The 144,179-nt window shown below is 35.9% G+C and overlaps 5 protein-coding genes, 3 long non-coding RNA genes and 2 other non-coding genes across 17 annotated transcripts; 4 read left to right on the top strand and 6 right to left on the bottom strand.

The window, feature by feature from the left end:
• The first annotated feature begins 21,529 nt into the window (after positions 1–21,529).
• Positions 21,530–21,636, top strand: LOC113717492 (small nucleolar RNA R71). The gene has a single exon (XR_003454408.1). It is a non-coding gene; the product is annotated as a small nucleolar RNA R71 (small nucleolar RNA).
• A 9,125-nt stretch (positions 21,637–30,761) lies between these two features.
• LOC113717252 (uncharacterized) lies at positions 30,762–31,639 on the bottom strand. Its single transcript, XR_011823230.1, has 2 exons — positions 31,404–31,639; positions 30,762–31,319 (listed from the first exon to the last, which is right to left on the bottom strand). It is a non-coding gene; the product is annotated as an uncharacterized lncRNA (long non-coding RNA).
• Positions 31,640–32,590: 951 nt separating this feature from the next.
• LOC113717442 (small nucleolar RNA R71) lies at positions 32,591–32,697 on the top strand. The gene has a single exon (XR_003454372.1). It is a non-coding gene; the product is annotated as a small nucleolar RNA R71 (small nucleolar RNA).
• Positions 32,698–35,170: 2,473 nt separating this feature from the next.
• LOC113717390 (protein ACCELERATED CELL DEATH 6-like) lies at positions 35,171–48,879 on the top strand. Of its 2 annotated transcripts, XM_027242218.2 has the most exons (4): positions 35,171–35,484; positions 35,632–36,271; positions 46,830–47,359; positions 48,109–48,879. In XM_027242218.2, exons 2-4 carry the CDS (start codon positions 35,644–35,646, stop codon positions 48,736–48,738), a joined length of 1,788 nt encoding a protein of 595 aa, XP_027098019.1. In that variant the 5' UTR covers positions 35,171–35,484; positions 35,632–35,643; the 3' UTR covers positions 48,739–48,879. The 2 variants fall into 2 exon arrangements, with proteins under 2 accessions (XP_027098019.1, XP_027098018.1); XM_027242217.2 differs by having other exon boundaries at positions 35,171–36,271.
• Positions 38,972–41,645, bottom strand: LOC113717391 (4-hydroxy-3-methylbut-2-en-1-yl diphosphate synthase (ferredoxin), chloroplastic-like). Of its 2 annotated transcripts, none has more exons than XM_027242220.2 (4): positions 41,376–41,645; positions 40,905–41,143; positions 40,435–40,592; positions 38,972–39,170 (listed from the first exon to the last, which is right to left on the bottom strand). In XM_027242220.2, exons 2-4 carry the CDS (start codon positions 41,110–41,112, stop codon positions 39,081–39,083), a joined length of 456 nt encoding a protein of 151 aa, XP_027098021.1. In that variant the 5' UTR covers positions 41,113–41,143; positions 41,376–41,645; the 3' UTR covers positions 38,972–39,080. The 2 variants fall into 2 exon arrangements, with proteins under 2 accessions (XP_027098021.1, XP_027098020.1); XM_027242219.2 differs by lacking the exon at positions 38,972–39,170 and adding an exon at positions 40,035–40,306 and having other exon boundaries at positions 41,376–41,644.
• A 36,173-nt stretch (positions 48,880–85,052) lies between the features above and the next one.
• LOC113718909 (protein VAC14 homolog) lies at positions 85,053–97,003 on the bottom strand. Of its 3 annotated transcripts, none has more exons than XM_027243836.2 (20): positions 96,451–97,003; positions 96,246–96,359; positions 96,032–96,097; positions 94,537–94,626; positions 94,337–94,456; positions 94,211–94,239; positions 93,956–94,098; positions 93,501–93,595; positions 92,970–93,056; positions 92,736–92,843; positions 92,528–92,619; positions 92,266–92,347; positions 91,628–91,693; positions 90,325–90,440; positions 90,100–90,220; positions 89,728–89,889; positions 89,444–89,572; positions 88,007–88,075; positions 85,619–85,912; positions 85,053–85,505 (listed from the first exon to the last, which is right to left on the bottom strand). In XM_027243836.2, the coding sequence occupies exons 1-20, from the start codon at positions 96,538–96,540 to the stop codon at positions 85,401–85,403; spliced, it is 2,178 nt and encodes a 725-aa protein (XP_027099637.2). In that variant the 5' UTR covers positions 96,541–97,003; the 3' UTR covers positions 85,053–85,400. The 3 variants fall into 3 exon arrangements, with proteins under 3 accessions (XP_027099637.2, XP_071926438.1, XP_071926439.1); XM_072070337.1 differs by having other exon boundaries at positions 85,053–85,536; positions 96,451–96,943; XM_072070338.1 differs by having other exon boundaries at positions 85,154–85,514; positions 96,451–96,943.
• A 4,575-nt stretch (positions 97,004–101,578) lies between these two features.
• Positions 101,579–107,341, top strand: LOC140016943 (probable UDP-3-O-acyl-N-acetylglucosamine deacetylase 1, mitochondrial). Of its 2 annotated transcripts, none has more exons than XM_072071229.1 (7): positions 101,579–101,724; positions 101,831–102,142; positions 102,899–103,105; positions 104,352–104,453; positions 105,323–105,387; positions 106,285–106,420; positions 106,988–107,341. In XM_072071229.1, the coding sequence occupies exons 1-7, from the start codon at positions 101,662–101,664 to the stop codon at positions 107,039–107,041; spliced, it is 939 nt and encodes a 312-aa protein (XP_071927330.1). In that variant the 5' UTR covers positions 101,579–101,661; the 3' UTR covers positions 107,042–107,341. The 2 variants fall into 2 exon arrangements, with proteins under 2 accessions (XP_071927330.1, XP_071927329.1); XM_072071228.1 differs by having other exon boundaries at positions 106,276–106,420.
• A 1,858-nt stretch (positions 107,342–109,199) lies between these two features.
• LOC140016629 (uncharacterized) lies at positions 109,200–113,427 on the bottom strand. Of its 3 annotated transcripts, none has more exons than XR_011822842.1 (4): positions 112,771–113,427; positions 112,577–112,644; positions 112,125–112,176; positions 109,200–110,662 (listed from the first exon to the last, which is right to left on the bottom strand). It is a non-coding gene; the product is annotated as an uncharacterized lncRNA (long non-coding RNA). The 3 variants fall into 3 exon arrangements; XR_011822841.1 differs by having other exon boundaries at positions 109,200–109,927; XR_011822843.1 differs by having other exon boundaries at positions 109,200–109,927; positions 112,775–113,427.
• A 4,482-nt stretch (positions 113,428–117,909) lies between these two features.
• Positions 117,910–122,599, bottom strand: LOC113717737 (E3 ubiquitin protein ligase RIE1). Its single transcript, XM_027242535.2, has 5 exons — positions 121,745–122,599; positions 120,263–120,382; positions 119,093–119,225; positions 118,825–118,980; positions 117,910–118,367 (listed from the first exon to the last, which is right to left on the bottom strand). Exons 1-5 carry the CDS (start codon positions 122,284–122,286, stop codon positions 118,206–118,208), a joined length of 1,113 nt encoding a protein of 370 aa, XP_027098336.2. The 5' UTR covers positions 122,287–122,599; the 3' UTR covers positions 117,910–118,205.
• A 6,313-nt stretch (positions 122,600–128,912) lies between these two features.
• Positions 128,913–130,384, bottom strand: LOC113717739 (uncharacterized). The gene is made up of 2 exons (XR_011822955.1): positions 129,327–130,384; positions 128,913–129,180 (listed from the first exon to the last, which is right to left on the bottom strand). It is a non-coding gene; the product is annotated as an uncharacterized lncRNA (long non-coding RNA).
• Positions 130,385–144,179: the final 13,795 nt, after the last annotated feature.

The following is a 144,179-nucleotide window of genomic DNA, read 5'->3' as shown; positions in this document are numbered from 1 at the left end:
TTATTGGAATATAAGACTGCTGACTTATTTTCACAGAATAATTTGAGTGGTCTTTCAATGCCATCCATTACACGTAATCCTGTGACGAAATTTCGCAGCCAAATTCTTTGGTTGGATGCCTCATAACAAGCTATAAACTCTGCAGCCATAGTGGAAGATGCCATGAGGGACTGTTTAGCACTCTTCCAGGATATGGCACCTCCAGCCAACAAGTAGACATAGCCTGACGTTGACTTCATAGTATCTTTGCATCCAACATAATCGGAATCAGTATACCCAATGATCTCTAACTCATCTGACTTCCGATACGTGAGCATGTAATCCTTTGTTTTCTGTAGATATCGTAAGACCCGTTTGGTTGCTTTCCAATGATCTAATCCAGGATTACTCAAATATCTGCCCAACATCCCAGTAATGTACGCAATATCCGGACGCGTACATACTTGAGCATACATTAGACTCCCTACTGCTGATGCATAAGGAATCTTTTGCATCTCTTTTTCCTCAAAAGCATTCTTGGGATACTGCTCAAGACTAAATTTGTCTCCTTTAGCCACAGGAGTGTCACCTGCTTTACAATTTTGCATGCCATACCTTTTGAGAACCTTTTCGATATAGCCCTTTTGTGATAGTCCTAAAATACCCCGAAAGCGATCACGGTGTATCTGTATGCCTAACACAAAAGATGCATCACCAAGATCTTTCATCTTAAAATTTTTAATTAGAAATTTCTTGGTTTCATGCAATAGACCAATATCGTTGCTGGCAAGCAAAATATCATCAACATACAATACCAGAAAAATATATTTGCTCCCACAGAACTTATGGTATATACAATCATCCACTAAATTCATCTCAAAACCAAATGAGATGATTATTTGATGGAATTTGAAATACCATTGTCGAGACGCTTGTTTGAGCCCATAGATGGATTTTTTAAGTTTGCAAACCATATTCTTTGGATCTCCTGATACAAAGTTTTCTGGTTGCACCATATAAATTGTCTCATCAATGTTACCATTGAGAAACGCTGTCTTTACATCCATCTGATGTAACTCAAGATCGAAATATGCCACTAATGCCATGATAATTCTAAAAGAATCCTTTGAAGAGACTGGAGAGAAGGTTTCTTTATAATCGATACCTTCCTTTTGTGTAAATCCCTTAGCGATAAGACGAGCTTTGTATCTTTCCACATTGCCTTTCGAATCCCTCTTGATTTTAAATATCCATTTACAATCAATGGATTTCGCTCCTTCTGGCAATGGGATAAGATCCCAAACGTCATTGTCCTTCATGGATTTAATCTCCTCATTCATGGCATCGACCCACTTTTGAGAATTTGAACTTTCCATGGCTTGATGGAAGTTGATTGGATCATCTTCCATCAATCCAGAGTCATCCTCATGTTCTTGGAGAAAAACAATGTAATCATCTGGCACTGCACTTCTCCTTTCTCTAGTGGATCTTCTTAATGGCACTGGTTCTTGAAGAGGAAGAGTTTGTTCTTCTATAACAGTTTGCTCTTCGACATTGTCTTGATTTGTCATGTTATGATCAAGTTCAGGAATAGGTCCTGAGTAAGAGCAATGACACCTGTGGGAATATTAATATATTCCTCTTTAAAGACAATGTCCCTTACTGTATTTTCTCCCCCAAACTCGACATCCTCAAAGAACCAGGCATTTCCTGTCTCAAAAATTGATTTAGTTGTGGGATCGTAAAACTTGTAACCTCTGAATCTTTCAGAATATCCAATAAAATAACAACTAATCGTTCTTGAGTCCAGTTTCTTTTCATTTGGCCTGTAAGGTCTTGCCTCAGCTGGACACCCCCCAACATGCAGATGCTTTAAACTGGGCTTTTTCCCTGTCCAAAGCTCATAAGGGGTTTTGATAGTTGCTTTAGTTGGAACCCTATTAAGGATATATGCTGCAGTCTTAAGTGTTTCACCCCAGAGTGACTCTGGTAAAGTAGAATGACATATCATACTCCTTACCATGTCTTTAAGCGTTCTATTTCGTCTTTCAGCTACACCATTCATAGTGGGTGAACCCGGCATAGTGTACTATGGGACGATACCGCATTTCTCTAGGTATTTAGCAAATGGTCCTGGACGTTGTTCACCTGAACCGTCATATCTGCCATAGTACTCACCACCACGATCAGATCTGACGCTTTTAATTCTTTTGTTGAGTTGATTCTCAACTTCAGCCTTAAAACTTTTGAACACGTCCAGTGACTGTGATTTTTCAGAAATGAGATATATGTAGCCATATCTTGAAAAATCGTCTATGAACGTTATAAAATATTGTTGACCATTCCAAGCAGATGTAGGAAATGGTCCACAAATATCTGTATGTATAAGTTCTAAGACGTCTAAGGACCTATTGGCTTCAAATCTCCTTTCATTGGTTTGTTTCCCCTTTATACAGTTAATACAATCATTAAAATCTGTAAAACTCAAGGGGTCGAGAATTTCATTTGACACAAACCTTTCCATTCTCCGTTTGGAGATATGTCCCAATCTCTTGTGTCATAATGCAGATGAATTCTCATTGGCTAATTTTCTTTTAACTCCTCTAGTACTCAAATGCAGAGATTCATTAAATGAGGTAATTGTGTCAATTAAATATAGATTATCGTAGTGCATTAAAGAGCCAGAACCAACCAATTTTGAATCATGAAACAATTCAAAATTTTCATTTCCAAATGAACAAAAATAACCAAATTTGTCCAAAGCAGAAATAGAAATTAAATTCCGTCTAAAAGACGGTACAACAAATGTCTCATTGAGATCCAAATAAAATCCAGTCTTTAACAATAATCTAAAAACCCCAATTGCCTCAACTTGAACTGTTTTGCCATCGCCCACGTAGATATATCTTTCATTATCATTAGGCTTTCGGCAATTCAGACAACCCTGCATAAACACACTGATGTGAGTTGTTGCACCAGAATCTAACCACCATGTGTGTCTAGATACCGAAGTTAAATTAACCTCAGAACAAACCAAATTAAGAAGCATACCTTTCTTAGCACGCCAAGCGTGATAGTTGGTGCAATGCTTCTTTTGATGCCCTTCAGCCCCACAGAAGAAACAACTATTTTTTTTCTGATCATTTGGTTTCTTTTGTTGTTTCTTTTGTAGCGCTGTACCTGCAGATCCTATTTCCTTCTTTCTTTTAAGTCCCTTACTTTTATTATTAGTGGTTGACACCAGATGAGCACTTTCTGTCTGCTCTTGCTTCAACCTTTCCTCTTCCTCTACACAGTGTGAGATGAGTTCATTTAGAGACCAAGTCTCCTTTTGACAGTTATAACTCACTTTAAACTGGCTAAACTGTGTAGGAAGAGATATTAAAATCAAATGCACTAGTAACTCTTCAGAGAGTTTCAACTTAAGTGCATTTAATTTCGAAGCAAGATGAGACATCTCCATGATGTACTCTCTGATATTGCCTTTACCACTATATTTCATTGAAACTAAGCGTGTCAAGAGCGTACTAACTTCAGCCTTTTTGTTCTTGACAAACCTTTTTTCAATGTCCTGAAGGAACTCTTTAGCGGTTACAGTTGTTTCTGACATTGTTCCCCTGAATGCTTCTGGAACGGCCTTTTTAATGATCATCAGACACAAGCGATTTGATCTCTCGCACCTTTCATTGTTTCTCTTTTCATCAGAGGTACTCTGATCTGTAATAGGTGGGGGAGAATCATCCCTTAACGCAAGGTCGAGATCTATTACTCCAAGTACTATCAAGAGATTTTCTTTCCAGGACTTAAAGTTTGTGCCATTCAGCATAGGAATATTATTGATGTTGGAAGTAATATTTGTAAGATCATTCGCAACTGAACAGAAAACATAACATAATTAAAACAAGCTCACATAAATCAAAACAATAATAAATTTAAATAATGGTAGTCCCATCTCAAGATACCGATATTCCATTAATATTTCGTCTTTGGACAAAAATATTAACTTTTGAGTGATATCTTGGTGCAGTAATAAATACTGATAATAATAACATGTCGAAAATAAATTTTTCTTTGGGCCAATTTATAAATCACATGTAAAATCCAAATAATTATCACGTATTTATTACCACAAGTGCACATGTAATTTCACTAAATATTGACATTCCTTTGGGCCGATCAATATTTATAAAATTACTAGTGTCCAACTAATTATATGTTAAAATAAATTAATTTCCATAATAGAGGTCACTTTGGTGACATATTATTTCAATTAATTTATTCCAAAATATATATAATCATACCAATATTCAAATTTAAAGTTATACAAATTAAACAAAAATTTTAATCAAAGTCAACTTTGGTCAACTTTGGTCAAAACGTGGTCAAACATGGTCAAATCAATCAAATTAAATCATGACTTATTAGACCAAAGGTCCATATCCATAATTTGACCCAAAATTAACATTCAAGCCCAACAAATTTTCTTGAAATCCATAAGTACTTTAAAAAACTACATATTTAATGGGCCACACATATGGATTTTATAGGGTTTAAATGTCCTATTTAACTTCATTAAGGTTCACTAAAATTAGAGAAACCCTAATTTTCTTAATATTATTTTTCAACCAAGAAAACAAGTCAAAGAGCCCAATTGTAAATAATTGAGCTTCAAAAGCATAATGGAAAAGTCACGGCAAAAGGGAAAATATTTTGGCTTTCTGTTTGAGGAAAAATAAATAAATAAACTACTAGACAATCAATTGTGATCCCGAACCACGTGCCAATGATCAAATATAGCTGTGACTTATTTAGCTGCAGGCATCTAATAAGAACTACTCAACTAGAGCCAGGAAAATTTGCATCAGACTCCACTGGTGCCGAATAGTTTTGATAGCATGAATAAACAATTGAATCATACAACTAAAGCTGAACTACGGTGGGACCCTCTAAATTGAATCATACAATTAAGGGCACATGTATGCAAAAGCATTGTTGGAATGATTTGACCGAAGGCCATATTCAACTTACGTAAGCACCCATGAACATAAAAGCCACATAAAGACTTGTCAACCATGGAAGCGGAGCCCACGAATTCATTTTATTTTATTTTATTGCATATGAGTCAGAGTGGCGCCGTACAAACAGAAACATAATTTACCATAATTCTGAATTCATGTAGTGCGGCGGAAGCAACCAAAATCACGTCATATATATATAGCGAAAACAGTGACTGGCGATCGAAAATTTAAACACACAACAGTCATGTATTTTGTAGCATCAGTTCCGCAGCCAGTAGTCATGAAAACAAAACCAATAGTAATAAAACCATAAATTACCAAAATAAAATTACTTCCTAATAATCAACCATATGGGCTCTGATACCACTTGTTAGAGCAGTAATTTATATTAACCTTTGGTGAAAGCCATCACCTATTAAACCCAAAATCGATATGGCGACTATTAAGAAATAATCAATAGAAAAATTACGGAAGCGTACCTGAATTCATATTCATAAACTTGATACTTGAATCGCTAGAGATTTGGGGTGGCCTTCTAGGTCAACAGATATTCACCGATCCTTTGAGAGAGGCCTTTAGTTTCTCTCTGATATCTTTCCTGACGATGGGATATCAGGAAAGAACTATTTTGTGGTATTAGGAAATACGACAACTAAAACGATGCCTGTGACCTGGGGACCATAACCCTATTTATAGGTAACATTCCTGTTACCTTTGGAGCCCTATTTCAGCCCATCATTGAAATAGGAACCCATAAGTTTCTACACATAAAAGGGCCCACATCCTATTAGATACATCAAAGCCAAACTATATTTGATCACTTTAATTGGGTTTAACCTTAATTAACAGTTTGCAATACATAATTATTCACATATAAGTCCAATGTTGGATTAAGGATCCAACAGATAGTACATTAATATGGAAAATTAACACAAACACAAACACACAGACACATATATAGATATCCTATATTTCTTGAAAATGGACATCGAATCTTTTCATATCCTTTTTTCTCTTGACGCTTTCCTCAGCCGTCTACCAGATTCATGGAGTTATAAATTTGACTTGATATATGAAGGTAGAAAGAAAACGTCAGCAAACAAAAGCATCGAAGAGAAAGTGTATAAAATGATTCCGTATCCATGTGTCCAAATCCAGAGACAGGAATAAACAGTTCAAGCAATAGGATGAAAGGCTCACATTAGATCAGTTAACATCCGCTACATGTCGTCCTTAAGACCTTAACATAGTAATTTCGTGGTTCTGTTCTGAAGTCATGGTGAGGGTTACGACCATTTGTTTCCAGCAATAAAATTTTGTACTCCTTGCAAAACGGACAAAATAAAGGACCCAAAAAACAATGAAATAATCTTTTTATAAACTGCAGGTTTAAAAATTATTTACTTGAGCGGTTCGCAATATTTTTCACTGGGCAATCAAATTAATTTTATAGGTTTAAATATATGCATAAATGGTAATTCGTAAAATATTATGATTGCATAAGTTGTTTCGTTCACATTCTTCTAACGTGTTAAGCTTCAACGTACAGGCTTCTAGTTTCAAACAAATTAAACTGCAAGAAGTAATTGACTATAAAAACATATGCTTTTATTGAATAATTATAAAACATGAAAAGAAAACAACCAAGGAAAGTGCAGAAGGTCGCAACAGCACTTCTTGTGTGATGTACTAGACGGGGTTTGAATCCTCGTTCTAGTGCACAAGAGAACTTTCAAATGGGGAAGATCACAGCAAATTGCACTACTTGCCATTGTCCATTATCCATGTGTATAAAAATGAAAGATCGAGAGCAAGAATTAGAGGACTGATAAATCTTTGTATTAAATCAACTTTAGTATCTTTTTCTATTGTAGCTCCGACATATTAAATTAAATATAAATAAATAAACAAAGGACAAAGCACATTAATGAGGCTACGCATTAATGAGACTACGGATATTTCTAATTGGTAGAAACCACTAACATTTTGAAGACGCTTGACCAAAACAAAGAAAAAGATTAGGTGTGACTATGAAGACACATCTACCAATCAATTGTACACCCTCCTCGAATCATCCAATTCATATCTCTCCACTCCTTCCATGCAAATAAGTGACTTGATTGCTATTAATGGTAAAAGATAATATACTAATATGTTAACATGCAATTCACATGCGTTGTCTTAGTTGTCTATATTTAAACAAAATTAATAATTAATGAATATAAATTCACATATTTTATATGTACTTTTAGCATATGCTTGCAAGTTAAAGTTATATATTCAAATATTTAATAATTTAAATATGAATGATGAACCAATATTTAATTACTAATCATGTTTAATATTTAGTATTATACTTATATTTATTATCTAATTCTAACCTGCCAATTTCCCTATATTTTTCCTTTCAGCATTTATTGATGCATATTTATTTGCTGGGTCACTTTTTCTAATCATCTACCCATGGTTGGTGTAATTAATTGTACATTTCAATTGTCCTCATTGATTGATTCAACCACAATAGCATATTCAGCTTCACATTTGCACGTTCATTTCTCTCTCTCAATCATCTTTACATCCTTTCACTCTGGTCTCCCGGTTGAATTTACATTTACTCTTAAGTATCTTCGTGTTGTCCGTTTGCTTCATCCGTACTTCTTACCGCTCGATTGGTAGAAACAACTATGGCTCCATTTGAATTAGCTATTTTTGAAGGTGTTTTTTAAAAACGTTTCTGTAGCTGTGTATATGAAAACTTTTACTGTAGATGCTTTTTGGATTGTTTTTAGAGGTATTTTTAAAATATATTTTTGAGTATTTTATAATTTACAATCTTTTTGAGATTTTATAAAAATATATACTGGTTCTATTTCTATATATTAATATTTATTTATTTATATATTTTATTTATATTCATATATAAATATATTTAATATACATATATAAAAATATAAAAATAAATATATTTATTTATTTATATATATTTTGTATATTAATATAATGGTATATTAATATATATTTAATATACATATATAAATATATCTATTAATATACATATTATAAAACAAAATCGAAATATATATTTATATATTAATATAAATTTATATAAATATATAAATAAATATATATAATTATATAAAAAATATATAAATATATTTTAAACAAAATATAAATATATAAATAAATATATATATTTTTTAAACAAAATATTTATATTTATATATAAATATATATATTTATTTCAATTGATATAATATATATAATATACATATTAATAAACATATTAATGTTAATATAATTTATATATATATTATAATATACATAATTGAAATATACAAAATGAAATATACATATTATAAAACAAAATTGAAATAAAAATATTTATATATTTATATAAATATATAAAGATATATAAATATATTTTAAACAAAATATTAATATTTATATATAAATATATAATATTTATATATAAATATTATATATTTATATATAAATATTATATATTTATATATAAATATATAATATTTATATATAAATATATAATATTTATTTCAAATGATATAATATATATAATATACATATTAATATACATAATTGAAATATACATATTAATATTACTATAATTTATATATATATAATATAATATACATAATTGAAATATAAATATTATAAAATAAAATTGAAATAAATATATATTTATTTATTGTATATTGATAGGTTGCAATTTTATCATTTATTTTATGATTAATTCTCCCTATTACTTGACCTGATGTGAATTAATTATTATATTCTACTCACTTTTCGTAATTTATATTTATTTCAGGGAGTAGAACAAAAATATCACAATAAAGGCCAATTTGACAGTTATCGGGAAAGAGTTCACATAGCAGGCAATCGAGGGCATTTTTGGAATAAGGAGATACAAGTCTTTTTTGGTAATTCGCAGAGGGCAGCATTAAAAGGAGGAACGTAGGGCTGAAGTAAGGAGTCTTCTTCTTCCCCCTGGGGGAGCCGCCGCACAGGAGGGAGCTGGCTTCCCTCTTAGTTTTTTCCATTTTTATAGTTTAGCTTTTCCTTTGACCGTTTGGTCTCCTTCGTCTTGTAGTGGAGAGCTTTTGACTTTTCCTTGGAATCTTTTGTGGCTACCTCCTACGTGAGTCAGGAGCATTGAAGACAAAATCATCCTTTGTAATCTTACTTTGCTTTATTCCTTCGATTGAATTGAAGTTTCCTAACTTTCTATACTATGGCCGCGACTGATGCTTTGATTTTACATGGGTTTTCCTCATCAGCAATGAGCTAAATCCCTTTGTCTAGTCAAGGGACAACTGAGGCTCTGATTTGCCTAAAAATTGTGAGATCGATTTAATTTAATCTTTTCCTTTTATTTATTGGTATTCGCATATTCCCTGATTGTAGTGCTTATGATTGTTTAATTAATTGGTTGTCTTGGATCCGGATAATTAGTTAATTTAATAATCTATTGTCAATTAGGGTGTTAAATCCGTAATTGTTTAATTGCTCTAAAATAGTGACAACTGGCATGCTTAGGTTTGTGTCAGGGGAATACGCGGGTTAATCTAAAATAACCCTGGTAGTGCGTTATTTGGTTAGAATAGGGCTCCTCTAATACGTAAGGCAATTGAGAAATTAAATTCTACGGGCGTACCTAGAATTATTTCTCAATTAGAGCAGTGATTAACGGGCGTACCTTGATCACCGACACAGTAAGGAGGGGTTGATTGCCATCGCTTGTTTAGTAGTTATAACCTATTTATTGATAAATAATTAGAATTGCCTTTGTTTCGATGATCAATTAGGTGAACCATTGCTGAAGTTATTCCTTGGCTAGATCCTTAATTATCACTCATTTGATTTTAGTAATTTGTTATTTAATTTTTAGTAGTTTTTTAGATTTTATTTGAACTTCTTAAATTGTCACCCCTGAGATAAAAACATCCCCCTTGTCACTGTGAATTTAAAAAGAAACAATTACTCCCAGTCCCTGTGGATTCGACCCTGCTTACCACTATCTACAGAAATTACTTTTAGTTTGAGCAGGTTTTATTATTGCACAGGCTTCGACAACCTGTCAATTTTTGGCGCCGCTGCCGGGGACTGGCGCTAGTTATTTGTTTCTTTTTGAGTTCAACTTGTTTTCAATTTTTTTTTTATTCTATATAATTTATGACTGCTAACATTCCGTATTTTGATGATAGACTGGATTTTGTTCCTGAATGGGGTTATGAGACTCATGTTTTTCCTAATGATCAATGGGCTGTTGCAATTTGTGGAACTTATTTTGACTCAGGTTATTCAACTGACACATGCCCCGCATTTCAAGATAATCTAAGTGCTCCAATTGATACTTTTGGAGATTTTCCACCCCAATATCAAACGCAGTATGACCCTTATCCAAACAGGTATGATCAAGGATGGTGGGATAATTCCAATTTTAATTATGCGACGGGGCCAATGGATTTTCAACAGCAAGAGTCTCAGCAATCATCCTCCGTGTCAGGTATGTCTCTTGAAGAAATGATGGGATTACTAATTGCTAATACAAATCGATTTCATCAGGAGACACAAGCGAGCCTAAATCGATTTCATCAGGAGACACAAGCGAGCCTTCGCGACCTGGCGGATCAAATGCGTCAATTGACATCCAGGATAGAGCGATTAGCTTCTCACCTTGAAGAATTGCCCTCACAAACCAATATCAATCTTGAAGGAGATGAGAGTGCAATTATCCGGCCAAAGGACATGGAACTGCAAGAGTTTCAAGGAAACGGATTTAAAGATGCAGTTGAGAAGGAAGTTGAAGTGCAAAAAATGAGACTCCAGGATCAGCTCATTCAAGTGAATGAATCCAGTGAACAATCTCCAAATGCGGTGACATCCCCTCCACTCCTTCATCACTGTTCTCCTGACTCTTACTCTTCAATTCCTGTTAATGAAATTGACTTTATTATACCAGACAATTTTGAATTTCATGACAGGAATAAATTAAGAGTGGCGATGGCGAGATATCTTGAACCAATAAATGCAAGTGAGGGAGAAGTGAATGGAGAATGCAAATTATCATCGACTCGTTTGGCGCCATTCACTAGTCCATGGAAGCCCGTAGCTCGTATGCTCAAGGATTATTCTATTTACGAGGGTTATCAGGACTATATAGAGGATGAAGCATTAAAACGAGCCACACGATTTTATCCTCCATGAACAAAACATTATAATGTCTAGCCAAAGACATTAAAGAAAAGCGCTCATTGGGAGGCAACCCAATTTCTTTTAGTTGTTTGTTTGATTTTATTTGTTAGTTTAAATCTGTCTTCCTTGAATTCGACTGATTTTGGGTTTCAATTTTCGTTTTTGCTGTTTTGTTCATGTTTTGCTGATTTATAGGTGCCCTTCAGTCATGGCGTGCCCGCATGTTGATGTGCAGGATGCTCACGATCAGAAACTTCTGAAACTTCTGGGAGCTCTCTTACCCTCATGGCGTGCCCGCATGGTGATGTGCAGGATGCTCACGATCAGAAATTTCTGAAACTTTTGGGAGCTCTCTTGCCCTCATGGCGTGCCCGCTTGGTGACGTGCAGGAAGCTCACGATCAGAAACTTCTGGGAGCTCTCCTGCTCTCTTGACGTGCCCGCGTCACGTTCACGGGAAAGGTAAGGACTAAAAAAAAAAAAATTATTTAAAAAAAGTCGAAATCAATTTCAAGAAAAGAAAAAAAAGAGAAAGGAAATTATTTCCGTGGCTCAAAGAGCCTCATAATTGGAAGAAAAAAAGAAAAGAAACATTTTTGGGAAAAAAAAAAAAACAAACAGCAATTTCTCTCTTTTTCTTTTTCTTCTTTTCTTTCTTCTTTCTTTCTTTTCTTTCTTCTTCTTTCTTTCTCTTTTCTTTCTTTCTTCTCCTCTGCTACCCTCTGCTCACGCCGCCCGCGACCCCATCGCCGCAGGCCAGAGCGCGGCTCTCCTTCGCGCGCCGCGGCCCATCACCTCCGTCCCACCTCCAGCTCCTCCGTGCCTCCACCCGATCCACACAGCCACGCCACCATTCTTCCCTCTGTCCGCCGCTCCTCAGTCCCAGCACAGCCACCACCAGCTCTTCCTCTCCAACCTCGCCGCTCCACCCATCTCAGCCGCCACCAGCGAGCAGCCCGTTGCTCACTCCATCGCACGCCGCCGTAGCGGCTGAAGTTCCCACAGTCGGGCAGCCGCCTGGTCTAGTGCGCCGCACGCGCTCTGTCCAGCTCGTCCAAGGCCAGCCCACGGACGCTTCCCCCACACTTGAATCATTGCTTGTCCTCAAGCAATTTTACACAAAATTTACTTCAAATATTTAATAGAGATAGAGAAAACAATATGCGTACTCTTGTCAAATTTAATTCCTCAAAAACCTAGAAACCAATTATTATACCATTTCTCAGATTACACTAAATACTCATAATATTCAATTAAATAAAAATAATTATGCCTAAATTTTGACAAGTTCAAATCAATTCTCTCATTCTATCCTAATTTCACAAATAAGTAAATCACATAGTCAATTTTATGGCCTTTCTCATCCCAAAACTTAACAATTTAGAGGGATTTATTCACATTTCATCTTTAAATAGTGAAAACGTCTTTTTACGCGAAAATCAACACTTTTAGGTGAAAATTCCCGGTTACTCAACATTTCACTCATTTAAATTGCTAATCATACTCTTAATTCCAATACCTTTTTACGCGAATGTCGACATTTGTAAATGCCAACCCCCGGTTACTCAGTATGTGAATCATTGGAGTAGAAAATTAATATTATTTTTCTTTTTCTTTTTCTTTCATTTTTTTTTTAACAATCAATTTCTTTTTCCCTCTAATTATAATTAAAGGAAGAATTTGGCCTTGTTTTTGACTATATCAATCACTTACCTATAAAATTAAGTAAAAATGAGAAATATCATTAATCTTGCAAAATTCTAAGCATAATTTTTCTTATTTAACCAAATATACTTGTTAAAATGTAAAAAATCCTAATTGCATAATAATTCATTCCAAGTCAAATAAGAACTAAACTTTTCCAAAATACACATAGCATTTTATCCAATGGAAGAATTAAACACTTAAAATTTTAACATTTTGGCCATTTAATTGGAAGAATTGCAATGAAATATTGGGAATTATTTTAGAAAAATTTTGACAGAGTTTTCCCATAAAAATAGATGAAACTCCCTGCCAACAACCTCAATTTCACAAAAATTATCCTCATGACAATATCTCCAAATATACTTCCAACAACTTTAAGCTATAAACAACTAAAATCATGCATTTCAAGACACAATCACCCATAAGATAAAATAATCCCTCCCCCACACTTAAAATCTACAATGTCCTCATTGTAGAGGAAGGTAAAAGAACTGAAACTTCCCTCAAATAGGTGGTGATGCAATTTGAAGCCCTTAATCATCACGATCATCCATTTTCTGTCCAAAATGAGACAACAAGGGTACCAAATACCATAAGTAGCACAAGATGATTCAACTAAAAGAAAAATAAAATCTACAAGTGTGTCTTAACAAAAGAAAAGAAAAATAAATAAAGACATAAAAGATCAAATCCGCTAAGTAGCGTCATGGCTGCTCGGAACGAGGGTCTACTGCCTCCTCGGCTCCATGAGGACCCTGTGAGGTACCAATATGGCCCTCCTCCTGATGAGGTGTCGGAGTAGGGGACCGTCGGATATGGAAATGATCCTCGATCGCACGAAGGCGGCGATCATGTCGGTCGAGGCGCTCAGTCATCATCCGCTCCGTCTGGTCAATGCGCTCGACGACTCGCGTCTCCATACAGCAAATAGCATTGAGAAGCTCTTGCCACTTGGAGCGCGGTTGAGGAGGTGGTTGCGGAACCGGAGGAGGAAGAGTCTGCTGTGCCTCCGTCTCTTGAGTTTTCGCTTGTGGTTCAGTGTGAGGCGGAGGCTGAGTGGAAGTGGATGCTTCTCCTGTGTCCCGGACCAAAGCAGCCCCAAAATCCGTAGAAATACTCAAGGATTTGAGTATAGAAGTATTTACCTCCTCGGCCGACCTAGTTACCACCGCTCTTTCGGTTCCAAGAGGAACCTTGAGCTTCTCAAAAACGAGGGATAGCAGTCGGGGAAATCCGAAGCAAGTCTCGCCGGCCCTCATGCAAGCTGTGGTCCGCATATAACTGATGATGATGCTGGGTAGAGAAATACCGGTCAACTGCCTACCCAATCCATGTATCATCTTATCCAGAAAATAGAGATCGCTATTTCGGATCTCCCGTTTACCACTCTTTTTCGGCACCACGTTAAAGGCAAAAATATAGAAAATCAGGTGGTATCGATGCTCAAAAGAGTCGGCATATACCGTGAGTTTTTTCGAAGTTCCTCGCTCGCGGTACTGACCCTTTAGACGCTCCACGGCTTCTCCCACTTGCCAAGGGTCTCGAGCTTTGAATTCCTTGGTCAGTTTGACATCTTCGCCTTCGTCTATTAGTTGAACGAAGCGTCGCAGTGCATCTCGATTGAGAACCACTTTCCTGCCTCGAACCCACGAGACGATGAGGTTGCCACTGTGGCTCTGCTTGTTCTCCACATTGGCGTAGAACTCCCGGACCAAGTTGGGGTAGTAGTACTTAGGCAACTGAAGGATGTTCTCCCATCCAAGTCGCTTGAATGCTGTCGAAATGTGGTAGTGCGCATCCACCTCCGGTGCCAAGTGTTTCTCAATGATGATCTCCTTGGCCAGGCCAGCTTCATACCACTCTTGGTTTTCGAGCGATGTGAATCTTGTGGTATCGTAGTCTGGCGGTGGCTCATCACGGCTAGTGGATGCGGTTTTCCGGCGAGACCGAGGTGGTGGCTCAGGCGAAGGAGATTCTTCCTCAGGCGACTCCTCATGCAAAGAAGGTGTATGTTCTTCACTTGACGATGGTGTAGGAGTACGAATACGAGCCCTCCTTGTACGAGCCATAGCACCTATAAACAAGATGAGTATTTATTAGAAACGATAGAAACACTTTCATACATGTTAAATAGGAATTTAAGAAAATTTCGGCAGAGTTTCCCCTTGAAAAAGGGCTAAACTCCCTGCCAAAATGTACCCAAAATTAAACAAATAAACTCCCTAACACTTCTCAAATCCAATTCCCACACTTAGAAAGGATATTAGCAGTAAAGAAATCATTTCATGCATATTAAGTGCAAACAATTTTAAATTATATCCATTTGCAAGAATGAACACTCAAACACTTGAGAATATCTCCAATCCAATTCATAACACTCGTTAACACTTAAGTTAACTACACAAGAGTCCCAATTCATCCAAATACTAATTATTTCAAGTAAAAGTGGTTTAATGTGCTTAACTTGATCGGGAACACACACTTTTACCCAATGGGCTATTTCTCTAGTGATAGCATATCATTTTCAATTGGTATAACAGTGATTTATACCTCTCAGAACAAGTTCATATATTCAATGAAAGCAAAATTCACTAAAATGCTCAAACCCAAAAATTGAGAAGCAAATCTCAAAACTATCACCAAATCCATAATTCTCTCACAAATAAGCATGAAAATAATTATAACAGCTGATTTGAGCACAATGTAGCACATTTATATCAAGATTTTTCAACAATTAAGCTATTAGCAAAATATATTGAAAAACTAAAAATATACAAAAAATGAGAGATATAAAATGTCACAGAAATTCGCAATTTGTTACCTCAAATAGATGGAGTGATGATGGAGGATGATAATGATGCAAAAATGGAGAACAACCAAGCCCAAATTCGACCTCAAATTGCAAGATTTCAATTCGGCCCTTAATTGTGTCTTGAAGATCAAAACCCCTCAATTTGATGTTTTTGATTCCAAATTGTTGAGGGTTAATGCTCACAAGAGGTTAGGGAAGGTTTTTATTGTGAAAAATTGGAAATTTTATGGATGAAATGGAAGATTGGAGGAAAGGGAATAGGGTTTCGGAGAGAGAGAGAAAAGAAATCTGGAAAATGAGGAACCGAGGCCTCGTTTCCCTTCTTATCGCGAAAGGATCCGAGGTCGGATCCGTTCTGGAAGGCCTCGGATCCGACAGGGCTCGGATCCGTCTTAGCAGAAACACAGACGAGCCCTCGGATCGATCTGGGTTGGAAACGATCCGAGCTCGGATCTAGTGATCCGAGGGCGTATCGGTCTGGGTTTTTCGGATCCGAGCTCGGATCCATATTTCCCTGCACTTACTGCAGAAACTGCAAATTTTTTTTTTTTTTCAAACTTTTTCTCTCTTTTCCGGCCAATTCCAAAACACACATTGGACAAACTTTTTATCAATTCTAACCTCCCACGCACATGCAATATACCTTAAACACAATATCCATCCTCTCAAAACACAACAAACACATTTACATTGAAAATTGAGGGGTGAGGTTCTTTGATCATTTTTGCATTTTTACATCAAAATGGCAATTTTGAGCATTAAATACACATCAAATGAATCCATGAACCTTTATAACCATGATATCACCAAAACTCACTTGAAATGCACAATGTATGTATAGGCATAGAAATTTTAAGCACTTAAAACACAATTTGGTAAGAAAAACTCCCTGCTAACATGTTCTTCAAGTGCACCTCCAAGATGGATGATAAAACTCCCGTATCTCCTACAAACAAGTGAAATACATCTAATTAGTCAATTAAATTACACCAAAATGTAAGAAACACATAAAAACACACAAATACACTATTATTATTAGGTTGCCTCCCAACAAGCGCTTTTGTTTATAGTCGTTGGCTCGACTTTCTTATAACTTCTTTAATTCTCCATTGCATTTCCTAAGGAGTAATTTACTCCTTTAGGAACCTTTTCTCCGGTCAAATAGGGTTTCAATCTTTGGCCATTTACTTTAAATGGAGAACCATTTTCTCCTTTTATTTCCATTGCTCCATAAGGAAATACTTGAGTAACTTCAAATGGTCCCGACCACCTTGACTTCAATTTTCCTGAAAATAACCTCAGGCGTGAGTTGAACAAAAGTACATTTTGCCCTACCTGAAATTTTTTAAGAATAATATGCTTGTCATGCCAATATTTGATCTTTTCTTTATAAATTTTGGCATTTTCATATGCATGTAGTCGGTGTTCCTCCAATTCACTTAGCTCAAGTAATCGCCTTTCTCCTGCAGAATTAAAATCCATGTTAATAGATTTAATTGCCCAATAAGCTTTGTGCTCAATCTCCACAGGTAGGTGACAAGCTTTCCCATAGACTAAACGATACGGTGACATCCCTAGGGGTGTCTTAAATGCCGTTCGGTAAGCCCATAGTGTATCATCTAGCTTTGTAGCCCAATCCTTGCGTGATTTATTCACAGTTTTCTCCAAAATGAGCTTTATCTCTCTATTAGCTAGCTCTGCTTGTCCATTGGCTTGAGGATGATATGGAAGTGATGTCTTGTGCCTACAACCGTATTTAAACAATAAGGAATTCAATTGTCTGTTACAAAAATGTTTCCCTTCATCACTTACTATGGCCTTGGGTATACCAAATCTACTGAAAATATTCTTTTTAAGGAATCTAAGTACAATCTTAGAGTCATTAGTAGGTGAAGCGATTGCTTCAACCCATTTAGAAACATAATCCACTGCTACTAAGATGTACTTATTATTAAAAGAACTAGGAAATGGTCCCATAAAATCAATACCCCATACATCAAATAACTCAACTTCCAAGAACGTAGTCAGGGGCATTTCATTTTTTCGAGATATATTTCCAGTTCTTTGGCATGCATCACAATTTTTAACATATTCTCTAGCATCTCGGTACATAGTTGGCCAATAAAATCCTGATTGCCATACCTTTGCCACAGTCTTTGAAGTACTGAAATGACCACCTGTTTCAAGGTTATGACAATGATATAAAACATTATGTACCTCATCTTCAGGAATACATCTACGTATCATACCATCGGCACAATGTCTGTATAGCAATGGTTCCTCCCAAAAGTAACTTTTGACGTCATGTAAGAATTTCTTCTTTTGATGATAATTAAACCCCTTTTGAATCTCTCCACTGACCAAGTAGTTAGCAAAATCTGCATACCATGGAGAATTTCTAAGTGCTAGGACAAACTCATCCGGAAAATTCTCTTGAATTGGAACCTGATCTTTGATTGGGATATATTCCAAACGTGATAAATGATCTGCAACTAGATTCTTCGATCCCTTTTTGTCTTTTATCTCCACATCAAATTCCTGCAATAAAAGAATCCACCGAATTAGTCTAGGTTTTGCATCCTTCTTATGCAGCAAATATTTAAGAGCTGAATGGTCCGTATATATAATAACTTTAGATCCTACTAAATAGGATCTAAATTTGTCCAAAGCAAATATCACTGCCAATAGCTCTTTTTCTGTCGTTGCATAATTGAGTTGTGCCTCATTTAGCAACTTGCTAGCATAGTAAATGACGTGCAATCGTCCTTCTTTCTTTTGTCCCAAAACTGCTCCAACCGCATAATCACTTGCATCACACATCAATTCAAATGGTAGTGACCAATCGGGTGAAGTTATAATTGGGGCCGAAATCAATTCCTTCTTCAACCTTTCAAATGCAACCAAACAATTGTCATTAAATTGAAAAGGAGTATCCTTACATAATAAATCACATAATGGCTTTACTATTTTAGAAAAATCTTTAATAAAACGTCTATAAAAGCCAGCATGTCCTAAAAAACTCCTTATCCCCTTGACATTGCTTGGGGTGGCAATTTCTCGATAACTTCTATTTTGGCTTTATCCACCTCAATTCCCTTGGAGGAAATCTTGTGCCCTAAGACAATTCCTTCTTTTACCATAAAATGGCATTTCTCCCAATTCAATACAAGATTTATTTCCTCGCATCTCTGCAAAATCAATTCCAAATTATGAAAACAATGGTCAAAAGATGAATCATACACAGAAAAATCATCCATAAATATCTCCATAATTTTCTCAATATAATCAGAAAAAATAGCCATCATGCATCGTTGAAAAGTTGCAGGAGCATTGCATAAACCAAATGGCATTCTTCTAAAGGCAAAAGTGCCATAAGGACATGTAAATGTGGTCTTCTCTTGATCCTCTGGAGCTATAGCTATTTGATTATATCCTGAAAAACCATCAAGAAAACAGTAAAATTCATATCCTGCTATTCGCTCCAATAATTGATCAAGGAATGGTAGGGGAAAATGATCTTTTCTTGTTACCGTATTTAACTTACGATAATCAATGCACACTCTCCACCCTACCACAAGTCTAGATGGAATTAATTCATCATTTTTACCCACGATTGTAGTCATTCCACCTTTCTTTGGTACCACATGAATTGGACTAATCCAAACACTATCGGAAATAGGAAAAACTATACCTGCGTCAAGCCACTTAAGAATTTCATTTCTTACCACCTCTTTCATGTTTGGATTGAGTCTTCTTTGTGTTTCCACCACTGGTTTGCAATTGTCCTCCAATAAAATGAGATGCATGCATATAGAAGGACTTATACCTTTAATGTCTGAAATTGTCCATCCAATTGCCTTCTTACGCTTCCTTAGAACTCTTAGCAACTTTGTACACTGCTCATCATCAAGGTCAGCACTAACAATTACAGGTAAAGTACTATTTTCTCCAAGAAATTCATACCTTAGATGAGTTGGAAGTGGCTTAAGCTCTAACCTTGGAGGTTCAATTTCTGAAGGTTGTGAAAACCCTTTTCCTTGGCCAAGACTTTCATAGAAATGACCCCTTTTATAAGGTGCTTGAAAATCCAAGTACTTGGCTAATTCTTCAATTTCTTCACAAACATCTTCTTGCTTACCTAAACTCATTAAACAATGCTCAAGAGGATCTAAGTCAAGGTTGACTTGACTCATCTCTTGGGTTATTTTATCAATTATGCCAATAGAATAAGCATGATCGGTAAAAGAAGGGTATTTTTCCATTTCATTCAAATTAAATTCTACTTCTTCTTCACCTACTTGAAACTTAAGCTTGCCATTTTTTACATCAATAATAGTACCTGCCATAGCTAGAAATGGTCTACCTAGAATAATTGGCATAGATATATCTTCTTCCATATCTAATACCACAAAATCCACTGAAATGATAAATTTTTGAACTTTTATCAATACATTCTCCAACACTCCCAATGGATATCTAATAGACCGATCCGCTAGTTGCAAAGTAATATTTGTGCGTTTAAGCTCATGCAAACCCAATTGTCTAGCCACCGTTAAAGGTATCAATGATACACTAGCACCAAGATCACACAATGCTTTAGAAAAATCAACATTACCTATGGTGCAAGGTATAGAAAAACTCCCTGGATCCTTCAACTTCGGTGGTAGCTTATTTTGAATAATTGCACTACATTCCTCCGTTAATGCTATTGTTTCGCAGTCTTCCAACTTTCTTTTTCTAGTCATGATTTCCTTGAGAAATTTCGCATAAGACGGAATCTGCAAAATAGCATCGGCAAAAGGAATGTTAATGTGTAATTGTTTGAAAAGTTTAACAAATTTTTCGAAATCTTTATCAAACTTATTTTGCTTTAATCTTTGTGGAAATGGAACCGCAGGGGGTATTGGAATGGTAGCGGAAGATGATGGTTGATTTTCTCTTGATTCCTCCTGGCTATTTCCTTCCACTATCGCCTCTTGGTTCCTCTGCTTTTCTTCTTGTTTTTCATTCTCATCTTTCTCAACTTCCATCACTGGAGGATCTTCTAATTGCTTACTACTACGAAGAGTAATGGCTTTCACATGCTCTTTAGGATTGACCTCTGTTTTGCTAGGTAATTCGCCTTGATTTCGATTATTCAACGAACTAGCAATTTGGCCAATTTGGACCTCTACATTCCTGTACATTGTAGTGAGTTGGTCCAACCTTCCTTCTACTCGCTCAAATCTGTCTGAAGTAACTTTTGCGAGCTTTTCCACTGCCATCTCCCAACCAGGTTTAGTTTCAGCTTGTTGTTGCTTTGATTGAAATCCCGGTGGATTGGTAGGCCTTGGTTGATACCTTGATCCTTCCATCCAAAGTTTGGATGATTTCTCCACCCCGGATTGTAAGTATTCGAGTAGGGGTTATTTTGAGCATTACGATTGTAATTATTGACGAATTGTACCTGTTCAGAATCAACACACTCATTAGTATCATGTTCACCTCCACATATAGAACAACATGCTACATGTGCATTGGATGAACTTGGACCAACTCCACCTTGTCTACTTAGCAATTTCATCACATTATTCATTTGAGCACTCAGCATATTGAGAGTATCCATTTCTATCATACCTGCGTGACGTCTTGTATTACCTCTCTCATTGGCCCATTGGTAGTTATTTGCTGCCATTTCTTCTATCAAATTATGAGTTTCTTGGGGTGATTTACCCATTAAAGCTCCACCTGCAGCTGCATCGATCATAGTTTTAGTAGAAAAAACTAAACCATTATAGAAGGTTTGTATGATTAACCACTCCGGCAGTCCATGATGTGGACATTTCCGAAGCAAATCTCTAAACCTTTCCCATGCCTCATATAATGATTCACCTTCCATTTGGCTAAAACTAGTGATATCCATTCTAAGCTTAGCAGTCTTACCTGGTGGAAAATACTTATTTGAGAATGCTCTCGATAATTCATCCCATCCAGTGAAAGTATTAGGAGCATGAGAGTGTAGCCAAAGTTTGGTCTTATCTCTCAATGAAAATGGGAACAATCTTAGCCTTATAGCATCATCACTAACTCCATTCATTTTAATTGTATCACAAATTTCCAAGAATGTAGCTAAATGTGTATTAGGATATTCTACTGCATTACCTCCAAATTGAGATTGTTGAACCATTTGGATAAGTGATGGTTTAATCTCAAAGTTGTTAGCATTTACCGAAGGCCTTGCTATACTTGTTTGAGATCCTTGTGTTCCCGGTAGAGCATAATCTCGTAGAACTCGCCTATTTGCTTCATTTTCTGCCATGTTTTCTTCAAATTGTAATTCTATCAAGATATCTTCTATTGGCTGCCACACCTCTTGTTCCTCTTGATGTGATGTACTCCTCATTTTTCTGTGTAATGTTCTTTCAATTTCAGGATCGAAATGTGCAACTTCTCGATTTGATCGGTGCATACACTACAAACAAAAACAAGAGAAATTTTTCAGTTTTAATTCAACAACTTGAATAAAAAAAAACAATGAAATATATCTAAATTAATAGAGATGATTAGGCCCTAATATTGCCGCTCCCCGGCAACGGCGCCAAAAACTTGACGGGATTTTTGTATCAATGCAAGTTTAATTCCGATTTTACACCCGTTGGACTGCAAGTATACAGGTCGCAATTGTAGTACAAGATGTGTATCGGGTCGATCCCACGAGGAGCAATTTAAACAATTACTAAGCCCTTGTTCTCTCTATTATTTAGACTTACAATTAATTTGAGCAGAGAAAGTCTAATGCTGTAATCTACAAATCTGATATATAAATCTAGTTTAACAAATGCTGAATGCAAATAGAGAAATTTCACTTAAGGAAGATTCTAGGGATGCAGATTCCACTTATGGCATAAACTACACAAATGAATGGATTTACTTCTTGCTATTATTCTTGCTTAACTAGAGATTTATTTCCAAGATTACCAAGTCTCATTTTCATGATGAAATGGCCTAGAGCAATATAGATTTCCCTATTTTCATGGTGAAATACTACTACTACTCCGTTTTATTTCATGAAATGCTCAATAATCCACCTAAGTGTATCTCTATTTTCATGAACATATAACTCAAACTCTACTCATGTGTTTCAATTGTTATTACCAATTCTCATTGAATAATAACACTATAAACATGCTATTGGTGATCAATCAATAACAAGTAATAACAGCTACACAAGTAGACAAGTTAATACAAGATATAACAAGTGTAAATCACATTCAATTAGTATTATTTAGCCATAAGTTTCATCTACTCCCTAGATAAAGGAGTTTAGCTACTCATGAATGATTTAACAATCAAACTCACAAGTTTATTAATGCAAAACATCATAAAGTACAAGTATAAGAAAGATAAAAGAAAGCTTAGCCAATTGAAGATGAAGCTCTCCAATTCCTGCTATGTTCTTGCACAATATGATTATAAGTGAAACTCTCCCTCAAAAATGCTTCTCCAAGTACTCCTATCTAGAGAGAAAAATGTTACAAAATGAAAAACTAGCTACGTATGGTCCTCCAGGCTTCTCCCCTGTCTTTCTGCATAAAAGGTGGTAGAAATTCCATTCCTCTCACTTCATAATTTCCTCCACTCAGATTTTGTAAAAAGAAGTCAAAGATATGATGTTTCCTTTTGTCCACACTCATTTGGTCTTCTCTTTTGTTGCAGAAGCATGTGCCACCGATTTCTATCCCTCAAAATAGCTGGAAAAGTTGTGAGAAAGATAAAGAAAAACAGCTGTGCCACTTGCTGAAGAGAGAGACAGATCCGAGCCTCGGATCCGAGGGCTGAAAAATGGATCCGAGCACGGATTACAGGATCCGAGGACTTCCCATGATGGATCCGAGGTCGGATCGTCCTGACCTCGGATACATTCCGCCAGAAGTACAGACGAGGGGTCGGATCCCTCTTGTACACACGGATCCGAGCTCGGATCCGTGTTTGAGCAATTTTAGCTCGGATCCGTGTTTGAGCAATTTTCCAGTTTTTCACTTCTTCCCTTTTTCTACATTTTTTTGCTCCCAATTTCTTGTGTACTTTATCCTCTGGATGACCCTGACATTTCTTTCAACTTGTGCATGAATTTCATACATCAATTACCTTCACAATTTCACAAAATTAACGCATTAATCCACTCATTTATCAATTTCTTAACCCTTAAACAATATTTAAGCAATTATCACCAAAAGAGTTCAAATATGGCTTTAATCTTCTCAAAACATACCCAAAATTCATGCCAAATTCGTACAAAATGTACGTTAAATAATCACTTATCAGCCGCCCTTCCCTCGCGTCCTCCACAGCTCCATTGTCTTGCGCACGGCTCCGCTTCCTCCCGGTCCACTACTGTCACCAGCTCTCCTCCACTGCCGTGCCTCTTTTTCTTAGCCACTACCGCCCCAGTTTCTTCATTCGGCCACTGGGAGAGGTATTTGCTACTGGTGGAGTAACTGAACCTTAATTTGGCACCTCTATTTGGTTGGCTGCGTTTGTCGTGTCAAATATCTAAGCCGTTTTCATTGAAATTGCTGATTTTGAATTAAGATTTTGACTGGCCAACTGGAGCCATTTGTTGAAATTTTGGGTAAGCTGAAATATTGCACTTGTTTGTTAAATTGGGAAGCTCTTATGCTATTTACATTGCTTCCTCCAGTTGGGTGCATCTAATTGAATTGCTGGGAAATATTTTAACCATTTCTTTTAATTGCTAAGTTTGTTGAGGTTTCTTTTGGGATTCTGGTCGAATTATTTCAGAAGTTGCCTGATGAATTGGGAGACATTATTAGCAATTGATCTGTTTTGATATTGCTCTGTTGGTGGCATGTTCTCTTTCTTGTTGTTGGATTAACACTTGGGGCTATTGCTTTACCACTGCTTTGATCTGCTATAGCATTTGTTGAAATTTCTGGGGGCATTGTTAAAATTCTAGGTGGCCCGTGCTTGTTTTTAATTGTTGAGTTGGGGAACACCAGTGACTATGAATGTGCATTTGTGGTTGCTATCTTTGTTGGATATTCTGTCTTTTGTTGTTTGGGGTGATAATTGGCGTCAATGGTGAGTGGCGCCACTTACAAGCACAGGTTTACAACGTAGACGAGCGAATGACGAACATCACCCGCTAAGTAGCAAGGATGTCTCAGAACTCGGCTTCCCTCCACTGTTCCCTCCTATCCCTTAGCTGTTCAACAGGGAAGTTTCATTGTTCTCTTCGCTTTCATTACTTTATTCCCTCCATTGAGGACAATGTAAGATTTAGGTGTGGGGGGAGCAATTATGGTGCTAGTGTCTTTCGTTCATTTTCTTTTTCTTCTTTTTAGTGATTGGCTCGTAAGTGCATGCCAAGGTTTGATGTTGGATTATTGCCTCTATTTCTACTTTTGCCAAGTTTTAATAATAAAAGGGTATCAAGTTCATGTGGTTGAATCCAAAAACATCTCTTTGGTGAATATCGATGATTGTTTTACTCTTATAATTTTTGGTTAACTTTCCTAGGCATAGGGAATGATTATTGGCATTTTCATGTGAATTGGTCCGGTTATTAACTTTAGTTCTCCATGTTTGAAAATGAGGCTAGCTGATGCAAGTTTTCTTTTGGTTCTTGTGTTATATTAAGTTTTTGTGATTTTTTACTATGAATAAATTTGACTGTACTCCGCTATTAGTTACTACTGAGTAACCGGGGATCTGCACCTAAAAGTGTTGATTCTCGCGTCAAAAAGTAGTAATTGCTATGAGTACGTGGTCACGTGGCGATAGAAGCTGAGTAACCGGGCTCCTTCATCTGGCCAATGTTGGAGTTCGCGTCAAAAGGCTCAAATGGCTAGCGACTAAGTCTTTTGTTACTATTGAAAAACAAAAAAGAATCGCAAAAAAAAAAAAAAAGAGAAAAGTAGAAAAAAAAAAGTGAAGGTTGTGTTAGTGTGTAATAAAAGTCAGCTTGCCGAATTATGGATTTAATGTTGAAGATTTTGGTTAATAGTTGGACCATTTGCTGATGAATGTTGTGTGTCATTCCTTTTTCTTATATTAGTTAACCTGAAATTAGAGGAGTTTGTGGTTTAGAAGCTAACCGAAGTGATATTTCTTGGACTTGATCATTGATGCTTGATTATTATTTTTCTTGGTATCTTGGCAATTTGGTAGATAGAGCAATGGCCATTATCACATTTTGGTATCTGTTTACTATTCTTATGCTTGAGAACATGCATGGTTTAGGTGTAGGGGAAATTGATAGGTTGCAATTTTATCATTTATTTTATTATTAATTCTCCCTATTACTTGACCTGATGTGAATTAATTATTATATTCTACTCACTTTTCGTAATTTATATTTATTTCAGGGAGTAGAACAAAAATATCACAATAAAGGCCAATTTGACAGTTATAGGGAAAGAGTTCACATAGCAGGCAATCGAGGGTATTTTTGGAATAAGGAGATACAAGTCTTTTTTGGTAATTCGCAGAGGGCAGCATTAAAAGGAGGAACGCAGGGCTGAAGTAAGGAGTCTTCTTCTTCCCCCTGGGGGAGCCGCCGCACAGGAGGGAGCTGGCTTCCCTCTTAGTTTTTTCCATTTTTATAGTTTAGCTTTTCCTTTGACCGTTTGGTCTCCTTCGTCTTGTAGTGGAGAGCTTTTGACTTTTCCTTGGAATCTTTTGTGGCTACCTCCTATGTGAGTCAGGAGCATTGAAGACAAAATCATCCTTTGTAATCTTACTTTGCTTTATTCCTTCGATTGAATTGAAGTTTCCTAACTTTCTATACTATGGCCGCGACTGATGCTTTGATTTTACATGGGTTTTCCTCATCAGCAATGAGCTAAATCCCTTTGTCTAGTCAAGGGACAACTGAGGCTTTGATTTGCCTAAAAATTGTGAGATCGATTTAATTTAATCTTTTCCTTTTATTTATTGGTATTCGCATATTCCCTGATTGTAGTGCTTATGATCGTTTAATTAATTGGTTGTCTTGGATCCGGATAATTAGTTAATTTAATAATCTATTGTCAATTAGGGTGTTAAATCCGTAATTGTTTAATTGCTCTAAAATAGTGACAACTGGCATGATTAGGTTTGTGTCAGGGGAATACGCGGGCTAATCTAAAATAACCCTGGTAGTGCGTTATTTGGTTAGAATAGGGCTCCTCTAATACGTAAGGCAATTGGAAAATTAAATTCTACGGGCGTACCTAGAATTATTTCTCAATTAGAGCAGTGATTAACGGGCGTACCTTGATCACCGACACAGTAAGGAGGGGTTGATTGCCATCGCTTGTTTGGTAGTTATAACCTATTTATTGATAAATAATTAGAATTGCCTTTGTTTCGATGATCAATTAGGTGAACCATTGCTGAAGTTATTCCTTGGCTAGATCCTTAATTATCACTCATTTGATTTTAGTAATTTGTTATTTAATTTTTAGTAGTTTTTTAGATTTTATTTGAACTTCTTAAATTGTCACCCCTGAGATAAAAACATCCCCCTTGTCACTGTGAATTTAAAAAGAAACAATTACTCCCAGTCCCTGTGGATTCGACCCTGCTTACCACTATCTACAGAAATTACTTTTAGTTTGAGCAGGTTTTATTATTGCACAGGCTTCGACAACCTGTCATATATATATTTTATTAATTTTATTTATTGTATATATTTTTTTTAATTTTATTTTTTGAAATAAATATATATATAAATTTTTATATATAAATAAATATATTTACATAAATATATATGTAAATATATTTATAAATATATATAAATATATTTTAAACAAAATATATTAATATTAATATATAAATATATTTATTTATTTTCTTGTATATATTTTATTCATTTTATAAGGATATATATTTATTTTAAACAAAATATAAATATTAATTTTTGTATTAATATTTATATGTACATATATTTATTAAACAAAAAAATATATATAAATATATTTTTGTATATTTGGAGTTATTTTTGATATATTGTTTGGATATGGTGTTTTTGGAGTTATTTTTGTTTGTCTATTATTGTGACATTGTAGATGAAAAACAAGTATTTCAAAAACTCTCAAATCCAAACGGAGCCTATATCTTTTGAAGTTGAACTCTTTGTGTTATTTTGTGTGCTATTTCTATTAACAATGGAGTATAAACCATCCACCACATATAAGTTTTTCTGTCTAATTGTTTATTTTGTGAGAATTGAAATTTTATTGGTATGGATAGTTGAGTTTTTCTTTTCTTTTCTTTTGCTTTTTCATTTTTTAATTTTTTGGACAAAATCTGGCATAAAGCATAAATGACAAAGATTTTGTTATCCAAAGAGCACCTTGTTTTGATACCAATACTAATATTTTTGAAGATTTACAAATTTAATTAGGCAGTGACTAATCAAGAAGTTTTAATGGAAATAAAAAATTAAAAATAGAATGCAAAAAGACACATTGATTTGGAGTATTATATTTTGTTTATTATCTTCATAATTCAAATTTAATTAAGGTTATAGTTTTTTCATAACTACTGTGGTTGTTGCTATTATTGAAATGCAATAAATCTAATTATTAGAAAGAATGGTATTTTGGACGAATAGAAAATAAAGACCAGATCCTGCTTAGTCTCTCTTAACATTTTGTCTTGTCATTAACTATTGTTTTCCTTTAAATCAATAGCCATGACGTAATGAATTTCAATCATTAAAAAGAGTATAATATGGAACATTAATAAGGGCATAATTAGATTAATAAAAACTAAAATCACAACAATCATCATAAAAAAATTAAAGAGAGTATAATATGAAACTTCAATCATCAATTAACAAGGGTATAATTGGAATAACAAAATCTAATATCACTTCGCTTACACTCCAAACTCATGGTTCCTTTTATATAGTATATATAGTACGAAGAGATGTATATATTTTTTTTAAGTTGAACTCTTTGTATTATTTTGTGTCTTATTTCTATATCATTTAGGAGTCTTCGGTCAGGAAATATTGCTGAATTAATGGTTGGTCTAATTGCCTTTTCGCTTGGGCACTTGGGTCTTCATCCGGTTGTAGATTTAGGCAAAACATATGGACATGAGTTCAGAATTACTGAATTCAAATGCACTCCCATACCACTTACTGAAGATGTCTTCTTCAACAATAAAATTTGAGCAAAGGCCAAAATAGCCCCTAAACTATTTATCAAAAGCTGCAATAGTCCCTTAACTGTATATGTCTAGCCAATTTAGTCCTTTTTAGCTTGAGCCACCAGTGACACAAAATTCTCTCGTGGACTGAGGGGCAAAAAAGAAAGCCTACATTCCAGCCGTCATTAAAATCATTAAAAAAAAAAAAAAAGTTTTAACGGGACAAACATTTTTTAAGAAATTTGGCAATGTTTGCCCTGTAATACAAGCATTTCCAAACAACAACCAAACACAGAATGTCTCTAAATTAAAGTATTCAACAACAATAATAAAGAATAATTTATGCACCACTAAAGTAGTATATAATTTAGCAATGCATATAATTCTGGTCATCAGAATATAAGTCTATATGCCACCAAAATAAAGTCTATATTCGATTTCAGTTAAAAGCCACCATAAATATACAAACGTATGTCAAAGATTCATAATGACAATAGAAGTTTCTAGCCAAAACTAAGGCCCCGTTTGGCAAGTGAGTTTTTTAGGTGTTTGTTTAAAATTTTACTGTAGAAACTTTTAAAAAAATTTTTAAAGTGTGTAATTTTGAATATTTTGAAGTGTATAGTTTAAAATTTTTGAGAAGTTTTTTGAGATTACTGTAGATAAAGTTTTTAAAAAACTTGTAGCAGACAAACTTGAGCCTTAAGTTTTTTGCCAAGTTTGTTTGCTACAAGTTTTTTAAAAACTTTAGCTACAATAACCTCAAAAAATTTTAAACTATACACTTAAAAATATTCAAAAATTTATACACTTCAAAAATTTTTTTAAAAACTTTTACAGTAAGTTACAGTAAAGTTTTAGACAAATATCCAAAAAACTCACTTGCCAAACAGAGCCTAAATTTCCTTTAGACTTCAACTTCTTCAGCAACATCTATAGAAGCTGCATTAGAGTCCTTGCAATCACTCCCCGATGGCATTTTCCGGCTCATGAGCTTGCAAAAGGTGCATGTAATTGAGCCCCTGCAAATAAGAAATGAAGTCACATGTTTTTTTTAACATTAAACACATATTATTTCAGAATTATATGCACCTAAACTCTCAACAAATTCACTACTGACTTATTTATTGATATTTTCCCCTACAACTACCCCACCATGATGGGCTTTTTCTGAAGCTAATTCTACGTATGATGGACCACTTTGCCTTAAGAAGGAGGACCCTGAAAGTGACAAGGCTAAACAATTAAACAAATAGTCACATGCCGATATATGTTGAAAGTGAAACGTTGAAAGTGAAAAAGGCTAAACAACAAAGGAGGACCCCAAATAATTCATACCTAACGCAACGATGCGTACAATCCAGGACCACTTTGTCTTAAAACATGGGACCAGGAGTCTAGGACAATGAAAGGAACATCGCTAAACAATAAGACAAATAGTTACATGCCGTGGGCCACAAGCAATAATTCATTTTTAACGCAGACCAATATGAATAGTCACCCGCATCATACCCAGACCAATAATCATAAACGTTGCACCAAGCCTAACACAACCTTGTCGTACTAAAAAACAATATATATATATATCAATATTTCTAGTTACTTCTTTTGGTTTTTTTTTTCATGAGAAATAAATTAGGATAATGCCACTGAAATTGTTTGATTTTTAATTAGATATATGAACAATTTTTTTTTTCTTCTCGAGTTGGATGACCTAAATTTGCACGGTGGGCAAAAATTAATTATTTGCTAATCATTGGGATTGGCCGAGTGGCCCGGAGAAGCCTATTCATGGTACTTGTTACGTAGTAATAATAATGATGAATCATTATTTTCTTCTAAATCAATATATATGATACAATGAATTTTAATCATGATAATAAATTAAAAAGAGCATAATATGAAACTTCAGTCATTAATTAATAAGGGCATAATTGGAATAACAAAACCTAAGATCACAATGATACTTATATTTACACGCCAAAGTACCAAAACTCATGATACTTTTTATACAGTAATGATTTATATATGATTCTGATTTTGATTTCGGAATATGAACCAAACACTTCCTGCATTATTTTGACTTACAGGACAGGAAGATTTCAGTTTACCTCCAGTAAGTATTAACAAAGAAACAAAAATGAACAGGAGAATTCAAGGCTTGTTAGGATGTAGAATGACTGGAAGCCCTCGAGCTGGCCTTGGAGCAGGGTAATATATCATATTCTCACCCGGAATCAGTTTCTCCCATCTAAACCTTGTCACCACATTGTGCATAAAAACAAGTATCACCACCCGAGCATACTCATTTGCAGGACACATGCGTGGTCCTCCCCCGAATGGCACAAATGCATAAGGAGCTGGACCGTTTCCTTGAAACCTTGATGCCTCAAACCTTTCAGGGTCCAGAAAGTATTTTGGATTCTTGTGTGTGGCATCAAAAGTCCAGAAAATCTGTTGAAGTGTAATCATCAAAATTTATGCTTCATAGATCCGAATGTGGAACAAACTCCAAGAGGTATAGTTAATCGAGTTTACCTTGGAGCCTTTTGGTACTGTGAACCCTTCATAGGTGAAATCAGTAATAGCCTCTCTAAACCCCCCAAACCCTGGCGTCGATATCCTCAACACGTCACTAGCAACACTCCAAGAGTGCTTCATCTTCTGTATATCCTCCCAAGTAAGGTGGTCTCCTTTGGGCTTTACATCTAAAATTTCATTTTGTTCTGTAGGCACCAAGCATAGAGGAAGGATATATATGTGGAAGAAGATATGGTTCCTATTGGATATTATTTTTTCAACTTGTATCTCTCATTAAAGATAAATAGTTTAAATTTTAAATATTTAATAATATTTAATTTAAAAATTAACATTTCACTATTTAACGATGAATTTCCTTTCTAAGTATAATATCCAAAAGAAACGTAGAAAATTCAACTACTCTCCGATAAAGGCGCGGGAATAGATGAATAGAAAATAGATAGGCCCCCAATCCACTTACATTTTGTTTTTGGGCAAATTATTCCACTTGAATTTCTTAGAATCGACTAAGGGTCTTTCTCGACAAAATGATGGAGATTGACAGGTCAAGTTCACCTGTTACCCTTTTTTGGAGCAGCAAATAATTGTTTTTCTCTTTGAAAATTCCAATGGTTGAAAATAAGGAAAGTTTTTGAATTATGTAGCAACAACTAAAATGGACTGAGGGAAAAACTTAAATGGCACAAAAATAATGCTAAGAACTATACTACAAAAAGCCCTAAATCATTAACCAACGAAAACAGCCAAAACGAATATCTCAACTTGACAGGTGCCGAACCTGTGCAATAATAATTACTAAAAAGTCCTAATTACCACATCAATTAAATAATTATAGAACAAATCCAAGTACTGGAGCAGGGACCCTAGGTGTGCAATGGTCCATGCTAGTGCAGATTCCACATACTTTCGCTCGCGGCGTGTCTCTCATGGCCAATTGTCTCACAACAGACGTCAATTCTGATAGTTGCTGCTGTATGGATGAAGTCTCTACCTCGTTGACTCTACGGGGAGGGTTGCTCTCACGTAAGCCAAATTGCTGGGAGTTCTCTGCCATGGCTTCGATGAGCTCCCACGCTTCCCTCGGTGTCTTGTTTGCAAGTGCTCCCCCACTGGCAGCGTCAATGATACTCCTGTCTGTTGATTGGAGCCCCTCATAGAAGTATTGGATTAACAGTTGCTCACTAATTTGGTGCTGCGGGCATCTAGTGCACAACTTGTTAAACCTTTCCCAGTATTCATACAAGGACTCACCGGGATATTGTTTAATGCCACATATCTCCTTCCTCAAACTCGCAGCTCGGGATGCAGGGAAGAATTTTTCCAAGAATTTCTTTTTTAACTGTGCCCATGTGGTAATACTACCCGCTGGTAGGTAGTATAGCCAATCTTTTGCTGCATCCTTGAGAGAGAAGGGGAAAGCTCTAAGTCTTATCTGCTCCTCAGTGACCCCAGGAGGTTTCATGCTGGAGCAAACTACCTCGAATTCCTTGACATGTTTGTGGGGTTCTTCGCCAGAGAGACCATGGAAAGAAGGTAGAAGGTGAATCAACCCCGACTTCAGTTCGAAAGCAGTATTCTCAGCCAAAGTGGGGAATGTGATGCATAAGGGCTGGTGAGTCAGCTCCGGGGCAGCCAACTCCCTCAATGTTTGGGTGTTGGCCATGCTTACTCCGTCTTCTGCTGGCTCGTTTGCAGCAATTAAGTGCCCTTGTTTTCGTCTCTTGGTCTCTTGCCTCCGCTTACGCGCTGCCTTCTCAACCTCTGCGTCGTATATCAATTCACCTGTGCGAGAAGAACGGGGCATAAACTAGCAAAAGTATCAAGAAGAATAAAATAAAATAAAAATAAAATAAGAACTGAATTTGAAAAGAAACAAATAATCCAAACGCCAGCTCCCCGGCAACGGCGCCAAAATTTGACAGGTGCCGAACCTGTGCAATAATAATTACTAAAAAGTCCTAATTACCACCTCAATTAAATAATTATAGAACAAATCCAAGTACTGGAGCAGGGACCCTAGGTGTGCAATGGGTTACTTGATTCACCCTGTTCCCGAAGAGTTTGCTTGATCCGATATACCGGGTTTGTCTATAAAAATACTAATTTTGCGTACAATGGCAAGTAGGGTCGATTCCACAGGGAGCAGGTAGGAAATTATTTCTTTCCAAATCAGCAGAGCAAAATTGGGGGATTTTCAATGGGAGAGGAATATATAAATTAAAAGTAAAATAAAAACAAAGCGAACTAAATTCAAAACTAACTCACAAAGCACAATTCACTAAAAATAGCAATTAACAAAAGTTCTACCCAAAGGATCAACTGCTCAGGCACGGTCCAAGTAAATGTTCATCGATACAAAGATATTTCACCCATTCATCACTAGGTTGGTTATAGTTATCAATAAGCTCTGACAACCAGTTCTTCCTTACCTTTTCGACAGTCAAGGTACGACCATTAACTGCTTCCCTAACCAGATAACAACCCTAGGTACGACCATAGGAATTTAATTACCCAATTGCATTAAAGCTAGAAGAACTCAACCCTAACCAATAAACACGCTAAGAGGGTTTATTTAAATTAGATCTTGCATTTCCCCATCATAAAGCCAATTATGGTGGTTGCCACGGGGTGTTAACTAAATGAACAATTACGGATTCTATTTAATTAACGTGGCAGTAGGCTATTAAATTAAATCAAATACCCGGCCGTTGATATTCAATTAATCAAATACCCATGAACAATTAATTCAGGAAACGCACGAATAGCAATAAAATGGAAGAAATAATGAAATTCGATTAGATCTCACAGATATTATGGACCGCGCCTTTGCGTCAACCTTTGGGTAGAGGAGGAAATTAGCCGCTCCTCATCGTGTCAATCTTGCGCGAATCAATTAATTTCATCCACGCAGACATCAAAGAATCTGGAACAGTGAAGTACGAAGAAAGAAAAAAGAAAGCGTCTTCCTTATCTCTGCGTTGGCAATCGTACTGAATCCCCAAATTCAATGCCAAAAGCCCCCACGAATTGTACAGATCCGAAGACTCAAGTGAGAGAGTCAAAAACGTGAAAGCCAAAAAGCAAGAGAAGAGTCTCCAACGTCTGACGGCTAGGGAAAAGAAAACTAAAGCCTAAAATAGATGATGCATCTTGCTTTGTCCTTTTTCTCTTTATAGCCGCCGCAATTCCAAGGAGTTCAAAAGCCAAGAAACGTCTGGTGCAAATCAATCTGCAAAAGCCATTTCCCCCTTTGAGTTTTGATCCCATGTGCCTGGTCCACATGGACCACGGTCCGTCTTTCGGTTTCGTCCACCTTCCAAGGCGTGGCCACGCTCTGAAATGAAAAGTCTTCTGGAAATTTTTCCCCGCGATATCATTTTAATGCTAACCACCTACAATTCGCACAAATGTCAAATATGAGTGAAATCCCCTTTCTTAACACCATGAATGGCCAAAATTAGGACAAGATGACAATGCAAAACGTGCCAAATAACGGCTCTATCACAACTCTCGAGACACTTATAAAATAATTGAAATATTCATGATTTGTAGAACATGTAAAATAATTAAAAATATGCATTAATAATCGATTCCAAACAACCTCTACCCTCTTTTGTTAGCAAACGAAGCATGACAAGTAAATGCACTTAATTATTTTGCGTGCACATATATGATTTATAAATTACTGATCTCTATACAAAAAAATTGACACCAAAACTCGAATTTGCATCTGGATTCAATAAGATCCGAGGGATTCTGATATAAATCTGCTCGCACAAGCCTATGCCCATTATCCAGATCCAAATCTAGTATGTCAATCGGATCCCAGTCTGGATCTCCTTGTTTCAGCTAAAACCGACCCACTTAGACCACACATGTGAAGGTCAATAATATCGGCATAATTTTTGTCCCTCGTCAAAAATATTAGCAACGGTTGCAATACAAAAGACGAGCACCAATGCGCAATGGTTCTTAGAATTTTAAACTGCTGGATGCTCAGCTTTGCCTTATTCGTTCTTGTCAACTGCTGGATCCTTCCTCTCCTATCTCCTTTCATCCGTCAAAACCGCTTCTTCTGGTAATAATTTCGAAGCACATAACAAATCAATGGCTTCCGTATTTAATAGCTCAACAAATTAAATAAGCCGCAGATTGTTCTCATGCATATTTGAGCTACAACGCAGACAATAGGTTCAACCAGTTCTGATACTGACTATATAATTAGTTGCAGAAAGCAATGAATCCTGAATTGCGTATACTTGCACAAAAAGGGATGAATCCTGATTTGTACGCAGCTGCACAGTTGGGTGATTGGGCTGTAATTGGAAGATTTTCGGGCAAGTTTCCGACTCAGAGGACTCCAAAAGGAAACACCGTCCTTCACGTATTAGCCCAGTCCTGTGACTCTGCAGATGTAGTCCAACGCATCCTAGCGCGAAATTGCTGTTTGCTAATGAAAAAAAATGCTCGTGGTGAGACTGCACTTCATTTGGCCGCAAGAAAGGGGCATTCTGGCGTTGTTCGAGCACTCATTGATTATAGTAAACAGAACAAAGGATGTTGGTTTTGCGCCTGTTTTGTCGACAGATGCAAGAGGATGCTGAGGATGGCTAATGTGGATGGAAACACAGCTTTACACGAGGCAGTTAAGAACAACTTCTGTGAGGTTGCTAAGTTGTTGGTTCAAGAAGATCCTGGGTTCCGATATCGCCCCAATCATGCTATGGAGACTCCTCTATATCTCGCAGTTGAGAAGGGATATCGGGATATTGCGGATCTGATTTTGACGACTTGCAAGTCACCAGCTTATCTTGGCCCCGGTCACAAAACCGCCCTTCATGCTGCAGCAATATGGAATTTGCCAGGTACATTACATTATTAATTTGCATCAAGCAATGAATATAATCACCAAAAGAAAGGAAATTTTTTGAGCTTTATTTTTATTTGATGTTTGTCGACACAGGGTGTTCGGGTCAATCCTTACGGGGCCCGACTAATCCCCTGTGGCCCGGGCCCGGTGCCCCAACCCAACCCTAGCACGTTAAGTGTGCGGAGGAATCCAGCATCATAAAATAACATTCAACTTTAGCTTTTCTGTTTTTAGGACTGATTAAAAGAAAGGTAAATTCTGTAGTGTATTCACATATTCCAAAGACAGGTGTGGAAAGTAAATTATATGGCAAAGAAATTGGCATGTAGCAACCTGACATGTACGGAGATGAAGGGAATGTTTCTAAAAAAGTAAGTGGTGACCTATAACCGCGGTTTAGAAATGTGAATGTAGCGTACTGCAGAAGTTGGAAATGTATTGGGGTGTGACGGAATTAACATAAATATAATGGGCCTCCAAATAAAACACCGAAAAGGAAGCATAAGCAGTACTATCTATTTACGGGCATTACATCAACAAAATATTATCTATTTATGGACATTTTACTCTGAATCATTACATTTATGTAAAATACATAAATATGTGTAACTAAAATTGAAGAACCGTTACACTAATATTTTTACGAAAGGAAAATTGGTTGTCCTGTATTTAACATAAACTGATTTTTATGAAAGTAAAAAATATATTGCCCATAACATACCTATTCTTTATGATTTTTTTTTTTTTTTTGCATTACATCAACAAAACACTAGCTATTTACGGGTATTTTATTCTGAATCATTACATTTATGTAAAATACATAAATATTTGTAACTAAAATTGAAAAAGTGTTACACTAATATTTTTACGAAAAGGAAACTAGTAAATTTTATATTAAACAAATTTTAAATATGTGAAAGTAAAAAATTTTTGCCCATAACATACCAGCTCTTTATGAGTTTTTTGCATTACATCAACAAAATACTAACTATTTATGGGTATTTTACACTGAATTATTACATTTATGTAAAATACATATATGTTTGTAACTAAAATTGAAAAAGTATTATACTTATACTTTTACGAAAGGAAAACTAGTAGATTTTGCATTTAACAAATTTTAAATATTTGAAAGTAAAAAAGATTGCGCCCATAATATACCAGCTCTTTATGGATTTTTTTGCATTACATCAACAAAATACTAGCTATTTATGGACATTTTACTCTAAATCACTATATTTACATAAAATACATAAATGTTTGTAACTAAAATTGAAAAAGTAATATACTTATATTTTTACAAAAGAGAAACTGGTAAAATTTGTATTTAACATAAATTAAATATGTTAAAGCAATATTAAAGGTGATTTTATTAGTTACTTAATTTGTTGGTAAGAAACAAGGTTTCTTTTGCAAAATTTGTTCATTAGATTTTTTTTCAAATAATTAGGATATAAAGGTAAATTTTCACAATCTTTTGTTAGCAATAGACCCCAATTTCCTCCTAGGCAGTGACGAAACCAAGATTTTTTCCTTGATGGAAGGGCCAAAATGATTGATAAATAAAATTATTTTAATATGTTATGTTCAAAATAATTTTCATCTATTTAAATATATGACATCCTAAAATATCAAATATTAACTTTAATTATAAAGGTATGTCTATTTAATAAATATGTAGCATAGTCATAACTAAAATTAAGACAAGAAATAACATTTGATTAAATATCTTATACGAAAAAATGCACTTTTCATCCTCAAAATTTGGGTGGTTGGCCAATTTCATCCTCAAAATTTCACCCCAAACATATTGCATCCTCAAAGTTTCGTAATTTTGGCCAATTAAGGACAATTGATGGGAAATGAAGAATTAATCTTTAGAACCAACGATTTTACCCAACAAAAAATGGGTAAAATCGAATAGAGCCATTTTTAACAGAACAATTGCAACGGACAAAAAACTCAATTCTTCTCCTTCTTCGCTCTGCCTTTCTGTAACCCCAAAATTTTTTTGCCAATCTTTAAAATTTTAACAACCGTTATACAACTTTCAAAACAAATAAATTCATTCTAAATTTTTATTTGGGATTATTTCATAAACCAAATCGCGGTCACTTTGTGTAAAGTATCACTTTCCCAAAAAAGACCAGCTCTTTATGGCTTTCCTCCATTATAAGAACAAAGTACCCATTTTTTCATAACTAAATTTATTTATCGAATAAAATAAAAATAAATCCATTTTCTAATAAAAAATCAGCTCTTTATGGCTTTCCTATATTATAAGAACAGAGTACCCATTTTTCCATAAACAAATTTATTTATCAAATAAAATAAAAATAAACCGTTTTTTCAATAAAACACCAGCTCTTTATGACTTTCCTCCATTATAAGAACAAAGTACCCATTTTGAAGGCAAAAAGAAATTTGTTTATCGGATAAAATAAAAATAAACTCATTTTTCAATAAAACATCAACTCTTTATGACTTTTCTGCATTATAAGAAAAGAGTGCCCATTTTGTCATAAACAAGTAACTTCTTTAATTAGAAACCATCGACCCCTTACCAAAGACGATCAAATGCAGCAAGATGATTTTTTTGCAAGAAAGTTGCCAAAAGCAGCTTTGTGACTGTAGTTGCTACTTTTTTTTTCAACCATTTATTTAGCAAGAGGTATCATTAATGTCAATATTGAGATATAGCAAAAATTTTATATGAAATAACAAACCAATTTGTCATTACAAATACAAAACGAGCAACAATATATTACAACCAATACTATCAACAGTACAAAGCACAAAGATACTCAAATCAAATCATAACATGCATCTGCCTCTCTCTTCCCTTGAAGAGTTATTCGAACTAAGTCTGCTCCTTTATCAGCTATCCCCATCACCTACAACAAGTAACACTTAACCCTGAGGATAAGTGCTTCAGTGGACATCATTAAAGGATGACAAGCATGCCATTGCTTCCAAACTATCAAAAACAAGTTAACTGCTTGAATTGTTTGTCACTCCTAGTTTATGGCCAAATTTATGTTCTAAAGAGTTTCAGCTTATATAAACAGTTCAAAAAATCAATTGCAATTCAAACTGCAGCATTCTTCATTCTAGAAATGTTAAGCTTAGATGCACACAAACTTTTAGAGGAGATGCGAAAAGTACAATAGGTGATTACACTCATGCTTCATTTTACAAATTGTCTCTACTTTAAGAAAAAGATGTGTTCTTAATTCAGATTAGTTCTGCTATCTGGTTTCATTTCCAAATCCCATTGTCGAGAACAGAGAAAAGTTGTTAACATCCAGCAAGTTTTCTTTTTCTCCCGCAAAGTTTTATTGCTTGATAAACCCTATAAAAACCCCTATAAGTTTAAGTACCCCCAATCACACCTAGTAAACAATGCAAGTCAAGACTCAATCAAAGCAAATCCAAAATGGAACATGGCCATCTATACACAGGCATCAACCAGATTCTTCTTCGTCTTCTTCATTCCCACTTTGTTTGTTTGGCTGAGGGGGGGAATGGGCCCATAAGATGAATGAACTTTTAAATACGCCAAATATATAGCACACCAAGTAAAAACCTCACCAGCCAGATTCTGTAGAATCCAGCAAGAGGAAAGTTGCAGGCTTCCACAGTCTAACCATGTGATACCTGAGTAATTGATAGGATTGCAGTCAAGAAGTTCTCACGATGTAATTTCTTATAAGGATTAGAAGTCCATCAAAAACCGAAAATTACTCGAGATAGAAAGAAAAGATAACAATTCCATAATACTTACATTTCGTTCAGCCAAAAGAAGTACCAACAAAATAATGTATGGAACTATAAAATACATTGCTTGCTTGTTGATTGGACACAAATAGTTTCCTTACACCTCGGTCCTTTTACAAGAAAGCAGTCATTTTTCTTCAATCCTGTACCTTAACAAATACTATAAAATGCCATATAAAATCGGCAACTCTGCTCCAAGGAAGTTGATTCTGCAGCTAGCTAAAGAACTACAAGCCACGTCCACGCCCACCACCTGCCACCAACATTCAACCAGGGAAATCTTTCAATAAACAAACATAGGACTTGCTCTCCATATCAAGTCGTATCACTGAATAAAAATGTATTACAGAAAACCATCATGGAAGCAGAAATAAATAGCACCTGTTCAACTGTTCCAGCAACATCTTTAGTGTCTGTTGTAGTCATGGTTTGAACTCGTATAGGATGCTCACTACCGAGAGCCACGTTGCCAACCATCACTGTGCGATTTTTTCTCCTAATAGTTTTGTGCACAGACTCACAATATTTTTGTCTAGGAACTACAATAAGAAATTTGTTATCAGACTTCGATGCAGGCAAGCACAATTACAGTCAACCAAACTTTCTGCTTTCCCACCATCAAGAAAACATTCAAAAGAAAATCAAATCTTGATGAGTGATTTAATTTTCATGTAGCTACCCAAAAATTTCTTAGTTCTCAAGCAAATTATTGTAGGTCCCAGCAATTAAAACCAAACAATTTACTGGGTCTGTTTAGGGATAGGGACATCTAAATTAATTAAGCAAGTAAACTGCGAATATAAATTTTCACAAAACTCCATCTTAGCATAGTCCATTTTGAAAAATTATACCTAATAGTGGACTCCCTTCTGATGCAGGCTGAAGCTCAACAATTTCCTGTCCAGGATTTGAATTTTTTATTACGGAAACCTTGGTTCGACGAAATTTAACCCTTTGAGTGTTGGAAACTCTAACAAACTCCATGCTTTTTGCAAAACCCAGTCCATTTTCCCTGCTCTTTAGACCTGTAAAAGAAGCCGGAACTGCTCCAGTCGCCATTTTATCTCCAAAGTCTGAACCTTTTCCCCTCCTAAACCATCAAAACAAAGGAACTCCATTACTTTTAGCCCAAAAATTTACCTTGCGCTCAATTAAACATGTAAAACCCATTAAATTCTGTAAAATGGTTTTTATTTGAAACTTAAAATCAAGCTTAAAACAATCAAATTCACAGAAACCTTCAACCCCACAAAAGAAGCTTGCATCAAAAATAACTTCAGCAGTAGAATTCAGCAAAGGACAGCTGCTGAGAAAAAACTTACCAGAATCTGAAAAAATTGTGCTAAATAGCTAATCAAAAAAATGTATGATTTTAAGACAAAGCCCCTCTTATTATGAAGCTTGATTCCGTTGGAGATGGAAGAATCAAGAGGGGGAAAAAGGACAATAAAGTTTGGTGGTTGGAGGAGTTTTGAGAGGAGGAAAAATCAGCAACGGGTTTCAGACAAATTTGGAGGCTTGGACTGTACTTATATTATTCAGTAGAGTTGGAGCCGCACTTCTTTTGGCAAGAATCAGTATTTGGAGGGAAGCTTTCCCGCTAATAGCGTCAACCTTTCTACTTCTTGCTAAGGTTGTTGTCGCTAATACCCTTTTTTGTTGTAGTGAACGAAGGAAAACTATAAAGAATTGGTGTTTTATTGAAAAATATATTTATTTTTTCAACTAATAAATAAATTTATTTATGAAAAAATGGGTACTTTGTTCTTATAATAGAGGAAAACTATAAAGAGTTGGTGTTTTATTGAAAAAATGGGTTCATTTTTATTTTATTCGATAAATAATATTTTTTTAGAAAAATGGGTACTATATTCTTATAATGGAGGAAAGTCATAAAGAACTAGTTTTTTATTGAAAAAAGAGTTTATTTTTATTTTATTTGATAAACAAATTTGTTTATGGCAAAATGAATACTCTTTTCTTATAAGGGAAGAAAGCCATAAAGAGCTGATGTTTTATTGAGAAACGGGCTTATTTTTATTTTTTCGATAAATAAATTTTTTTATTTGATAAATAAATTTGTTTATGCCAAAATGGGTGCACAATTCTTATAATAAAGGAAAGGCATAAAGAGTTCGAATTTTATTGAAAAACGGATTTATTTTTATTTTATCCGATAAATAAATTTTTTTTAGGAAAAGGGGTACTTTGTTCTTATAATGGAGGAAAGCGATAAAGAATTGATTTTTTATTGGAAAACGGGTTTATTACAATTTTATTATATATTTTACAAGGTTACTTTTCATAGTATTTTAAAATATATAAATACAAAAAATATTAAATTATACCTATAATCATTTATTATACAGGTATATTATGAGTACTTACTAACTAAGATTTATCCCCATATTTGTATAGTTTGTTGTGACAATCAGGTTTGTCCCCACATTTGTTTGAGTTTTGATTACAATGGATATAAGCTATTCCCTCCAAACCCCAAATTTTGAATTATAACATTCAACCAAAACATGCTCAAACTCTCAGGCTCGGTCATACAAGGACAGCTAGTGTGAATATCCGTGCTACACACGGTGCTTACATTATTAAAATAAATCAAAAGATTATACCATTTTAATTTGAAAAAAGTTAAAAAATTATACCAACATAATTAAAATTTAAGATTTATCTAACAATAGTTCAAAGTATGAAAAAAAACTGTAAATCATTCAAGAATTGTGTTTTTGCAAAAGATGGATCTTAAAATAATAATAATAATTTATATTAGAAAATGAATGATATATGGATTGAAATAAATGTAATTGCATGTTTTTTTATTTTAAAATGAAATACTTACCAATATTATGCATTCGATTTGATAATCTTATATATATATGCATTATGAGAATATATATATATATATATATATATATATATATATATATATGTATATGTGTGTATATGTGTGTGAATTAACTACCTTTGAATTAATTTTTGTTAAAAAAATTATTTATTTTTAATGCCTTTATAATTTGTGAATGATTGTGAGAGTAAAATATATTATGACAATAAGATACGTTGAATTGTGAAAATTGTAATTTAAACAGGCTCCTAAATTTTGGATATTTGACTTTCGTAGTTGCGAATTTCTTAAATTAACGGTTAGTTATTACTCTAAGTGATATGATAAGTGTCAGTAATAAATGTGAGATGTGAATTTGAATTTGCAGATATCATTTTACAGGGGTGGTTATTATCCGTTAGTTAAAGTTTAGGAGTTTGAATTTTATGGGGTAGTGGAAAAAACATGAGGGAAATGTGGAAAAAATATAAGCATGATTATAGGATTTGTAGGGCCGGTTACATGATTAGTTAAGAGATAAATATTTTTTAATTATAAAAATGTAAAATTCTATTAAAATAGCATTCAGACTTTTGATAATTTTGGAAGCTCCTTATCCAAAACCCCCTCAGCAATACATATAGATATAGATACTAAACGATAGTTATGATAGCGAAATAGTTTTTACCTGATATAACATATTGTTACACTTTTAGCGATCATTTGATTTATTGTTGGACCTGTTCACCTAAATAAAATAACACCTAAAATTATGGAAGCAAGTTTCCTATCTAAAATAGTAAGTTAAGTGTAATAGATTAGTAACTTTTATACCTCAAAGGTAAATTGGAATAAATATTAAACTTAATTTTTAAATAAATAGATTACTACTTGATATCCCAAACTTACTTTTAAAAGAGTAAGTTTAGTTCAAATAACAGTAAGTTTTTATACATAAATAGTAATTCTTACTAATAACATGGCAATAAAAATGATTAAGGATCAAAATTTACCATTTTTTGGAATGCATGTACAATTTTTACATTAAAACCTTATCTCAAAGTAGTATTAGGAAGTTTATTTGAAATAATGATAAGATGTTTTTATTAATGATTAAAACTTAGTACCTTAGTTAGTAAGCACTCATAATATACCTTAGTAAGTTTAATTCAAGTAATAGTAAGTTTTTATACATAAATAGTAATTATTACTGATAACATGACAAATTTGATTAATAATCAAGATTTATTGATTTATGGGACGCATGCACTATTTTACTTTAAAACTTATCTCAAACTAGTATTAGAAAGTTTATTTGAAATAACGATAAGATGTTTTATTAATGATTAAAGCTTAGTACCTTAGTTAGTAAGTACTCATAATATACTCGTATAATACATGATTATAGGTATAATTTTAAATTTTTTGTACTTATATATTTTAAAATACTATGAAAAATAGTATGAACTAAACCTACTCTCCAAAAAGTAAATTTCGGATATGCAGTAGTAATTTATTTTTAAAAATTTTAAGTTGCATATTTATTTCAATTTACGCTTGAACATACATCGATCGGTGCTCTCTGGATGCGTCCAAACTCCAGTGAATGTCTTTAAACTAAATTCTAATCAAAGTAGTATCCAAAATGTAATGATTCAGAGTAAAATGCCCATAAAACTTAGTACAAGGACAACTAGTGTGAATATCCGTGCTATCCAAAATATTTATGTATTTTACATAAATGTAATGATTCAGAATAAAATGCCCATAAATAGATAGTATTTTGTTGATGTAATGCCCATAATCGGTGGCCCCAGGATGGCTTTGTTTAGTAATTAGTACTGCTTACGCTTCCTCACAAATGTTTTATTCTTAGACCCTTTATATTTATATTAATTCCGTGACATTCCAACACATTTTTAGCTTCTGCAGTACGCAACATTTCCAAACCCCGGTTATAGGTCACCAGACTCACCACTTGCTTTTGTAGAAATATTCCCTTCTTGATTCGTACATGTCAGGTTGCAACGTGCCGCCTTGTTTGCCATATGTTTTACTTTCCATACCTCTTCTTTGACTACTAAACATACCGTAGCAACATCCTAAAAGAAAACAACACATTCAACTTTAACACAAGGCACTTTTGAGAAAAATGCAGTCTCCCTGTCATGTCAACTGGAAAAGAAGGAAAAAACAAATGCCTTCGAAGTGCGTTTGAAATCGAAAAAAGTTATTCACGTCCAAAATAATTCAGAAAGATTGTACTGTTATAACTGAAACAGACTTGTGATATGAACAACTAAGAAATTTCCTCCTGAGATTTTCCAATTTCTTCAATTTTGCATGTGGATGCTATTCTATCAAATCCACCTTAGCGGAACTAGAAATTGAGAATTGAGAGAGGGAAGATGTATACCTGAGGGGGTACCTTTAAATTTTCGTAAAAAGATGGGGGCACACTCTGATGTTTACAAGGCAAAATGTTAAATTTACTGAAGTCTAAGACATGAGTGTTTTTCATTTGTTTTTTACGGTGAATTTCTTGAAAATTGAATTTAAATTAAAAAAACTACATATCAGTTGCTGAAGTTAAGAGAAGAATTGGTGCAATGCAAAATGTGGTCGGTTGTGTAAATTAATGGAAAATGGTAATTTGATTCAAAATTTCCCACGATTTCAAGACTTCAACGCAATAGCAAATTTGGACTTTTGATAATTTCAAACGATCAAATGATGAGTTGAATTAATATATGAACATAATAAAATGGCACAAAAATAATAGATAACCCTGTGGTGAATTAGTAAATGGTTTATGTATTAGGTGGAATAGTAATAGATAGAGTGCCTCTAAAATCTCTCTAGCTTACAAAAATATTAGTTTTTTTTTATCAAACCTTATTAGATAAATCCAATTAGGTAAGTCTACTTGTTTAATTTCTATTTCTAAACGCACTTACATGCATCATATATCCTCTACCCGCTGCTTAAACTTGTCCTCAAATCAACCATGAAACCAAAATACACTCATATAAGTAGTTCAAAAAATCTAGAAACTAATATTTGTTAAATTAAAATTTTAGCACATCAAAATAAAACACCCCATCAGAAAAAAAAACATTGGTTAAACTCAAGGTTCAACAATCCCATCACATACAATATAGGAAAAAACTTTTACTCCAAAGTTCATGGTCAAATGGGTCAAAATGAAATAAAAACTAAATGCCACAAAAATCCCTTCAAAGATAAATTGGTACATTCTTTCTTCTGGTTCTCGCCTATGAAATGATATATTCTTTCTTATGTTTTAACTCCTCATCATCATCTTCAACTGAACTAAACTTTAATCGTTTCACTGCTGACTTCTCATAAGCATTAGAATATGAGAATAAGAAATATGAAGAGAAAAGGATGTTTTTCTAAGCAAACACTTGGATAACTAAAACTGAAAAGAACGAATGTAATTTACCTGCAACTTAATTCCACATTCAGTTTGCTGAGCACAATAAAACTTTGAATGTATTTGGTTGAAACCTTATGTATTTGCTGAACACATATGAGCTGACCATTCTTTCCTCGGTACAAAAAGCAGACTCAGATGCAATCAAAGAAATACCAATAATTATGAAATATCTAAAAATCAATAGCAAATTATATAAAAATCACCATTGGCTGTGCTTTCTTAGCTCCTCTTATCGAACTTTATTGAAAAATCATTCCTGAAAACCCTAATAAGTAACCTATCGATCATATAATCAAATTAATCAATGGTGAGTGTACCTCCGGATATCGGGTTTTACTCTACCGTGATTGTCCCCATCCATTAATCTCTCTCTCACACACACATATAGTTCCACTTGAATATGTCTCAGTTTTAATAATCGATTCGTATGGATTAATGAATTACACTATCGTTTAGTAAAACATCAGCTGATTGCAGAACTCATGGAGCTGATTTTGCAAAAGCTGCCTCACATTATCAAAAGGGTAGATAAATTTCGATGGACTGCGCTTCATTATGCTGCTAAATTCAATCATCAAGACGTGGTAAAACTATTATTATCTGCTAAGAGGTCTATGGCTTATGTTGCTGCCCGCAGGGATGACTCCAAGACTGCTCTACATGTTGCTGTAATTGAGGGACATTTAGGTGTGGTGCAAGAGCTTTTATCCGATTGCCCAGATTGTTGGGAGAAGTGCACTAATAAACAACAGAATATCCTTCATCTTGCAGTAAAATATGAACAAAGAGATGTCTTGGAATTTGTCCTATATTATCCTTGGGCTTCTGAACTCATTAATCAGAAGGATAAGAATGGAAACACTCCTCTCCACCTGTATGTTGCTACCAAAAACTTAGATGGAAATAGCCTTGTAAATCACCGCTGTGTGGATATCAATTCTTTCGATAATTGGAACTCCACGCCTCTAGACAGATTAGTACCAGAAGATGAGCTTTCAGGAAGACAGGTAAGAATTTTTCCTCCCGCCTTCCCCGGGCCGTGGGTCTCTTTGCATGGTCTTATTGGTTATATTAGAAAATTTGTTAATTTTTATACTTTTACTAGGTCTAATAAATTGGATGTTCTACCCGCATTTTTTTTTGGAGTTCATAAATGATAAAAAAGAAAATGAAAAAAAGAAGAAGAAGAGTATATAATCAAATAAACAATGTAACCATATATCCATGAAAGATTTTGATCCCTTAAATATGAAAAGAGTGATTTATTTTATGCTAGTATAGAAATTGTTGGTCCAAATAAATAGACATTTGTTTGTTACATTTCGAAGTACTTTTTTTTTTTATCATTCTTTTCATTTTTTGGTAAAATGAACGGGTTGTGCTCCAGTTGAAAATAAAAATTAATACTTGATCCTCCATTTTCTATGCCAAATGTTTAGAACTTTTAACACTAGATATAAGATACAAGAGATAAAATAGGCATAGACTAGTGAGTTAAACATCAAAATTTGTTGCAAAAAGTTTTAGAAAACAAAGAATTGCTTTGCTGATTGGATTGAATATCATCAGCAGATCACTTCCTTAGCCGGTCCAAGTATAAATGTTAACATTTCCAATTATGTATCCTTTCTCTCTATATTATACATGTTTTGTCAGAGTGGTGTCGTAAGAGCACTCCAAGACTGACTTACATTAACAACCAAATGCAATCGCTGACATTATTGTTGCAATTTGGCGCCTAAAACCATTTGCGTAGATTTTAATCAGGGATGAGTTGCGGCGAGCAGGTGGCTCTCCAGGTTATCGAAATTTAGCTACTGTAAAGAAGAATTTACGATCATTGAAAACTGATGAACCAGAAAAACTGGGAAGACTGGCAGGGACTTATTTGATTGTGGCCACACTGATTGCAACAGTCACTTTTGCGGCCGGTTTTACTGTCCCAGGTGGATACAATAGCAGCGGTGGCCCAAACCAAGGCATGGCAGTTCTAGGAAAGAAAGCAGCTTTTATTACATTCGTAATTTCAGATTCTTTAGCACTAGTAATCTCCGTATTTGCAGTGGCTCGACTACTTCAGTTCGTGTGGATAAAAAAAGCAAAATTGTCTCAGCTAGAAGGCATTCAGGGAGACATTTTTCTTGCTCTCATACCAATGATGATAGCATTTGTCGCTGGCTTGTACTCAGTGCTACAGATCTTGAGTCTCAAGATTGTGATGTGCGTGCTTGCTGCTTTCTTTGGCTTTCAGATACCACTGATGTATTTTACGGTCATTCCGAAAACAAAGACTTATGTATCCACATTCAGACATACTGAAGCCGACAGTTCCTTGAGTATAGGTAGATTCGGAATTTGGTTTCAGGACTTACCTGAAGCAGATTAGTTTGTGCTAGTAAATTTGTCACCTACAAACTACTACTAGCACGTACTACATGGTATCATACTTTTCTGCATTATTTGGAGGCTTTGACCTATGGAAACCATTTGGCCATTTATCTAATACACTATTTTCAGTATCTGTTTATTCCCCCAGTACAATTCTTCCTGGTTACGTGACAGGTCGTCAGCCTGTGCAATAATAATAATAAATATAGAACCTAGATACCACTAAAAGCAGTCAATAATCAATCCTAGGTACTGGAGCAGGGACTCTAGGTGTGCAATGGGTTACTTGATTCACCCTGTTCCCGAAGAGTTTGCTTAATCCGATATACCAGAATTAATTAATTGACAAAAATTACTAAATAGTAGACAGTGGCAAGTAGGGTCGTCTCCTCAGGGACTGGGGATATCTGTCTCTTTTTAAAGTCCAATTGATAAGGGGGGATTTCACCGGAATGAAACTAAAAATAATTAAACAATTTAATTAAAAATAAATAAATCACTAGCACAAGTAAAGCAGGAATTAAATCAAGAATAAATAAATTCTAGCCAAGGATACAACTACTGAGGCACAGTCCAATCATCCGATCATTGATGCAAGAGAGGTTCATTTAATGTATTAATAGGCTAGTTATAGTCTGACGACCAATTTTTCCTTAAATTATAGATGACCAAGGTATGACCATTAATCACCTCTAACCAGAAAAGTACTCCTAGGTACGACCGTAGGAATTAATTTTCCAATTGCATTAATAACTAGAAAAACCTAGCCCTAACCAATAACACGCTACGAGGGTTATTTAAATTAGATTGCACGTTCCCCTAATGTGTAAACACACCAGTTGCCACTAACATTAATCAATCAAACAATTACGGATTTAATTGACTAAATTGGCACGAGATTAATAAATCACATTGAACATCGGGCCCTTGACATCCAATTAATAAAATAATCCCATGAAAATTCAAGCAGATAACGTGCAAATATTAATAAATAAAGGAACACGTGAAAACTAATTAGATCTCACAGATTTTCGGGACTGCGCCGTCGAGTTGACCCTTGACTAGATGAAAGGTTTAGCCACGCCGCATAATTAAATCACCACACGAATTAATGGATTGCAAAGGCATAGCGTTTTCTATTAAGAAGCAAGGAATAAAAGGTGTTTTTCCCGTTGGGGAATTTTGTCGAACACCTGGCGTGTGTCAGAGGCCAGGCAAAAGAAGGAAAAACTAAAACTACACTAAAAGACTAAAACTAGAGATGTCCCTGCTACTCTACGTTATCCCTATTTAAGCAATAAAAGAAAGATGGCTAAAGGCTATTTAGGTGGTCCCCACACATGTGGACAAAACCTTCAAAGTACTTCTTTCCCCCAAGTCTCTTTCCGTAGCTTCCTTTTAAGAGCCCAAAGGAGTAGATGCCTTCCACTAGCTTGTGGTCCCCCACCAATTCAAGGGCCCAAGAATTGAAGCCCTTAGAAGTCTCCCTATTTTCCATAAAGTCCTCCCTTTTTAGTGGTTTTCTGCTTCATTCCTGAAATTAAGTCCAGATACCAAATATGAGTAAATATCAGAAATTAGCACACTATTTATCAGGGATAAAAGGGGAAATTACTAATAAAAATTACTAACAAATTACACCCTATCAATTCCCCCCACACCTGAATCATGCTTACCCTCAAGCATGAGGACAATTCAACCCAACAATGGCCAGCTTTAACAATATCATTGCCAGCTGTGCTTATACCGAAATCAAGATCCAGTGGCTAAGTGTCAAGACATATCCCTCCCGGTTAGCTCCCAAGTTCCTAGACCTGTCCAATTCATGGCTAACTCACCTAGGAAATTCAAATATTAACTAGCAACAGTCAGCAATTCAGTCAACTGACAACCAAAATCTCAACAGTGCGAACCAAGGATCGGCAGGCCAACATGATCATAAACTCACATTTTCCACATCTGATTTTTTCCTTTTCGTTTTCTCTTTTTTTTTCCTTTTTTTTTTTAAATAAATTGCACGAATAATGCTTAGTCCCGAGCTATTCAAGTCTTTTGACGTGAACTCTGACATTTTTAGATGAAAGAGCACAGTTACTCAACTTTTCACAGCTCCAGGACCACTTACTCATAGATATCGCCACTTTTTGACGCGAGAGCCGACACGTGTGGTGAAGACCCCCGGTTACTGGGTGGCGACATTAGCGGAGTAAAGCCATACGTTATTCACCAATAACACCAAAATACCAAGTATTTAAAGATCATAGCCTGCGTCATTTCCTAAATATGGAGAACTAAGGTCGACAGGAGACCAATCCACACAACACTGCCAGCAAAATATTTGCATTGCCTAGACAAGTTAGCCATAAATTGCACCAAGTCGTTAAACTCAAAGCATTCACCAAGACAGCGTGCTTTTACTCGCCACTAAAACCCAATTCATAGTATAAACTACCACTAGCAATGGAAAAGTGAGCTGCCAAACATATTCACCAAGACAAAAGTAAGGGACAAACACCCAAAAGGGATAAAGGAACAACGCCTAAAACGGAAAACACAAAACAGAAAACACTGAACTAAAGACATAGGAAAACACCCCAGAAACGGAAATGGGAAATATCGAGCACTCAAACAAAGACCCCCCCACACCTAAATGGCACATTGCCCTCAATGTGATAATATAATAGCAGAGAAAACGGAAGGGGAAACGGTACTTCCCTGACGTCGTCAAGACAAGGGGGGGTTGGGCGGAAACTGCGGAGGGAACCCGACCTGCTGCATAAATGCCGCCAGATTCTGCGCCATATTGTGAATGTTAATGTCCATGTGTTTCTGCCGAATCTCAAGCCGCTCGACTGTGTTGCGTAGCTGGTTCCATTCCTCATCCGTATGGCCGGAATGGGGGGGAACGGAGGAAGACGGTCCAGGATCGCCGCCCTCAGTGGAAGCTCGGGCAAAAGATGACCGAGAAGGAGGGCATAGAGGCCCCGGGGGGACAACCTCCCAACCATTGTCGCCCTCCCGAACTAAGCCCATTTTCTCTAAGCACGGGATATCCAAAGGCTCCATTTGGCAGGCTATATGCAAGTTATGGTTAGAAATATCAAGTACATGCAAATTAATCGCCAAGTGAGTAATGTAAGACCCAAGAATCAAGGGGCGTTTCTTTTTAGGCAAAATGGACTTGAATTGAGACGCGAGCCAACACCCAAGATTAACCTTAATATTGTTTTGCATGCACCATATAAAGAAAAATTCGGGTTTAGACAGAATGCCCGAACTATCTCGCCTACCAGAGAAACTGTAAGCCAAAAAACGGTGGATATAGCGAGAGGCCGGGTCCTTCAGATAGGACCCCTTTGATAGACGAGGGTCATAGTTTTTTCTGTCTACAGACATATCATCCCAAAGAAAGCGATAGCGGGAGAAAAACGGCTGGACATAGTCACATGCACTCTCGGCATACTCCCTAGACTCAGCATAAGCGGGATCAATGAAACCAAAGGCCAGATTGAAGTCGGTTATGGAATGGTGAAATTCCTGGCCCATTAAACGGAAGCGGATGACATCAGGGGTAGAAACTGTGTAATTAGTGGGAAGGTCAAACTCAAACATGGCATAAAACTCCCTAACCAACTCGACAAAAGCCGGGAGGTCAGTGATACGAGAATAGGGGCGCCACCCGATGGCTTCAATCAAATCGTGAAAGGGGACGCTAATATTTAGAAGGCCCAAGGTGGCGGGGTCCCGATAACGACAAGGAATAATCCGTCGTTCACAAGCCGCTTCATAGCGCAGCTTGTCGGCTGCCCGGGTGAAGTCCAAATGACCCCCAAAATGTGCAGGGTCAGAGATATGGACGCCTCTTTGTCGCCCAAGACGAGCCCGCCTCCCAGAGGAGGAAGGGTCGTGCGAGGGGTCAGAGGCGGGAATGGAATGCTGGGGTGGAGGGGGCTGAGGAGTCCTAGGGGTCCTAGTCTTAGAAGAAGATCGAGGTTTCACCATGGTGACCAACAGGCAACCCAAAACAACCAAATAGCAAATATAAGCGTCACGGGCCCCCAATAAACAAGTATAAGCGTCACGGGCGCCCCCAATAAACAAGTATAAGCGTCACGGGCGCCCCCAATAAGCAATAGCAGCAATTCAACCACAATTGGACACAAATTTCAGCAAATGAGACACAATTGGACCCCAAAGGAGTAACAACTGCCTCCAACTGGACAGTCAATTACCCAATACAATTAACCAAAAACAAACAATGAAAGGCTGAAGTGCTCAACCAGTACCACTGGTGAGTCACAGGGGAAAAGTAAACAAAAAGCTAGCTGTTCAACAAATAGTAGAAAATACCCCTACTTTGGCAGCAATTAAACTCAAATTTGTCCAAACAGTTCTCCCAGAAAATAACTAAATCACCCCCTGCTCTATCCAACCACTCAATCAAAGGGTGGACCCAATCACAAATGCCCAGTAGTCACAATTCGCTGAATTAGGCAATCCAGAACACAGATTATCAGATGTTAAACAACTACCCTCACCAGTACCACTGGTGAGTATAGAGGGAGAAATTAAATCAAATAACCAACCTAGTGAGCAAAACAAATTCGAACACCCAAGTAGCGCCAAAAATGAGCTAAAATTAAATCCAGAAGCACTTGGCTGCAGTCTAACTCAACTATAATTATCAGCAAATCTCCCACAGCTGGCAGCAATTACCCCCAAATTAGTCCCCAAAATTTAGCCTAGAAAATGCCCAAGTACCACCCTCCTGTATCCAACAAGAAATCCAACCACAAATTCCAGATATGATAACTAATTAAGGGAAAAGATGATAATACCTCCACCTGTCTCAATTGGACAGGTGGTGATGCGTGCGGCTAGCGATGTCAAGCTACGGTGCTTGGGCAGAGTGGGGGAGAGTTCGGCGAGCTTGGTGGTGGTCTGCGAGGAGGGGCTTGGGCGAGCTAGCGCCGCGCGCGAGAGATGGAGCTGTCGGCTGTCGCGCGCGAGGAGCTGCGGGCGGCGCAGCCCGCGAGAGGTTGCGCGCGTGACTGCTGGCCGTGGGCTGAGGTCGCTGCGGCGCGCGTTGGTGGCCTGGGCTGGAGGGAGGCGCTGAGAGCTGGTGGCGCGGCTGTGGCCCCGCGGTTGGCGAGGTGCGGCGGTGGCGCGCGATGCGGCCGCGCGGGAGGAACAGATCGGCCGGCGGCGGAGCGCAGCTCAGTGGAGAGAGACGGCGCCACCAGCTCGTTCGTCGATTGGAGAAAGAGCAGAGGAGGGCTGGAGTGGCGGCGGTCGAGCGAAGGAAGATAGAGAAAAGGGAAAAGCGGCGGGGAAGAAGAGAAAGAAAGAAAGAAGAAAGAAAGAAAAGAGAAGAAAAGAAGAAAAGAAAAAAAAGAAAAAAAAGAATTTTTTTTTTTTTGGAATAACAAAAACAAAAAGAATAATAATAATAATAACAATAGTAATAATTTTTTAATTTTAATTTTAAAATTTTTTTTTGTTTTTATTCATGTTTTAGGTCGTCAAACACCGCGTGGGCATGCCAAGATTATAAGACATCCACTGACCACATCAACACCGCGTGGGCACGCCAAGATCTCACTTCCTGATTGCAGTGAAGGAAATATTAATACAGATACTACCCAACGAGTAAATGACCCAATGCAAAAGAAGAACAACTAGAAATAACAAAACAACTAGAAATAACAAAACTAATATTCGGGTTGCCTCCCAAACTAGCGCCTTTCTTTAGTGTCTTTGGCTAGACATAGCCCATAATTTGCTTAAACCAAGCAAATTGGGTCCTCCAAATGCATCATCTCTACCCGCTCAACAGGAACCTCATCATAATATGGCTTGAGGCGATGACCATTCACCACAAATTTCTTCTCCGTCTTTAGACTCTGGATCTCCACTGCACCATAATCAAAGACATTAGTTACCATAAAGGGACCGATCCACCGAGAACGTAACTTACCCGGAAATAACTTCAATTTGGAGTGGTACAGTAGAACTTTTTGCCCACATTCGAACGTCTTCCTAGAAACCTGCTGGTCATGAAAGATCTTGTTTTTCTCCTTATAAATCACAGCATTCTCGTAGGCTTCATTCCGAATCTCCTCCAATTCTTGTAACTGTAGCTTCCTTTGAATTCCGCCCTCTTCGATATCCATGTTACATTGCTTGACTGCCCAAAATGCTCTATGCTCGAATTCGACAGGGAGGTGGCATGGCTTCCCAAATACCAAACGGTAAGGGGACATGCCGATTGGTGTCTTGTACGCCGTTCTATATGCCCACAAGGCATCTTCAAGTCTCACACTCCAGTCCTTCCTATCAGGTCGAACCATTTTTTCCAAAATCGACTTGATCTCCCGGTTCGATGCTTCCGCCTGACCGTTTGTCTGCGGATGGTAAGACGTGGAGACTTTGTGCAAGACACCGTACCTCCTAAAAAGTGCAGCAATTGTCTTGTTGTAGAAATGGGTACCCCGATCACTTACAATTGCTCGCGGCATCCCAAATCGGACAAAGATATTAGACTTGATGAATTCTGCAACTACTTTGGAATCATTAGTACGGGTGGTCTTTGCTTCCACCCATTTCGAGACATAGTCTACAGCAAGCAATATATATAAGAAACCAAAAGATGAAGGAAAAGGGCCCATAAAGTCAATACCCCAAACATCAAAAATCTCAACAAAAATTATTGGGGTCTGGGTCATTTGATCCCTTCGAGAAATATTACCTACTCGTTGACACTTATCACATGACTTACAAAATAAGTAGGTATCCTTAAAGAGGGTCGGCCAATAAAATCCACTCTCTAAAACCTTACGAGCAGTCCTCTTTGGTCCAAAGTGACCTCCACATGCAAAAGAGTGACAATAAGCTAAAATAGATTGGAATTCATTTTCACTTACACATCTACGAATGATTTGGTCAGCGCCACGTTTCCAAAGGTACGGGTCATCCCAGATGTAAGACTTTGCGTCACTTCTCAATTTGTCCCTTTTTGCCTTAGGCCATCCTACAGGAAACTTGTCAGTAACTAGAAAATTAACCATATCCGCATACCAAGGCAAAGACAAATTAATAGAAAATAAATGCTCATCGGAAAAAGTTTCTCTCAATGGGATATTATCTTCTACGACTTGCACTCGACTTAAATGATCTGCTACCAGATTTTCAGCCTCTTTCTTATCCCTGATCTTCAAGTCGAACTCTTGAAGCAGTAGTATCCACCTTATCAGTCGCGGTTTTGCCTCTTTTTTGGTCAACAGATACCGCAGGGCTGCATGATCAGAGAAAATAATAACTTTAGCACCAAGTAAATAGGACCGAAATTTCTCTAAAGCGAAAATTACAGCTAAAAGCTCCTTTTCGGTGGTCGAATAGTTCAACTGAGCCCCGTTCAAGGCTCGAGAGGCGTAGTATATAGCATGGGCTGCCTTCCCCACTCTTTGACCCAGGACCGCGCCCACGGCATAGTCGCTGGCATAGCACATGATCTCGAACGGTAGGTTCCAATCAGGGGGTTGGATAATAGGTGAGGAGGTCAGTAGCTCCTTTAACCTATCAAACGCCCCCTTACATGACTCATCGAACTCGAAGGGTACCTCTTTCTGCAAAAGTTGGAACAAGGGCGCTCCAATCTTGGAGAAGTCCTTTATGAATCTCCGGTAGAAACCTGCGTGACCCAAAAAAGAACGTACCTCCCGCACACTCGCGGGGTAAGGTAAAGTAGATATAGCATCTATTTTTGCCTTATCAACCTCAATACCCCTAGACGATACCACATGATCCAAAACTATCCCGTGCTCGACCATAAAATGGCATTTTTCCCAATTGAGTACGAGATTAGCTTCTATGCACCTTATTAGAATTAATTTCAGGTTATCTAGGCAGTTATCAAAACTATCCCCATACACACTGAAATCATCCATAAAAACCTCAATAATCTTCTCAACATATTCTGAAAAAATACTTACCATACAGCGCTGGAAGGTGGCAGGTGCATTGCATAGCCCAAATGGCATCCTCCGGTATGCAAATGTTCCAAACGGGCACGTGAAGGTAGTTTTCTCCTGGTCCTCAGGTGCGATAGCAATCTGGAAATAACCTGAAAAGCCATCCAAAAAATAATAATAAGCTCGACCTGCTAATCGCTCTACCATTTGATCAATAAAAGGAAGGGGAAAATGATCCTTTTTCGTGACGGCGTTCAATTTCCTATAATCTATGCACTGCCGCCACCCAGTGGGCTTCCGGACTGGCACGAGCTCACCCTCCTGATTTGATTCTACCGTCACCCCTGCCTTCTTTGGGACCACCTGTACTGGACTTACCCAGGGGCTATCTGATATAGCAAAAATTATCCCCACATCCAGTAGTTTTAGGATCTCTTTCTTCACTACCTCCATCATGAGAGGATTCAATCTCCTTTGAGCCTGCCGAATAGGTCTAGCGCCCTCTTCGAGTCGAATCCGATGTGTACATACCGCGGGGCTAATTCCCTTGATATCGGCGATAGTCCATCCTATCGCCTGCTTATGGTCCCTCAAAACTCGAATCAATTTGTCTTCTTGGACTGTTGATAAACTGGCGGAGATAATCACTGGGAGTGTCTCCCCCTCGCCTAAGTACGCATACTTTAGGTGTTTTGGCAGCGGTTTCAACTCTAAGACAGGCGCCTGCACCACAGATGGAAGTAGCCTTTGGTGAGGTTCAGGTGTAAACACGGGTGCGAGGTCATACCTTATCTTTGTGGTTGGCAACGTCTGCAACGCTCCAATCACACATTTGAGCTCTTCACTCAACTCTATCTCAGCGGTCATCTCTGACTCGAAGTGCCTGGTCAAGGCAACTTCCAGTTCATCCCTGCCTTCAATTTCGAAAACTTCACGTACAGCAGAGTCAATAGCATTTATAGAGAAGACAGAGCTAGCATGTGATTCTGACGGATACTTCATAGATTCGAAAATGTTAAAATGAACAATCTCACCATCAAATTCCATAGATAGGGTGCCCTTATTAACATCTATTTTAGTTCGAGCTGTGCTCAAGAAGGGTCTACCTAACAGTAAAGGTGATGGGTCGTGAGAGTATTCATCATCCATATCAAGCACGTAAAAATCAGCAGGGAAAACCAATTCATTAATTTTCACTAAAACATCCTCAATCAACCCGTCAGGGTATGCATTGGTCCGGTCAGCCAGTTGGATTATTATTCCAGTGTCTTTCAGAGGTCCTAATTTCAACGAGGCATATATAGACTTGGGCATCACATTAATTGAGGCTCCTAGATCTAACATAGCCTTTCCAATCAAGATATTGCCTATTCTACAAGGAATAGTGAACATACCTGGGTCACCGCATTTCGGTGGAAGCTTTCGTTGCAGGATCGCTGACACATTTTCTCCCACTACCACTCTCTCATCTCCCTTCAATCGCCTTCGGTTGACACACAGGTCCCTTAAAAAATTTGCGTATCTGGGTACCTGCTTAATCGCATCTAGAAGAGGAATATTGATCTCCACTTTGCGAAAGATCTATAGGACCTCTTTCTCCTTGTCCTGCTTCCTCGGTTTCTCCAATCTGCTTGGGAAGGGAGGTGGGTTGGATCTAACTGGCATGAGTGGTCCGGGATTACCTTTGAATTTTTATTGTCACCGCCCTCCTCTTCCAACTCTTTTTCAATTCGATCTTCGTCCTTGTCCTTAGGAATCACCGGGTCAGGTCCTTGGACCTCCTTGCCACTTCTCAAGGTCATGGCGCTAACATTCTTCGGGTTTAATTCGGGCTGAGATGGCAATTTACCTTGGTTTTGGGAATCCGGGAAGCCAAACGGTTGATTGTTGTGGCCATTTGACTTATCTGATTTCTCATGTCCTGCATTTCGGAGTCCGTCCTCTGCTGATTTTGCGTGAGGGTTGCCATCACTTGTTTCATCATCTCCTCCAAAGATGGACCAGAGCTTGGGGGCGGAGGTGGTCGGGGTTGGTACTGCTGCTGGTACCCTGGTGGCTTATTTGGCACGAAATTAGACTGCATGTTCGGTGTATAGTTGGGCTGCTTATTTCCTCCATAACTGAGATTTGGGTGGTCCTTCCAGCCGGGATTGTACGTATTCGAGTACGGGTCATAGGCTCTTCTTGGCGCGGGCGCGTGACCAGCCATGTTCACCTGTTCTGCAGTTTCTTCCTGAAGCATTGGGCACATGTCTGCAGAGTGTCCCATACCAGTGCAAATCCCGCACACCCTGGCCTGAGTTGCTCTCTCTCTACAGCCAGTTGCCTCACAAACGAGGTCAACTCAGTTAGCTGCTGCTGGACAGATGGTGTCTCTATCTCGTTCACCTTGCGTATTGGGACATCCTCTCTCGTACCGAATTGTTGTGAATTTTCTGCCATCCTCTCTATTAGCTCCCGTGCTTCCTGAGGGGTCTTGTTCACCAGTGCCCCTCCACTTGCAGCATCAATTATGCTCCTATCTCTGAATAGGAGCCCCTCATAAAAATACTGAATGAGCAACTGCTCACTTATCTGGTGCTGGGGACACTTGTGTAACAAGTTCTTGAACCGCTCCCAACACTCATAGAGTGACTCCCCTGGATGTTGCTTGATCCCGCAGATTTCTTTCCTTAGGCTTGCAGCCCTGGATGCAGGAAAATATTTATCTAAAAATTTTTTCTTTAATTGGTCCCACGTGGTGATGCTACCTGGTGACAGGTAGTACAGCCAGTCCTTCGCAGAATCTTTCAGGGAGAAGGGGAACGCCCTCATTTTTATCTGCTCTTCAGTGATTCTCGGGGGTTTCATACTATTGCACACGACATCAAACTCCTGCAGATGCTTATACGGCTCCTCACCTGGTAAGTCATGAAAAGAAGGTAAAAGATGAATTAGACCTGATTTCAATTCAAAGGAAGTGTTATCACTCAAACTCGGGAAAGTAATGCATAAAGGCTGCTGATTTAAATCAGGAGCAGCCAACTCCCTTAATGTTCATGCATTAGCCATGGGAATTTCTTCTTGCTCTGAGTCACTCGAAGTATCACCAAATGAATCTGTTGGTTCAATTTCTGACTCAGGTCTCTGAGATGTAGCACTGGAGTGCTCCTCTCTGAGCTGTCTGGTCTCTTTTCTTGTCCTACGCGCAGTCTTCTCTACCTCAGGGTCAAAAACCAAATTACCTGTACGAGAAGACCGAGGCATACACTAGAAAAAAATACCAGAAAATTAGAGCAAAAATGAACTTAATAAAGAAACAAATAATGACGCCAGTCCCCGGCAGCGGCGCCAAAAATTGACAGGTCGTCAGCCTGTGCAATAATAATAATAAATATAGAACCTAGATACCACTAAAAGCAGTCAATAATCAATCCTAGGTACTGGAGCAGGGACTCTAGGTGTGCAATGGGTTACTTGATTCACCCTGTTCCCGAAGAGTTTGCTTAACCCGATATACCAGAATTAATTAATTGACAAAAATTACTAAATAGTAGACAGTGGCAAGTAGGGTCGTCTCCTCAGGGACTGGGGATATCTGTCTCTTTTTAAAGTCCAATTGATAAGGGGGGATTTCACCGGAATGAAACTAAAAATAATTAAACAATTTAATTAAAAATAAATAAATCACTAGCACAAGTAAAGCAGGAATTAAATCAAGAATAAATAAATTCTAGCCAAGGATACAACTACTCAGGCACAGTCCAATCATCCGATCATTGATGCAAGAGAGGTTCACTTAATGTATTAATAGGCTAGTTATAGTCTGACGACCAATTTTTCCTTAAATTATAGATGACCAAGGTACGACCATTAATCACCTCTAACCAGAAAAGTACTCCTAGGTACGACCGTAGGAATTAATTTTCCAATTGCATTAATAATTAGAAAAACCTAGCCCTAACCAATAACACGCTACGAGGGTTATTTAAATTAGATTGCACGTTCCCCTAATGTGTAAACACACCAGTTGCCACTAACATTAATCAATCAAACAATTACGGATTTAATTGACTAAATTGGCACGAGATTAATAAATCACATTGAACATCGGGCCCTTGACATCCAATTAATAAAATAATCCCATGAAAATTCAAGCAGATAACGTGCAAATATTAATAAATAAAGGAACACGTGAAAACTAATTAGATCTCACAGATTTTCGGGACTGCGCCGTCGAGTTGACCCTTGACTAGATGGAAGATTTAGCCACGCCGCATAATTAAATCACCACACGAATTAATGGATTGCAAAGGCATAGCGTTTTCTATTAAGAAGCAAGGAATAAAAGGTGTTTTTCCCGTTGGGGAATTTTGTCGAACACCTGGCGTGTGTCAGAGGCCAGGCAAAAGAAGGAAAAACTAAAACTACACTAAAAGACTAAAACTAGAGATGTCCCTGCTACTCTACGTTATCCTTATTTAAGCAATAAAAGAAAGATGGCTAAAGGCTATCTAGGTGGTCCCCACACATGTGGACAAAACCTTCAAAGTACTTCTTTCCCCCAAGTCTCTTTCCGTAGCTTCCTTTTAAGAGCCCAAAGGAGTAGATGCCTTCCACTAGCTTGTGGTCCCCCACCAATTCCAAGAATTGAAGCCCTTAGAAGTCTCCCTATTTTCCATAAAGTCCTCCCTTTTTAGTGGTTTTCTGCTTCATTCCTGAAATTAAGTCCAGATACCAAATATGAGTAAATATCAGAAATTAGCACACTATTTATCAGGGATAAAAGGGGAAATTACTAATAAAAATTACTAACAAATTACACCCTATCATTATGTTTGAATTAAAGGATTTTAAATTCTCTCAAATTTCTCTAGGTTGTTCGGATATTTGGGAGGTATTTGAATTTGTAACTTACCAATTATTTAATGATGATTGATCAATTTGGGCAATAATCTCACCCTGGATAATAGAGTTGTTAGATGCTCTAATTCATGCATCTTGTTAGAAAGAGAAAGAAATTTTATCGTGCGCGCCAGTAACCAGATACATAACTCCAATTGATCCAATTCATGAATCGAGAGAGTTAACGACGTTTGTGCCAACTTCAGTTGAACTAAAATTTCTTGTCAGCTCCAATAGAGAAAGATAATTCATGAAAATTACTCCTCTCCACCTCTATGTCGCTACCAAAACCTTAAGCCCTCTTTGATAATCCAATTTAACATTTAAATTTAATGTCTTTAGATCTTTAATGTATTCAAATGCATTTGATAAAAAATAAAAATAAAACATCTGAATTAATTAAATGACACTAAATTTTCTAAGAAAAACATATTCCAAAAATTAAGTGGTAACCTATTCACCAATCATTTAATGTAATATACATTTAATTGTATTACATTTAGTACATAATAATTCATAACTCAATGGAGAAAGCCTTGTAAATCACTCTTGTCACTGGTAGTTATAATGCCACAGCCAATTTTGCCTGAAATAACAAATTTACCCATTTCAAAGTGCATTCAACATTTGACTATTGGAGGCCATAATTGTATTTTAATGGAAATTGGCTGTGGAAGTTTAAAAAAAAAAGATGTCAGCGCTTTCGACAATTCCAATTCCACGGCTCTCGACAGCATACTTCACTTTGATAAACACATTTGCGCCCAACAACAACGACGTTAACAATGCCCCTTTTGGATCCTCAAATCCTTCTGATGCAAAATGGCCCAAAGGCAAATCTCAAGAGTTGGCCCAGTCACCAATGTGGCTGGGGTGCAAGCTGTGAACGCCCACCTGTGACATCATTTTTTTTATTTTTTATTTTTTATTTTTTTGATAGTAAGGTAGTAAATGCGTTGTTGCATTCAAAATCTCAAAGAGTTTGTTGAGATTCTAACGTTGTTTAAATACCCAGCGTGCCGTTTGATAAAATTTGAATCGGTTAAATTAGTGAATTGTTAAGTACTAAGTTTAATACATTTGAATGTATATCACGTTAAGTAAGTAAATAATTTATCACTTATTTTTTGGAACAAATTTTGTCTAAAAAATTTAGTGTCATTTAATTAATTCAAATGTTCTAGTTTTGATTATCAAATGCATCTGAACATGTTAAATTTGGCTTAAAGATCAGTTGAAGCAAAACTAAGAAATTTAAGAACTTAATAGTCATTTTAAAATGTTGAGGGACAAAATAGGACAATTAATATAAGCTGATAAACTATTCAAGTCATTTAGCCCATACTGGCACACTCACATGAATAAATACAATTACCGAAATAATAGGCATGTAAGTAATTGGACAAAATCTTAAACCAAGATTTTTCCTTGTTTTAAATTGATCAATTGGTTTGTTCATGAGTTATTTCAAGCAAACTCCATACATTTTAGTGCACCATTTGACAGTGTTCAGTATTCATGTTTTAACTACTGATTGGCAAATCCGTTTTCTTTCAACAAATTATGATCTCTTAGAACAACTGCGTCTTATTCATATTTCACGAAGATTAACGATTACCGTCACCTTTTTTTTTTTGGCGCAAACAATTATATTGTCTCTTAACTCATTGTCAGGAAGAAATTAAGGGCCAGCTCAAACGTGCTGGTGCTAACCCAAGTATCGGTAATGTTACCGTAAGGAGTGTAGCAATAGCTGTTGACAAAGATGAAGAGATCGAAGGTTGATTGAAACAGTGACTCTTACTTGATTGTCGCTAACTCATAGTTACAGTGACTTTTGCAGCTGGTTTTACCGTCCAGGTGGCTTTGAAAGCGGTAATGGACGCAATAAAAGCAGCTTTCATTGTCTTTGTTGTTTCAGATTCATTGGCGTTTCTGCACTCTATCCTCGTAGTCTTATAACAAATTGTAGTCCATTAGAAGCTGGACCTTTTATTTGACGCAGCTCAATTCACAATATATTCTCCAGTGAGCTAGGTATTGGATATGCTATGATAGCAATGGTGATAGCATTGATGAGTGGCCTCTTTGCCGTGGTACCAATCCGGGGCATCAAGATTTATCTCTCTTTTATGGTTTCTTTGTTCGGCTTCTATGCTGTGGTTATTCTCATTGTATAAAGGTAAAATCACTTTAGTTTAAATTTTGTATCAGAGCTTATTATGGTTGAATTTGTTCTTTTCCATGGTCTAAGAGTTAAATTCATGCATGTGATAGTTCTCCGTGCTAGGTCAGTGTGAACTTAAGCCCAAACCTCCCTTGTTGCAAAGCGAATTAAATTATGAGATAAGTGAACAAACTTTGGGAATTATGTGTGAGATGTTAAGAATTTGAAGGACTTAAAAGCAAATTTGTGAATATAATTTGGGAATCTATCCAAACTTGAAATTACCCTTTACTACTTATTTACTCTCTCTCTCAGATTCCTTCTTTTCCTCTTTCTCAGAGTGAGAACGGAGTTCGGGATATACTTATTTGCGACTCCATAGACGTAAGATGTGCTAATTCATGTTGTTTGTGGTTGATTTAGTGGAAGAAATGGCAAGGGATGTAAAGGGGAACAATGGTGGAGGTTGTGCGCTTAAAATGTGTGATTTTGAGCATGCATGTTTTTTGAATAGAGGTCGAATAAATTTTGGATTCGGTCCTAATGAGTCTAACGGATGTATCAGAGGTTTTTTTTTTCATACTAGGAGAGGTATGGAATTTAAGAAGTGGAGAGGGAGAGGAAGGACAAGAATTTTGGACCACTATATCCTCAAATCTCAACAATGTATCAAAGCTTATTATGGTTGAATTTATTTTTATTTATTTATTTACTTTTGCCATTCTCTGAGAGTTAAAACTCATGCGTACGATAGTTGTTTGTGCTAATTTGATGTGAACAAACTTTGGCAATTACGTGTGAGATGCTGACATTTGAAGGATTTAATAGCAAATTTGTGAATTTTAATTTGGGGATCTGTTCCAAATTGAGATTTAATTTAATCACATATAACTCGTTCTCTCTCTAAGGTTCCTTCTTTTATCAAGGATTCAAGTGGCTTGGAGAACCTTCAATTTGGCTCAACTAAGGTGAGATGTGCTAATTTGTGTTGCTTATGGAAGAAACGTCAAGGAATGTAAAGGGAGTCGATGGTGGACGTTGTGTGCTTAAAATGTGTGATTTTTGGGCTTGCATTTCTTTTTGTGCGATCTTGGGATATTTGGAAATCTTTCTTGATGCCAGTTTATGATGGTTTCACGGCATTGGAGTGAGTAGAAATTGGATTGTCGTGTTGAATATGCCGTAGGACCTTCGGATGCAGCGTTTGGTAGATGCATGCTGAATCCGAAGAGAGTCCAAAAGCTTGGGTTTAAGCGTACAAGCACGTTCGGCTGTTCGAACGTCATGGCGTGCATCCCAAGTGTTCGCAAGCAACGGCTGGATAGTACATTCATCCCTTAATCCATCCGAACATCTGCAAGAAAGCTTGTTTCATCCTGAATTATATGCTTTTAAGTTTAGAATCTTAGAAGTCTAATATGCTTGAATTGTTTATCACGGTCGGGATTTATAATTGTTCTTGTTTGAATGCTACACAGGTTGATAAGACCACAGTCATCGAGATTAATTCAGTTTGGAGGTGGCTCACATAGTTTGAGCTAGGTAAACAATATTTCTTGCTCCCTTGTTCTGTTTAAATTATAGATGAGGCTTTATCATGTGCAAAAAGGGAGCATTGTTATCTTGTTCGCTTTTGTACCTGAATATCCATATGTGGTCTTTTATCAATGTCAACAAATGTAATACTGTTTGATGCAATATAATTAATACGAAATAAAGTCGTGGATACTTTGTTGATTTTCGATGGTCTAGTTTTGCCTATGTAAACTTTTAAATCGTCTCGACCGGATTGTGGCAGAGTTTTGGACCGTGCTAATTGGATTCATAGTTAGCAATTGGATATATATATATATACAAATAACGATAGAAGATCAGGCATTGAGTTCGTATGTGAATAAATGTACAATTGATCATTGTTCATAATCACACGTTTTGATTGTAATTATGACTTTAATTCTAGTTATTTGTCATTTTCATGGAGTGTGTTATGCTACTATAATATGTTTCTGTCAATAAAGAGTACTTGAACTGTTTAATTATCAAGCAAGACGTTGCTCATACCTCATTGTTGTATTATCTCAGACGATGATGCTTTCTTTGAGGACAACTTTGGTAAGGTGTGCGCGATTGAATCATTGGAGAAGGTTTAAAGTGCCTCAAATATTGGTGAATGATTAGACTTGTGTGTATTTGTTTGATCTTGTGCTGGCTTGTAAGACAATGCATTATGTTGTTAAGTACTCAAAACTTTCGTTTGATCTTCTGGACTTGTATCAATGGATGTAACACTTACTATGGCCGTGTACTTGTGTGCTAATGGATCGATGATCAGTGACAGTAGCAAGGGCTGTCATTCCCGCCCTGCAAGGGCCTCTGTTTTCTGCACAGGTAAGATTTTTCTTCCTTTCCCCTTCGGCTGTATTAAAAAACTTGCCAATTTGTCAAATACAAAAACCAGTACTAGATCTTCCTTTTGCATACTTACATAGACCAAGAAAAGTAGGCAAGGTTGATGGTAAAACAAACAAGAAAAAAAAAATTCCAAGGTAGGGATGGTAACCGGTAGGGCACTCTCTAGAAACCCTCTCCCACCTTTACTGGCTGCTTTCACTTTATATGTCCCTTAATTTTGTGCAAAAACACATGACTTACTCTTTCATTCTTCAAACATGACTCGTCTTCATTAATGCACCGCTACGGTGACTTTCTTGTCATTCTTTGTCCCAATTACTTTGTCATCTTTTTAGGAATAATTTTGTCCAATCATTTTCTTGCCAAATTTTAATTGTATTCAACAAATCATATATCATGAAGACAAAGGATAGAGGTGAAAAATTTTAGAAATATTTAATTTGTTGAAGATAACAAATATTTTAGAGTATTACGGAATTGGAAGCATAAGACTTTTAATGAAATGGTGTGTGCATCTTACTTCTTTCAACTCATGATTATCCAATACCCTAATTATCTATAAACATGTGCAAGTAGTAAACCAATACTATATCATATTTGAAAGTTAAATGCAATCACTACGCCATAGTCATGGTTTTTTCTCTCTCAAAATCATTTGCGTAGAGTTTAATCAAGGTTGAGTTAGAGCAAGCGGGTGGCAGTACTCCACAGGTTATCGAAATGTTACAACTGTGAAGAAGAATTTACTATCATCAAAGCGTGGCGACACTGAACAATTGGAAAAAATGGGCGGTACTTAAATGGTTGCGGCCACACAAATTGCAACAGTAACTTTTGCTGCTGGTTTTACAGTCCCAGGCGGATATAATGGTGGTAAGGGTCGAGACAAATGCAAGGCAATTCTAGGAAAGAAAGCAGCATTCTATACGCTTGTCATTTTGGATTCCCAACCTTAGGTTCATGAGTAAAAAACTATGTCCCATATTGGTTCGACAGACGAAAAAAGAGTGGTTAATACGTAAATAAAAGTTCCAGAGCCAATAGTTTAAGTTTTTGAGTCAAAATTGAGTTCCCGACTTATAAATTGGACTCTTTGATGTTTTCTCTCTAACACTAATAAAGGCCGTATTCATTCGGCAAATCATGCTCGTGCAGTCAAAAGCTAGCTAGAGTAAGTTGCGTGTTCTCAAGGAGTGTGCATCAGATACCTTCGAAGCATTGATAAGGATTTGACTGACGCAGATTAATTGTTATAGACTTATATTATTAGATTGTCACCCAAGTTAAAACCACTAGCTAGTACTGTACTACATTATATACCTTTAATCTTCGCCATATTTGAAGGCTTTGAGCAATGAAAACCATTTTGAGCGTTAGTTCATTTACTATTTTCAGAGTCCGGTTATCCTCCCATTCCCACTTTTTTTTGGTTGTATCAATGTTGATTGATCAATTTGGCAGTTTTCCATGGTCAGCCAGTCGTGGACAGCTGACTTTGTCAGACGCTCTCACGAATTCTGGAGAAGGAAATATTACTGCAGTGGTAAATAAATAGCTTAACTTGAAGGGAAAAAAGGCATAGATTGATTGAATCCAAGTATATGGAGAGGGTTTAACACATGTTTGTAAAATGTTCTTTTGGACGTTTGTTTCTTCTATCTCGAGGTGTGCAAGAAGAATGTCGTCAATGTTTGTAATGGACCCAATTCCACTAAGTTGTTTTATCACTTTCCAAATTTGATACCTTTCTCTACATGTTAAGTAAAGTATCTCAGTATCAATTATGGAATTTCCCTTTTTCCTTCTTTTTTTCTTCTAGATTTCTTCAGTTCAGTCCTGAATACTGCTCCATGCACTTCATCTTTAACAAGAAGATTGTGAAGAATCTGACAAGTACTTCCCATGCACCGTGGTGACGTTTCAACTTCTGTAGCTCAATCGAGAAGCATCGGACAAATTAATTAAAAGCATTGATAGAGTTCAATAAATATGCATCAGTTTTAAGCTCATGAATATAGGCAATTAAGATCAAGAAAATAGGCTCTCCCCTGCTGCTAGGTCCGGGGGAGACATTTGGGTCCATGTTGATGTAGCTGCATCAGAAGATGCATTCACAGCAAAATTTCAGGAATGACAAAGAGGCCATAATGGGGCCACGCACAGCACTTTTCCTGAAGCAAAAGCACTCCCTGAAGCTATGGAGGGAGAAAAAGGAAGTTAGTGCATAGATCATGAAACTGCAAATGGAAACGAAATACAGGTTTGCTTGTAGTTATAGTTAAATAGGGCGATTTGTACTGTTTGAGTAATAATTTGTATGTGTTGGGTCTCAGCATTCTGTGTTAATTGTAATTATAAACATGAAAAAGGGTTTTAATTCGAGTTGCTTAGCCATGCTTTAAATTCGAAGTATGTACTGTCGATAACACTTCATAGATCCGTGATTTGTTGCACCTTGTCCTTTCATTACCTTTCTCTGCATCTTATTGGTTCTGATCGGGAAGCAGAATTCCCTCTCCCTTCTTCCTCTCCCATCTCCTTTCTACCCTCAAATCTGCTTCTTCCTTTGCTCCTGACGAAACACACATTAATTGCCCTCCATCGCGGGGTTAGTTCAACTCTTGCTGCTCAACAAAGTAAAGAAATGAAGCCTCAAAAACTAATTATTCATGTTTCATGCATACTTGAGCTACAACAAAGTCAGTAACTTCAACAAGTTCAGATTTACTGATAAGATAATTAGTTGCAGAAAGCAGTGGATCCTGAATTGCATAACCTTCCACAAAAAGGGATGCATCCTGAATTGTATGCAGCTGCGCAGTCAGGTGATTGGGGCCTACTAGGAAAATTTTCGGACGAGTTGCACGATCAGAGGACTCCAAAAAGAAACACTGTCCTTCACGTATTAGCCCAGTCCTGTGACTCTGCAGATGCTGTCCGACATATCCTTGCACGATATTGCTGTTTGCTAATGGCAAAGAATGCTCGTGGTGAGACTGCACTTCATTTGGCAGCAAGAAATGGGAATTCTAGCATTGTTGGAGAACTTATTGATCAGAGTAAACAGAACAAAGGATGTTGGTCTTGCGCCTGTTTTGTCGACAGACGCAAGAGGATGCTGAAGATGGCTAATGTGGATGGCAACACAGCTTTACACGAGGCAGTTAAGAACAACTTCTATGAGGTTGCTAATTTGTTGGTTCAAGAAGATCCTGAGTTCCGATATCGCCTCAATTATGCTTCGGAGACTCCTCTATATGTCGCAGTTGAGATGGGAAATCGTTATATTGCGGATCTGATTTTGAAGACTTGCAAGTCACCATCTTATCTTGGCCCCGGTCACAAAACTGCCCTTCACGCTGCAGCAATATGGGATTTGCCAGGTACGTTATATTGTAAAGAAAGCAAATCTGTGAACTTCTTTTTTTTTTTCTCCTTTGATGTTTTTCTTTTTATGCATATGCTTTTCTTTCTTACAAACGTTGGAGAGGTTAATTAGTTTGAGATAAAACCAAAGATTTTTGAAAGACAACAATTTGACCAACCTTGACCATAAGAAACAAAAAGAAATAGAAGTGGTTCAATGCAGTGGTTCTAATTTTCAAAGACAGGCCGGTACAAACTAGCTTTACAGACGGGACGAATCAAGAATTGAAACTTGTCTTTCATAAAGATCAACATCCAATTATAGCTTTTCTAAGAAGCTTGAGGCACTTTTCCCAAATTTAATTTGAGAATGGCGTGATAAATCCATGCTCCCTCTCATGTAATGGGAAGAAAGGGGAAAAAATTAGAATGAAAAGAAGTAGTATTAACATATAACATGCCTTCAAAGTCCGTTTCAAAACGGAAATAAAGACATTCATGTCCAAAAGATTGACAAGCATTTTATTGTTTCAGCAAGTATATAATGTGATAAGAAAGCGCTCTCAGTTCAATTCGGTAGAACATGGGTCTCCAATCAAGAAATTTCCTCCTAAGATTTTCAAATGTCTAGAATTTGCACATGGATGATTTTTTGCCACCTATTCCATTAGCCAAATTGATTTGAAGGGGAAACTTGGGAGGATCAAAGTATACAATCCACGTACTGAATTTTAAGACATTGGGTGTTTTTCTTTAAGGAGAATTTATAGAATATTGATACTTAAATTAAGAAGTACAAGCAATATCAGCTGCTGAAGTTAAGAAGGGTGAGAGAGAGACGAGTTTTTGTTGAGCCGCAATTCTTCAGCCGCAATCCTTGATTGTGGCAGAATTTCCTCATCCCACATCGCCTGAAGCAGAAGGAAAGCCTCCCAAATACAACTATAAATAGGGGGCTCATATGAAGGTTTCAATTGCACCACTTAAAGAGAGTTATATGGGCTATTAGCTCCTTGAGTCATTTAGCCCATTTAGTCAAATATTTTAGGCTCTCTTGTTTTGAGTTTAGGAATATTTTCTAAACTCTTTTGTAAGTGCCTTTTGGCCTAGGAACCACTTTCCTACGGCTTTTGTATTTCTTCTTCATAGTAGAAATATTGCTCCTCTCTCGCCCGTGGACGTAGGCCAATTTGACCGAACCACGTAAATCTTCTGTGTCTTTTATTTGCTTTGTTATCCGTCTTTATATGGTCGGTTTTACCGCCTAATTATTATATGGCTGGTATCTACCGCCTATCTATTAAATGGTCGGTTATACCGCCTAATTTGTGCTAACTTGAGTTTGTCTATTTCCTGGCCCGGTCTTATCAAACTGGTATCAGAGCTGGTTGTTATATTTTGCAAGACAGGTTCATCTGGTGGGGCCCGTTCATCTGGTGGGGCCCGTCCATCCTGTGGGGCCCACTCATTCTGTGGGGTCCGTTTATCCGTGGGGCCCGCTCACCTTGTGGGGTCCGTTCATCCCCGTGGGGCCCGCTTATCTCGTAGGGTCCGCTCACCCTGTGGGGCCCGCTCACGAGACTTGCATATTTGTTTGGCCAGTTTTTTTTTTTGAGACAAATTTCAAGTTACAGATTTTGTGGCAACAATGACGATAACAAAGACGGTTGTCGAGAAATTCGACAGGAATGTCAACTTCGGCATGTGGCAGCTCAAGATGGAGGCCATTCTTGTTCAAGACGGAGTTGATTTGGCAATTCAAGGAATTGAGAAAAAGCCAGAAGATGTGACAGATGCAAATTTTGCTGAGATGGATAAGAAGGCAAGATCCAGTATTATCCTAAATCTCTCCGACGAGGTATTGCGTGAGGTAGCAACGGAGACTTCGGCCAAGGCTATGTGGGATAAATTGAAAGCCTTGTATATGAAGAAGACAGTCGAGAATCGGCTATATTTGAAGCAGAGTTTGTATATGCTTCGGATGTCTGAAGGTACATCTATACTCTCCCATCTTGATAAATTTGATTCCATTATTATGGATTTGGAGAATATAGATTCGAAAATTGATGATGAAGATCAAGTCCTATTACTTTTGTGTTCCCTTCCCCAATCTTTTAAGCATTTCCGTGATACTATGATATATGGAAAGGAAACAATTTCGTATCGGGAAATTAAATCTGCGTTAAAATCTAAAGAGCAGATAGATAGGGATATTACTGGGGAAACTAGTGGGAGTCAAGCCGATGGCTTGTTTGTTCGGGGTAGATCTGAAAGGAGAAACACAGAAAATAGAAGTAGATCTAAGTCCAGACATAAAAATGTGGTGTGCAACTATTGTAAAAAGAAGGGTCATATTATCTCTGATTGCTTTAAATTGAAAAATAAAGAAAAGCAAAAGGAGAAAAGGAGTGAAACCACCGAGGCTAGTATTGCCGTTGATGAGAATGATGGAACTATTTTCTGTGCAACGGAAAATAATTTTAGGTCTAACAATGAGTGGATTTTAGATTCGGGTTGTTCATATCATATGTGTCCCAATAAGGACTGGTTTTCAACATATGAATCAACTGAAGGTGGAGTTGTCTTAATGGGCAACAACGCTGTTTGTAAAGTTGTTGGCAAAGGCACAATCCGAATTAAAATGTACGATGGTATTGTGAGGACGCTCACAGATGTTAGACATGTTCCAGATTTGAAGAAAAATCTCATCTCTTTGGGCACTCTTGAGTCTATCGGGTGCAGGTATTCAGGTGGAGATGGAGTTCTCAAAATCACTCGAGGAGCTCTTGTTGTTATGAAGGCACACAGATCTGGTACTTTGTATATTTTGCAGGGATCTACTGTTACAGGTGCTGCTGCTGTTTTCAACATCATCTTTGTCAAATACAGACATCACCAAATTATGGCATATGCGTTTGGGGCACATGAGTGAAAAAGGCTTGGGCATACTAAGCAAAAGAGGACTTCTTTGTGGTCAAAGTACCGGGGCATTGGAATTCTGTGAACATTGTATTTTTGGGAAGCAGAAAAGAGTCAGCTTCAGTTCACCAGCAATTCACAAGACAAAAGGTACTCTCGATTACATTCATTCCGATCTATGGGGTCCTTCTCGTGCTCCTTCTAAAGGTGGTGCCAGGTACATGTTGACTTTCATTGATGATTATTCAAGGAAAGTTTGGGTTTATTTTCTTAAGCACAAAAATGATGTTTTCCTAACTTTCAAGCAATGGAAAGTTTTGATTGAGAAACAAACAGGAAAACATGTTAAGCGGTTGAGAACAGATAATGGCATGGAATTTTGTGGAGGTGAATTTAATGAATTCTGCAAGAATGAAGGAATTGTTCGGTATCACACCGTCAGGATGACGCCTCAACAAAATGGTGTGGCCGAACGTATGAACAGAACGCTTTTGGAGAGAGCAAGATGTATGATCTCCAATGCAGGGTTGACAAACGACTTTTGGGCAGAGGCAATCAATATGGCCTGTTATATTGTCAACCGTTCTCCTTCTGCATCTCTTGATTTCAAAACTCCTGAGGAAGTTTGGTCAGATACTCCTGCTGATTACTCAAATTTAAAAGTTTTTGGGTGTCCAGCATACATGCACGTGAATGATGGAAAATTGGAGCCTAGGGCTAAAAAGTGCATTTTTCTTGGGTATGCTTCTGGGGTGAAAGGATACAGATTATGGTATCCTGATCCCAAATCCCCAAAATTTGTAATCAGTAGAGATGTTACTTTTGATGAATTATCTCTGTTATCTTCCAAGAAGGAGTCTTCTAGTCCTTGTACTACTGATAGTACACAGAAGCAGGTGGAGCTTAATATTGGCAGTTCTGGTCCTTCTCAATCCAAATCTTCTATTCAACAAGTGCCAGTAGATACACCTGAATCTACTGTTGAAGATAGTTCAGAAGAAGAGGAGTATTCCATAGCCAGAGATAGAGCAAGGAGAGACATTCGACCACCACAAAGATATGCAAATTTAGTTGCATATGCTTTGTCTGTTGCAGAAGAAACTGATGCAGTTGGTGAGCCTTCCACCTATTCAGAAGCAGTTTCTTGTGATGACTCTGCAAAGTGGTTGATTGCGATGAATGAAGAAATTGAATCTCTTCATCAGAATGATACTTGGGTTCTTGTAAAGCCGCCGTCAGCTAAGAAAATTGTTGGTTGCAAGTGGGTCTTCAAGAAAAAGGAAGGTATTCCAGGGGTTGAAGATGCAAGATATAAAGCACGATTGGTTGCAAAGGGCTATAGTCAGGTACAAGGTGTTGATTTTAATGATGTGTTTTCACCTGTTGTTAAACATAGCTCTATTCGTGTTTTGCTTGCTTTAGTTGCCATGTATAATTTGGAGTTAGAACAGCTCGACGTTAAGACAGCTTTCTTACATGGCGAACTTGAAGAACAAATTTATATGAGACAACCCCAGGGTTTTGAAATTGAAGGTAAAGAAGACCATGTTTGCTTATTGAAGAAATCCTTATATGGATTGAAGCAGTCTCCAAGACAATGGTATAAGAGGTTTGATTCCTTTATGTTGGGTCATGGTTATTCAAGGAGCATGTATGATAGTTGTGTTTACTTCCGGAAGTTAAATGATGGTTCTTTCATTTACTTATTGTTATATGTTGATGACATGCTCATTGCTGCCAAGAATTTGTCAGAAATTCACACCTTGAAACTGCAGTTAAATAGTGAATTTGAAATGAAAGATTTGGGAGCAGCTAAGAAAATTCTTGGCATGGATATCAATCGAGATCGAGGAGTAGGAAAGTTATTTTTGACCCAGAAAAATTACCTTGAGAAAGTTTTGGAGCGTTTTGGCATGAAAGATGCTAAATCAGTATCTACTCCTCTTGCTAGCCATTTTCGGCTATCTGCTGCTCAATCACCAAAATCAGATGAAGAGGAAGATTATATGGCACGGGTTCCTTATTCCAGTGCAGTCGGCAGTATTATGTATGCAATGGTTTGTACTCGTCCAGATATTGCACAAGCAGTCAGTGTTGTTAGCAGATATATGTCTTGCCCTGGTAAAACACATTGGCAGGCTGTGAAGTGGATTCTCAGATACTTGCGAGGTACTTCAAATGTATGTTTGGAGTTTGGAAGAAATAATAACACTTTGGTTGGTTTTGTAGACTCAGACTACGCTGGAGATCTTGACAGGAGAAGATCACTTTCGGGCTATGTATTTTGCATTGGCGGATGTGCTGTTAGTTGGAAAGCTACTCTACAACCTGTCGTAGCTTTGTCTACTACTGAAGCAGAATATATGGCTGTGACCGAGGCAATCAAAGAAGCCTTGTGGTTGAAAAGTTTATTTAGCGAGCTAAGTCTATATCAAGGTGTTACTGATATTCACTGTGATAGTCAAAGTGCCATACACTTGACTAAAGATCAGATGTATCATGAGAGGACGAAACACATTGATGTGAAGTATCACTTCATTCGGGATATCATTGCTGAGGGAAAAGTCCTTATTCAGAAAATCAATACTAAGGACAATCCAGCCGATATGTTTACGAAACCTCTTCCAGTTTACAAGTTCAAGCAGTGCTTGGATTTGGTTGGTGTTCATTGTTGGTGATTTAAGCCCATTGGGGCTTATGTGGAGAAGGTGGAGCGATTTTACTATTGACGATGGTGGGATTCAAAATTATGCCAAGGTGGAGATTTGTTGAGCCGCAATTCTTCAGCCGCAATCCTTGACTGTGGCAGAATTTCCTCATCCCACATCGCCTGAAGCAGAAGGAAAGCCTCCCAAATACAACTATAAATAGGGGGCTCATATGAAGGTTTCAATTGCACCACTTAAAGAGAGTTATATGGGCTATTAGCTCCTTGAGTCATTTAGCCCATTTAGTCAAATATTTTAGGCTCTCTTGTTTTGAGTTTAGGAATATTTTCTAAACTCTTTTGTAAGTGCCTTTTGGCCTAGGAACCACTTTCCTACGGCTTTTGTATTTCTTCTTCATAGTAGAAATATTGCTCCTCTCTCGCCCGTGGACGTAGGTCAATTTGACCGAACCACGTAAATCTTCTGTGTCTTTTATTTGCTTTGTTATCCGTCTTTATATGGTCGGTTTTACCGCCTAATTATTATATGGCTGGTATCTACCGCCTATCTATTAAATGGTCGGTTATACCGCCTAATTTGTGCTAACTTGAGTTTGTCTATTTCCTGGCCCGGTCTTAACAGTTTTACAGCAATTGGTGAGAAAAAAACATTTGAAAAAGAAGGTCATCCCCAATGTGATCGGTTGTTTATACCAATGGCAAAGGGTATTTAGGTTCAGAAATAACTGTAATGACTTCAACACAATAGCAAATACAAACACAAAATCTGGAATTGACCTAAAGCGCAAGCTGAAGTGACACAAAAGTAACGTTAGAAGCTCATTGCATTTGACACTCGTGAATTATGTATGGTCAGAATCCATGGAGCTGATTTTGGAAAAGCTGCCTGATCTTATACAAAGGGCCGATAAATTTGGGTGGACTGCACTTCATTATGCTGCCAAATTTAATCATCAGAAAATTGCAAGACTACTACTGTCTGCTGATAGGTCTACTGCCTATGTTGCTGCCAAGAATGATAACTCCAAGACTGCTCTACATATTGCTGTAATTCATGGACATGTAGCTTTGGTGCAAGAGATTTTATCCCATTGCCCAGATTGTTGGGAGGAGTGTACTCATGGACGTCGGAATATCCTTCACCTGGCAGTAAAATACGAGCAAAAAGAAGTGTTGGAATTTGCCTTAGAAAAGTACCCCTGGGCTTCTGAGCTCATTAATCAGAAGGATAGAAAAGGAAACACTCCTCTCCACCTCTATGCTGCTACCAACACCTTAGAGGGGAATAGCCTTCTAAAGCATCCTCTTGTGGACGTCAATTCCTTCGACAAATTGAATTCTACGCCTCTAGATAGAATCCTACAGGCAGATGAGCTCTCAGAAAGACAGGTAAGATTTTCTTTTCTTCCCCTTGCATTGTCTTATCGGTTGTATCAGAAAATTTGTTAATTTTTCACATATAAGAATTTCAAATGAGTGAAAACTAGAACAGAGTAGGCCTGTTCAGGGATGGGATATCCGATCCATGAACTAAATGAGTGATCTAATTCGCATAAATTGCACCAGTTTTTTTTTCATAAAAAAATATGTATTAGAACACGGTCAAAACAAATATCCAGTCTGAAATACATCTACTTTTACTAGATATAATAAAATGGACGTTAGATCCACATTTGATTTTTTTTTCTTTCTTGGAGTTTATAAATGATAAAAAAGAAGATGAAAAACAAAAGCAGAATAAGAGCATATAATAAAACAAACAATGTAACAATACATCCATGAAACATTCTCTCAAATATGATAAGAGCTATTTATTGCATACTAGTATAGAAATTGGTAGTCTAAATTACGAAGTACTTTTTTCTTATCATTCTTTTCATTTTTTGGTGATATAATCGAGTCATGTACCAATTAAAAACAAATAAAATTTAATACTTGATACGCTATTTCTATGACAACTCTTTAAAACTTTAACACTATGTATGAACACACTATCGCAGAAAGACATGTAGACATGAGAAATAAGACATGAGCGATAAAATTAGCATAGACTAGTGAGTTAAATGGTAAAATTTGTAGCAAAAAGTAAAAAATAAAAATAAAAATTGCTTTGCTGATGGGATTGAATATCTGTGCATCACTTCCTTAGCCGGTCCAGATATGATTGTTAACATTCCTCACTTCTATGTCCTGTCTCAATACATCATACGATTTATCCAAGTAGTGTTGGACGAGTGCTCTAAGACTATGTTACATTAGAGGCCAAATGAAATAACTGACACTATTTTTTACAATTTGGCGGTGTCTCGAATCATTTGGCTAGAGTTTTATCAGGGATGAATTGCAGCGAGTGGGTGGAACTCCAGGTTATCGAAATGTAGCTACTCTAAAGAAGAATTTACAATCACCAAAAACTGATGAACCAAAGAAACTGAATAGACTGGCAGGGAATTATTTGATCGTGGCCACCCTGATTGCAACGGTCACTTTTGCGGCCGGTTTTACTGTCCCAGGTGGATACTATAGCAGCGGCGGTCTGAACCAAGGCTTGGCAGTTTTAGGAAAGAAAGCAGCTTTTATTACATTCGTAATCTCAGATTCCTTAGCAATAATGTTCTCCATTGGTGCAGTGGTTCGACAACTTAAGATCCTGCAAACCAAAAATGACAGGTATAAATGGTCTGAGCTCCAAGACATTCAGACAAATATTTTTGTGGCTCTCATATCAATGATGATAGCATTCATTACTGGCTTGTACTCAGTGCTACAAGTCTTGCCCCTCAAGATTGTGCTGTGTGTACTTGCTGCTTTCTTCTGCATTCAGACATCTGTGGTCTTTCTTTCGCTTAGACCCAACAAAATGTCAAGGACCTATATGTCTATATTTCGAAACACCACCGATGCCTACTGTTCTTTCAGTATCGGTGCACTTGGAATTCGGTATGAGAATTTCACCGATCGGATTAGTTGTGCAGCTTGTGCTGGTAAATTCTCATTGAGAAGCGTGGGGCAATAGGCCAAAAATTAAAAAGACTATTTGGAGTGGAAGTTGATTTATTGATTCATTTTTCTCGTAATCATCTTGGAACTTACAGGCTCTGTTGGGTATTTGACCAAGAAACAAGAGGAATATTTGGAGTGGAAGTTAATTTACGGATTCATTTTTATCATAATTATCTTGCAACTTACAAGACTTATTTAAAGTTATGAGTACATCATTCTAGATTCATTGGAATACATAAGATAATTTTAGACAAGTCACTTGCTGACTAGCTATTCATTAACTTTACCTGATAACGAACTAATTAATTAAACGCATTAGTCAACGTATTTCCCCCTTAATGTGCTATTCTTAAACTTTCATGTCTTACTTGAAAATAGCTAAACTTGCCTTTTGGAAGTGCCTTGATAAAAATGTTTGCAACTCGGCTTTCGCTCTTATAAAATTTCAACTCAACTTCATCATTTTTAGATGTATCTCGAACGAAATAGTGTTTGATAGCAATGTGGCAAGTTTTGCTGTGATAAACTGGATTTTTGGCAATGTTGATTTCTGATATGTTATCACAAAATACCACCGTAACTTCCTTTTACTTCTCACCAATGTCTTCAAGAATTTTCCTAAACCAAATGACTTGTGATGTAGCTAAACTCGTGGACACATATTTTGCTTCAACTAATGATTGTTCCACGCTTTGTTCTTTGATGCTGAGGAAAATACTCTAGAACAAGTGAAAAATAATAGTTTGAGGTGTTTTTCATGTCATCAAGACATTTACCCCAATCACTATCACAATGACCATGCAAGAATTCAGTTCTCAATTACCAACTTTGCCATGTTCTTAATCTCTGTTTCTTTTTAAATCAAATTTAAAACGTAAGTAAATTCCTAATTTTATGGACCTCACATAACTCTCGCATGAAGAAGGCCATAAAATCTACACCGGCTGCAATATTGTGAATTAATAGTAGTAAAATCCAAACCCCTAACCTAAACCAAAAACGAAATCCTAAACCCTATTTATGATTCTCCAGCATTGAAAATTATGGAAGTTATAAATTCTTTGAGGCAGTTGCCCTACCCCCACAATGTAATGAAGCTTCATTTCTTAGCAAGGCAAAGTATTTTCTCTAAAGCTACTTTTAATCATCCCATTTCTCCACCCACCATTAATGTAATGTTTTGTATGAAGAAACATTAATTTAAGCATAATACATATACATATATATATATATATATATATATATATATATATATATAATATGGAAGATTCATTTCTTTATAATGCATGGTAATTTTTTCTAATGCTACTTTTAATCATCTGATTTCTCTAACCACCAATTAATTTAATGTTTTGGATGAATAAACACTATTATTTTAAGCATACTCGCAAAGTGTGCGCATGCATGTGTGTCTATACAGGAGACGGAGACTGAATAGTCATCAAAAAAACTATTCGAACCGATTTTGAGTAAAATATACAAGATGTAATTTTGTGTACACACAGTGTAACTTATTTTCAATAATGTGTAATTATATAACAAAATTTTGTGGACCCTATACATCGTATGAAAAATAATGTATAAGATGTAATTTGATCCTTATGTTTTTTTTTTTTGACTAAATCTTAACCATCAACCTTTCTGGAACGATTGCTTCCAGCAACCATTTCTGCTCCTCCTCCATCTATATATTTATAAATCTCAACTATAGTGTGCCGCTAAAAAAAATAGTTTAACTTAGTAGGCAGCAGGTCCACCTTCCTTAAATAGAGCCTTTCTTGAATCACGTCATGAACTGATGAAAACAGTTAAAAAGCTTACCCTTAACAAGGAATAATAACCAACAATGTGAAGAGAGGGTTGGGTTGGATGGCGGGGTTAAGAGGTTTTAGATTCAATTCCTTCCACTTAAATAAAAAAAAAAAAAACCTATACTATAATTGTTTGTGGAAATTTTCTTGCCATTAGTTATATAAAAATCATTGCCAATGTGAAAGGACTTGTACCATCAATACGAACACCGTAGACTAGTGATTTGTGTCATAAACCTCAGAACTTTGTTACTTTAACTGTTAGTTTTTCGATTCATCTAATGGGCATTCTAAAGACACTCGTTAAAATATATATCAAGTATTAGATTTTTAGAAATATAAGATTCATAAAAAAAAAAGTATATAAATGTAAGGGGTTCAATTAGGAAAAGTGTATAAACGCAAAAAAAAGTAATAATTATTAGTGTGTATATATGCATGATAAATTTAGTAGAATGCAAGTGTGTTAATAAGTGTCAATAGGGCATCCACTAGAAAAACTCTAGTTTTTTATTTGGAACTTCAGCACTTAGCCCCCACAAAGCAAGTTTTTCGTTAGTTACTTTGTTTATCTGCTTTAATTTCTCTTATAATATCTCTTTAATTCCTCTTTACGAAAATGTGTTATAAAATAACCAACTATAATTTACTTATATTAATATACTATTATGACTTACTTATATTAATGTACCATTAATTTATCATAATGTATTTAGTATGGAATAATTATAAGATTCAAATATATCACTAATGAAACATTAATTTCTCCTTTAGATAAGTCTCGTAGAACAAACAAACTTCAAGCAAGCATCAATCAAATTGCATCAAATAAGTCTGTCCAACTCATCTCTACCATGCACTCTTGTCAAATTTTTAGTATTTTTTAACTAAAGAATTTTATGAAAATCAAAATGTATAGATAAGCAAATTTTTGGTATTACCCATAACTATGTGACTTACAAACGTACTTTTAAGATTTCTAATATATATTTCTTTTCAATATGATTGGACTATTTTAGCCTTTATCATGAGCACAAAAAAAGATAGTTCAAAAAATAGAAAAAATTAACCCCATAACCCGCCTCAAGCTATTTAAAAAAAAAAAAAAGAAAAAAAGATGTAACCTTCGTTTCCATACCCATATAGTAAATCAAACCTATACTCTTGATGTGTGTTTTCAGATTCTAAATTGTTGTTCTAACAACTCTTCTAAATATTCGAACAGGAAAAGAAAACAAAAGTATAAAGGAAAAAGGTTGGAAAAAAACTAAAAATTCTTTTTTGCATTGTATTGAGCAGTTTTTCTTTCCCCCGTCCCCTGCTTTTAGGTACACTTTCACGACTACTATGGTAGTAATCAGCAGGAAGCGAAACAGCTCTATCTTCCAAAAGTCAAAAACAAGCAATTTCTCCCATAGACAGGGAAAAGACTGATTTCTCATCTATGATTTCTTGCTAATATTAAATTCGACAACTCAACTTCCAATTTCAAGGTAATTTAAGTCCTTCACAATCACCGGTTTTTTCTTTTTTTCCTTTCATGCAAGCTGTATCTTTTTTGCTTCCGATGTTTGAGAAACATTGTGCTCGTAACTTGTCTGAATTCGCATGGTCAAGCGACTTAAAAGAATAATTATCTTTTGCTCAGCTTTTTGCCCTCTTCTTCGTCAAGAGCAGTGCCTGCTACTCATAGTCCTAGTCAAGAACAGGTTTCTTGCCCACTTCTTCTAAGGTTGTTTTTCGGAGAAAATTTATATTAGCTTCTTTTTCTTAAGTTCGAATGTCCATTGTTAAACGGATTTACTTTCCAATTGTATTACTATTGATACAGTTGCTTGGTTGATTCCATTTAATTGGCAACTGGGGAATGAAAAATTTAGGATTTACTTTGATAATTGATTGTAGCCTGTGCCTTCTACCGAACACATCTTTTTTTCTGATCAGTATATAAATTATTCTTTTGTTAGTTAGAGGCTTAGAGCATAGAACCAATGGGAACAGAAAGAAGAACACGGATTGACGCGGAAGGGTGTTCTCTTGATAGAATCTCAAGCCTTTCGGACAATGTTATAGATCATATATTGGTACACATTCCTACTCGAGATGCAGCAAGAACTAGTATTTTGTCCAGAAAGTTGAGATATATATGGGCTGGACATCCAAACATTGAGCTTCACAAGCAATTTTCAGAAGATATTAGAGGCAATAGATCAGCCATCGAATATCAACAACACCATGTAAAGATGGCCAGCAAAATACTCTTTCAACACCTTGGTCCTATCCTCCAATTTGATCTTCAAGTGCCAGATTTACCTTCGGGAGAGTATTCCGTTATTGATCAATGGCTGCTCTTCTCATCAAGGCAGGGCCCCCGAAGAACTGATTCTTAATAATTCAAATCCAATTCCTTATAATGTCCCTTCTTGTATTTTCTCTTGTCCGAAACTTACCAAAGTGCACCTCTCAAAGTGTATTTGCAAAACATTACCCACAGCCTTGGAAGGCTTCAAGATGCTCAGAGAACTCAGACTATTTGAAATCACCTTTGAGTCACCCGTCCAAATTACCATGCCTAAACTTGCCATTTTGTCCATAATTAGGTGTCGGGGTATCCAACATTTTAGTGTGTCTGCTTTGACGCTGAAAATATTGAATTTTTGCCAGAACGATGGTCTTGACTTTGAGCCAGTATATTAACTGCTCTGAGTTAGACCATGCATATATTTGGTCGTTAAATGGTCGTTAAATGGAGTTGTTGAAAATCATAGACAGAATCGGAGGATCTTATTTACCAAGCTTCTCAGCTTCTGGCCTTTACTCAAGTGCCTTGGGCTGAATGGAGATTATCTTAAGGTGACTAGAGATTCATTTATGGAGTAGTACTTTAATTTGTTTCTTAAAATGTATGCCTGGATAGTTGAGGTTGATGAACATACAGATATATATATGTGGTCTACTTTACAGTATATGCTTCCAGGTTGTACCAGTCATGAGAGGCTTCCAACAGCAACATTCAATGGCTTGACAATTCTTGTAAAGCGTCAAACCATAAAGAGTTAAAGTACGATATGTACTACATTTATGTACCTTTGAATTTCAGTCATTGTTATTTCTAAACGAGAATAATCTTGATATTTTAATTCAAATCATGATCGGTTATTTATAGTTTTTAAAATCGTAAGAGGGTTATATGGAAAAGCAATAATTCAAAGGAGGTTAAAGTGTAATTTACTTAGAATTATTTTGTCCAATAATTTTTGTTTATAACAAAAAATTATTAAAAGATTTTAGAAGATTTTCTTGAACAAGTTGCATAAATTAAGTCCCTTGATGTAAGCAATGATTAAAGTATATTTTATGTGTTCGCAAACAAAAGATATTGGAGGTGGGTTGACTTGGATGGTAAGGGGAAAGGATTGTAAATAGAAGGCTCTCCCTCTTGCTTAAAAGAAGAAGAAGAAGAAATTATAGTTATTTGTAAAAAAAAAAAAAAAAAAAAACTGTTCTCATAAAATTTGGTTTTACACTAGCAAAATTAATTTGCTAGAGAGCTTTTTGAAAATCCAAATGTGTAGATGAGCAGGTCCAATAAACCCTTCCCCCGCCCACCAAAAAAAGAAGTTTTTTTTTTTTTCAATATGGTTGGACTCATTTAGGCGTTATCATATGGATAAAAATATACTTCAATAAGTAACAAAAAAAAAATTAGCACATAAACCTCCTCAAGCATACATAATTTGTTTGGGAAAAATTCCCTCGAATAGGAAAAGAAAAGAAAAAAAGGTGGAAAAAACTAAATTTTTTTTCAATTGTATTTAGCTTTTTTTTTTTTTCTGTCCTCTGATTTAAAGCACACTTTCTCGACTGCTAGGGAGTAGTGAGTCTGGTCACCCATTATATCGCAGTGATCAGCATTATATAAAGCAAAAACGCTCCACCTTCCAAAAGTCGAAGCAAGGAATTTCTCCAGTAGACAAGGAAAAGCCTGATATTTCATCTTCGGTTTCTTATACAATATTTAGTACACAACTGAATTCCCAGGTAATTTTAAAAGTCGTATCTTTTTGCTTCTGATGCTTGAGAAATACGAGTAAATTAATTCTCTCTCTGTCTTGCTTTCCTAGGTCGTATGTTTTTGTCGAGCATAATCTGTGTTTCTAACTTGTAACTTTGATTTCGCATGAACAAACAAATTAAAAAACAAAAATACTTTCTTGTAATTCTCAACTGAGGTTTTACCTTGTTTTTATTCTTTACTTGTGTTTGTCCTTTTCTTATTTTTAACGGGTGAGAGGTGAGATTTAAGAAGCGGAGAAGGAAGTGATTTGAATCCAAAATCTCTAATTTCTGGGATTCTGTCTATTTATCATCTCACCAATTAATTGGAATCATCTTCCATGCCTGCATAATTTTGTCTATCATATGTTGGTATTTTTATTTAATTTTCTTTTTTTTCCTTTGCAATATTGAGCTTGATTGCTGAAGTTCACAGTTCAAACTTGGCCAAGTTGTGAAAATCTTCATATGATAAGCTGAAAACATGAATTAGCCAAAACTTGCATGTAGACCTGATTGAAGTAACCTATTCAAAAAAAAGTTGCTCCATAATTCGAAGTTGCTCTTATTAATTTCTCCCTCTCATGACCATATTCTTTACCTTAGACTGACACAATTAGCAAGAGACTGAAAGAACACATTAAAATTAGGAAGGATCAACGTAGCAAGTGTGAGTTAGTAATGGAATTTTCTGACCTACCCTCTCATCTGTCAGTTCTTCATTTTGTTCATGTCAACTATCCGAAGTCTAAAATGATTAGCGATTCAAATCATCTAGCAAAATAAAACCTAAAATTAATTCATCCACATTATCATCTATAACGCGTTGCACATAAGCTGGTCAATGCTTAGCCACATTGCTCAAGCACGTACATAGGTTCGCCTTCTTGAATCTATCCAACACCAAAAAAAAAAATGCAAACCTCTTTCCATCCATGTTTTCTTGCCTGGTAAAAGCACTGAATCATCACCGCAAATGACAAAGGAAACCACCAGACTGGGAACCCAAAAATTTAAAAAAAAAAAAATCATTAAAAAGGTGAAAGTGTCAACACGTAGGCAAGTAGATATATTTATATTTATTTAATGGTTGCAAGGGATGAATTACTAAAAAACAATCTTCATCAAGTATCCTAAATTGGATATCTACCTCTTCCTTCTTCCCACATGGCTTTAATAAAAACAACATAACCACATGGCGTCATCTGTCCGCTAAAAAAGAATAGCTCGGAAATATCCGAGCACGGATGCCAAAACCCAGCTTCCACCATCCCAACAACCTCTGGAAGTTTTTAACAAAAACCAACTCCTAGAATATACAATTTACACTTATGCTAAAAGGCTCGGCTAACACCGAGATTGCTGTATAATGAACCTCAACTAAATCACAAAAACCCAAAAGACTCAAAGTTGTAGTTGGCCTGGACCTCTTCGCAAAGACCTTGAAGGAGGCCGGCTCAGCTCCTGTGCTGCTGAAGGTCTCTTTGGCTCTTCCAGTCTTTGAACCTCCTGAACCAGCTAACATTTGTACAGTCACTAACTTTAAACCATTAAAGAACTTCAGAAGCCAAAATTTTGTCCAAATTGACCACATTTTGAAACTTGCATCAAGTAAAACCAACCTTTGTTGAAGAAGTAGAGCTGTATCGTGACTGGGTCTGTGTCTTGGCATGCATACGATGCTGCTGCTGGATTTGGTCAAACTGTTGAAGTCTGGAACCAAAATTTATTCCATTGTGCGGATTTTGTAGATCATCATGCATAACACCGTCCTCAGAAATTTGTGACCCACTCCCTGTATAATTCATTAGTGAATAGGGGATCCCAGATGACGCTATCCTCAGTTGTTCACCGCTGAATGAGTACGGAGGTACGGTTTTCAATCTGGTCCGCAGAATCTTAAATGATGCACTTTGCTGCATCAACAAATAAATACAAGTCATTGACATTTTGAGATTGACAAACATCACTGTAACAATACCAGCCACGAGTAAATTCAAACTCCCCAAGAAACCCATAGATCCTGCTGCCATCAAGGCTGAAACGTTTAAACCAACAAAACCAAAAAACAATAAAAACAAGAAAGCGATCTGCTAGTGAGACAATGTAACTACACAAGATACTATGCATAAGCAGGCCCAATCAATCAAACCATCCATGGTTGTAACAAGCTCTCAGTATCATCATGCTGTTACAGCAGAGTACTTGAGACCTTAGAGATGGTCGCAACCAAGTAAACCAATCAATCTTTGTGCAAGTTAGAAAAACCACTAAACCAACTGAAGTCCAGCACAATTTGCTTGATGACTTACTTCTGAGGGCTTACCACAAAAATACATCTTTCATTTGTGTGGTTCTTGGAAATTCCTGACATTAGAGACTAGAAGCATTGTCTAAAGATGGGACTAGAAGCATTGTCTAAAGATGGGAACCACTTTAAAAAGTTTCAGATGCTGCAGCTAATTCAGAAAAGCAATTGACAAATCATCTAATTCCCCCAAAAAAAGAAAAATGACAGAAAGCAGTTCCCAATATCATGAAACACTGCAAGTCTTAGTGCAACAGTATCTCTTCAAGGACATCACATGCTCATTTGATAACCAGATCTAGGACAATAGAGGCAATTACTCATAGCATAACAAGTCCCTGGAGCTAGGGGTGGGCACGGGTCGGGTACCCGCCCCTAACATGATTTGGCTGACCCGACCCTAATATATCGGATCAGCCATTTTGCGACCCTAACCCGCTCCTAATATTTTCGGGTACCCGAATAGCGGGTATCCGAAAAAAAGGAGCGGGTCATAGGGTACCCGCCCCTAAAAAAAACTATTTTTCAATAAAAAAATTTATTTTCTACTTAATATCAACATGTTTTTCAATAAAAAAACATGCTTTTCCAATTAATATTAGTAGAGATATTGTAATTAAAGTCCATACATTACCATTTTCACACATTTCATCCAATAATCAAATCGATCTCATAAATTTAGTATATATTAGAATATCTAATGGACAAAACGAAGTTTCATAATAATTTTGAGTACATCACCATTTTCACACATTTCATACTTCTACAACACAACAAACACAAGGATAATAAGTATTTGGTAACTTCCCCAAGGATATTATGGTACAAGACCGCATCTCAAATAAGTCAATTGTGAAATCAAGTTCGGGAAAAGAATTGAATAGAACTAATTATTTTTGAAAAAAAATATAACCAAAATAATGTTAAAAATCTTCCCCAACTTCTTTACATCTTTGGAATAGACCTTATGGTATTAAGGTGATGAAAAAGAAAAATAAATTTCTTACACTAAATAAAAGAGACAAATTTAAGAGATATAATTGCAAATGAATGACACAAATATTTTAATTATCTAGCTAACAAAAAATTGAGACTCCAAACAAAAATCTTTGATTGAATTGATGCAAGATTTGCAGGAAAGATCGATGGAGGTAGAATAAAAATAAAAAAGATGAAAGGGATGAACAATTTTTATAACAGAGTTTCACAAATTTTTTTTTCATTTTGTTCATGTTTCACCGAGAATATTCAATTTCTTCAAAAAAAATGAGAAGAGTAGATCATATAGGATTAGAATATGAGGCTACGAGCCACTTCACTTGCACTTAGGATTAAAAATTACAAAATTATAAAATGATCCCTACTTTTTTAATATTTATAAAATATACCCTGCGGGTCGGGTACCCGCGGGTTTTTATTTTTCTGATCCGTATCCGTACCCGATTTTTCGGGTACCCGACCCTCATCTGCCCCGCTAAGAAAAATCGGATCGGGTATCCTATTTTTCGGATCGAATCGGATCGGGTTCATCGGGTTTTCGGATCGGCGGGTTTTTTTGCCCACCCCTACCTGGAGCCCTAGGTTTATAAATGAAGTTGAAAAATCAGAAATGTAAAATATGCAACTAGTCTCTACCCAAGCTTAAAGTTGGGCAACAAGCACATTGACATTCCTGTGAGAAAAAAATAAAAATATGACGTACCTGGGGAAGCAGCATCAGAAGGCCATACAAAGCTTTCAAAAGCCAAATGTATTTTCCAGGTTCAAGAAGCTGCAGAAGCGAAAGTACTTCAAATATTAATTCAGGTTAAGATGGGTTGTAGCATACATTATTGCCGTTAGGATGAGAAGAGGTATCAAAATGCATTATAGTCATCAACATACTGCTCGGTTCCAAAAATTGGAAGAAAACAATTTTGTTCTCTCTCCTCAATATAGGTACCACCAATTTTCTTGGATGTGATCCAAAGACAATCAATCATCTCTGATGTGAGCCACATGGATCACATAAAAGCAGAGGCAAAATTAATAGCCATCACTACTTGAGAGAGAGAGAGAGAGAGAGAGGAATATGAATCTGAAGATACGGTTTCAGGAAGTTGATGTGACACCAAATTTTACAGCAAGAGAAGGTTGGGAATGAGACAAATTGACTAATGAGGGACCCAGTTACAACCAAACGAACAACACAGAATTCAGAGTCACTGATAATATTTAAAATAGATATAATCTCTTACATGTGTCTCAGAATTCAATTACAACAAAAAAGACGTAATCACATAAACCTTATAACTGAATTGCACTACAGCATGTCTTTATACTGTCAATTGATGTCCCTCTTGGCTATTGCTCATCTTCTCATTCATACATTGGTATAAGATATACGTTCAATTAAATTGAGTCTATTGCTTCTCTGCCAGACTATTAATGATCTAGTAACCATGAGGTTTCTGCTTCCTCTGCCAAACTATTGCACATCTTCAGCTATTACCAAGTCCCAGTGGTCAATGAAAGTATGAAATTCAATCTTACGCTATCTATTATTTACTTTAGAAAGGATTTAATGAAAAAGAGTCTGCACTGATTTTATGACTAGGGTTAGCATATAGCCTCAACTGAAAATTAATTTCACCAAGAATCCCTTCAACTATCATTTCAACAAATATACTGACCTACCCAAAAAACTTTAATCCACTGATAGAGAGTACCTCTTCTAAATTTTGCCATATTTCTTAATTCTAATTAGCTACCCTCTCCATGTCTCCATCAATATCAATCCAGAACAAAAAATTGAAACAAATCGGATTAGTTCACCAAATTCTGTTAATATAAAACACAAAGTTTAACCATGAAGGACGTTCATGAAATAATGACCTACGGAGGTGTCATTGCAATTTAGGATATACCAAGATAAGTTCCTATAATTCTTGAAACACCGCCATCGGGTAGCAGTTGGGTTAACCTTATGATTAGCACCCTAAAGTTATGGACTCTCTATAATTCCAATATTGATTAGCCTTGCTCCCACAGTGTGCACAATCACAAAAAAGACAAAAAAAAAAAAAAAAAGAGAAAAGAAACACAAATGTTGCAAAGAAAGTACATTGCAAACCCTAATACACTAGCAAAAATTCATCACCTGCAGTCTGAGGTAAGCAAAGGTGGGAGTCTCCAATAGATGGATCAATTTGTCCAGTTGGACCAAGAACTTAACATTAATATCTTCCTCAACTAGGGATTGGACGACAGAACTAGCATGTTGATACGTCTGTGAAGTAATCCAAGCAAGATAGTCAACTTATAAGAATCAATTAAAATGACTACAGTCACCATATCAAACAAAAGAGCTGAGAGCGATTAAAAAGCAAAGGAGGTAGAAACCCAATAGTAACAAGTCAAAACCAGAAAGCAGCAGAGTCCCACCTGAGCTAATAAGCAAAGGCTTATTATTGCCATTGGCGAATGGCACCATGAGGCATATAAAGAAAGAAACAAGTCTTTTCCAGCAGCAGTAACCAATGATTGTTTCAAAAGGTCTCGAAGACCAGACAACTCAGATGATGTAAGCAAAATTAAATTCAAAGCCTGCAAGAAAACAAATGAGCATACATAAAGTTGGACAATCACATCTAGGATCCTAAATCCATCTTCTGAATTTATCTCGATTAAAAACAACGAATCAAGAAAATCTTTTTCAATAATTACATCCTGTAAAAGCAGCTAATAAAACAACCATCCAGTTTTGCACCAGAGACAGCCAGGGGATGGTGGTAAAGAGATCTTTATACCACAAACCTGAACCATAATAGACGCAAAATCCAGATCAGATTCTCCTTCAAGAATTGTAGATAGCTCCCGGTAAACTCTTTCAGCATCTAAAAGAACACACAGCCGGCGGATTATCAAAGCACCACGTCTGAATTGAAGAAAAGATTAAGCTAACAACTAGCACCACAATACATTCTTCAAACAAAAATCATATCTTAAAAACAGTGTAGTTGCTCAAGGAGAAAGACTAGCCTCTCTAGGAGAGAATTGTCAACCCGAAAGTTATGAACTAAAAACACGACGAGCTGACGGAAATGGTGTGGATCCTTGGCTATGCATGCATGCACTTCAAGCACCAGAAGGACTACCTGGAAGAACACCAGATAAGGAATATGCATTACACATGCAACTGAATAGTGCTGATTTGAATGACTTTCGAACAATATTTGTTCAGTGCAAACTCATCTGGATTTTAGATATAAAACATCTGAAAACAGAAGGTAATGACACTTCTCACATCTCCTGATGTTTCATAACGAGAATCAGTACTTTCTTGACCATTGTTTACAGTATATGCGATGATCAATAGTCTTTCAACAGAATGAATGCACATAGAAATTGTAACAAATAGGACATGATTTCTTCTTTCGTCTTATCTTTAAGCAATATCTTAAAAGTCGTGGGTTAACAAAGTAAAAAGATTCTTGAATAAGAAATAAGCTTATTATAAATGAAGAGAGTTTTCAAGCAAATTAAGACGGTATGTTGGAAAAGCTGCCCAGTCATTGTTTTCAAGGAAAAAAAAAGACATCTAACTGCAGATAAATTTAAAAATATGCTAACAAAATGAGCTACAGAATTTAGACAAAAGAAATCCTCAGGCACCAATTACAATCAACAGCAACTAAACTTCACTTTTAGTTTAGGAAGATAGCCCTCCAAGAAGAAAGAAGAGAAAATACCTAATAATAGCGTGAACTGCAAAAAGTAAAGGAGGCAATTGGAGGATAAGGCCGCGAAGGAAATAGGTAAAGGAGATGAGGGAAGGGCAGATGAGTGTAAGAAGGGTATAACCAAAAGTCTGAGAACTAAATATCCCATAATTAAATGAAACTCACAAAGAGGAAAAATAGGTCCTCGGATAACGAGAAGCACCCTCCGCAAGCATACCTGCTCTGCCAAAAGCCTACACAGGACCCCTTATCTTTCTATTAGTTATATGTTCACACTGGAACACATTTTCTAGATCATAGATTCATCCATGAATTCACCAGAAAAATTTTGTCCAAACCATCCCCCAAAGGTACCTAATTTAGTATAAAAACCCACAATCTTTGGACTTTGCTTTCTCTCGCCTCAACACAAAGAACAAAAAAGAAAAACTAATATCTCTCATCGATCAATTTCAAGGTAGTTAGAATGAAACGAGCTTCAAATCCTTATTGCAGCGCGTACGGTGATTTGGTCAAATAATCCAAAAAATGAAAAGCAAAACAAGATGCGCCTTAATAAACAGACAATCCCTTGACCTAAAAAAGAACATAAAAGAAAATACCTCATCGGATGGATCTGATAATGCCTTGAGAAGTGTATCAAAAACATCATTCAGGAATGCCAGAACCTGTTCCATGTAAAAAGGAAAATTAACAGCCTAATCACCTTATCAAGGTAATTGGTAGAAATGTCAAGGTAGATATAGAGCATGACCAATAGTAAAGACAAAAGGATCTTAATCCTGTTCTAAAAGACCTGGACATATGATTTCAAACTTTATAGCATCAAAACTAACAATTGCAAAAGATTTGCCATCTTTCATGATGGCTGTGAACATCAATAGACATAAATGTGCAAAATAAAATTTCATTTCCCCATGTAATTCATGAAAGTCAAGGTCTACAGGATACTTAGACAACTCCATCCTTACTCACTCCAGTAATCATTTTCGCCAGCTAGAAGTTATAGTTATTTTTCATTTCTTAGAAGAACTCTCTAAGTTATTAAAAAACAAAAAAACAAAAATCCCCTTCGTGAAAAAAATAAGAGGCAGAAAAAAAAAAGGAAATTGATTTTAGCAAGTAACAGCTTCAGGCAACAAAAAATCAGAACCATTCAGAAAGCATGAAATTTTACAACCATTTAAGAACACATAAAAGGGTCCACATTTAAAAGGAATAATAAGACAATCCGAATCACCTCTGTACGGTGTCTATTTAAGAGGGTATAAATCCAATGCAATGCTTCAATACGTGTTGCCTCCCATTCAGTAGACAAGTGCCTGATAAGAAGGAAACACAAGTTTACCATTACACACAGATTATAAGGAAATATCGATTATAATACCAGAACAGAGGACAAAATCCAATTTACGAATTGCTCTATAACATCTAGCGAACCAAGTGGCATCCACAGTAGCCAACAAGAAGCTACTCCAAAACCCAGGATCCACTAGCTATACCTCCTTGCAACCGAGAGGATTGCTCCCACATCAAATCCTTCAGCAGGATCAGCCTTAATTGCTCGAAGTTCTTCATTTGTTTCACGAGCAACCTTTAATTCAGATAATACAAAAATGAAAAAGTGATAGATACTGGAAAGGAAAACTAAGGGAGGTGAAAATACCAAATGGAAGATACAAACAGAAGATTCATAGTAAAAAAACTTACAACTCTTATTTTCTCTTCTTTGTCAGATATGCATGGAAGAATAGCTCCCAGAATATCAGCATAGTAAGGAACAAGCTGATCCCCACCAAGCTTTACAAACTCATTTATCTGCACAGTAAAGCAGTTGATTGATACTGATTTCAACAAATATGGACACATTAGTATATGGTATTCCCATTTGATACACGTATAAGAAGCAAAGCAGCGGCAGCAGCACTAAGCATCAACGCTTACCCAAGTAATAGCAGTCAACCGAGTAAACTCATCCTGGGAAGCAGCTCTCTGTACCAATATCTCAGCCATGCGACCATAATCTACAGACTTCAAGAGTAGCACTGCCAAGTCAGGATTTTACAACAACAATATTCCCAGTATAAGAGAATATACAGGATTTTTCCTTTCATGTCAATACATAATCCAAAAACATCCAAAAGACAGATCTATACAACCCCATCCTAAAATTCTTCAAGAAAGGTCAAAAAAGCTGCTAATGCATTTTGTGGCATTACCAAAGAGCAATACAAGATATGTTGAATAGAACATAATCAATCTCACTAGATGAACTTATTAAACAGTAAAGTTCTTATCTCAATATTAGGGATCCCTTCCTACCACCGTATGCACAGAAAGGAAGATGCTTCCAGTTCAACAAGATTTGAGGAGCAGGAAACAATGTATGTAACAAAGACTTCATTCAATCAAGAAAAGCAACCATGTAGTAAATCACTAACTATATACAAAGTTGACTACTCCCCAAGGTCTTACTGGAGAATTCTTGATTTCTGTAAGAAATTCTGAAAGTGCAGAATCAGCTTGTTGGCGTATCTCATGGCTAGAATCACTCAGCATATTGAATAGTCCTGCAAATACATTCAACCAGATTAGATAAAAGATAACACCAATAATTGCACTCAGCTTCTAAGATCCATTTTGTTTAGTTGGACCATCCACCTTCTCAACCCACCCCCCAAAAAACCACCCAAACCTGGACAAGCACATTCAATCCCAGAAACTTCCCTTCCCCTCCAAGAATTTACGTTGCTACGATACCATATCGATATCAGACGCATTGGAAATCATACTCTATATGTCCATATATTCAAATAACAAAGACAGTATTTAATGCAAGTCTCCTAGTATCAAATGTAAATTCTAATAAAGAAAGAAAAAGTAAAGCGGCATAGCAAGACTTTATTAACCTTCACAATGTAAAAGCTTACCATCAAGAAAATCAGGGAGGAAACCCAACATATCTATATCAGGAACACTGTCCAATACGGTGATCCATCCCACCAAAAATTGGCGGACATAGGGATTGAGGACATTCATTCGCTCCCTTAGCAATGGGATAAATTCTTCAATGCTGAGAAAGCCAAAGAGAATGAAGTATTGATACGAGTGCAATAAATTATTTCACTCTGGCAGTAAAACTTTTATTGATTAACATGAAAGGGACAGAACAGTATAAAGCAAACCTGAATTGATCACTCTCTGTGACTATGTCCTGCAATCAAAGAAAGCAAATCATACAGCAACTCATCATTTGGAAAGATCTAATGCCAATGATAAGATGGGGAAATAGAAATGCTCAGTTTATTTACCTTCACTAGTCTGTCTAAAAGATGGGCAGCACTCTGTACATTGGCATCTGAATCTGCGGAAAGCTTACATAATGCGTCAAAAATGTCATTAAAGAACACAATAAAATCTCCCCTTACAACCTGCAAAATGAGATTAGAGAGGCTGAAGCTCAACATACATAGAAGACATCATATATGAACAAAATCTCTTCGTATTACACCTTTGCTATGTTATATAGAGCTTCACAAGCATAATAACGAACTCTGCTATCTTGATCAGAAAAGGAGTTTAGCACTGGTGGTACAATTTGCTGCAAAATTAAATCCAAAGATAAGTAAAGGCATCAATAAAAGACTATTGACTTATAATTACATCTGTTCATCAAATGATAATTTAGAATATCTGCAAATAACAAGATATATAGACCAGGAGAAGCGAAACAGGAAAGGATACAACAGTAGTCATATTCTCAAGTAGAACTTGATGTCTCGGTAAACAAAAATTGCTTACAAATATTTTCTCTCAAGGCCAACATGGGAAATTATACAAAAATATAAGATGCAAGCTGTACTGTATACTTGAAGTACCAATAGCATGCAGAACAGTAGCAAAAATCCAGAGAAATATAATGCACACCAAGCACATAACAACTCATTATCAACCTAGTTTTCTTAACTCGAACAGTAAAAAGGTTTTTGGAAAAAAAACAGTTTAAATTACTCAAAGCAAGTGCCTAGAATAGAACAAGATCTCACAACCCCTCAATAGAGCATCAACATTGCTGGCAGGTAAATGGCATTCGTTATTCTTTGACCTGTTCAATGAAAATCTGGAGGTATGGTGCACTTAGGAATTGGAACTTTATTGTTATACCAAGTTTGAATTGTATTGCTTTTATCATTAATCTTCATATTGGCAATCTTCAAGCATATAGAGAAACTTGACTGTGTCTTATACTTCAACCATCAAGCAAAAGAAACTATTTTGTACCAAAAAACTTAAATCAAAACAATAAAACCACCACACTCCTTGCCAGCTCTCCAACCCCTATATGCTATCTCTGCAAATTGTTATAAGCATACAAGCTCTACATATTTCTGATCCATTTGTAGGTAAATAATTGAAAATACCGGCCAAAAATTCAGTTCCATAGACAACTCAGGAAAGATGCACCTCATAGACAAAATACACATATTAACAAGAAAAGCCCAAAGATAGATGCAAATCTTTTGCCTTTTCTGATAATGTGAGTCACCGAAATGAGCCAAAACAATAGCTACCAGTTTTCAATTGCCATCGTACTAAGCAGCTAGAAAAAGGAATATACAACAGGACTCTTTGTTCCCTACAACTTCAGATGCAAGCATCTAAATTAATTAAGTCCTCCAAAACACTTCAAATGACAAGCTTTGTATTCAAAGACATAACATCGAGCAACTGTTAGAAGCAAATTCCACAGCATCATAAACACACCAAGCTTCCAAAAGAATATACAAAAACAACATCTACCAAAAATAACTTAACATCATCCTCCTACTGTTAATCGACAAAAACGCACATGAAGGAATCAACTTTTATGGTACTACTACAATTAACAACTTTTATGGTACTACTACAACTTTTATGGTACTACAGTTTTGTTTACCATCTAAAGAACAGTTATAAACAAAAGAAGATTAAGTAAAATGAACGCATTCAATAAACAAGAACCATACCTCAAGATGCTGGGCCGCTTCAGAAGTCAAACCCACAGTGGCAGCTGCCAATCCTATCAAACCTCCCTGCATGTCCCCCCAAAAAACAAAATCAAAAAGAAAAGAACCAAAAAATAATAATAACAATCACGCCAAAAGATCCATTCCCATTCAATTTCCCCCAATTCACCAATTTATCAACAAAACTCGGCATTATTAGGGAAAAAAATCCCACCTTTCGGTGATTAGCCTGCGGGGAGTTTGTGAACTCATTAACCAACAAATTAATCACCACCGCAATCTTATCATGTTCCCCGGCCACTGCCAATTGTTTCACTATCCCTTCCACCTACACAAATACACACATTCATCATCATCCTTAGATCCCTTCAATAAACCCTAAAATAAAAATTATCCCCAAAAAAATAGAAATTAAAAACCTCAAGAGCCGCATTCTTCCGTTTCTCATAAAGCTTATCGGACAAATTACGCAAAACCGACGCGGGAATAATAGAAAACACATCGGCCATAGGAAAACAGAAGTACACACAACACCAAAATTCAAAAACCCTAAATACAGAAAAAAATGAAACGGTTTCTCTGCCCTTTGTATCCACTATAAATTCTTCCACCGCAATTGCAAAATTGACAAGAAAAAATCAAAATTAACTGAAGTGTCAAAATCTTTTTCTGATCTTTTCTCGCTGCAATCGGAACATTTTCCAAAATTAACACAAAAATAGTGTAAGTTTGAATTGTAAGTATAGGTAGATGGATGGATACAGCTGGCTGGGGCGATAGGTACTAGTACTGGAGAAGAAGGAGATCGAAATTGAGGGGGAAATTTTTGGGGGAATTAATTGAGGGAAAGAACTTGGTATAATTGAAATTTAATTTGAAAACCGAAATCCTCTGCCTTGGATTTATAGGGGAAGAAGAAAGAAGAAGATGAGAGGGAAATTAAAAAAAGTAGAAAAGAAATGAGAATTTAGACGAGTTGAATTTTTATTTTGTTTCATTTAATTTAATCTAATTTAATTTTGTGTTTTATTTTGGGTTTTGTTTAGGTTTAGTGTTTTTCTTTTTTCTTTTTTCTTTTTTTTTTTTTGTTTTTCTTGTTTCGGTGAATTGCAAACTGCCTCGTGAAAAAGTGCTATTGTTTCAAATTACCCCTCAAAGACTCACACAAACAATGTGCTCCTTAAATGTTTAATTTTTTAATCACTCTTTGTCTTTCTTTTAATTGTCAGGATTGCATCAAAGCTAGGTTGCATTTGAATCTATACAAGTATCAGTTCATTCAATATGTAACTTGAGCTTTAATTTGATTTAATACCTAAAATAAGTTCAGTTTCAAGCTCGATTTAAAAATTAAGTTCAAGATTAAGTTTGGCAAGTTTTTTTTATAAATTTCAGGGTGATTGGAGTAGGCTTGAAAACAACTCGAACATAACTAACCTCAAGTTTGGATTTGGTAATGAAACGAGTTTGGAGTATTGTCGTGCTTAGTATTGTAATTTTTGCTATTCAAACAATTTTTTTTAAAAAAAAAAAGCAATAACTCAACTAAAATTCAAAAATTGAATATGCTATTTTTCATATCAAGTTGCTCAGCTTAGCAAATGTGAAGTTGGATCCAACTCCAAGTCAAGCTGTCCAGCATAAACATATTCTCTTTACGTTTCGGTTGCAATTTTAGAAGGATCAAAAAGTGCAGCCACACGTGTCATAATAATGGAACCACGTTGCAAGACGATAGATAAAACTTTAAATTATTGACCTTTATGAGATATTCAATTATTTAACTTAATAGGCTAATACTATTCTCATGATCAAAATACTAAATTAGTCATATGCTTATGATGTATGTATGACTTAAATGATAGAAAATATTAAACTTTGCCCAATAAACATTATTGTTATATAGTATGTATCTTAATTTGATGCATTGTGTTGATGGAGATTGTCAGGTGTTACTTACCATTGCACAGGGTAATTGATGAAACAAATAATTTTCAGGGTGCAACCAGAGAAAAGTTCATAGTTCAAGGGGTAAATTGTATTTGACCCTTTTATTAATTTTTCCTTATTGTTGGAGGAGAAAACAAAATAGGCACTGTTTGGCTGCTGGGTTTGGATAAGCAAGCTGGCATTGCGCTTGACGGTTGGGTGGGAAGTGGAAAAAGCATGGCCCAAAGGCGCCTGAGTTAGGTGTAAAATCGTTAAACTTAATCTTCTCTTAAACAAAAATTATTGACTTAAACATTACACCCTGTGTTCTTTAACAATTTTCTTTGCAAAAAAACAAAAAAAAATTCTGAATGATTTTTCTTTTTATTGAATTCCTGTGACATTTGGGACTTTACTAATCACTGCACATAATCAGTTCAACAAAATATTAAACCAGTATAAAGATTTGCATGGCCTTGTTCTCGTTTGTTTTAAATATTTTATAAGATTTGATTTTTACTTTTTAAAAACCTAAAATCTAAAATCAAAAAACAATTGAGAAAATCGAAAAGACTAAATAACTGATATGCAAAATCAAAATTTACAATCAATTAAAATAGTCAATTGAAAACAAGTCCGATATGCATTGATAGTAACGATATTTACTCTTGAATAGGAATATTTACATGAATAATGACAAGATACACATTTTCTCTAAGCATGTTTTTTTTTTTTTTTTTTTGGGGTTGAACCGTCCCAAATATTTTTGTTTAGTTGAGATTAATTGATTTTGGCTTTTAGTAATTGTTCTTATTGTTTTCCATGCTTTAGCTTTTCTACAGGGTATTTTAAAATTAAAAAAAAAAAGAAAAAAGAAAAAGTGTCTTTGAGAGTCTAGATTTTAGTCAATTTTTGCTTCCAAAAAGCTTCCAACGAACCTTCATAAATTACTGAAATCCATTTTCGAAAAACTGCATCCCTAACTAACTTCAGAAAAAGTTAAAACCATCTATATCAGGTACATGTCATGGATATTCCTATCGTTTCGACAAAAAAAAAAAAAAAAAAAAAGAAGGTACATGTCATGGAAATAAATTATTAATAAATACAACGAACTTTTTTCTTTGCTGTGATTAAATCTTGAATACATGGTGATAGTTTTCTTCTTTGAGGCTTCAAGAGGCGTGGGTCAGTAAAGGAGGACTTTTAACTCATGAGATTTGATTATGGGTTGATGTATTCAAGTGAAAGATGAGATGACTTCTTTCTGTTTTCTTTTTTCTCTTTTTTTTTTTTATAGGATAACTCTATACCGTGTAAGCTTGCATATTTTCCTGTTTGACAAGATTTACGACAAAGCCCAAGCCTTTATATCCAGCCTGTTGGAAGTTCTTAGTCAACAATTAGGTATATCATTTTTCCACATCGCATTTCTTTGAAATTTTTGGATACCAAAAGCAAAAAATGAGTAAAGTTACTTGGAAGAACAGTAAACCTTTCCAAGTTGTTATATTCTGTGTATGAGATTTTAGGCTATCTGGTCAAAGTCATGTGTCATTTTTGTTAAGTCAAATTAGTCATCCTAGGAATATGTGTTACCTTTCCTTTTTGTAATTAAAATTTTAAATGAGTTCGAATCCAGATTTTCAATCACTATTACGAGTCGAAATATATATTTTCAAAATCATACATAACTTACAGAAATTTTTATACATCACGTACTAGCACAGTTCTCATGTTAACAGCGGGATTCAATCACGTTGTTGGCCTGAACCATATGTGTTAGCCATTTGTTTACAATACTGTGAAATTCTCACATTGGATATAGAAATGCCAGCCAATGTTGCATTGGTTTTCTCAACCTCAGTTCACTTTTATATGTTCCACGTTATCTCTCGAGATCCATAAACAAAGGGTCTTGTTTATATATGTAGTCATCCTCTACGAGGGAAGACAAAATCCTCAATTGGATAGTTAGAGAAATTAAGCACAGGCTAAGTAGGGTTGAGTCGAACATAAGTTTGATAAAACAATAATACAGGTTGGTTTGCTTGGATGAATATCAGAAAAAAATATTCCTTGTGTGCACTTGAAGAAAACTTTTCAACCATCTTGAAGAACAGAAGTCTAATGCACCTCTAAATAATGACTTTTTGAAAGAAAAAAAAAAAGTGGGAGGTCTTGAAGCTTTCTTTGTGTATTAGTCCAGCACAAATTGATAATGGACCACAATGACATTGGATTGTCAAAGATAACGTTAGCATAAAAGCTACTTTATGATAATTTGGGAAACAATTAGCAAAGATTCCTGTCTTAATTGAACATATCACTGGAGGGTTAAATCAGCGATCCCTTGCTTTAAAGTGCTTTGACTTAATTTCCATGTGGTTTCCTAGAGGGCCAGTAAAATAAGATAAAGTTTTTCAGTGATTAAAGTTTGAATACCTCTAGCAGCTGGAGTCTAAGAGGCAGAACAACACTTTTGGTTGCTTTTAGTAAAGGTTATTGAGCTGAAAGAACTGGTGAATGGTTGGATGTTTGTTTGAACTGTAGGGCTGTAGGCTCACTTTTGAGAACTTGAAACTTAACCAGCCAATTACATCTACTGGAATTTCTTTTCATCATTGCCTTGTTTTACCTACTTTAACAAAGTAAATATTGCAAAATTATGAAGCAAGATTTGACAGGGTGTGAAAAGTAGATAACTAAACATTTTGAAAAGGACAATGGGAGAAGATAAGGTACTCGGGGTTAAGTATAAAGATTCAACTGTTAGGTGTTAAGTATGAAGATTCAACTGTTAGGTCTTTGCAGGTGTTAAGTATAATACTTTCAAAGTTATTTTTTTTTTTCAAAAATCATTCGCTCACTGCTTTTTACATCCTTCTTATTTTCAACTGTGAAATACAAGATTTGAACCCTAAATTTGGCGGCGGCGGAAAAGACTCTCCTTCTATGACACTTCAAATATTGTCCAAACATTGATGTGAGGCCAATGTTTTTTCAATTGCTTACAATACTTACATACTGGTCTATAAACCCATAGAACATGTTCTAGTAATTTAGCTAATGCTTCCCTCCTTTAATTGTCAAATCATGGAAAAATAGACACAGTAGGAATCATCTGTCAATTTAGATAGGACTTATCATTAAAGTATGTTTACAATAATGATCAGTGGAAATAGTTGGTTTAAATTATGTGGCATTACTTATGTTCCCATTTATTGGGGAAAAATTGGATAGCATGAAACCGTAGTTTTCACAACTTAAACCAAAATCAACCGTGGAAAGAATTGAGAGCTAAGGTTTATAATGTGGTATATGACTTGGTTGATTTATCAAGTTTTTTAAAATAATCCTAATTGCAATGGAGATTGAAGCAACTGAATATATTTACCATTTGTCGAATAAAACACCATTCAAAAAAGTCATAAATTTTCAAAGATAAGATTAACTCGAGTTGTAAACCTAGTTTTGTTGTGCAAAATTTCGACTTTTATCTTCTCTTCAAAAAAAAAATAATAATAATAATGCAATACTATCACAAAATAGATGGAAGTTTCTACTATTATGATAAACATCAGAGGTGGAAGTATAATTTTGCCCAACTTAAAAAGAAGTGTAAATGGTAATTCGCAAGTCAAACGGGAACAATTTTTTTCTCTTCTTTGACCGGTGAAAGTAAACACCTCATAAAGTTAATGACTCTCGCCGGCGGCATCAAATCCGCCGTCAAGTCGACGTCTCTAATCTCCTGGAAAACGGTAATTTCCTTCCCCAAAAAAAAAAAAAAAACCATTTTATGAAAAAAAGTCAAAATTGATCGGAACCCAATCGCTTATTTTCGCTTTTTTTTTGGTTGAATTGCAGACGGGAAAGTTACAGAAAACAGTGACCAACTATATACAGAAAACCGGGCTGGGAGTCCACTCCGGCAAGCTATCCACGGTGAAAATACACCCTGAGCTGGCCGGAAGAGGCAGGTACTTCGAATTTAAGTCGAATATCATCAGGGCTTCGATTGATTACGTAAAGGAGTCACCTTTATGCACTACACTTTGTAAAGATGGGTATAGTGTAAGAACGATCGAGCATTTGCTCTCTGCTCTGGAGGCCTCCGGTGTCGATAATTGCCGTATCGAAATTCAAAGCTGTGATTCTGATGATGATGCTTCTGTTGAGGTTGTTATTCTGTTGATATTGATTTGCTCCATTTTTTAAAAAAAATTTATACTTACATGTTGGATTGAGCGTTTGCTTCTGGCTGAATGCAAATGAGCGAATTGTAATGCCGTTTAATGAGTAAACAATTCCTTACGTGAAGAAAATAAGGTTATGCATGACAAATGTAGGTTAAATTGATGCAAAAGCAATGGTTTTTGATAGGTAAAACTAATAAAGGCCTTTATTTTTTATGGATGGATTAATGTGCTTTCATGTCTATTCATGAATGCAATGCTTGATTGTTTGTATTGAGCTAAAAATGCTTCATTACCATCAAGATATGGCTGTAGATAATATTTGTTGGTAAGTTTGACGGAAAAAAAGGGTTTTACTGTACTATCAAAAGCGCCTATTCTTAATGGATGAATTCATAAGTACTTGTGCCCACAGATGTATGCAATGGATGTGATTGAGTGTAAATGATTTGTTAAGTTAAGGAGATTGGGTTAAAAATGATTGTGGTTCACAGTTTTGGTGGACGGATTTACATGTGCTTCTATATGTGCTTAATCTGAATTACATGGTACATAACTCAGGAACAGAGAAAGGTTTGCATTTTTGAGAAGTTACGAATATGCACTGAATGTATATTAGTATCGGAGGTGTGATATGAAAGGAATATGATTCATTACTTGAAAAAGATAGGGATATGTTAAATATGTGCTGTTGGGTTTGATAAAAAACCTTGGTTTGATAACTGAAATACTGACACAGGTTCCTATTTTTGATGGGTCGGCAAGGGAATGGATGGAGGCAATTCGACAAGTTGGGCTAATGGTGGCCAAAGATGGTGGTGGTAAAAGCTGTGAAAAGTTGGCACCTTTTCTTAATGAACCTGTTTTTGTATCAAAGAATGATTCTTTTGTAGCGGCATTCCCTTCTCAGAAGACCAAAATCAGATATGGGATTGATTTTTCAAAGGTACATCTCTTCTTTGTTAATTAGTAACTTGTGCGGTAATATCAACTAATAGGGACCTTCGTATGTGCTTCTTTCTCTTAGCTTTCTAATAGAACTAGTTTTGATGAAGCTTAATTGTGTCTTCTTGATGTTGAGCACCTTCTAGAAACTTTCCACTTAAAGCGATTGCAGTAAGATGAGACAGTTGCATTTATAGAAACTGCTTGCTATTATGTCTGGATTCAGCAGGACAGCTTATAATTATTGTGAAATTAGATTTGGTGTTCATTGTTTTTGTGACCTCATTTCACTCTTTGTACATCTTGCAGTCTGAGATAAACTCAATGGCCTTTAAAAAGTATGTGATGGACATCTGCATTGAAGTACAATTGACTGCTAAAGTTATTTACAGTGCATTCTTCAGCCTTAGATGATACTCTAGCAAGAAACTTATTGCCATTAGTGGAATTGGTTTTAATACTTAGAACAAGCAGCGCACACACCGATCAAAAGTCAAAAGTTTTACTCCTCAAGTTAGATAGGATGTGGATATTAAGCCAGAAATTAAAGGTGACAACCATAGGCATTTGTTATTAAAATTCATCATAATTATGTTGTAGCTTAGTCTTTTCATAGTCTGATATCCACAATGATGATAATTAAAAATTGTCCTTAATTATACTAGGCTTGGTTGTCATTGAATATGTTGGACAAACTATTGATTAATGGAAGTTAGACAAACTATTGATTAATGGAAGTTAGAGAGATGTAAACATTCTAACAAGGTTCCTAAAGGGGCTGGTGGTAGAGATTTCCCTGGCATGGGGAAGAACCTTGCAGAGACTGGTGATAGGAGGATCACGTGGAACTTTGCTGGGGTAAGGGAAATTTAAAAAAGCTGCTGATGCATCTATGGAGAAGATGAAGGGTGGAACAATTTTACGAAAATGGTGCATATGTAGTAATACAGGGGATGACAACCAGTTTTCGGGAACATAAATTTTTGTGTGATTCGGGATTCAATATCCATGCTCAAGTTGTACATAATCTTTGTGCTGCGCACCTTTCTTTTTATACTTTTTGGTTCTTAATGAATAAATTCTCTTTCGCAAAGGTCAAGATTGTATCAATGTTTTCTTGTTTTTCAAGGAATAATTCTTTCTTCTGGCAAAATATAAGCCAATTTGCTGATATTATGTATGGTAAGTAAATTCTCAAAGTATTTTGCAATTTGAAATGTGGACTTGTGATGCTTTCTTTATTGCAGATACCTGCTATTGGCTGTCAATGGTTTTGTTTTACCTTTGCCGATGACCGCATATATGACAATCTGATTGCTTCTTCAAGAACCTTTTGTGTATATGAAGAGGTTGGTCCTAAGTCTTGTTTCTCACTATTTGGTTTCTCTCATTATCTGGTTCTATATTCTTGTGAATATAAGACTACTGATGATGATTGTGATTTTCTATTTTCATTGGGTGTATGAAATTTCTGGGATGTGTGCGATGAGTGGTTTGGATTTTTAAGTGCTTAGTCCTGTTCCTGTGCATCATGATATTTTGATGAGCATGCTAAGCCCATACTCTGCAGTTTGAGTAACAGGCAAAGCAACTCTTTGATGCATTTTTACTTCTTTAAGGGATGATGTATTTCCTAATCCTAGACAGAAGACGGATTTTGAGAATTTTTATACCTTTCATGCCTTAATTCTAGAAGCAACATAATGCCCCATGGCATTCAGCACCTTCCCCACCCAATCTCTCTCTCTCTCTCTCTCTGAGTTGTGTTTAGGTGTTTTGAAATATGTAAATTTGATCAACACTATGATGTATTTTAGTTGATCATAATTTTAAGTTTTCAATATGTGTTTCTGCCTGGAGTATAGACAACAGATATTGTACTCTTATAACTTATTGTATTATATTAGGGACTTCAAAGAACAACAAAGGCATTATGTTGGAGCAGGTTTAAATATGGCTTCAAATTTTCTTTTTGGTTGGTTAGTATGAGCATGGGGTTGATTGTTTTATGTCAAATTTAATTCTTTGGACATTAGTACTTGAAAACCTCTTCTGCTAAAAATTTCCAATCTGGGGGCTTCTGAATTGGTTATTCGAGTATATCAACTGTTTCTTTCATGTTAATGCAGTATGTTCCCAACAAGTATCATTTTTTTTGGTACTCTTACCATAAGGTTATGGTTCTTCTAATGGGATCCAAACCAAACTATTTTATCAGGTTGAAAAATTGCGAAATGCTGGACTTATCAGTGGAGGGTCAGCAGAAAATGCCATTATTTGCAGGTGAGAGAGAATTTATGTTGTAAATATGCACAGTGCCTGATTGTTGATAACCATGATATCTGCAGCTTCAAATTGTTTGATTGCTTGCTGATAATGGGATATACTTCCGTGCTTGAAAGAGAGACCTGAGTTATTACTCATATAAGATTTTCTTCATTTTAACTTATTTATCTACTTGCAATAATAGAATGTTTCATTTCTTGGACCCTATGGTCTTCTTCTTCTTCCATTTTTTTCTTTATCTGCTTATTTTAGTTTCTTTTGCTTAATCGTTTGGTTTGTTCATTGCTAATCAGTTTCTTTAATCTTCTTCCTTGTTGATTCCTTTTGGAGCTTTGCCTGCTGTGGCAAGTAGGTTGTGATACCTAAACAGTAATAAGGGGTCATAATTTTTAACGAACTATTGCTAGTCATAGTTGGCTTACCTGGTTACTGGAATTTTTGGAGCCATGTTCCATATTAGTCAGTCAAACTGTGTAATTTTTTTCCTATTAAAGAGGCTATTTTCTGTAACTTTAAATTGAGATTTTTTTGAAACCTTTGTTGGAATTTATTTGGTTTTTTTTTTTGTTATCATTATTATGTTTTATTAAGTAGTAGTGATTTTTTATGCCCTTTTAACTCTTTTAACCAGGGAAGTTAATTTTTCTCCACTTCCTTTTTCTGCCAAGGTCCCTCTCCTTTAGGATATCGACTTCTCTATTTTGGGAAGATGAATAAAATTAGTTATTTATTTTTTGAACTTAGATTGATGAGTGCAATATTGTGGTAAATACTCTGTTGGAGGGTGTTGTTTGTTACTTATTGAAAATGGCTAATTTCTAGGGTGCTTTTAGCTAATGGTTGAGCTTAATCATGTTGGATTCTGACTCCACTTCATCCGTTTAGTGCAAGCAGAGGCTGGTTAAATCCACCATTGCGTTTTGATGATGAGCCCTGCAGACACAAGGTGTTAGATCTTATCGGTGATGTATCCCTCGTTGCTCGCTCTGGCAGTCAAGGGCTTCCAGTGGCTCATATATTTGCTTATAAGGTATCCTTTTCCTTCAGATAATAGGTTGCTCACCTTTTATTTATAATTATTATTAGATTACACTTAAAGGCAGTTTTAGGCACCAAACTTTTAAAAAGTTTGAAGATTGTTAAAAAAAGCATTAGGAAAATGTTTGGTCATGAATTTTTCCTTAAGAACATTAATTGTAGTGTTTTTCTTTTCATGAAAATGCAGACAATAGATGAATAAGTCTCCCAGTGTGTAGTAAGTAGGAACTTTCTATGTTCTAGTTGCTACTATCGTAATTTGGAAGTAATGTGTAATTTGCCTTGAGCTTTTGCCGTAAAGGAAGAAAGCGGTTTTTGAAAATGAAATTATGTGGTGTAGGATCTGATCTTTGCTGCTGTCATATGTTGTATACACTTATATGCACATTAGAGAGATTCATAAAACTTATTGTTAATGAGGAGGCGACAAAATGAGTTGAATAAAATCTAAAGATGAGGCAGAGTAGTGGATTATTGTCACTAAGAAGAAATTTGATTCCTGATAAGAGTGCACTGCTATCGATCTGCTGATGAATTTAATGGACGTTTGGTGGCACAGGGTGGACATTCGCTGCATGCTGAGTTTGTTCGACAACTGAACAGAACAGAGTAAACTATTATCTGCACTGTGGGTATAGAGGCATCTTTGTTCAGGACCAAATGCTTATTGGAAGATCACCCCCATCAAATCCGTTCTGCGAGATAGCAGTATTCTCTTATAGTGGTTTGAGACATGATCTTATGAGTGAAACAAGTAAAGCTGATTTCAGGAAATGGATGAACTTTGTAATATGTATAGTTACAGATGAAGTAGTGTTCGCTTGATTTGTTGCCATCAGATCTTTATTGTTCCAGACTTTTAGACACTTTGTAGAATTTCCATCAATGGAATTCAGCTTGTTATTTCATTTCATTTTTAAACGTATTTTTCGACGTGAGCTATGAAAGATGGCAGATGCATGACTATCTGATGAAACCCTCTTGGCATGTCCAACCAAGATAGTAGACTGCTAATTTTCAGAGGATTGATTGTTTGATTAGAAATAAGGACAAACTGAGAAAAACAAAATAAGGTTTGTTCTTTCATTCGACAACTGAAAACTTAAGTTTGCAGCTGAAGCAATTTGGTCTTGACTTGTTTGTAGTCTTTTCAAAGAATGACAAATCATTCAGCTTTGAATAAACCTTGTATCCATGGTGAGGATAATTCTAGCATAATAAAAAACATTAGAATACACCTGTTTGCAAGTTTTTATAATAGAGGGGACGCAGCGAGAAATTTCAACTCTCCCTCCCAAATGCAGAAAAAAAAAATTGATTGGAATGTGAAGCTTCAGAAGTCATTCCTTCTATAAACTCCCCGTATTTACCACCACGTCATGGAGTGATACTAATGAACAATGTTGACAAATCAACAGCGGAGAAATATTATTAATAGAGCGCGAGCTTTTGTTCATAGTTCTTACAAATCATGAATGTTGCAAGTGGTTTTACTTCATTATATAGGCCTTTTTCATCTATGCAGATGGAGGACAATGATCCCTCACCCTATTTTACAGCTTTACTAATCCTTTCTCTAGAAATCTTTTGGATACCTTTGAGCAGGGGAATGACTAGCCCAGTTGCCACAATTGATGGCCAATAGCAGTGTTTTTCATCTCCTAGAAATTCTAGCCTTAGCAAAGAAGTCCACAATCTAACAACCCCCAATCCGCCCGTTAATGTTAGAGGATGGATTGGGTCAGTTAGGTTATGAGTTTAGTTGGTTGGGTAAGAACAACTCAACTTATTCATTAAGCGGATTAAATTTTTTATTTGAACACCTAATGTCCATCCAACTTGTTTAAAAATAGTTCAGAACAATAAATACAAGATTCAATATACATATGCCCAACCACTTGCATTTGAACATGTGTTAACAAATTCTCATATATATGTTTTAATCAATATTTTTAATTTTTTTATTTAAAAGAAAAAGAAATTTGAAATAAAAACTCATGCTTATTTTGCTTTACAACAATAATTATACTTTCTCAACTTTTATAATAATTTATTATAACTTTAAGAGTATGTTATTTTCCTCTCATTTTTTTTTTGGTTGTTGATCTCCGATTGCTACTTGCTTCTGTTTATTAATATTTTTGTATATCTAGAATAAAGTTTTAAATTTGTTCTAATTGCATTCTTTTACTTTTCTCTAACTTATTTTATTTCATTATTAATAATAATTCCTCATCAATATTATAATACAACAAATTATATGTCTCTTAATTACCATTTCAAGTATAATATAAGCTAGTATTCAATAATTTAAATACATTGATTATTACAACTAACAATAAAGCATATATGAATAGTAAAAGTGTTAAATAAGTTGTGACAAAAAATAAGTTTCAATCAATTAGTAGAATTAAAAAGTATAAAGTAAACAAATTTTTTTAACTAATCTATTTAAATGTACAATTGATTATGTAAAATTCACAATACAAGCAATATAAAAGTGAGTGTTTGTATATTATTCTATTTATAGTGCGTTTACAAGGAGTTTAAGAAGTGAGTGTGTGTATGTGTGTGTGCAAATGTGTTAGTGTGTGAAAAACTGAAAATATATCTTACTACTAGGAGGTTTTCGGCTGTGCTAAGCACAGCCTAGCCCCCTATAATCTGTTGTCATATATTTTTGTATAAGATAAGATTAACAGTAATGTTTGTGAAATAGCATTCTTAAAATCATAAATTACCAATCAAACTTGTGGCTAACATTATAAGACTAAACAAAATCAGAAAACCATCAACATTGCAAAAGATAAGAGAAGATGACAAAAGATTGGCAAGTAGTTTTACAAATAGTTTGATATCTTCAAGTGTAAGTTAGTCTTACAGAGACGGGAGAAGACATGCTAAATACTTAATATAAAGTGCAATGATAAGCTGCAATTACAAAATATCAAATATTGAGATCCATTAAGTTGCACAAAAGAACAATTTCTTAATGGATGTCAATATTGTATCAAAAGATGCAAGATTAGCAATTCAACTGTAAAGTGCTTCAAGATTAGCAAGATTAGCAATTCAAAAGGCTTCAAGCAAGTTTAGAGTTCATTATCACGCTGCTTCTTAAAGGGACTTCTTGGTACAAGATTAGTTGGAGCGAAAGCTGAGAGTGCATTGGTGGGCAGTGAGGCAGGTGTAATAGCTTCAGCAGAATTTGATCCAATTTCAGGAGGTACAGTTCCAAAAATCAAGGCTCTCTTTGCTGTGATCATTGGAGGCTGCACTTTGTTTGCAGTAGCAGAAGTTTTAGCAATGGTATCAAGCAATTTTTTGGTTGATGGACTGAAAAATTTATTTTTGTTAGCAGACTGCAGCACAATAGCATGAAGGTCTGGAATTTTTTCATTTGTTTCTACAGCCGTGATTGCCATTGGAATGTGAGCTGATTCCTCAGTAGTGTATGCCTTGACAATATTATACTTGCCTTCCTTCTAGCCTTGATAATCTGCTTCATAGTAGCGGATGAAACACACAATCGAATGTTTTTCGATTGCAGATGCTAGTTCAGCAGAAAAGTTAATCTCCTACAATTTTTTATTTTAAAGTATAAATAATTATCAAGTGTATCCTGAAATATTAGCTATTTGTTTGCAAGTAGAAGTTCTTATTGTATATTTTGCTCCTATACACTCTGCTGATATATATGAGTAGGTCTATACAATATGCCAATATATATATATGAGCTCTTTGTCTGTTTTAATAACATTTGACCACTACTAACTACGTCAAAGAGACCATCTATTGAATTTGAGTGTTGGCTTGTCTTTCTTTTTCGCATTCCATAGCATAGCACAGAAGTCTGACTAATGATTAATTAACACAATAGCAACTAAAAGTGCATACACATAGTCAGTTTTAACCCGAGCCAAACATGTCATGTATAGATATACCAAGATAATAACCAAGAACTCAAGCACATACAATAAACAAAACTTACTATCAGATTTTAGCGAGAAGAACATATTTTATGTTTCTTAATGGTTATTAATGTTAATAAAAGCTAAAACTTTCCAACAGAAAACATGCGGCCTCTAATTTAATCAGTAACATAACAATTTCAAAACTCTAAATACATAAAAAAAGTGCAAATCAAAAGCATAAAGCTTAAATTTGATTTTGAGTTTTTTAGACAAACCTCGTAGCAATGTATGCAGACTTGTAAGAACAAAGCACAAATAGCCTACAACAGAGGCAACTTCAATTTAAATGAAAATTTTCGTTTTAAAGCAAAAAAAAAAAAAGAATAAAATTCAATGCAGATAAGGGGGAAAAGTTCAAAATTTTAAAAAATATTAATAAATCAATATAAATAAAAAAGAGGGAAAAGGTAATTTATTGTTTTTTATCAGGTGAAAGATGAAAAAAAAAAAAAAAGATAGCAAAAAAATAAACCATACCACATGGGGAAAGTGAAGCAACAAGAGCAAAACACCAATTGTTTTTTTTTCTTATCCTTCTTAAACCAAATAAATGATCATGATTACTTGTGAAAAAGGTTTAAAGGAAACATCAAATCTATCAATGATTTCTAGGTTGATCAATGGTTTAAAATTGAGAAGGTACAATAAAGGTTAGAGAAAGATGGTGGTGTTTTCTCTAAAAGCTTTTCATGCCCTAAACAAGTCTAGACTAAACGAAACAGCAAACAAGGCACACACTAAGTTGCTTAATCAATAGTCACTTAGATGACTAAACAAATTTTGCTAATAACAGCCTTTCTACATTGACCTTAAAGTTCTCTGAAAAATAGTTAATCACTCCTATTTCTCATTTAGAACAACAACAGGGCACACATCTCATCTGAGATATTATAACTATAATTCATTCTAAGAAAAACTATCTTAGGTTCTGTATAACTTCTTATTTTTATGTGTTACCAAATTATCCATTGTGATTAAAGAAAAAGCACCAGTAGCAGGAGGTTGAAATTAGTTAAAAAGGAACTTGTCATGTAATCCAGTGGCAGGAGGTTGAAATTAGTTAAAAAGGAACTTATCATGTAATAATAACTTTAGCATAGCAGCCGCAACCCCAAAATCAGCACAAACAAAAGTTTGTCTCACAAAATATATTGTGCTAATGACTTTGGCTCACAAAATCTGTTATTGATGTCCATTACTACAATTTTTTTCTAGTGTATATAGCAATTTGACTGTTTGATAGTACACTGATTATATACAAACCAGTAGGACAGCTTAATTGGCCAGAATCATATCAGCAAATGGATCTCTCTTTTTTGTAGGTATTCCACTAATAATATATATATATATATATATATATATATATATATATATATATATATATATATATTCAAGAATTCACCAAATTTCAAAATAAGAATTATTGAACTGGGAGCTGGATTCGTATCTTCATTTTTGGCTTGTTTTTTTCAGGTGAATGGGTTGCAGCAGCACAATTGGATTGAGAAAATATTAACACAATCACCTACTCAAATAAACAATCATTTGTTTCACAAAGGATCACACAAAACAAATAGCACCAGCAAACTTAAAATAAATGAAGTAGAAACTGAAGAAAAACTACTAAAAAAAAAAAGCGAACGGTGAAATTTCACATTTGAAAATATAGTCACATAAATGAAGAAAAGCTGCTCATAGATTCAAGAAAGACAACAAGCTGACCTTCAAATTAAAGAATTCCTTGACTGATGATATGAACTGCAAAAGGAGGAACCTATCAATTGAAACATATGTGTATATTAGAATTTATTAATCTGTCTATTACTCATACGGGGAAAATTTGACAAAAAAAAGGGAAAGACTTTTTCTCACCAAAGAGACTCCAAAGAGAAAGTGTAAAGATCAAGATGCTTCTTCTTGCAGTTTATAAGACAGAAGAGCCAGTACCATGCACTAATAAATACCTCTATTCTATTTTTTGATTTCGTAATTCACTGGAAAGGTTACAGGCTAAATGAATAGGAAACCTATTTCTTATCATAATTGGAATAAGGGAAAAATCACATCTGAAAAGATATTTCTCATCATAATCGTACGACTGATGAGAATTGAAAAGAAAGCATGATTTGAGCAGAAAATTGAATGGCAAAGCCAATGAGAATAGAATGTCATACCTAATCTAACAAAAAGTTCCCAATTTCGCACATTTGAAGTACAATTATCACATGAGTGTCCAACAATTCTTGCAACATGAAATCAATAGAAAGAGAAATGGGTTAACATGAAATCAATTCTTGCAACATGAAATGGGTTAATTTGATATTAGAGAAAGAGGAAACCACGACAAGTGTAGACAAGAGTAGTTCACCTACTCCTAACTTTCCTCCTTTGAAGTACAAACACCATGTGAGCGACCAGCAATCTCTGCAACATGAAATCAAGTGTCTACAGGAGTAGCAGTTGACCTACTGGCTTGAAGAAGGAACTCACAAAACCCACCACAAATCATGTAAAAATTCCAACTTTTTGGCTAGAATAAACGTTTCGAATTGGGTTTGGTAGAATAGCCGTTTGGAATTTGATTTGCTTAAAATAGGCGCGCCGAATTTTGGCTCAGAATAGTCGTCTGGTAGAGAGAAAGAAAGAAAAGGCTTCAACAGCAATTTGAGAAAGAAACTGTTCAATGCCAAAAGAAAGAATAGGTTTCAGACAATTTGGAAGGAATATTTGACTTTTTCACATGACAAAAGAAAAAGGAAAGCACTAATGAGAAAGAAACAGTTCAATGCCAAAAGAAAGAGAAGATTTCGGACAATTTGAAAGAAATATTAAGAGAACGCTTTAGACAATTTGCAAGAAATATTTGATCTTGCCACTTGTCAAATAATTAAGAAGCCACTTGACAAAAGAAAAGGAAAGCACTAAACCTTCATCTTTTCTTATATACAAGGTAGATATTATAAGAACAAGTTGGTTCTTGCTGTAGTTGCTTATTGTGTTGCCACGTGATAGCTGAGAGGAGAAGCTGGTGTCTTGCATTTGTTGTGCTGCATTGACTTTTGTGATGGTTTTATAAGAAGCTCAATGGGCTGCAAATTTTGGCCCATGAAATAACGATATGGTATGTAGTATTATTTGGGAAAGGATAGTGCACCTGCTTGTTTGGGTTTACCACAACAATCCGACATTGAAAATAATTTTTTGCTATCATATATATATATATATATGCTAGCAACAAATGTAAAGGTTTTTTGGGCTACCTTAAAAAAATTTAATGCCAACAGTAAATGTTAAATAAATTAATGATTATCCTAACATTATAATTCAAAATGAATAACATTTTTCTTTATTGTTTATTATTTCTTTGCTCAAGAATAAACAGTTAATTGAGAACTATTTGATACCAATATATATTATGTGAGTGATAAATTTATGAATCGTTACTTCAGATAAATGTGTGAGCATAACAGATTTAAGTATAAATATAAGGTTGGATATTCAAAATCCAATCTTATTTATTTGGTATAGATTTTGGAAATTATTTCAATTTTTAGTGAAATTAAAATACAAAATTTGATATTTTTTCAATGAAAGTGAAAACATCACAAGGAGCAGTTTAAATGATAGTTTAAATGAGAGTGAAAACATCGAAAGAGCATTATAAATATAAGGAATGAATTTTACATTTATAAGTTTATAAGTTTGAACATTGACTTTCGTAGGGAAAATTTTATATGGAAAGAAAACACCTACGAACTATTTATATGGTGTAGGAAAACCTTATAAAACATGGTCATTATGTACATGACTATAATTTCTTACATCACGTTATGTGCTTGCAACATGAGATTTTACAAATGCAATAAGAGGTTCTAAGGATGAGGTTGAGTGTTACATGCCAATAAGAATTATCAATGAATTGGGCAGTAGCGGAATCATGATCTATACTTAGCGGGAGCATCATTGTACATCTAAAATGATGCTGTTATTATGTAAAGAAAATTTTGATTAAAAATACAATTTTTATTATGAGTTTTCTACATTTCAAAAGGAACGAGGTTACTCCTTATTTAAGTAGTAATTAGTTTTGTGTTTTAATAACTTTCAAAAATTTGTACGATAGGAGAGATGTCCAAAAAAATTGATTATTTAAGGAGGTAATATAAAAAGAATGGGAATTTCTCGTAATGTAGGGGGCAATATACAGGGAAAAAGATATTTTCTATAATTGAGGGGGAGCAATTATAATAAAAATATAAAAATGCATAAAAGTTTCAAGACTTGTACTTGTACTTGTCTCGTTTGAAAGACTTGTCTTCAAAAATGCATTTTTATGAAGGTTAAAATATAAAAGGATGACTTGTACTTGTCTGTTTGCATAGAAGGATGACTTGTACTTGTCTATTTGCAGAGTACAAAGATTTGTATTTGCTCTCAAATATTTAATTTTTGTTAAATACAAAACCTATTAGTTTTTCTTCTGTAAAAATATTAATGTAACACTTTTTCAATTTTAGTTACAAACATTTATGTATTTAACATAAATTAAATGATTCAAAATAAAATGCCCATAAAAAGTCAATACTTTACTCATCTAATGGATGAAAGTCATAAAGAATTAATACTTTATGGGCCATTTCTTTTTTTAAAAATTATTTAATTTATATTAGATAGATAACCTACCGATTTCCTTTTTGTAAGAATATTAGTGTAACACTTTTTGAATTTTACTTACAAACATTGATATATTTATCATAAATTAAATGTTTGAAAGTAAAATATCCATAAAGAGCCGGTACTTTAAATGGGTAATGTGTATTTGCCCAAAAACTACACCCCTTAAAGTTTATTAATTATTAATTGATTTGTAATACTTTGTCATTCATTGGACATGTAGCACATAGGGCAAATATGGTACAAAATTCTAATTTCACTCCCTAAAACAATATTTTAATCGTTTGGACTAAATTTGCAAAGAATTAATAAGTTCAGGGGAGGTCAGTGCAATTTTTCAAATTACAAGGGAGGTCAGTGCAAATGTTAGAAATCTCAGGGGAGGTTTCTGCAATTATCCCTTGAAAAAATGGACGAATTCCTGTTTGAACCAGTAGGTCAATGGGTTTGATCGGGTCAATTCTTTGATCAGGTCAATTCTTTGTCCAATCAAACTAGAAACCCAACCCAGCTCGATGCTTGGTTCACCAGGCCAACCGATTCAACTATTAAGTCAGGTTAGGTGTAATAACTACTATAGCCGTATATATAAAAAACTTTTACTGTAAATGGTTTTTGTGATGTTTTTTGGAGGGATTTTTTGAATATATTTTAGAGCACCTTTTAATAAAATATTTTAGGGTACTTTTTATAAATTAATACTATGATCTACAACTACAACCACCACCAACACCACCCCTACCTACCACTGCCACACCCCCTCCCTTTTCCTCCTTCCCTCCCCTTTCCCTCCATCCCCTCGATTTGGTTGAGGCCTCCGGTCATGACCAAAGGCCGTGACTAGATCGCAACCAGAAGGTCGCGATCTGGTCGTGACTAGATCAAGGGAGAGAAGGGAGGGTCAGGGGATGGCGAGGAAGGGGAAAAGTGAGGAGGAGGAGGAGGAAGAGGAAGGGGGAGGAGAAAGGAGGGAGGGGTGGTGGCGATAGGTGAAAAATGTTGTAAAATTTATTTTTTTTAAAAAAAATCTTTTTTTGTGTATATTGGTGAATTGTTTTTGATATATTATATGAATGAGATGTTTTTTGAGTTATTTTTGTTTGTATTACTATAGTATCGTATTTAAAAACTTATTTTTGAAAAATAAGCCAATCCAAATGGAGCCCTAGTTATCTGAGAGGATTACATATACTCAATAAGATAATTTTTCTAGCTGCTTTTCTTCTAATGCAAGAGCACAGTAATTCGGTAATGAAGCTTGTGTTTGCGTTATAGACATGTCATTCAAAAGACAGCTTGCTGCTATTATGAAAAAAAAAAAAAATCATCTTTTCAGAAAAACCTATTTTTAGTTACACTTTCTTTCACGTAAAATTTCATGATGTAGAGATCATGGATTGTAGCTTAATTTCCATTTAAGGCAAGTGAAGAATTTTTAGGAAATCCTTTTGTTTAAAGTTTAAACTAATATATATATTCCACATCGAAAATGGATCTAACCAACAAATTTGTTTAGCGCGATAAGGAATAATCTTCTAAGAATTTGACAAAGCAATTTTTCACTTCACTTGTTTTCCTCTCTGATCAAATCTAGCTAGGTAGATCTAAAAAAAAAAAGAAAAAGAAAAAAAGAAACCCATCAAATTGTTTTAATAGATTGATACCATAAAAAAAAATCACTTTGCTCTCCTAAATTTTGGGAGTAGTCACACTTCACGAATCTAAAACTTTGAAAGTATACTTGCTCCCCACTCCATCCATACTTTGTTAGGGAAAAAAAAAGATTGAGTTTAATAATGTTATTACCCTTTTATTGATGAAATTATGTACGATAAGTATTATTGCCCTTTATTATATATATATATATATATATATATATATATATATATATATATATATATATATATCTTCTCTATAGTATTTACTATAGCAAAAATTAAAATAATAAAAGAAGTTGCTAAAATCTTTCTTATTCATGTTGAATTAGCCTATGAACTTGGGCGATTTGATAAGCGGTTAGTTAATGCCAACAGGAAATTACAAGTTCAAAACCTACATGTGGTGCATTGAAGAGTTTTGGACAAACCTTCGTCCCTTAGTAAGAATCAGACTCACTCATTTGGTCGGATCTGGATTAGTCACACTGAGGTGGAGATACCGGATGCTCAAAGCCAAAAAAAAAAAATAATAATTTATTCTTTATATATTTTTTCAACATAGTAGACTTTTAAGTCGAATGATAACATGAGAAATAACACGGTAAGCATTGTCTTAAGCGGGTTGCCAATCCCTCATCCTGTCCAGGAAAGGTTTTAAACTCTAAACACACTACAAGCATCAGGGGCATGCCTTGTAAAACCACACGAAGGACAAGTCCCTTCCATTTCCTTTTTTTTCCCCTTAATTCTTCTTCTTTGGACATTCTTATATTAGGGAAGGACGAATTAAAGAGGAAATGAACAAATGAAGATTGAAATTCAACGTTTTTTTTATTTTTCTTTTTCTTTTTCTCCTTGGAAGGAAGATTGGAAGTAAGCAGCCCACAGAGCTTGTGTTTATGTAGTTTAGTTAATATTTAAAAGGCTATGATAAACTAGCGTTGTAGGAATTGTACACAAGCCAACTAGCTGCCAATCAATCAAAAAACAAACCAAGAAACACAGAAGAACAATTCCAGTTCACCTAAAAGCCCACAGCATCAGAGTCGACCACTACATACTACATGCATCTCCAACCACCTTTGTATCTGAAGGATCAACTGCAGAGTAGCAACTTTTAACTGAATATTTACAAGGCTGGAAGCTTTTTAATTCATACCTACTACCAGGGAAACTTTAAACAACATCAACTGCAAAGTAACTTTGACTGAATATTTACATGGCTGGAAACTTCTTGATTCATATCTACTACCAATGAGCTTTAAATAACTCAATTGCAAGGGAACACAAATTGCCAAAAGAAATCTAAGAGGCCGAATACATGACAGAAACTCAACAAACAAATGATACATCTTGTTCTCTTAAAAGGTATTTGAAAGCTGTTTCTTCCAGCCTTCATATCGCTGTACATATAAACACTGACTGACAGCAGATAGAAGAACCTATATCAACTTGTCTATTCTGCCTCGTTCTAAACCTGCTCAGTACCCTTCAGAATGTTGTACTTGCAGAGAGGACATGTTGCATTCATCTTAAGCCATTTCACTATACAAGGTTCGTGGAAATGATGGTTGCAAGGAAGAGCTTGGAGATCTGCCCCATCATCGTATGCAGTAAGACAGATACAGCATTCCTAGGAACAAGCAGAAGGAAGCCAAAAGGTCAAGACCAAAAGCAATCAAGGTGAAACTGCAATGCATTGAGAGTATGAGCGCAGTTATGGAGCAAGATTTATTTTTAATATTTATCTTATTTTATTCATACAGCATTTTTTATTAGCATATTGTATCATGATGCCCATAGCCACAAGCTGCTTTAACAAACTCAGAGCATAGAGGCCTCATAAAACCATAAGACTTGGTAAATCTAGGTCAAGATAATAGACAGGTCTATGGATGGATGGAAATTTCATAATATGTATGCTGACTTTCCAATCTGCTTTTTTATGGTTCAGGGCAGTAAAATAGAACATTCCAATGAAATTGGACTTCTACAATGGGATTTACAGACAAAAACTTCAGACAACCACGACAGGTTTACGCATTAGGAAGAGAACCAGCTTTAGCATTTCCAAAAGAGTGGTCACTTACTGCATCCTCAGGTAAAAGATTACGTTCAAGAGCCAAATATCCACCGCTCGATTGAATAGGGACCATTTTACCAGATCCACTAGGCTTATCCTCATCCATAGATATTTCAAACCTGTACTTAGGAAGCATACTTAGATCAGCATCAGATGCACCGTCCTGTGTGTTTGAACAAAAGTTGAAGTTAGCAATCTATTATCAACAGGCTTACCATCAAACTGAGTGTGTCTACATTGCCTGTGGTGACTGCATTGAGATTTTTGAGACTTACCTGCCCAGCAACCGCATAAAGAATTGCTATGATGCAAGGCAAGCAGCAACACAGGGCAAGTCCTATCAGGCATGCCAAAACCACACAAAAGATGGCAAAGAACACATCAAATGCCAGAAATACAACCGCCAACCTGCAATGCTCAAAACCAGAATTCTCATGATCTATATCTGCCAGTTTTAATTGAAATCGTTTCTCAATGCTGAGTTGAAGAAGAAAAATGAAAGATAAAAAATTTTTACCGGCTGTAGATGCAAGCTTTAATTGACATAAAAAGAAACAGTTTATAGTAGCCAACAAACTCTCGAATACAGCTAGTGACAGGAGCCGTAATATAGGGAGGGTGAGCTTTAAAAAAATTGATTTCTGACCTTATACTCAACAAATTAGCAGCATTATACTCAGAATCTAACAAATGCTTTTAGCAGAAAAAATTCATTTGAAGAAAACAGAGAATAAAGAACAAAATGCTTTTAGCAGAAAACATTCGTTTGAAGAAAAAAGACAATAAAGAACCATATGTCAAAAAATTTGTAGACATTGAAAAAGCTGATATAGAAAATACAGTAACTGATGCTCCATGAGTAACATGAAAACATACAGCTGGTCAATGGTAAGGCTTTGTCTAGGAAAATAATAATTAATCTAATTTTAGGAGACCAAAGTAAATTTGTCCGAATTCATTTTTTAAATGTTGTCAGCAAGTGCCATTTCAATTCAAAACTAGCTGTTTAGAGATTTTTGGTTCTTTCTTCTGTTCTTTCTAATCTTTTTTATTTGTTTTTTTCTGTGGGCAGAAGGGGGAGGGGTAATTTTCTTTAGTAACCATTATTATGGAAAACACTCCAAACAATATTGTCTGTAGAAGGAAGTTATGAATATTTTATATTTTCTTTCAATTTTAATCAGGACAAGAAAAAATGGATATAAAAATTCAGTAATGACAAGAAAAGGAAATCATCAAACATATAATTCAACATGCAGAGATGGCAATCTTGTCACCACAATCTAGACTCACAAGCATGTTATATAAACAAGCAAAATAACTGTATCATAAGGCAAAAATGAGAAGCTTAATTTACATTTATAAACTATATCAACAACCTTGAGCAGTTATCTAGATAAAATAAACAAAAAGAAAATCTGAAATGCAATTGGATAAAGGCATACCAGTACAGACGGGGGGCCCCCTGCATAAGAACTTCGCCTCCAGAGACTACCCAGTAAAAGCCAATTATCCACCATAGAAAGGATGCCATTGTGTTTACAGATTCACATCGTTTAATGCAACTGGATTATGCACAAAAAAACAAGCAGTCAAGAAGGCATCTTCGCTTTTCTCCAATAGTGATAAAACAAACTTTCCAATAAAAGAAGACAGCCCAAACCAACAAAAATGACAAACAATAGTCAGTCTAAGGCATAAAATCACCCTTAGAAACTTCCAAGACAATTTAGAGTTTCATTAGAGCCAAAAGTTTGTGCTTCTAGGGCATATGGCAAAACTTCTTGGCAAGTCAAGGCTGGAAAATACACACTCTGGAAACAACAGAAGTAGGTTGTGGCATCATGACAACATAAACCAAGAGTTCCTATGCATCACTAAAATATTTCAACAATTAGTCACTTAAGCTTTTATATTTATCAATAACCTCAATCCACTATATTCCAAAACTCCCGTGCACTAGAATCTAAAGCAACAAACTTTATATCCAACTACCAAAAAAGAGAACAAGTCAGCATGTAGTATGAGTTAAATGGAACTATAATCTCTCGCAAAAGATAACATAATGTCCAGAGATACACACATGCATAATTGCATATGCCAAGTTACAAACTTCCATTCTCCCATTCAATCACAATGTAATGGGCATAAGTGACTCAATTATTTCTGACTTCCAAATCCTACAAACACAAAGCTAAAGCTCCAAAGTCCACACAATTCAGCTTTTAACACAAGTCATAAGCAACTAGAGTTTCCCATAAAACGTCAAGGTATAAACTATTCCACTTGACACCTGGACATGGAAAAATAAAGCTACAACCCTTAAAAACACATCCTTCAAGCTTTCATACCTCGAAGTTGAACTTAACAAATAGACTAAAACATGCGCATTGTCAAGCATATCAAACTATAAATTGCAACATTCCAATTCTAACCAATAGCATAAAGTACAACAAAACCTCATACAGAAACAAAATGTTACAGCTCCATTCTTGGAATCTGTGTTAACTAAGCCGTGTACCGAATTATCCCTTTCAAGCTATCTATCATGATACTCCAACTTTTAACACACAAAATAAAGCTACAGCCTTTTGGACAACAGACAAACACGCACACTCTCACATACACACGTACAAAATTTAAGGATATAAGTTCCAATTTTATTAACTTTGCCGCGCGCAATTATCCATTTCAAGCTATGAATTTTATAGTCCAAACTCATCAACCAGAAACAATTAAACAGAGAGACATAATGTGGAGGCTTCATACTTCATAATCCACTATCAATATTATTCATATAAACCTGTAAATATAACATTTCCAACCTTAAAAAACAACCACATGTTAAAGTTCCAAACTTTAAAATCCAATCGAGCTAAAAAGAAAAACCAGTAAAACTTAACTTAAATGAAAAAAAAAAAACTTACGTTGACCGGTTCGATTGCCCCAAAGCTCCAGCACCATTTCCCTCCTCATCCTCCTCAATTTCCCCATTTCCCCCATCCCCTCCACCACCATTCTCCGAATACCCTCTCCACCTACTGTTCCCCCAATTTCCCCTCCTATTCCTCCGCCTATACTCAATCCAAACTAACGCCACATGGACCAAACACTGCAGAGCATATCCACATATCCAAACCCTAATGGGCACATTCTCCCTCTCCTTCACAGTACATAAAACCATAACTATCGAAACAAACACAAACGCCAAATTCCACATTATATCCAACGCCACCACCGGTTTCGAGTAGCCCCAGTCGGCGCGGCGCTCCTCCAGCTGCCGAGCTGCCGTTTCCCGGACCAGCATGGAAGCTCCACGTCGACCCGTGACCCGACCGAGTAGAACAGCCAGTGGAGCTGTTCCGGGTCGGCCATGGTTCGCCTCCGCCTGACGCGGGCGGAGCAGCGGAGTGGTCGTGGAAGTATCCGTATCCGGGTTCAGGACATGGGTGACAGCGGTGGAAGCCATTTCAATAACTTGAAATGAATGAATGGTTCTATTTATTCCACAAAATGTTTGGGAAAATTTGTAGGATTTAGAAGAAAAGGTTGAATTTGGAGGTGAAGAGAGGCATGAGTAGTGTGTGTTGTGTGTTGTGTGTGTCAATTTCCGGAGAGTGAAAGAAGCTTTGGTGTGCCTTTTTGGTTTTTTTTGAATGTGCAGTAGAGAGTTGAAAGGTTGGTGAGGGAGAGAGTGGCTGGGAGGTGACGATCGTTTGGGGTGTTTTGGTAATTTCACATTAGTTAATTTTAATGATATTTATTTCGAAAGGAAATCTTAATGACATTTAACAAATAATTATGAGGAAAATTGCTAAGTTCTATAATCTATAAAAAAACAAAAACCTAAAAGAATCTCATAGTATAAAACTAAAAGTTTTTTTTTTCTTCTTTTGACTGTTTGGTATTAATTTGTTGGTCGTTTCTTGGTCTAATAACATGAACAACAAAAGTTACACTAGATTCCAATCAGAATGACTATACATTTGCAAATCTAAACTTCATTTGGATTTAACAGTTTTTTGAAATTCTACAGTAATAAATTCTAAAACAATTCAAAATTACAATACATTTCAATTACACGCAATACATCTCAAATACATTAAAAAATAAAAAAACTCTCTCTTTCTTCTTCCACAGATTGCCCACTACCACCATCTATCACTCTCCATTACCACCGTCACTACCACCACCACCATGACACTCCCTTCTCTCTCCTCCCCCTTCTCCCTCTCTCGCTCCCCTTCTCCTTCCTCCTCTCCCTCCTCCTTTCTCTTTTCCCTTTTCCAACCCCCCAATCCCTCATCCCCTTCGCTGATCGCGACCTTCCTGGTCGCGACCAAGAGGTCGTGGCTGGAGTCACAATTTTTGTATTGCGAGTGGGGGGGGGAGAGGAGAGGGGAGAAGGGAGAGGAAAGAGGGTGGAGGAGGAGGAAAGTGAGGGGAGGAGGAGAGGGAGAGAAAGAGGGAGAGAGAGGGGGGCGAAAGAGAAAGGAGGGAGTGGCGGGCAGGGGTTGTGTAAAATTTTTTTTTTAAATTTCAAAAAAGTTGTAAATTATTAAAATACTCCAAAATATATTTTAAAACCCAAAACACCTCTAAAAATACCCCTAGAAACATCTACAGTAATTTATATATATATATATATATATATATATATATATATATATATACAGCTACAATAATGGTTTTGAAAAACACTCCCAAAAACATTTACTCCAAACGAAGCAACATCGAGGCAACTAGAAATATTTATTTATGACATCGGAAAATCTAAAGTCAAATTAGCTCTTTTTCAGAATCAAAACATTGTCATGCACATTTACTAATTATTTGAATTGTCATTTTTCTCCCAAAATTATTTACGTTTTCGTAAACACATTTTTCAATCAATTTTTTTTGTTTCACATATATTAAATCGCTACAGTACATTTCTCTATAAAAACTCCAAAAAAATAGTAATCCAAATGGGACTTAAATTCATTTGACACAATGTTTTTACCTTTTTCAGAACATGAGCTCAAGTTGGTTTATCGTATGCATAGTGTTTTTACCTACTTACATATCTTTTTTTTAACCACCTTCTATTTTTATGTTTCTTTTCCTCTCTCTATCCTTTTTTTTTTTTTGGGTTAGAACTAGTATATTCTGAAGAAATTTTGGCAGTCATGACTGCAGTACTTCAAAAAATTAGGTATCATGCTTGTGAGGAAAAATCATCTTCTTCCTATATGTTAGGTCAAATAGCCAAACTTCTTTTGTCTGCATTTCAACATGAAATCGTACATTCTCATCAAGGAATTTGACCACTGGCTACGTTTTTAGCTTAAACTTGTATGCATAATTGCCAAATATCTTACGTCAAGTCTTAGTAACCTGGCAGCTAGGAAGGACTGTGTCTATTTCCATTGTCCTTTTGTTTTAGATGTTAGAGAGTTTTGCAGCATTGTTCCATCTCAGTGCTGTAATGTGGACTACACAAGCAAAACATGCTTTCTTTGGTGGTTTTCGTCCCTTTGTGCTTATCAAGGTTTGCTTTTTCCTTTTTTGGGATAATTTCAGAAACCTCCCTTGAGGTTTTTGACTATTTCATTGGCCACCCTCTAAGTTTCGAAAATTATACTAGCCTCCATTGAAATTAATTATCTTGTAACATTTAGACCCAATCAATAATTAAAAAGTGATATTAGGAGAGAGAAAATAGTATAATTTTATCATTGTCCCTCATCTACTGCATTATTTAATTAATTTAATATCAACCCACATATTAAAGAAAAATACTAAAATTTGTTGTTTATCATTACAGATCAAATCACATCTAACATCAAATATATATATATATATTTACATCATTTTATATTTTTTTCATTTAATATAAGATCTAAATTACTCTTTTCAGTTATATACCCATTGCCAAATATGATCAACAACAAAAAATCAAAAAATTTGGAACCAAAATATTACAGAAAACAAACTTTAACATCATAGATGTTCTTGTCAATATATTAAGGATAGTTGCTGAGATTTTTATGGTATTAAAGTTCGATCTTTGTAATATTTTGGTTATAAATTTTTTTGATTATTTATTATTGATCATGTTTGACAATGAGTTTGTAATTGAAAAGAACAATTTGGATCTTATATTAAGTGAAATATATAAAATGATATACTATTTTTTATACCATATATGATTTAATCCCTGATGATAAACAACAAATTTTAATATTTTCTTTAATGTTTGAGTTGGTTTTAAATTATAATTAAACAATTTAGTAAATGAGAGGCAATGGTGGAATCATGTTATCTTCTCCCTCCTAATATCACTTTTTAATTATTGGTTGGACCTAAATGTTCCAAGATAATAAACCTCAAGAGAGGTTAGTGTAATTTTCAAAATTTGGAGGGAGGCCAATGAAATAGTCACAAACCTCAGGGGAGGTTTCTAAAGTTATCCCTTTTTTTTAAAAAAAAAAAATTCTACTTCTTTAATCATATAGAACATGTTATTTAGACTTGATGTTTGTTAGATGTTAATAGCTCAACTAGACCCTTTAATATAGCAACAGGTTGTGGGCATATACGGTCTTGTAAAAAGTGGTCGAGGCTCTCTTGGAGGGATTAGAGCAATTTGCAAACGTCCCTGATTGAAACTATAGCTAGTGGTGTTCTCAATGATGGGGTGCATCACATGCTTGTATTCTGGGCAATTGTTTTACTGTCTCTTCATCAATAAAGTCTTCTATTATGGGGAGGGTTACCACAAGCATGCATGTATATAGATTTTTTTTTCTTTGTTTCTTTCTTGTATTTTGGGATGTCTTGTTCATTATTACTCTATGATCATCACTTAATTGTATTTTCAGGACAACTTTATAACATAATTGTAACGTTAATATTTGACAAATTCTTATCATTTATGATTGGAAATTAATGATAAGCCAACTATAATATTTGACTAATAGAGTAAGGTTGTCCTATTTGCCTCCTTACAATAAAAAAAATTACACACGACACTTCTAGTTTTTTATTTCTTTAATTCTCTGCATAAAATATTAGACTCGTAGATTTACAAAACTCAAAATTCTTGATTTCTAATTAATGAGATGATTGAACTTTGGAGCCATCTAACTAATGTAAAAATACGAAACTATTGTCACCAGTCCAACTCTATATGAATTCAAATATTATGTAATTTCTAACAATTCAAACAAAGAATTTGGAGCGCCAAATGAATTCTTTATCAATTCTATGCATTTTTCAAATGAAAGAATTCTAACACTGTGGAATTACACTTAAGAACTGCAATTCTATTGAATTCTAATTCTAATTCAATTCCAATTCTAGTTTATCTGTGGCAGTTGCTCAGCACTGGTGGCTGATGTACATTCCTTCTATATAACACAGGTTGATGTTTTCGAAAAAAAAAAATTGTAGATTTTTGCCAGTTTTCATGGGTTTTTTTTAAAATTTTTTTTTACCCCGGTTTGTCTGCTTCCTTTGGTGTTTGCTTGGATAACGTTAGATAACGTTAGGAAATCTTTCAGTTTTGAAAATTTTTTACCCTCGTCTAGTATCAGTTTCCTTCACCTTCCCTTTCGCTTGATCTTCTTGGTGCTTATTTGATGGGAATGACAAAGTCAAGGAAAAAAAAAGTGAAGTTATACAAGTTCTATAACAAATTTTCCTATCACAGTTTTGTTGGCAAAAATGTTCACTAATTATGGGCATATGCTCTTCTGTTCGAGTTGAATTAATAAGCCATTCATAAAAACATCATTTCTACATTATAAGTGAACTAATCAAAATATAGCTTGAACATGTTCTCATGTTCTGTGTATTTTAATTCGTGATTTAAAAACTTTTTTTTTACGGGGCCGGGATTTACAAACGTATTATTAAATCATATTTTTGTGTATTTTAAGTTGTTGGCACAAACTTAATCCCAGTTAAATAGGCAACAAAAATCGCCATATACATCTAAAAGAGTATAATCAAGTTACCTAAGTAGGCTTGGTTTGATACAGAGTCCTCAAGGGTTTGCCAGAATAAAAGTTAACACAAATTTCACAAAATGAATTTCAGAACTTTTAAAGCATCGAACAACTATAGAATGTTGCCAAATGAATCTTGCTGATAGTTCATGGCTAAGAAATTAGCAAAGTAGAGGCCCCTCATTATTGCATCGTTGTGCCTGTTTTGCTTGCCTTAATCGACAAGTAATGGTTTATAGCACTAGAAACCTTAGGCCGATGGCCCCTCCTCCCTTCTCAATTAATCTCGTAATTTTGATAAGATGCTGATAGTAGATCCATAAAAAATCTATAAAGTGTTTTCATCGTTATGCAAGTGAATTGGCCATTTTTCAAGAGATGTTTGTATAACATGATTCTAGGAAAATTTTTTTTAAGAACCAAAATCCTAAAAAAAAAAAAGTTATTTCTTTGACTTAAAAATCCCTTCGAGACAATTATGTGACAATTTTGACAGCAAAAATAACCAATATTGATGTCTACAAAAAGTAGAGACTGTTTCCAGCTAATTATGCTCTCAATCAATGATGACAGAAACATCATTTGCGCTTTGCATCAACATATGTAATTATTTAGGCATCCACTCTCTTGGTTAATCTAGATCACGAGCTAGAAACGACCGTGTATAATATGTAACTAATAAATGTTAAACTAAGTTTATATCCAGATGCAATTATGCAGAGGTTGAATACAAAAGTGAGGCTAGCTAAGAATTTGGCGGCTAAACTTGTCTTGTGAGGAGTATGATGAAACATTGGAACATCTCTTTTTTTGCATGTGACTTTTCTTGTAGTGGAGGAGGAAACTTCAACAGTTGTACTTGATGATATGGAGGGAATTTGGTGTGGCAGGATGGAAGTGCTCTGGTGGAGTAAGCTTTGGACCTTTGCTTCCTTTTGTCATAACCTGAGAAGGCTAGCTTTTTAGCAACAATTCATCATCTGTGGCAGGCAAGGAATAGACTTCTATTTCACCAGGTTAAGCTCTCTAGACTACTACAGTTGCAGGTAATGACTGTTGTTTAATGGGATAAGATGCCAAGGAGAATGGAGATATCTGGTTATAGAGTGGCGCTTTGATCAAAAATAATTTGCTAGTTAGATCATGTTTTCTCCTTTCAGTTTTGATTGATGGAAAGCAGTAATTTTGCTATTAAAAAAATGTTTACATCTTGATAGTTTTTTCTATTCTTTAGCCTGTAACCATCATGCTTTCATGTTCTGCAATTTGAGCTTATAGCAGACAGGACTAGTTTTATTTTATTTGACATAAATAAGCATGTAAAGATTCAGAGGCAAGTAATGATAAGTTTTAATTTGCCCAAGAAAATGAAGCTAAACAGATATAGGTTGAAAGCATTGATATCAAGATGGTCCTGACAAGGTCTTTTGAGTATAGCCACTAATATAAACATGCTACATTAGCAAAATCCCACTTAATTAACCTTTCTCTCATATAGTCCTTCTAAGACCCACTTTCTTGCTCTATTTTAGCTCTCTAACTTCCTAACCCTCTGCTCCTTGTGAGTAGAAAAAAGGATTGAATTTGAATGGGAAGATAGGCATGAGTAGTGTTTGTTGTGTGTGTGTGAATTTCTGGAGAGTGAAAGAACTTTTAAGTGTTTTTTGTAGTGAGAGTTGAAGGGTGGGTGAGGTAGGATGTGAGTAGTGAGGGAAGTTTTTTTTTTTGTAATTTTATCATAGTCCATATAATGATACTTATTTGACAAATGTAATTATGAGGAAAATTAAGTTCTATAATCTATGTAGGCCACATTTGTTATCTATCTTGAAAGCCTAATATACTCTCATTTGTAGGCCACATTAATTTTGATCAGGGCTTAGTGATAATTACTGATAAATCGTATGTAATCACAAATAATTGCTTAATCAAGTTTAATTCTAGATAAAATTAAGCGTTTGATTCAACCACCTAGCTTGTAATGCTACAAGTTGGTATTAGTGTTCTATCAGAATTTGATCCACAATATTTTGAGAGTATCTCTTTAAGTAAGTATTTATTTGCAATCATCATCAATTCACATTGGACAAGTCAATATTGCATATTTTCCTTCAACAATAATGACTTTTATTGCTTGATGACCTTTTCTTTCCAAAATGCAGGATGCCCCACAAGTTTGATTGACAAATCCTATCTACTCAAAGAAACGACAAACAGGAATGATTCATCAAATGCTACAAAGTTTCTTTTCTAAAAGACAAAAACATATTTGACAAAGAAGTAACGAAATCAAGATTCAGGAGCCTGCAACTTCTCACTTAAGCAGAGGACAATTCTTGGCATTCTTGATTGGCAGTCCTTCATGCAAGTCCCTGCAATGAACATACAGAACCACAGTTGCAACATAATTCCCAAGGAGAATGAAACTTTGACAAATCGAAGCAAGTATCGCAAACAAGAAGAACCCCCATCTCGACCAACCAGTACCATATAAACACCAGTAAAACCCTACACTTACAAGTCCAAAATACATCATTATTGACAAGGCCACTCCTCTATTTCCCTTGATCAAAGAAACGCTTCTCTGCAGTGGCTCATAACCCCATTTGGACTCAACCACAACAACAACATAAGCCAAGATCCAATTCACTTGTAAATAGATTAGCAGCGCAACAAACACCAAGCTGATCAATATGATGACAATCAAGAAGTAAGAGCTCAAGCTGGAAATGTTCTCAACTCCAGAAAGATAAAACCGTTTATAAACCAAGAGCACCAAAACCATAAAAGGGATAAATATGGATGCAAAAATGAGCTCTAAAACAATGATTGTCGAAACCATGGGCCAAAAGGAGTTGTAAATGGATTTTATAGATTCGACGAGGTTGAGAGGTTCTTTATAAATAGCTCGGTATGTGCTGTATGAAATACTGGCAACAGCACATAAGGAGAATAGGGTGACAGAGATTGTATAGAGGAGAGTGAAGAGAAGGTACAGGATTGGATTGTAGGTTGTGTATGTGGAGTTGGATTGAGTGTGTGGGGAAAAGGTTGGTTGGATGGTTACATAGATGATGGAGCAGAGAGAAAGAGGGAAAAGAAATAGGATTGTGAGTACCCGGAAATGATGTGGATGCTCTCTGATTATGCTTCTTGACTCGGAGAGGATTTTGCAGAGGCTAATGGATTCAGAAGAAGAAGAAGCCATGGTGGATGAGACTAGAGCTGGGAGAAAATCACAGCCAATAAATACAACAATTTAAAAGCTTGAGTCAATGCTACATTAGGTTTGTGAATACAGTGATTAGTAATTTTTTAAGACTAGGAAGATGGAATTTCTGATATAATAAGCAACCAATTTGACTAAAGAAACATGACAGCTTACCAAGCACGCTTTCTTATTGACCATTTCTGGATGAAGATGAGATGTAGGCCAATTGGTTTATAGCTTGGAATTTTCATCTTTGGTGAGTCAACTGCATGAATTACAAACTAATGCATTTCCTACTCTCTAATATGACAATTTCTTCTGCAAAAAATTGTCAGTTGCACTGCAAAAAGTAGACACTTTTTTTTTCAACTAATTATACTCCAAATCAATGATCAAAGCAATTTTGTTTGCAGTTGCATCAGTAGGTAACTATTAAGGCATCCAGTCTCTTGGTTAATTTTGATCAGGACTTATTTATGATTTAATAATTGTTCAACTAAGTTTATTTCTTGATTAAAAAAAAAAACCAATATTTAATACCGCATTTATCTGATTCAACCAGCTTGCTTGAATGCTATAAGCTATTCAAAGAAAGGAAGTAACGTTTTTGGCTATCTTAAGACAAGCTTTTATTCGTAATCAGCAGTTCATATTTGGACAAGTCAAGATTGGCTAACTCCCTCCCTCAACAATAATAGAATTCCTAACGTTGAATGGCTTTTATTGCTTGATGACCTTTTTCTCCCAAAATACACATACATAAAATAATTAATAGATGTCCCAAAACTTTGGTTGATATTTCTATCAACAATTTCCAAATTAAAACAAAATAAAAGGGAAATCAATAATCGAGTGCTACACAATTTCATTTCAAAAGGAAAAAAATTGGCAAAGAGGAAAAGTTGGCTCATCAAAAGTTTATAGCTTCTCAGTTTCTTCTTATTCTTGAATTGCAGTCCTTCATGCAAGTTCCTGCAACATACATACAGGACCCCACTTGCAACCATTTGGCCAAGAAGAATTTTTTTTTTTTTCGTTTTTGAAGAAGCATTGGCCAAGAAGATTTAAACTAAGATAAATGGATGATATATGAAATAAAACAAAAGCCCCCGGCTCCACCACTAGGTAACATATAAACACCAGCAAATCCCTCCAATTGTAAGTCCAGTATATAACACTATAACAGCATTGACAAAGCCACTCCTCTATTTCCCTTATTCAAATAAACACGTCTCTTCAATGCCTCGTAACCCCATTTGGACTCAACCACACAGGCCAGCTTCCAATTCACTTGAAAATAAAAATATGTCACTGACACAATATACACCAAGCCGATGAATATAACAAAAATCAAGAAGTGAGAGTTCAAGTTGGAAATATTTTCAACTCCATGAGAATGAAGCCATTTGTAAACCAAAATCGCCAAAAGAATAGAAGGGATAGATATCAAAGTCACAATGGAACCTACAATAAGCTCTGTATAAATGACGGGCAAGAGTAAAAAATGGACTTTTTAGATTCAATGATAACAAGAGGTTCTTCAGAGAGTGCAAGGTAAATGCCGTATGAAATAATGGCAACAGCATATAAGGAGAAGAGGATGACAGAGATTGTATGGAGGAGATTGAAGAGAAGGTACAGGACTGGATTTTCAGTGAAATGTATGAAGTTGGATAGAGATTGTGAGAAAATATTGTTTGGATAGTTGGAGAGATGATGAAGCAGAGAGAAAGAGGAAAACAAAAGAGAACAGCCAGGGCCTGGAAGTGATTTAGGTTGGCTCTGATTATGTTTCTCGACTCGGAGAGAATTTTCAGAGGCTGATGGTTTCAGAGAAGCAGCCATGGAAGATTAGATCAGAGCTCGAGAAAATCACAGCCAAGAAACACACTATAAAGTAAAAAGCGATAATAGTTGAGTTCACTGCTACTCTTAGAAAGATTTGTCAGGTTTCTGTAGATTAGTAATATTCAACACTTTTACTAAAGAAACTGGTTTCATACCAAGCAGGGTCTTCTCCTTTGTGGAAGAAAATGAGATGTAGGCTCAATTAGTTGATAGCTTCAAATTTTCGTCTCTGGCACGTCCACTGAATCAATTACAAATTAATGCATTTCCCACTTTCTGGTTTGACAATTTCTTCAGTGCTTGCTACTATAATTAGAGCACATACAAACCGCAATAATACTTGTCTAGCACTCTACCCCCGGGCACCAGAATAAGTCGTCAGTATTGTGCCTTCAGAATTCGAGTTCCCTGCCATGTTTAATGTGATAGGTGTAGCTAACTGAAATTAGCTGAAGATTGTCCACTGATCATCCTCAGCAGTCATTCGTACCATTAAAATCTTAAATTCAACCAAAATGCGAAAGAGTTTACTGCACTTCTGTCATCTCCATATCATGTAGGATAAGCATAATCTCTAAGCTAGGAGAAACCCTTCGGAAGGGATGATAATACCACATGGTAGCACAGCTACGGAACAACTGCAGGATTAGTGTTGCAAGATTCTTGATATGATACAATGGCTGATGAATCCATTAAATTCTTGAAGAGTGAACTAGCATCTTTAGAGCTTTGTTCAATATTAGCATATGCCTTTTCTTATTCTTATCCTACTGACAGGGGAATGGGGATAAGCACACAAAAAGGAATGCCCATCATAAAAATTTTGATTTTAGTACCACCCCTCAATTGTGCTCAATTTCGCATTGTAAATTTAAACTTTTCAAAAATAAGAATACATGGATCCCATCTTTTATCCGGTGCTTTAAAAAGGAAAGGACCCTGAGGGGTCGGGGCGTCTCTATTTGAGGTTCTGTTCAGTTCCCTCTAATTATGTAAACTGGCACAATTTCAATGTAAACTAATATATTTTTTGTATAGGGGTGAGTTCTACACCAATTTTTTATACCAAAATTGCATCAATTTATGCCAAAATTCTATGAGGTTATACAATTGGACAAAATTGCACCTGGAGAGCCCCGTTTAGAAAAAGAACGCTTCGTATTATCAGCACTTGACTTGCAAAGGAGAACAAAGAAAACTGAAGGAAAAGGCAACGCAAAATAAGTCAAGCCAGAAAACAATCAACCATGGTGCTAAGGATCAAGAATTATATAGGCCATTTTTTCACCAAAAAAAAAAAAGAATTATATAGGCTATTGAATAGTTCAAGTCAACAGCAACATATCCCTGAATGTGTTTTCTTTTCAACATTTAAAAAGAATCCAAAACTGAGACTTCCAATGAGACTTTATGTCAGCAACTTTGATTTGCAGTACATGTTTTCCAAAGCTTTAGTCAGCACAAACTAATCAGTGGTAAGAGCTGTGCAAATGATTCATTTGTTTATTAAGAAAAAGGCAGAGAAAAAGCAGGAATGGCAGGGTTACTTGATCTCTTCATGTCTGTTGTATCTGTATGATTTTGCAAATTTTGAAAAAAAGAAATGGTAATTCAATATTTTGCCCCCAAGTCAGCAAAAATGGTCTCATTTCTAACATCCCATACAAATTGATAATTATGTTCGATTGATAGAGAAAATAAATTACTAAACGATCAATAAGCAACCAGCTAGAGTTCTATTATTTTACTAATTTATTGTGAGTTAAATTGATGAAGTCTGAGAAAAATTTAAAATAGAACCAAAAGTATATTGTTGGTGTTTGGATTCAAGAGTTTTTCAAAAACTAGTTTTTCAAATACTATTAAAATTTTTAAAAAGTACTCTAAAAAGTTGTCTAATTTTTTTTAATGTTTAAAAAATATCGCAAAATGTATTCTAAAAACTCTTCTACTCTTAAATATTTCAAAATATTTTTTAAAATATACTATAAGAACTCTGTTACAGTAAAATTTTTCAAAAATACCCCAAAAAACAACTAATCCAAACGGATTAGTCTTTAGAGCAAAGTTGCTTTTTTAAATTGGAAATGCTACTTAACTTGTTTGATGTTTTGACAAGTTATATCATAGCCGTTCTTGTCATAGCAAATGGTCTGTATTATCTAAGTTAACCTAGAATTTTAAAGGCATTTGGACGACTAGAATATGAAAACAGTTCACCCCTGATTGAGGAACCAGTCATATTTAAATGCTAATGACAGGACAGATTGAAATGCAGCTATCAGAATTTGACTCACAATGTTTTGGTACGTTAAGCTTTTATTTGAAATCAGCAGTTCACATTGGACAAGTCAATATTGAATAATCTCCTTCAACAACAGTTATTGCTTTATGACCTTTGCTTTCCAAAGTGCAAGATGTCCGACAAGTTTGACTGACAAATCTATCAACAATTTCCCGAGAAATGGCAAACAGAAATGAATGATCAAACTTTTCTGAAAGACAAAACATTGATCAAAGAAAGTAGAATTTTTGTGCAAAAAATTGTCACTTTCTAATATGACAAGTTCTTGTGCAAAAAATTGTCAGTTATACTGCAAAAAGTAGACTTTTTTTTTTTTTTTGCAACTAATTATACTCCAAATCAATGATCAAAGAAATTTTGTTTGCAGTTGCATCAATAGGTACCTTTAGGCATCCAGTCTCTTGGTTAATTTTGATCAGTGACTTATTCATAATTTAATAATTGTTCAACTAAGTTTATATCTTGATAAATCAGACCGGCATTTAATACTACAATTATCTGATGCAACTGGCTTGCTTGTAATGCCATAAGCTGGACTAGAAAATGAAGTACAACGTTTTTGGCTATCTTAAGATAAGCCTTTATTCGTAATCAACAGTTCATATTATGACAAGTCAGGATTGACCAATTTCCTTCAACAATAATAGGATTCCCAATGTTGAATGGCTTTTATTGTTTGATGACCTCTTTCTCCCAAGAACCACTCATACATACAACACAAGATGTCCTAAAAGTTTGGCTGACATTTCCAAATAAAAAGGAGAATAAATCTAATATACACTGTCACCGTTAGATACATGATACATGTGCAAAAATTAGAATTCAAATTTAAATTTTGTATAGTTGTTTTTCATTCAAAACTTTAGATAATCCCAAAAGTTTAAATTTAAATTCAAATTCAAATTTTGTATAGATGTCCCAAAAGTTTGGCTGACATTTCCAAATAAAAAGGGAGAATAAATCTAATATACACTGTCACCGTTAGATACATGATACATGTGCAAAAATTAGAATTTAAATTAAATTAATTATTTTTCATTCAAAACTGACAGTATATATACTGTCAATGTATAGAACATTAATTGAAAAAAAAGGAGAAAATCAATTATCAAATACTACGCAGTTTCATTTCTAAAGGACAAAACATTGGCCAATAACTAAAGGAAGTTGGCTTATCAAGAATCTATAACTTCTCAGTTGAGTAGAGGACAATTGTTGGTATTCTTGAACAGCAGTCCTCCATGCAAGTCGCTGCAATGCACATACAGAACCACACTTGCAACCAAGTAGCCGAGGAGAATGCAAAAACTTACATAGATTGAAGCACATATCACATAAAAGAAAACCCTCCCAGCTCCACCAATAAGTAGCATATGAACACCAGAAAATCCCTATATCTATAAGTCCCAAAAATAACTGCATTGACAAGGCCACTCCTCTATCTCTTTTAATCAAGTAAACACTGATGTTTAGTGCCTTATAACCACATTTGGACCCAATTACAGCAACCACATAGGCCAGCATCCAATTCACTCACAAATATGTCACTAGCACAATAAACACCAAGCTGATGAATATAACAAAAATTGAGAAGTAAGAATGAAGCCATTTGTAAGCCAAAAGCACCAAAGCAAAATCCCAGTGTCTTGCAAACGAAGCACTGGGACGGAAGGGAGAGGGGGACATGGATTGCATGGCCAAGGTCCAGCATCGGAGTTCTCTTCCAAGAACCTTCCATCCCGTAGTCAAGCATCTGCCAAATATCGATACTATCCTCCGACACCACACAAATAAAAAGAAAATCATCAAGGACTGTTACACTCATCTCAACGGATGCTGGTACTGGCAGCGGCGGTATGGGAAAAATCCGTTCCTCTGCAATATCAAAACAATATAAAAAATCCTCCCTGTTCGGCTGTGTGAGCCAATGCAAAAGATTTCGATACGACAACGGGCACATCTCGGCCCGATTCATCCGGCCATCAAAATATTAACGATATCTGGGAAAAGGGGGATTGGATGCTTGAACTAGAAACCACTTATATTTTTCAAATCTAAAGACTTCTCCTCTGCACCCATCTCATAAGCCATCGGTATCATAAAAAAAACATGATAATCGTAAGATTTTGAATTCAACACTTGACTAAAGAAACTGGTTCCATACAAGCAGGATCTTCTTATATGTGGAAAGAAATAAGTATGTAGGCCCAATTATTTGATAGCTTCAAATTTTCATCTCTGGCAGGTATGCGGAATCAATTACAAATTAATGCATTTCCCACTTTCTAATTTGACAATTTCTTTAGTGCTTGCTACTCTGATTAGAGCACATACAAGCCACAATAATAATACTTGTCTAGCAATCTACCCGGGGCACCAGAATAAGTTGTCAATAGGCAGAGTCAACTACAGAAAGCTTCATTGTAAAGATTTAATATCTGTTTTTTCTATTCCTCCCAAAATATTGCAATTGATGTTTGAAAAGGTTGTTTCTGGATAGGTGGCCGAGCTGACCTAATAAACTCTCGTCTTTAGTTAGGTAACCTTGAGCAATATCTCACCCGGCCGAAATGAGATGAGGGGTTTTTTCTCTTGGGATACCTCCGACGATCAAGTCAGTTTGGTAGGAAATATTAATAATAATGTATTTGAATGTAACAGGATTCTTACTTGTCTTGGAGGAGGAATACGATATTTATAAGATATCGGATGGAGGGAAGGACAGTGGATTCAAATCCCTAGGGCCTCATAATTTGCACATACTGTTTTATACTGACAAGTAGCAGTGGTCTACTTTCTCTGTCATGCAGGCATGTGGTTTTCCAATAAAGAGTAACCATGTGACTTCCTAATAAAGCGATAGTTATTGATAACCCATTACTCGCAATATTAAGGGATGAACTGACTCTGACAACATCCGTGTAGCGGTGAGGTGGGACGATTAATAGTGTATGGGAGTTCGGTATTGCGTTAGGGACCCGAATCGACATCACCTCGGGCCGATGTGATGGAAACCACCGAAGGCTCGGGTTTTTAGTTCAGAGTTGCCGAGCTGAGGTAACCGTTCTCAATAAGCCTCCCAAGTCTCGGGAATGAGGAACCTAACAGTCTTCACATTCCGAGGGTTCTATGGCAAGTAACCGTAAGTCACGTTCGGCCATAATGACGTGTCAAACGTGGGCCCATAAATCGAAGGAATGTGGGTTGATAGGATGGGTACCAAAGTGATTGACACAATGTGAGATCGTGGGGGGGGGGGAAGTGTGAAGCAGTCTATCAGAAAAACAGCTGTGCATTAATGAGGAGAGAGTGGCACTTTTTTTGAAATTTAAAGTTGCAGCCCTTCTAAGGATGGCAACGGGGCGGGGTTGGGGCGGGGGACCCCTCCCTTATCCCCCGCCCCTGCCCCATCACTCGTCCCCCGTCCCATCCCCACCCGCCCTGCTTCCCCCGCAGGTGCTTTCGCGGGACTAATAAAAATTTATTATATAATTTTATTATATTTAAATTTTAGCAAATAATCAAGTATTAAAATATCAACACATCATCAAATTATTATTCATTGTAATTTTATAATTGAAACTTATAAAATCAATCAAACAAAAATTATTTGAATACAATCCAACATGATGAAATAAATATAACTAAAATAGTCAAGTTTTCACTTTTGGCACAAATACAATCACTAATTCATTATTGTACTTGTGTTTTTTTTAAGAAAAAATATTATTGTATTAAGTGTAATTAGGAATTTAGTATAAATGTATTAGTAAATTTAGTATAATCAATTAATAATTTGTATTAGTACACATATATAATTATTAGGATAATTAATAATATCAATTATATTATATATACTATAGGCATTATATAATACATATAACTAATAATAGCATTATCATAAGTTTGTAATTAATTAAATTATATATTATATATATAATTATATACATATATATATTTTTTATATATTTATTTTTTTAAAGCGGGTGGCGCCCCGTTTCTAAGCGAGGGAAAAAAATTCCCCCCCGCCCCCGCCCCATCCCCCGCGCCAACCCCCTCCCCATTCGCCTTGCGCACGGTCACCCGCCCTCATTGCCATCCCTACTTCCGTCTTCCTTTACACCATATAATATAGGGGATTTTTTTCACCGTTCACCATTCTAGTAGTAAGAGGTTAAAGCAGATACAAGAGCAGTCATCCGAGATTTTCTTTGTGCCAGTTGACGTCAATCCTTTTTAGAAAAGAGTAAGTCATCTCTCTCGTTCTTGTTCATACATAGCTCGAGTAGCGCACAAGCACAAAAAGACGGTGAGACCAGACTACCACGAAACAGATAGGCTCGACCCGTCCGAGGAGGAAGAGGGCACCTCGTCCAGTCCCAAAAAGGAGGCAGTCAAGGTGTCCCAGGAATCCGAAGTGTCACAAGAAGCAAATCGAGGGGAGTCCGAGGTGTTATATGACAACTCCCTTAGAACCGAAGTACCTTTAGATGAGGAAGTGTTAGAGCCAGCCTCACCAGACCTGACCGCCATAGACTTCAGTCCATTTCCTGCATTCAAGAGTAGAATAAGCTTGGTTGAGGCGAATGCGATAATCCGAAAGTACCGGTTCAGGCGAGAATATAGCATCTACCCATCCGGACCGACTCAACCAGCTGAACTGCCAGGGCATGCAGGGTTGCAATTTATGTGGAGCATTTGGAGGCCAGACTGAGTATGCCCGCTATGAGATTCTTTCGAAATAACCTCATGTGTTAGGGGATAAGGGTCACCTAACTGGTCCCAAATGCTGTCCGAATCCTTATTAGATTCGAGATGTTGTGCCAAGAACAAGGAGTGATCCCAACCGTCAATCTCTTCCGCCGATGCTACACTATCAAGAACAGCGGAAGTGACAAGGATTGATTTTATTTCGCTAACCGAAATAAAAGCTTCCCCAAACTGGTAGTAGATGCTACTTCTTCAATAAAGAGTTGGAAGCATAATTTCATTTTCGTCTCGGTTGGGGACTTTTCCCGAGATTTTTGGTAGAGGTCTCATGACGCTCTAATCGACCCTTCTCCAGGCGAAGTAGAGGAGATGAGTTTTCAAAAGATTATGGGATCGGACTTCAGGATCAACAGTTGATTCTATCCTGAAGTAATATTAGTTAACAGAGAAATCAACCGAACTCTAATTAATCCCGACAGAATTTCCTACTTTTCTTCTAGACTTAAGAAGTATTGTAATTTTTCCTTCATAACTTTTATATTAAGTCTCGACTATTCTAAATAGTAATGTATCTCTCTTGTGCAATGGTGAAAGTATTCGACTTGATCACCACGGGATCAGTAACTGTGGCTAAGGCCGAAGAGAAAGGCAACAAGAGAGATATTTGGGATGCCCAAGAAGAAGAGTGTCTCGGGTCCTATCGTTGGTATTTGGACAGTGGTCGGTACTTTAGCCATTACCGCGACTGGGAAGGTTTCTAAAAGCTCAACTGTCCCAAAAGGGATTGCTACCCGAGGTGTAACTATTGTCTCGCTTCCTCTTGGTCGAGACAAACCACCTTAGTCTTTTGAAGCACCAGTTTTAGGATCTTTCTTGTGAAATTACTACTTTATTTTCTTCCGATCCACTGAGGACGATACTAGACACCCCGATGAGGACTGATGTCTTGATTGGGATCTCAACGTCAACGACAGATGTTTGGATCCCCGCGTGGCTCATGAACTTCTGGTGCATTCCACCTTGGCCCGGAACGTGAACTATGTCAAGAAACTGACTCCTATCGAGTTGCCACATAGTTCGATGGTAGCGTAGGCCTGCACTTCGGATTTTACTACTGAGCTGCATCGGTGATATGCTTATTTACTCAAGAAGCAACAATCCGCCGAGCTGCAAGACAAGATCTCCCTGTTGGAGAAAAAGTTGGCATTAACTGAGCATGATCAGACTCGGCTTCGCGAGATATGCGACCGAGAAAAGATCAGACCGAAACCACCATCAATTCTCTTTAATCGGCCTTGGAAGAAGAATAAAAAAGACGTCGTGATGATGAGCAATCATATTACAAAGCGCTTGAGAAGGCAGGTATTTCTGTAGTAGAGGTCTTTAGGAAGTCCGAAACCTTCATCAAAGACTTGGGCGAGCTGATTTTACCCAACTTCATGTTCAAGTACACCTCAGCAGTGAACGAGGTGGGGCCACTTCTATCTCAGGAGAATCTGGATTCTTTTAAGAAAAAGAATAGCTACAATGAGGATGCCAAAGAACTTTGTGACTGGATTACTGAGAACATCCAAGTTGGACAGGACCTAACTAAGGTGCGGGAGGAATTCAACCAATGACTCTCCGAGTTCGAGTTGAATCCAGAAGGTGGTGAACTAGACACAATTGATGTAGGAGGAACTATAGGAGAAGGAGAGAGTGCGGGGGCCACCGAGGTGGGAGATGCTTAGAAGCATCCCTGACCTCAAGCCCTTGTATTTTTAGAAATTCTTCTTTTGAATTCCCTTGTAATACTTAACCATCAATGACAATTATCCTTTTCTACCTTCTTCTTTTCCCTACTCTATCCCTTTATTTTTTAATAGCATGTAGTAACGCTCTTTTAAAAAATAACTAAAGGAGATCGGGGATGAAGTTGAAGAAGTCACCTTAGATGTTCTGAAATCACATCAAGTTGTCCGAGTTGGGACGAGCTTACCTATGCACCTCAAAGAAAAGATAACCAATCTTCTCAAAAAACACCGAGATGTTTTCACGTGGACTGCCGATGAGGTTGTGAGAGTGCTTCCTGAGCTCATGATACACAAGTTTAACGTCGATCCACTTGCCCGTCCTGTTAAGCAAAAAAGGAGGCACTTCGATCTAGAGCGTAGTAAGGTAATCTCAGAGGAAGTTGATAAACTTTTGCCGGCCAAAATGATCAAAATGGTTAAGAAAGATACAGGTGAGTGAAGAATGTGTGTCAATTTCACTGATCTCAACAAAATTTGCCTTAAAAACTGCTATCCATTGCACATGATTGACGCTCTGGTCAACTCGATAATGGGATATAAGATTTTCTATTTCCTTAATGCCTTCAAAGGGTATCAGCAGATAGGGATGAGCAAGGAGGATCAGAAAAAAAAAATGACATTCTACACCGATCAATGAATCTATTGCTACACTCCCCATGCCCTTTAAGTTGAAGAATACCAGGGCGACATACTAACGGCTGGTAAACCAAATCTTCAATAACCAAATAGGCCGAAATGTTGAAACTTATGTTGATGATATCCTCCTCAAAAGCGAAACTACATCTTTTCTTTCTGATATGAGAAAGGTCTTTGGGATTCTCCGAGGTGACAGGATCATGTTAAGTCCAAAAAAGTGCATTTTCGACTTTACCTCAGGAAAGTTCATCAAATACTTGGTATCCCACCGAGGCATAGAGGCTATCCCCTATAAAGTGAAAGCCATCCAAGACATGTCACCTCCTCGGAATCCCCATGAAATTCAGAGATTAATTGGTCGTCTAGTAGGTTTGAATCGATTCTTGTCTCAATCCGTCAGAATGGCGTTACCTTTTTTAAAGGTACTAAAGAAGGTGAACCAATTCTCCTGGACTAAAGAATGCCGACAAGTTTTTGACCAAATGAAAGAATACTTATATCATTTTCCTACCATCACTTCACCACGGGCCGAAGAAAAGTTGTATTTTTACTTGTCTGCAGCAGACGAAGCAGTAAGCGCCGTATTAATCCGAGATGAAAGTACTCAGATTCCTGTCTACTATATCAGCTGGGTTCTATGTAAATCGAAAACTCGGTATACTCAAGTGGAAAAGTTCGTATTGGGCACAATTCATGCAGCCCGGCAACTAGAACCCTACTTTTTGGCTCATCTCATATCTATAAAGATGGATCAACTAATTCAACAGATCCTATTACGTCTCGAGATTTCAGGGCGTCTTACCACATAGGCTGTCGAGTTGGGAGAGTACGATCTCTCATATGAGCCTCAGATAGTTATCAAAACCCAAGTTTTGACAGATTTCTTGATCGAGCTCACATTCTCGGTGAGCCAAGACATCACCTCTGATTCTTTCGGACCATTTCAATAGACATTATATGTAAAGGGTCTTCTAACAGCGATGGCTGCTCCTTGAAGATCCTCATAGAGAGATTTGCTCGTATGCCCTCCGCTTCAACTTTTCTACATCTAATAATGAAACCAATTAAGAAACTTTGATCGCGAGCTTAGAATTACCCCGTAGACTCGGTGCTCGGTACATTCAGGTTAACAGTGATTCCCAATTCGTGGTACACTAAATTCTTTGTGAATATGATGCCAGAGAGGAGACCATGCAACGGTACCTCTCTAAAGTTCACCAATTCACTGCTTACTTTCAGTTATTCCAAATTCAAAGAATACTTCGGTCACAGAACAGGCGAGCTGATTCTTGGTCTGGATTGGCCTCCACTTCATTTTTAACACTTAATAAAATGATTCTTATGGAGGTCCTTACCGAGTCAGAGTATTTGGAAGAAAAGATCTATCCTGTGCACTCAAGAGATACATGGATGAATCCCCTCATCAGGTTCTTAGACCAGGGAATCCTTCCCAAGGACCGAGTTGAAGCGAGGAAAAATTCAACGCAAGGCTGCTCAGTATACATTTCGGGAAAGCAAATTGTATAAACGATCTTATCTCTAACCATGGCTACATTGTGTCACAACTAAGAAAGGAGAACGACTCCTCTGTGAAATATATGAGAGATTGTGCGGGGCCCACGTCGGCCATCGAATGTTGACTAAAAAACACCTGCTCCTCGGATATTTTTGGCCTACAATACAGCAAGATACCCAGATCCTAGTTCTTAGCTGTTTTTCGTGTCAGCACCATGCCCCTGAACATCATCATCCTACCAATTTCATTGTCCCCATCTAGGGTTGCAAATGAGTCAAGTCGAGTCGAATTTTGAGCTAATCGAGCCGAGTCTCGACTAAATTTTATCAAGCTCGACGAGCCGGCAAATTTCGAGCTCGAGCTCGACTCGAATCAAGTCGAGCCGAGCTCGAGCTCGAAAAAAAATTAAAAATTAATTATTTTTTTAAAAAAATAAATAAAATAATATTTTTTTCTTAATAAATAATAAAATATTAAGGATATATACGTAATTTTACTATGAAAATAAAAAATATATATATAATATACGTAATTTTATTATTAAATAAAAATAAAAAAAAATATATATATATATACCCAAACTCGCGAGCCGGCTCGAGAGCTAACGGGTTTAATATTCTGAGCTCGAGTTTAACTCGAGCCGGTTCGAGCTCGACTCGAGCTTGACTCGAGCCGCGAGCTCGATTCGTTTGCAGCCCTATCCCCATTACCTCACCTTGGTCCTTCGAGCAATAAAGAATAGATATTATCGGTCATTTTCCTAAGACCGTGAGAAATTATGTTAGTAGCAGCTATTGATTACTTCACAAAGTTGATCGAAACCGAGCCACTAAGAAGTATAACTGGCCTTACTATTCAAAAATTCTTTTGAAAATATATAATTTGCCGTTTCGGAATATCACAGGTAATCATCTCAAATAACAGGAAATAGTTCGTTGAAAATCCATTCAAAGGGTGGTGTAAAAACCTCGGAATCAATTAGCGCTTCACTTCGATAGGTCATCCCCAAGTCAATAGACAAGTTGAGAACTTCAACCGAACACTCATACATGGTTTCAAGACCCGATTACACCAAATTGGATCATCCTGCGTAGACGAGCTCCCTAGTGTGCTTTGGTCTTATCGAACTACGCCGAGATCGGTAATGCAAGAAACCCCGTTCTCCTTAACTTATAGGTCCGAGACGATAATTCCTGTCGAGATCCTTATTCCAAACCCTCGGATGACAGCATATGCTGCCGAAGCAAATGAAGAAGAAAGGAGGATGAACATCGACTTGATTGAAAAAAAGAAAGACGTTGCAGCAACTCGGATAGTTTTGTACCCGAATATCTTAGCCAGCTATTACAATG

The sequence above is a fragment of the Coffea arabica genome, chromosome 11c (genome assembly GCF_036785885.1).
Source record: "Coffea arabica cultivar ET-39 chromosome 11c, Coffea Arabica ET-39 HiFi, whole genome shotgun sequence".
NCBI classification, from domain to species: Eukaryota; Viridiplantae; Streptophyta; class Magnoliopsida; order Gentianales; family Rubiaceae; genus Coffea; species Coffea arabica.
Note: the sequence above shows the minus strand (reverse complement) of the source record. Positions and strands in the feature narration are given on the sequence as shown.

Excerpts from the sequence above, each read along its gene's own strand:
- LOC113717390 (XM_027242218.2), top strand. The coding sequence starts at position 35,644 with ATGAATCCTGAATTGCGTATACTTGCACAAAAAGGGATGAATCCTGAT. Across the intron at positions 36,272-46,829 it reads AGCAATATGGAATTTGCCAG|AACTCATGGAGCTGATTTTG; the intron begins GTACATTACATT and ends AGCTGATTGCAG. Across the intron at positions 47,360-48,108 it reads ATGAGCTTTCAGGAAGACAG|ATTTTAATCAGGGATGAGTT; the intron begins GTAAGAATTTTT and ends CCATTTGCGTAG.
- LOC113717391 (XM_027242219.2), bottom strand. The coding sequence starts at position 41,112 with ATGGCGACTGGAGCAGTTCCGGCTTCTTTTACAGGTCTAAAGAGCAGG. Across the intron at positions 40,593-40,904 it reads AGAAGGGAGTCCACTATTAG|TTCCTAGACAAAAATATTGT; the intron begins GTATAATTTTTC and ends TTCTTATTGTAG. Across the intron at positions 40,307-40,434 it reads TTGCTGGAACAGTTGAACAG|GTGGTGGGCGTGGACGTGGC; the intron begins GTGCTATTTATT and ends TGTTGGTGGCAG.
- LOC113718909 (XM_072070337.1), bottom strand. The coding sequence starts at position 96,540 with ATGGCCGATGTGTTTTCTATTATTCCCGCGTCGGTTTTGCGTAATTTG. Across the intron at positions 89,890-90,099 it reads TTGCGTCTATTATGGTTCAG|GCTTTGAATTTAATTTTGCT; the intron begins GTTTGTGGTATA and ends GTTTTCTTGCAG. Across the intron at positions 85,913-88,006 it reads TTCTGATGCTGCTTCCCCAG|CAAAGTGCATCATTTAAGAT; the intron begins GTACGTCATATT and ends TTGTTGATGCAG.
- LOC140016943 (XM_072071228.1), top strand. The coding sequence starts at position 101,662 with ATGACTCTCGCCGGCGGCATCAAATCCGCCGTCAAGTCGACGTCTCTA. Across the intron at positions 103,106-104,351 it reads ATGGGATTGATTTTTCAAAG|ATACCTGCTATTGGCTGTCA; the intron begins GTACATCTCTTC and ends TCTTTATTGCAG. Across the intron at positions 104,454-105,322 it reads CCTTTTGTGTATATGAAGAG|GTTGAAAAATTGCGAAATGC; the intron begins GTTGGTCCTAAG and ends CTATTTTATCAG.
- LOC113717737 (XM_027242535.2), bottom strand. The coding sequence starts at position 122,286 with ATGGCTTCCACCGCTGTCACCCATGTCCTGAACCCGGATACGGATACT. Across the intron at positions 120,383-121,744 it reads GGGCAATCGAACCGGTCAAC|TTGCATTAAACGATGTGAAT; the intron begins GTAAGTTTTTTT and ends TGCATAATCCAG. Across the intron at positions 118,368-118,824 it reads ATCTTTTACCTGAGGATGCA|GAATGCTGTATCTGTCTTAC; the intron begins GTAAGTGACCAC and ends GCTTGTTCCTAG.